This window comes from Odocoileus virginianus, chromosome 1, assembly GCF_023699985.2.
Source record: "Odocoileus virginianus isolate 20LAN1187 ecotype Illinois chromosome 1, Ovbor_1.2, whole genome shotgun sequence".
NCBI lineage: Eukaryota > Metazoa > Chordata > Mammalia > Artiodactyla > Cervidae > Odocoileus > Odocoileus virginianus.
The window spans coordinates 74369805-74513983 of record NC_069674.1 but is presented as its reverse complement, the minus strand read 5'-3'; the positions used below and the strand labels follow the sequence as shown (position 1 = coordinate 74513983).

General features: G+C 36.7%; 1 protein-coding gene across 1 annotated transcript; it reads left to right on the top strand.

Annotated features, from left to right (window-relative positions):
• Positions 1 to 42786: 42786 nt before the first annotated feature.
• GNAT3 (G protein subunit alpha transducin 3) lies at positions 42787 to 99717 on the top strand. Its single transcript, XM_070469873.1, has 8 exons — positions 42787 to 42904; positions 68747 to 68789; positions 72552 to 72693; positions 79815 to 79972; positions 86112 to 86240; positions 95236 to 95365; positions 95557 to 95710; positions 97881 to 99717. The coding sequence occupies exons 1-8, from the start codon at positions 42787 to 42789 to the stop codon at positions 98069 to 98071; spliced, it is 1065 nt and encodes a 354-aa protein (XP_070325974.1). The 3' UTR covers positions 98072 to 99717.
• Positions 99718 to 144179: the final 44462 nt, after the last annotated feature.

Sequence of the window (144179 nt, the reverse complement as noted above, 5' to 3'; positions counted from 1 at the left end):
GATGAGAGGGGAATCTGGGGGAAAATGGATACACGTATATGTATAGCTGAGTCCCTTTGATGTTCACCTGCAACTATCACAGCATTGTTCATTGACTATACCTCAATACAAAATTAAAAGCTTAAAAAAAGTTTAACATATGTTAACTGCAACTATCATTGCTATTATTGTTTTTATCTTATATATACATATAAATACATGTTTCATATGCTATCTTATATTTGCATACATATGACATAAATGTATATATATCTCTATTATCTCCTTACATATAGTTAGAACAACCTTTATTGGGAAATAAACACTGAAACCTTTCTATATTACAACCATTATGTAACATAGATAACAGGCTGAGTGCTACCTCTAAGTCTACCAACTGCCACATTCAAAGGAACATACTCAAGTAATTCAAATAAATAAAGCTATATCTTCAACTGTATCTCCCAAAACATCAAGGTAGATCCAACCCATAATCCCCAGCATTGAGGTGCCGTTCCTTAATAACTCATTGCCCTTCCTGTTTTTGTGCTTTAACTCTTCTTCCTTACACCAAAATTCTCCCTGAATTCCAGATTACATACACCCTTCTTCAATTATTTATTTTATATTATACACATCAGTTATTTAGGGAAATAATTTGAAACAAGCCAAAGTCCTATAAGGACTATATAGATGCTTAACAGTGCATTCTGAAGAGACACAAATGCTCTTAAGGTTCCCAAGTTGTCTTGAAACCAAACACGGTCATTTGATAACCAAAGAAGATGCTCCATACAAAACTCATGACTGATTCTAGAAACTTTTTTTTTTCATTGAAGTTTTTCCAAATATTATCATATTTATCCATTTATTGGTAACAGTATACACTTGATAATAATTATATCAACAATTCTAATATTAGCATCTTTAGCTCAAAATGCTGCCACTAAAATGTGATACACCATCATAAATTTATATGAAGAGTTCACCAGAATTCAACTAAGAATCTGAATTAATATCTGATAATATATGTTATAAACAGAGGAGGACACAGCAACCTACTCCAGGATTCTTGCCTGGAAAATCCCATGGACAGAGGAGCTTGGCAGGCTACAATCTATGGGGTCACACTGAGTCGGACACGACTGAAGCAACTTAGCATGCATGCATGCATGTATTACTAAAATCAAATGTTCACATTACTTCTGTATTACCAGAATACTCTCTAGGCTTCCCTGGTGGCTCAGTAGTAAAGAATCCACCTGCCAATGCAGGAGACGTGAGTTAGTCCCTGCTTTGCGAAGGTCCCCTGGAGAAGGAAATGGTAACCCACTCCAGTATTCTTTCCTGGAAAATCCCATAGACCGAAGAGCCTGGCAGGCTACAGGCCATGGGACTGAAAAAAACTTAGAGATGACTTAGTGACTAAATAACAATAGCTAATATATGGTAAAGGTGAGCTTTACTCCTAAATCATATCTGACTTCTAACTTCATTCCTGCTACACAAAAGGTTTTCACAGAAGGGAATATTAACAATACATAGGAAGAAATAAGAAGTCAACTTATATAATATGGTGAATGGGAATAACATAAGAAGAAAACTATCTAACAGCACACATATGCTAGTAAGATTATGCTCAAAAAGCTAGGCTTCAGCAGTATACGAACTGAGAACTTCCAAATGTACAAGCTGGAATTAGAAAAGGCAGAGGAACCAGAGATTAAATTGCCAGCATTCATTGGATCATAGAAAATATAGAAAACATCTACTCCTGCTTCACTGACTACACTACAGCCTATGATTGTGTGGATCACACAAACTATGGAAAATTCTTAAAGAGATGGGAATACCAGACCACCTTACCTGTAGTGGGTCTGATAAACCTGTAAGTGGGTCAAGAAGCAACAGTTAGAACCAGACGTGGAAAACCTGACTGGTGCAAAACTGAGAAAGGAGTATGACAAGACTGTGTATTGTCACCCTGCTTAGTTTACTTATATGTAGAGTTCCTAATGCAAAACGTCAGGATGGATGAATCACAAGCTGGAATCAAGACTGCTGGGAGAAATATCAACAACTTCAGACATGCAGATGATATCACTCTAATGGCAGAAAGTGAAGAGGAACATGAAGAGGAAATAAAGAGCCTCTTGATGAGGGTCAAAGAGGAGAGTGAAAAAGTTGGGTGAGAATTAAGCATTTAAAAAAAAAAGAAAGAAAGAAAACTAAGATCATGGCATCCAGTCCCATAACTTTATGGCAAATAGTACAGAAAAAAGTGGAAGCACTGATAGGTTTTCTTTTCTTGGGCTCCAAAATCACTGCAGACTGTGACTGAGACCATGAAGATAATGCTTCCTCCCTTGGAAGGAGAGCCATGACAAACCTAGACAGTGTATTAAAAAGCAGAGACTTCACTTTGCTGACAAAGGTCTATATGGTCAAAGCTATGGTTTTTCCAGTAGTCATGTGTAAATGTGAGAGTTGGACCATAAAGAGGGCTGAGTGCTGAAGAATTGATGCTTCTGAACTGTGGTGCTGGAGAAAACTTTTGAAAGTCCCTTTGACTGCAAGGAGATCAAACAAGTCAGTCCTAAAGGAAATCAAGCCTGAATATTCATTGGAAGGACTGATGCTGAAGCTGAAGCTTCAGTACTTTGGTTACTTGATGCAAAGAACTGACTCACTGGAAAAGAAACTGATACTGGGAAAGACTAAAGTCAGAAGGAGAAGGAAAACAGAGGATAAGATGCTTGGATAGTATCACTGACTCAATGGACATGGATTTGAGCAAACTCCAGGAGATAATGAAGGACAGGGGAACCTGGCATGCTGCAATCCATGGGGTCCCAAAGAGTCAGACATGAATTAGCTACTGAGCAAAAACAACAACAGCATACACAAAAATAAACCCAAAGTGGATTAAAGATCTAAAGGTAAGACTGGACACTATATAACTCAGGGAAAACATAGGAAAAACACTCTTTGACATAAACCAAAGCAAGATTTTTTCTGACCCACCTCCTAGAATAATGAAAATAAAAACAAAATAAACAGAAGAAAGACAAAATGACAACCCTCAGAATGGGAGAAAATATTCACAAAAGAAGCAATGGGAAAAGGATGAATCTCCCAAATATATGAACAGTTTATGGAGCTCACAATGCTTAATAACCTGGATAACCATGATGGTGTGGTCACTTACCTAGAGACAGACATCCTGGAGTGTGAATTCAACTGGGTTTTGGGAAGCATTACTATGAGCAAAGCTAGGGGGAGTGACGGAATTCCATCTGAGCTATTTAAAATCCTAAAAGATGATGCCGTTAAAGTGCTGCACTCAGTATGACAGCAAATTTGGAAAACAGCAGCGGTCACAGTACTGGAAAAGATTAGTTTTCATTCCAATCCCAAAGAAGGAAATGCCAAAGAATGTTCAAACTACCATACAGTTGTGCTCATTTCACATGTTAGTAGAGTGTTTGTCACTCAGTGTGAGTCAACTCTTTGTGACCCCATGGACAACAGCCCACCTAGCTTCTCTATCTGTGTAACTCTCCAGGCAAGAATACTGGAGTGGGTATCCATTCCCTTCTCCAGGGGATATTCCCAACCCAGGGATCAAACCCAGTTCTCTGGCACTGAATGCAGATTCTTTACCATCTAAGCCACCAGGGAAGCCACACGCTTATAAGGTTATGCTCAAAATCCTTCAAGTTAGGCTTCAGCAGTATGTGAACCCACAAATTTCAGATGCACAAGCTGGGTTTAGATAAGGCAAAGAAACCAGAGATCATATTCCCAACATCTGTGGCATCATGGAGAAAGGGAATTTCAGAAAAATATATATTTGTGCTTCACTGACTATGCTAAAGCCTTTGAATGTGTGGATCACAACAAACTGTGAAAAATGCTTAACGAGATGGGAGTAACAGGCCACCTTACCTGTCTCCTGAGAAACCTGTATGTGGGTTAAGAAACACCATTTAGAACCAGACATGAAACCATGAACTGGTTCAAAATTGAAAAAGGGATATGAGAAAGCTATATATTGCCACTTTGCTTATTTAACTTATATGCAGAGTACATCTTTGAAATGTTGGGCTTGATGAATTCAAGTTGGAATCAAGACTGCCAGGAGCAATATCAACAACTTCAGATATGCAATGATACCACTGTAATGGCAGAAAGTGAAGAGGAACTAAAGAACCTCTGGATGAGGATCAAAGAGGAGAGTGAAAAAGCTGTCTTGAAACTCAACATTCTAAAACTGAGATCATGGCATCTGGTCCCATCACTTCATGGGAAATAGAAACAGGAAAAGTGGAAGCACTGACAGATTTCATTTTCTTGGGCTCTAAAATCACTGCAGAGGGTGACCACAGCCATGAAATTAAATGACACTTGCTCCTTGGAAGGACAGCTATTAAAATATATATATATATATATATATATATATATATATATATATATATATAGACAGCATATTAAAAAAGCAGAGACATTTTGCTGACAAATGTCTATTTAGTCAAAGCTATGGTTTTACCAGTAGTCATGTACAAATGTGAGAGTTGGACCTGAAAAAGGCTGCACACCAAGGAATTGACGCTTTTGAATTGTGGTGCTGGAGAAGACTCTTTAGAGTCCCTTGGACTGCAAAGAAATCAAATCAGTCAATTCTAAAGGAAATCAACCCTGAACATTCATTGGCAGGACTGATGTTGAAGCTGAAACTCCAATACTTTGGCCACTTGATGTGAAGCACTGACTTATTGAGACCTTGATGCTGGGAAAGATTGAAGACAGAAGGAGAAGGAGGTAGCTGAGGATTTGATAGATAGGTAGTATCACCGACTCAATGGACATGAATTTTAGCAAACTCTAGGAGAGAGTAAGGACAGGGAAACCGGGTGTGTTGGAGTCCATGAGATCCCAAAGAGCTGAACAGGACTTAGCAACTGAACAACAACATCATGGAGCTCAATATTAAAAAAACAAACAACCCAAACCAAAAATTGGTGGAAGACTTAAATGACATTTTGCCAAAGCAGACATGCAGATGCCCAACAGGCACATGAAAAAATGTTCAACATCGCTAATTATTAGAGAAATGCAAGTCAAAACTACAATGAGGTATCACCTTGCACTGGTCAGAATGGCCATCATCAGAAAATCTACAGACAACAAATGCTGGAGATAATGTAGAGATAGGGAACCGCTCTTGCACTGTTGGTAGGAATACAAATTGATACAGCCACTGTGGAGAACAATAGGAAGTTTCCTTACAAAATGAAAAACAACTACCATGACCCACCAATCCCACTACTGTGTGTGTGTATGTTAGTCTCTCAGTTGTGTCCAGCTCTGGAGTGGGTTGCCATGCCCTTCTCCAGGGGATCTTCCTGACCCAGGGACTGAATCCGGGTCTCCTGTATTGCAGGTGAATTCTTTGCCACCTAAGCCACTGGTGAAACAATTATACTTAAAAAAAAAAAAAAGATAGACATTTATACACTGAAGGTACTTATTACTTTAGCACAGTAGGAAAAAAAGAATGAGGCAATGTAAGAGAAATAAAAATCAGTATGCTTGTATTTGGTAGGACAAGATTATGCTTTTCACATGGGAAAAATTCTAGAGTAATCATAATTCAGACAAGTTTATTCCCTCTCTCATTTTGTACTGGCAGGGATCCAGGCTACTTCTATCTCATTATTGTTTGGTTTGTTCCGGTCTCATGATGTGAACCATAAATCCTGCAGAATTCCAGCTGAAGCTTCAGCCATGGCCCCTGCCTTCCATCTCTCAGGGTGAAGGGGTGGAAGAGGAGCACGAGTTTATTCCTTAAAGGCGTTTCTTGGAAACTGAACTTACCATTTCACCTACTTCTTACTAGTCAGAATTTTGTCACATTTCAGTAACCATCTGCAAGAGAAGCTGGAAACTATTGTTTATTCCAGGCAACCAGGTAACCAGATAAAACTGGAAGAAAATTGTAGAAGAGAACAGGCATGACAGCCAGAGTTTCTGCTTCAGCATCCAAACCAAACTCATTATCATTTGCCATGGTGAGTTTTTCGTCTTGTCATTTTTAATAGCAAAATCCCTTTCTGCTTCACTAAAACTCAAATTCTCCTTGTAAATGCATTTTAGGGAGGCACTGTAGAAAAATGAGAGCCTGTAGAATCAAACTACAGGTCTAGACTTCCAAGATAGTCTTCTGCTTACAAGTTCTTTTTATCCATAAAAGTGTTCTAACTTCTTTCTGCCTCAAGTTCTTCTTTTTAAGAATAGGTAAACCAATGGCATTTGACTTTGAAAGTCACATGAAAAATAACTTAAGTAAACTATTTATCATTGTGCTTGACACAGAGTAAGTTTTCATTGAACACTAGCTTATTATTATTATCCCGTTTTTCATTTTCCCTCCTCCTTCCCTTCATGATCCACACAGAGTCAGTTGCCATATCTTTGAAAGTTAACTAAAATTGTATTGACAGATGTGCTCCTTGGCCTTCGCTCAGCTTTATTCCATTAGCACTCATGTAGCTCTCATACCTAGTCCTCTAAACTGACTTCCATGATTTCATTTTATCTTCCCTGAAATCCATTCAACCCAGCATGCTAGGAATTCTTTCTAAATAGCACCTCTGAAGAAAAAAAAAAAAGCACCTGTTATCTATAGAAAAACTTTAGAACATCTTATATGAAATAATACAGATGACAACACACAACACAATGCATTACATACAAAAAAAGTGCCCTTCTAGCCCCATAATCCCTTTACATAGATGTGTTCTTGAGCTTGATGTTCATATGATCCAGACGTGTTATATGACAATCTTGGTTTCTCTTTTGTCTCCTATCCTCTTATGCCTTGTCCTAAGCCATCTCTGAATGCCTTCACTGCAGTGCTTTCCTTTATTGCTTCTTTTAAATGAAATGTCTATCGTGCCTTTCCAACATCAAAATCTAAGTTTTAAAAGCAAATATGGCAAAATGTTAATAATAGTTGAATCTATGGGACTGGGTATATAGGTTTTATTATGCTGTTCTTCCTCAATTCCATACGTTTGAAATTTTGATAATAAATATTGAAAATTTGTTAAAGAAATCTAGCTTGTTCCTCAATGATAAAGCAACTCCTCAAGTTGGAAACATTATTTCTCTTTCTTCCCTTCTTTATATGGCAGATGGGATGTGCCTCTCATACCGTCTCTTAATTTGCAGCTTGTATCACAGCCGCTGGTGTAGGTATCGTGGTTTCTGCTCTAGAGTGTAAGCTCCACATGTGCTAGTGTACACCTGGCTCATCTGTGCATACCATGTAAACAACTCAAAAAAAGAACATTCAGATGATAAACTCTAATATCTTAGTTGATAATTCTATAAAAAGTACCATAAACTGAGTGGTTAAAACAACAGTTATTTCTCACGGTTCTGGAGGCTGGAAGTCAAGATCAGCATGGTTGGGCTTTTGGCGAGGACTCCCTTCCTGTTTACAGAAGCTCCCTTCTTGCAGAGAAACAAGCTCTGGTTCCTCTATCTTCTCCTAAGTGTATTAATCCCATCTTGGGGCTCTGCCCTGATGACCTCTTCTAAACCTAATTACCTCTCCAAGGTCCCATTGCTAAATACCATCACAGTGGGAATTAATGCTTCAACATATTGAATTTGGGGAGGACACATTCCGTCCATAGTACCTAATATCTGGCATGCTTTAATTGACTTAAGAGGAGAGATACCCATCTAGTACATGTATCTGGTGAGTAGAATTGGCTTCCTAAAAATTAATGAAGAAAAATAAATAGACAACAACAAAAGCAAAGATAAAACATTGTATTTTAAGCATGATAAACTAGTGAAAAATTTGGAAAAGAAAATTAAAATTCCCAATAAATTATTGACAATGTTCCTGATGTTTGAAAGAATTCTGATTATTAGGATCATTCCTTACCAGATAATTTTTTATATCTAAGAGGTATCTATTAAGACTTGAACCTGAGTTTCACCTAAGTAAAACCAATACTTATCTATCCTCACACTCCATATCCACACACATCACACATTTAAACTTGTGTATGTCATAAGATGCTGAGTCATAAGAAAAGAATTAAAGGTCATAACATATGGTAAACTGAGAAAAATAGGAAATGTTTATTATAGATGTGGAAATTGGCTAAATAGAAGAAACACTGATTCATCAAAAAATGAGTGAATTACTGTGTATAAGAATATATTTAGTCTCATAAATAAATATTATCATTGAGAGATAAACACTTGAAAGTTGGTAGTAAATTCCAGTTTCTCAGTATGCATGTAAAGCATTCCTAAGTTAGTTCTCAAATATCTTAATTCACACTAAATGTTTGGTCATTGTCAATAGATAATTTGACTCTGTCAGTTATTCCCAAGTTAGATATTCTGCGTAAGCTACTTTCATTTAAGATCTGTGGCCCAGAGATAGTAAAAGCAAGAAAAACAGAATCCTTACTTTACTACGGACGTAGCGTGAATTTCTGGAAGTGTTAAAAATTATAAATATAAGTTCTATATCCTGATAAATTACTTAGCATCATTAAAGCATAAACCCATAAGTAACCATTTTAGAGTACTATCTCGAGAAACGTCGTTATAAGTCGCCTCGATTTCCACAGAAACTCTGCAGGAGATGTTAAAATTGATTTATTCTTGCTGGAAAAACTTATTATTAAGAAGAGTTACCTCTGGGTCATTAGGACGAAGGCTATCACAGAGACAGGAATAGTAGCGGAAGCTCTGCCTATATTCCTGACTGAAAGGCAGGAAGTCAAAGGGTGGCTTTTCCCCTTGATTTTTATCCCAGTAATAACATGTTTGTAAGACACTAATTAAAGAGGTACAACAGTCTTCTGACCTAGATAAGCAGGTATCTGTATAATAGCAAAGGTGAAATGAAATCTCAAAGTAGTTTTTCCCCCAAATTTCTTCCTGATTTATGCACTTTTGCCTAAAACATCTATTTCTTTCCATCTGGTTTTACTTTTGCAAAGCTCATGTGATACATTAAGAAGTGAAATGAAATTCTTTTATGTCAGACACAGTGGGGGAAGGAGAAAGTAGTATGAATGGAGAAAAAAAGCATCAACAAATATACACTATCTTGTGTTAAACAGATGGCTGGTGAGAAGTCACTATATAATACAGGGAGCCAAGCCTGTCACTCTGTGATGACCTAGAGGGGTGGGATGGGAGAGGAGAGGAAGGCTCAGGAGAGAAGGGGTATATGTATAATTATGGCTGATTTGCATTGTTGCACAGCAGAAACCAACAACATTATAAAGCAATTTTCCTCCAATTAAAAAAATAAAAAAAAAAAGAAGTGAAATGAAATTCTTTTCTGCCACTCCCCCCACCCTTTTTATTTACAGGGAGAAAAGATTTCCTTCCTCAACAGCAAACACCTTGCTTGATTCTAGCATCACGTTCACCAAAAAAATGCATTGGTGTTCCACAAATTCACACGGTCACTTAAGAGGGCCTATCTTAACCGTTTAAGAGCCATTTGAGGTACTTCTGCTGCTGCTGCTAAGTCGCTTCAGTCGTGTCCGACTCTGTGCGACCCCATAGATGGCAGCCCACCAGGCTCCACCATCCCTGGGATTCTCCAGACAAGAACACTGGAGTGGGTTGCCATTTCCTTCTCCAATACTTCTAGCCAGTCTTAAAAACTGCAAACTAAGATTAAGAAAGTCTCTTGGGACTTAATTAAATTGACGGATGTTGTGCCACGCCTACTGATTACTGAGAAGCTGCAGGGGAAAAACTTTCTGGGGTGCACTAGGAAAGACTGGATGGCTTTACTTTAAACCAGAGTAAACTTCCCCCTCTGAGCATGGAGATGAAAGATGGAACCATACGCAGAATGGGTAGGAGAGCTAGAAAGCAACAAACCTAAGACAATAATAGGACTCGCAACAAGGAGTAGCATCCAGTAAACACAAAATGGAATGAAAGATCCCATGCATAGAGCATAATTCAGGCAAGTGCTTCTTCTGTCAGCATGATTTCATCTCTATAACTGCACACATGTGCTAAGGCCCGGTCCTCCCTCATTCATATTCTATACTGTGGGAGACTCCGTGTGGGGTGGGGAATACTGCATCACTTCAGGAGAGGCAGCTTACAAACTTGGACTTTGGAGTTCCAGATTTTGACTTCTCTACTTCCTTCATAAAATTGGGCCAGTTACTTATATAAACTCCAAAATGTCCATTTTCTCAACATTTAAGTATTGACCTTATGTGACAATTCCTTTGTTGTTTAGTCACTAAGTCATGTCTGACTCTTTGCAGCTCCGTGGACTGTAGCCCATGCTACAGGCTGCTCTGTCTCTGAGATTTCCCAGGCAAGGACACTGGAGTGAGCTGCCGTTTCCCTCTCTAGGGGATCTTCCCAACCCAGGGATTGAATCCACATCTATCTCATGCACTGACAGGCAGATTTTTTATAACTGAACCACCAGGGAAGCCCCTAACACAAGCTATTTTACTCCAAATTTGAGTTATGATCCTCTGAACAGTTTTGGATTACTCTTTGGCCCTTTGGCTCCATCTTAAAAACAGTTGACCTCCACTTGGTAAAAATACATGCCAAATTGCTCTTTGGAGTCAACTTGATTAAAATTTTCAAGTTAAGGCAGCCATCTGGAAGCTGATTATCATTGGGGAAATGGAGGAGGATATCATTCCCATCATACAATGGAGACAAAAAGTGTTTATTTCCTCTCATGCTAGCTTAATTTTAAAGGGAAAGGTTAAAATGGAGAATATGAAAAACAGAAGTTTGTTTCCATATATTCTCATTGCCTTCTCATGTAAATTTGAAGGCATTGTATGAACTGGCAGCTCCTAAGACCACCAATAGCAGGAACTGAAACAATCTAAATTTAGATGTTAATAGGGAAAGTCTCTGGAGATGTTAAAAAATGTTCTTTTGTTTGTTTTCTTTTGTGTCATTAAGTAAATGTTGTAAATCATAGGTCAAAGTTTCTGGAATGCTTCCAAAAAGCCAACTCCCTTTTGCACTGAGCACAAATACCAAAAGAATTACAGAAAACTAATAGGAATTCACTTTGAAAAACATTAATAATATAAAAATAAACTAGTTAAGCAAAAGGCGCAACTCCTAATTAAAGATAAACATGACTTCTCAAACTATGATAAGGAGTGGACAGTAATAAACAACAGGTGCAAAAGTAATGAAAAAATGTTTATGACATGTGCCATTTTGAGGGAGCTCGATCCAAAGAAAGAGAGAACCAAGATTCCCAATCAGTCTGTGCTTATGGAGAAAATCCCTTCAGTCAAACTCAACCGTGACTTGCCATCAATTTAATGAACCCATTCCTGAAACTACTCCCCACACTCAGGAGAAATAATAAACCCACCCACAGCAGTCCCATTGCATAGAAGGTATAGCTGTATTTCATATTTACATCATTATGCTTATACTATAGGAAAGTGTACAAGTGCCATTCAACTATTAATATTACAAATATGTACTGATCATATTCAATTTACCAGAAAAATTTACCAGAGTCTTAGTAAATGCTGGTGAGTGATCCTGCCACTGGGGATTTTACTGGCTACTGAGGGAGACAGATAACAAACAATGAAGTAAATGTATCAAGAAATGGCTGAGAAACATAATTTGACAGATTCAGCATTTTAGGTAGAGCAAACACAAATACATCTGTGACTGAGTGAAGGGGATAGGATGAACACCACACCAAAGCCACGACCTGATACAAAAAGCCTCAAATGCCAGGCTGAGTTTAGACTTTATTTTTCTTGTCTAGTATTTCAACTGATAGGGAATTCAAAAATATCCATTTTAACAAGATTCCAGGATGATTCTTACTAAATCATCCAGTTTAATCAGATTAAAGTAATCTTTTTGACATTGTCAGAGATCATCAACATAGTTGACATATTATTTTTCCAGCATTACATACCATTATTATTTTTTCATTCTCTTAGAATGATACATTTTAAAATTTATATCAGTGATTTTTCAGTGGAAACATGGAGTTGCTGTTTTTATAAGTGAAAAATGTTCCAATGTCAGTAGTTACATATAATCCAATTCGTTTACCAAAAGTTCATGAGTACTTAAGAAAATAATATCAAATATTTTAGGGCTTCTATATTTGGACCTTATTATTAATTCAGAAACTTAGAAACAAAGAAGCTCCAAAAATTTTCTTAATAAATCAATGTATCCAGTACACATTCATGTATCCCACAAATATTAGTTGAATGCCTAATATGGACCAGCATTGTTTTCTTTTTTTTTTTCGGCATTGTTTTTGACCCTAGGGACACCACAATGAAGAAGGCAAAATTCTTTGTTCTCAGAGTTTATATTATGAATATTTTTAAAGTTTTCGTATATATATATATATTTACATTATTTATTTAAATGAATATAAACTTAATATAAACAATATAAATATAAATATTATTTATTTAAATAAAGAATATATATTGTATATTTATATTATATATATATATATATTTTTAAGTATATATTATGAATAAAATTTTTAAGACTTCAGCCAGAAAAACCTGAGTTTAATTTTGTCCTGGCCCTGAATTGGCTGAATTTCTTTGAGAAAAATATGCATGTCTCTAATTCATGACATAAAAATTTTTTAATACATAATCTCTACACATCACTTGCCATGAAGTTTCAAGTTTCTGTTTTCACCCAGATTTCATAAACTCCCAAGCTTTTCTCAGATTTTTATGTCAACAATTTATTAATATCCTACTTCATAGTACTCTTTATTTTGATTTTTCTGTCTTTATAGTAAGAGCTCCATTTTTTATTACTTTTTTCACTTTTTTATTATTGTATTTCTGACAGGTATATTTTCATTTCTTTAATTTCTTATCAGAGTCATAGAACTGGTATGTGACAAAAAGCAAAATAAAGTGCTTGCCCAATTGTCATTAGGACAATATTCTTGACGTTACTTCTTGAAAGCCTTACAGGAAAGGATAAAGAACCAAAGGAAAGCAGACTATATTACCTCTGAGACATACCTCCTTTACTTAAACAAACTGCTTTCTTTGGGCTTGATGTTTCCAAAATACAAAGAAAATGAGAGAAAACAAGAAAAAGAAAACAATGTTGGTTTCAAATATTTATAAAGGCATACTAGTCTTATGTTTTTCTTTCTTTTTAAATTTGAGGCCTTTAAAATAACAAGTAAGTAGGCTATAAAACAAAACACTGTTAAGAATTATTTTAAAATGTAAACTATAATGAAGAATAAGCTAATTACAGTGACTGTCCTCTTAAAATAACTTGGAAGAATGGGGGGGAGGTACGAAAATATCTGTATTAATAACTATGATTATTTGCTGCTACTTCTTTCATGTATGTAGACATTTAATCAGAAAAGAAGTCAGAAAATCAATAAATAAGTTTCAAGGTCTTTTAAAACTCAGGGACTCTAGGAGAGACAAAAATAAAAAGGATAAATAAAATATATTCCCTGCTCAGAAAGATCTTCCGGTTTGTTCTCCAGGAAATTCAAAAGGAAGCAGTGAATTTCTGGTGTCTGTGGGGAGAAGGAGGATGTGCAGCAGGGAAGTTACTGATGAGGATTAGAGCCTCAGGACAACATAATGCTTCCAGATATTTAAAATCCCCTAATTTGTTTTAAATCCACCAAATCCTCCATATTTTTACAGATGAGATTTTTAACTAAAAAGAAACAAGAATACATTTGTGCATGGAAATACTTTCTCAGGAGTGCAGAAAAAGCTGAATGAGCCTTTTCACTCTGTAAGTTGCGCCTAGAAATTCCTTTTGGCTGGTTGGCTGGTAGAAAGCCTTAAAATCAGGCTATAGGCAAGTTGCAGATGTAATCAAGAAGATAAATTCTTTTAGAGATTCTTATTAGTCTTGTGACATCTAGTCTTCTCCTCTGCACTTAAATTACCTCCAAGAAAGTAAAATGCAAGAAAATTTCTTTCTAGGAGTATTTTAAAGAATATAAATAAACATCTAGAATTTCTTTGCCAAACTTTCTAAACTCCTTATATTACTAGCAAAGGGGCTTCCCAGGTGGTACTAGTGGTTAAGAAATTGCCTACCAATGCAGGAGACTCAGGTTTGATCCCTAGGTTGGGAAGATTCCCCTGGAAGAGGGCCTGGCAACTAACTCCAATATTCTTGCCTGGAGAATCCCATGAGTTGAGAAGCCTGGCGATCTACAGTCCATGGGGTCACAAAGAGTTGGATGCAACTGAAATGATTTGACACGCACACTCAGCATAACATACAAATGACAGCAAAAATGGAAATGTTGTCCCTTTTATTTGTCCATGACAAGTCGTGTAATAACGAGAGAATAACTGACTGAAGGTAAATTTGTGTTAGGCTTTGGATTCTTTTGATGTCCTAGATCTGAATTGTGAACATTTAATTTTCCTTCCTGGGATTCCTTTGTGTTTCTCTCAGATAGGCCTGATACTAGTCTGCACAGTAAGGAATTTTTAGTTTTCATATCAGTTTTCATAAAAATGTTTTTTTATCTTTTAGAAGAAAGGCTAAAAAGTATGTTTATGAATATTCTTTGTTTACAAAGACAATCTCATCCTTGTTTAACACCCCTAAGGTTGATTAGCCCAGTATAATTAATACTACATAAAGTCATACTTAAGAAACAAAATAGAGGCAGACACAAATTAAATAACAGAAAAAAATTCCAGGTGCATTCAATGGAAAGGTCATGAGATTCTCAGGCTACTATGATTCTCTTCAAAATGAAGCACCAAATTAACCTTATAATAATAAACAGTATTCCATACATAGTGCAGTTAATCTCAATGAGATATTGTCTACTCCAATCGTTACCTATGCAGATGACACCACATTTAAGGCAGAAAACAAAGAAGAACTAAAGAAAGTGAAAGACAAGAGTGAGAAAGTTGGCCTAAAGCTCAGCATTCAGAAAACTAAGATCATGGCATCTGGTTGGGAAATAGATGGGGAAACAGTGGAAACAGTGACACTTTATTTTGGGAGGCTCCAAAATCACTGCAGATGGTGACTGCAGCCATGAAATTAAAAGACGCTTGCTCCTTGGAAGAAAAGTTATGACCTACATAGACAGCATATTAAAAAGCAGAGACATTGTCAACAAAGGTCCATCTAGTCAAAGCTATAGTTTTTCCAGTAGTCATGTATGGATGTGAGAGTTGGACCATAAAGAAAGCTGAGCACCAAAGAATTGATGCTTTTGAACTGTGGTGTTGGAGAAAACTCTTGAGAATCCCTTGGAGTGCAAGGAGATCCAACCAGTCCATCCTAAAGGAAATCAGTCCTGAATATTTATTGGAAGGACTGGTGCTGAAGCTGAAACTCCAATACTTTGGCCACCTGATGTGAAGAACTGACTTATCTGAAAGACCCTGATGTTGGGAAAGATTGAAGGTAGGAGGAGAAGGGGATGACAGAGGATGAGATGGTTGGATGGCATTACCAACTCAATAGACATGAGTTTGAGTAACTCCAGGAGTTGGTATTGGACAGGGAGGCCTGGCGTGCTGCAGTCCATGGGGGTCACGAAAAGTTGGACATGACTGAGTGGCTGAACTGAACAGAAGGAATGATACATGGTTTGCTTTTTGAAACTGGACAGGAGATTACATGTCCTTAATGGCTGGTACATTGTGGCTTACTTAATAAAAGCTCCTTCGGAAACATGTTTTTTAAAAGGTGAAGTCCTTTAGAATACTTTTACTTTCCTTCCAAACACACTTGTATCATGCCTGTCTATATTATTTGTCTACCTATAAACAGTATCAAGTAAAGTTTGATGCACAAAAACAAATAAACAAATAAAAGAATATAAAAAAAGTGAACTCATTTGTTAAGCACATTGTGTCTTTCATGGCAGGATACTTGACTATTTATTACTCACACCCATCTTGAGAATTCACCTAAGTAGTTTGAGCGATCTGCTTACTGGAAAATCAATTTTAAATCTACTTTAAAACTACTCTAGAGAAAAGACTTTCTAGACTTTTATTCCAGAAATCTCTTCAATAATTGAATAATGTTTTGAAGTACATCCATCAATCCATTTATTCAGTCATTATTCTAATGAAATTAATTGAAGGTCTAGGTACCTCAGGTACTATAGAAATTAAAAGAAAAATGTACTCACTCTACCCAGGAGGTCCTCAAGCCACTTCAGAGGACATAATTACTTAAGCAAGACTGGAATAAAACAGAATTTGGTGGCTTCCAAATAAGTTGAAATACTTTCAACTTAGAGAAAGTATTGGAAGATTTTGAAATAAGTAAGTGAAATAAAAATTAAGAAATATATATTTATATATAAATTATTTATATATTTTTTATATTTTATATATTATATATATGATATATATAAATCATTTATATATATCATATATATAATATATTTAAATATTCTCCTTCACAGAAGAAAAAGTGTATTCCTAACTCATGGAGACAAATAGTTTTCCTTAACCCTTTCTGATCTCCTCTTAATAATTCTTATGGAACAAGAAAGGAAATCATTGCTTTGAGCTGTACTGATCACATCTGGCCTATGACTGAAGTCTCTTTCTTACCTTCCTGATTACTTACTTTTCTAAAATAACTCACCATTTAAGATTGCTCTTTAAAATTCCAAGAAATAAAATGTGAAAACAGGAAATGACAGAGAGAAGTGTTAACATACCAGTTTGAGTTGCCATTATATACGAGCCAGAATAGCTACCCTTCAAAATCCTGGCCAATGTGGGAATGTGTGACACTGGACCTGATTGGTGGGGGAATTTGAAACTACTCAAGTTAGATCATACATATATCAATCTACCGAGTCAACACTTGGAGAGAGTTGGTCCTTTCTTGAAAATATTGCCTACAGAAGGAAGTGATAAGCTAGAAGAAATTTGGCAACAGTAGGAGGCGGTATATATTATCATTTAACAAAGTATCATAACCTGTTCTCTCAGTAGCAAAAGACATAAAATATAAAATTCTTAAAGTAAGACATTCTCTCCATCTGTGGGAAATAAGCTAGAGTATGCTAGCACCTCAACTAGAAAAAAAACATTCCCCAAACAACTGGAATAATTTCTAAAAACCAAGTATTTCAAAGAAATCATAAACATAATAAAGTTTTGGTAGTTGATTAGAACTAATCTAAATAATAAAATCTGGAAAAATATAGTAACATGCAAACAAGTCACAAACTGTCATTAAGGTCTTTTGTGAGAAAGATTTTGATCCTTGCTAATTCATGTATCTAATGGAAGTACCCTTTCATGTGTATTTATTCTGGAATATTATTGGAAAACTTTAAAGAAAATAATTACTTTTTTAGAGAAAAATAGTGATATTCAAATTAAAAATGCCTCACTTTTATCAGAAAATTTAGTGAATTGGCTAGCTTGGATATTTAAATATTATGACTCAAATATAAACTTTATTTTTCCTCACATAGGTATGCATAAATGCAGTAGAAACTGACACAATAGAAATAATTATTTTCATGTAATAAAGCTTAAATGCAAAAAATTTTCTTCTTTATTTTACTGTTGAATAACTCCACTGGTCTATGCCCCAACCAGTAATGCTGAAGAAGCTGAAGAGTTCTGTGAAGATCCACAAGACCTCCTAGGACTAACACCCAAAAAAAGATGCCCTTTCCATTACAGGGGACTGGAATGCAAAAGTTGGAAGTCAAGAAACACCTGGAGTAATAGGGAAATTTGGCCTTGGGGTACAGAATGAAGCAGGGCAAAAGCTAACAGGGTTCTGTCAAGAGAACGCATTGGTCATAGCAAACACCCTCTTCTAACAATACAAGAAAAGACTCTACACATGGACATTACCAGATGGTCAACACCAAAATCAGACTGATGATATTCTTTGCAGCCAAAGATGGAGAAGATCTATACCGTCAGCAAAAACAAAACCGGGAGCTGACTGTGGCTCAGATCATAAACTTGTTATTGCCAAATTCAGACTGCAATTGAAGAAAGTGGAGAAAGCCACTAGACCATTCAGGTATGACCTAAATCAAATCCCTTATGACTATACAGTGGAGGTGAGAAATAGATTTAAGGGACTAAACTGATAGACAGAGTGCCTGATGAATTATGGATGGAGATTTGTGACATTGTACAGGAGACAGGGATCAAGACCATCCCCATGGAAAAGAAATGCAAAAAAGCAAAATGGCTGTCTGTGGAGGCCTTACAAATAGCTGTGAAAAGAAGGGAAGTGAAAAGCAAAGGAAAAAAGGAAAGATATACCCATTTGAATGCAAAGTTCCCAACAATAGCAAGGAGAGATAAGAAAGCCTTCCTCAGTGAACAATGCAAAGAAATAGAGGAAAATAATTGAATGGGAAAGATTAGAGATCTCAAGAAAATTAGAAATACCAAGGGAACATTTCATGCAAAGATGGGTTAGATAAAGGACAGAAATGGTATGGACCTAACAGAAGCAGAAGATATTAAGAAGAGGTGGCAAGAATACACAAAAGAACTGTACAAAAAAGATCTTCATGACCCAGATAATCATGATGGTGTGGTCACTCACCTAGAGCCAGACAGCCTGGAATGTGAAGTCAAGTGGGCCTTAGGAAGCATCACTACGAACAAGGCTAGTGGAGGTGATGGAATTCCAGTTGAGCTATTTCAAATCCTGAAAGATGATGCTGTGAAAGTGCTGCACTCGAATGCCAGCAAATTTGGAAAACTCAGCAGTGGCCCCAGGACTGGAAAAGGTCAGTTCTCATTCCAGTCCCAAAGAAAGGCAATGCCAAAGAATGCTCAAACTACCGCACAATTGCACTCATCTCACACGCTTAAAATTCTCCAAGCCAGGCTTCAGCAATACATGAACCATGAACTTCTAGACATACAAGCTGGTTTTAGAAAAGGCAGAGGAACCAGAGATCAAATTGCTAACATCCGCTGGATCATCAAAAAAGCAGGAGAGTTCCAGAAAAACATCTATTTATGCTTTATTGACTATGCCAAAGCCTTTGACTCTGTGGATCACAATAAACTGTGGAAAATTCTGAAAGAGATGGGACTATCAGACCACCTGACTTGCCTCTTGAGAAACCTGTATGCAAGTCAGGAAGCAACAGTTAGAACTGGACATGGAACAACAGACTGGTTCCAAATAGTAAAAGGAGTATGTCAAGGCTGTATATTGTTACCCTGCTTATTTAACTTATATGCAGAGTACATCATGAGAAACACCAGGCTGGAGGAAGCACAAGCTGAAATCAAGATTGCTGGGAGAAATATCAATAACGTCAGATATGCAGATGACACCACCCTTATGGCAGAAAGTGAAGAAGAACTGAAGAGTCTCTTGATGAAAGTGAAAAGAGGAGAGTGAAAAAGTTGGCTTAATGCTCAACATTCAGAAAACTAAGATCATGGTATCTTGTCCCATCACCTCATGGCAAATAGATGGGGAAACAGTGGAAAGAGTGGCTGACTTTATTTTTCTGGGCTCCAAAATAACTGCAGATGGTGATTGCAGCCATGAAATTAAAAGACACGTACTCCTTGGAAGGAAAGTTATGACCATCCTAGACAGCATATTAAAGAGCAGAGACATTACTTTGTCAACAGAGGTCCATCTAGTCAAGGCTATGGTTTTTCCAGTAGTCATGTATGGATGTGAGAGTTGGACTATAAAGAAAGCTGAGTGCCGAAGAATTGATGCTTTTGAACTGTGGTGTTGGAGAAAACTCTTGAGTCCCTTGGATTGCCAGGAGATCCAACCAGTCCTAAAGGAGATCAGTCCTGGGTATTCATTGGTAGAACTGATGTTGAAGCTGAAACTCCAATACTTTGGCCACCTGATGCGAAGAGCTGACTCATTTGAAAAGACCCTGATGCTGGGAAAGATTGAGGGCAGGAGGAGAACCCTAAGTGAAGGAAGGTCACAGAGAAAATTGCTATCTCATCCCAAATCATAGAGACATAAAGACAAATATAGAGAATCACAACTTAGCAGAGCAAAAACCTCTGTGGGAACCAGAGGTAGGGTAAAAATCCTGAACTGTAATTGACAAATTGCCAGAGGCTCAGTGTGGACAAGTCTGAGTGTGTGAAATTCAAGGGCACTTGATCAGAGGTGGGCTCCCATATTTTAACAACTTTTATCTCCTGGAGTTCATGCAGGTTCTCACAGTGAAGATCAGCAAAACATTTGCTCATGCTTCTGGCAGAGGGAAGGGAAAAGGGAACCATCTTGAAACATGCCAGAGGACTCTATTCTTCTTAACAGGATCTGCCCTCAGGAGAAATCCTTTTTTTCTGCTGTGCTACACAACTTGTGGGGGTCCCTGACCAGTGATGGAGCCCTTGCCCCTGCAGTGGAAGCCCAGAATCTTAACCAGAGGACCGCCAGGAAAGTCCTTACCAGAAAGCATTTAACCACAGCCTAATCTGCTGGGAATATATCAGAGCCTAACTAAAGTGGGGGAAGAGAAAACACCCAACTCCAGCCCACTAGAGACATCCTGTTCCAACCTGGTGGAGGACAGAGGACTGAGAGGCACCTGTGAAGTTCAGTCCAGAAGCACAGACTCACTAAACTGCGACCTAACTGCAGGAATGTAGAAAGCTTCTGTTCCCCAACCACACCTTATCATCACATTAGTAAAAGCCCATTACAGCAGTTCCTTTTACTTGGTAAAATTACAAGGCATACTTAGAGGCAAAAAGCCCAGTCTGAAGAGATAGAGCAAGCATCAGAAATCAGACTCAAGTATAGCAAGAATGTTATCATACTGGGAACTGAAAGCAGCCATGATTAAGATCCTGAGGAAATAAAGTAGAAAGCATGCAAAAACAGATGGGTAACACATAAAAAGATATAGAAACTCTAAGAAAGAACCAAAAAGAAGTGCCAGAGAAGAAAAATACTGTAACAGAAATGAGGAGTGTCTTTGATGACTTAGTAGACTTCTGTATAGTCTGAGCTTGAAGATATCGAAACAGAAATCTTAAGAAACTGAAAAAGGAGAAAAACAATGAATAAAAGCAGGACAGAACATTCCAGAACTGTGGGACAAGTACAAAAGGCATAATGTGTGTGTGGTGGAGTGCCAGGAGAAGAAAGAAACAGAAGAAGTATTTGAGAAAATAATGACTGAGAGTTTCCCCCAATCAATGTCTGATGCCAAGCCACAGATCCAGAAAGCTTGGAGAGTACCAGGCAGGATAAATACAAATAAAACAAAACAAATTAAACCAAAACCAAACCTAAAAATACTGTATTCAAAGTCCAGAAAAGCAGGGATAAAGGATAGATTCTGAGAAAAAGCCAGAGGCGAATAAAATTCTTTACCTACTAAGAGAAAAAAATCCACCAACCTAGAATTCTGTTCTCAGAGAAATTATCATTCAAAATTCAAGGAAAAATAATAATAAAGAGACATTACAGTATGATAAAGACATCAGCTCTCCCAAAAGACAATAATTCTTAAATGGTATTTACCCAGCAGTGGAATGGCGGGGATAGGGGACTGATAAAACTGCAAGAGCAAATAGATGAATCTACTATCATAGTTGGAGACTTCAACACCTCTCTTTAAAAAATAGATCGAGCAGGCAGAAAATCAACAAGGACATAGTTAAACCAATAATACCACCCACCAACTGGCTATAATAGATATCTATAGGCTACTTCATCCAACAATAGCAGAATGCACAATCTTCTCATGTTGACATGTAATATTTGCCAAAATAGGCCACATTCTGGGCCATAAAACGTAACTTCATGAATATAAAAGAGTAGAAATCACACAATATGTTCTCTCAAATCCCAGTGGAATTAAAATAGAAATCAATAGCAAAATGATAGTGGAAATTAGGCCAAATACTTGTAGATTAAATAGCATACTTGTAAATAACACATGGGTAAAAGAAGAAATCTCAAGAGAAATTTTAAAAATATTTTAACTAAATAAACATGAAGACACAGCTTATCAAAATATGTGGAATGCAGTGAAAGTAGTGCTCAGAAGATAATTTGTAGCATTGAATGCATATGTTAGAAAAAAAGATCTAAAATCAGTCATCTAAACTTCCATCCTGGGAAACCAGAAAAAGAAGAGAAAAATAAATACAAATAAGCAGTAAGAAATAAATTATAAAAATCATAGCAGAAATCAATACTATCGAAAATAAGAAATCAAATAGAGAAAAATCAAAAGAACTATAAGCTGTTTCTTTCTTCAAAAAGATCAGTAAAATCAGTAGGCCTCTAAATAGGCTAACTAAGAAAAAAGTATACACAAATTGCTAATGTTAGAAATAAAAAAAGAACATCATTACAGTTCCCCCATTGATATTAGAAGGAACAGCTCTATGACCACAACTGTAATAACTTAGATAAAACTGAGAATCTAGACCCAATTCAAAATGATACATGCATCCTAATGTTCCTTGGAGCACTATTTATAATACCAAGATGTGGAAGCAACCTAAATGCCCATCAACAGAGGAATGGACAAAGAAGATGCATACATATACAATGGAATATTACTAAGACATAAAAAAGAACAAAATAGTGTCATTTACAGCAAAATGGATGGACCTGGAGATTGCCATAATGAGTGAGGTAAGTCAGATAGAGAAGGACACATACTGTAAGACATTGCTTATAAGTGGAACTTTTTAAAGTGGTACAAATGAACTTATTTACAAAACAGAAATAGAGTTATAGATACAGAACTCAATCCTATGATTACTGGGGCAGGGGGAAGGGATAAACTGGGAGACTGATATTGACATATATACACTGCCATATATAAAACAGGTAACTAATAAGTACCTACTATATAACACAGGGATCTCTACTCAATACTATGTAATGACCTATATGGGAAAAAAATCTAAAGAAGAGTGGATATACTTATATACATGTAACTGATTTACCATACTATACAGAAGAAAATAACATGACATTGTAAATCAACTATATTCCAGTTTATGAAAGGATATACAGATGGCTTCCCTTGTGGCTCAGCTGGTAAAGAATCTGCCCTCAATGCAGGATACCTGGGTTCAATCCCTGGTTTGGGAAGATCCCCTGGAGAAGGGTAAGGCTACCCACTCCAGTATTCTGACCTGGAGAATTTCATGGACGGTATAGTCCATGGGGTCACAAAGAGTAGGACACAACTGAGTAACTTTCACTTTCTTCCCCTACAGATGGCAAACAAGTATATGAAAGGATACTCCACATAATATGTCATCTGGCAAAGGCAAATTAAAACAATGAGATTCCATTAGACACTTATAAGAAGAGTTGCAAAATCTGGACCTGACAAAACCAGATGCTAGCAAGGATATGGAGCAACAGGAACTCTCATCCATTGGTGGTGGGAATGAAAAATGGTACAGCCATTTTGGAAGACATTTTGCCAATTTCTAAAAAACTAAGCATACCATATAAACCAGCAATCATGCTCCTTGGTATTTATTCAAAGGAGTTCACAATATATGTCCACATAAAAACCAGGCATAAATGTTTATTGCAGCTTTGTAATTGACACAATTTGAAAGCAACCAACAAGTCCTTCAGTGAGTGACAGAAAAGGAAACTGTGGTATATCCAGACAATGAAATATTTTTCAGTGTTAAAAAGCATTGCACTATCGGGCCATAAAAGACATGGAAGAAGCTTAAATATATATTGCTAAGTAAAACAAGCCAGTCTGCAAAGGCTACATACTAAATGATTTCAACTATATGGTATTCCGGAAAAAGCAAAACCGTGGAGATAGTAAAAAGCTCAGTGGTTGCCAAGGGTTAGTGGGGAGGAAGGAATGTATACGAGGAACACAGGATTTTCAGGTCAGTGAAACTACTCTAATATCATACAAAGTATGATGGTATACATGTCCTTATACAATTGTCCAACACTGACAATGAACCCTAATGTGAACGATGGACTTTGGTTAACAGTGGTGTGTCAATCTAGGTTCACCAAATTATAACAATGTTCCCTCTGGTGGGGCATGCTGATGATAATAGGTGTGGGAAGGAGGGGATAGGGAAAACATCTGTACCTTCTGTTCGACTTTGCTGTAAACCTGAAACTTCTCTAAAAACAAAGTATATTTTAAAAAATGAAGTGTCTGTGTTTCCTTGGATGCAGGAATAAAGTAAAAGGAGTGATAGCAATGCCTTCCTTGATGAAACTGAAATGGTGCTATTCTGCATGCAAACTGCAGTGTGAATGACAGACCTGCTGGAAGGTGGGGTGGTGGTGGTAGCCTGTTTTGTCCTGGAAAATATTACTTGGTGTGTTTCCCTGGGAGCTAACTCTGAAACAGACTATTGTAAAGGAAGGCCATTAGGGAGTGCTCCCAAGATCAACACTGGTGATGGAAGTGAAAACAGCAGAATTAGGCAGAGAGAGAAGTTGGACTGCAGTGAAGTAATAATAAGGCCTCAAGGAAAGAGGAAGGTCCTTTGGATTTGTGCTGCTTTGAGGCACCAGTCATTGAATTCAGATCAGTTCTCTTGGAGGCATGTGAGCAACCTGTTGTTATTCAGTCATTCAGTTGTGTCCAAATCTTTGTGACCTCATGGACTGAAGCGCACCAGGCTTCCCTGTCCATCACTGTCTCTAGGAGCTTGCTCAAACTCATGTCCATTGAGTTGGTGATGACATCCAACCATTTCGTCCTCTGTTGTCCTCTTCTCCTCCTGCCCATCAGGGTCTTTTCCAATGAGTCAGCTCTTTGTGTCAGGTGGCCAAAATATTGGAGCTTCAGCTTCTTTAGCATCAGTCCTTCCAATGAATATTCAGGACTGATTGCCTTTAGGATTAACTGGTTTGATCTCCTAGCAGTCCAAGAGGCTCTCAAGAGTCTTCTCCAATGCTGCAGTTCAAAAGCATCAATTCTTCAGCACTCAGCCTTCTTTATGGTCCTACTCTCATATCCATACCTGATACTGGAAAAGCCATAGCTTTGGCTATATCAACCTTTGTCAGCAAAGTGATGCCTCTGCTTTTTAATACACTGTCTAGGTTTGTCATAACTTTATATCCAAGGAGCAAGCGTTTTTTAATTTCGTGGCTGCAGTCACCATCTGTAGTGATTTTGGAGCCCAAGAAAATAAAGCTTGTCACTGTTTGCATTGTTTCCCCATCTATTTGTCATGAAGTGATGAGACCAGATGCCATGATCTTAGTTTTCTGAATAGTAAGTTTTAAGCCAGTCTTTTCATTCACTTCTTTCACTTTCATCAAGAGACTCTTTAGTTCCTCTTCACTTTCAGGGTGGTGTCACCTGCATATCTGAGGTTATCAACCTTTCTCCCTGCAATCCTGATTCCAGCTTGTGCTTCATCTAGCTGAGCATTTCTCATGATGTACTCTGCATATAAGTTAAATAAGAAGGGTGACAATATACAGCCTTGATGTACTCTTTTCCCAGTTTGGAACCAGTCCGTTGTTCCATGTCCGGTTCTAACTGCTGCTTCGTGACCTGCACATAGGTTTCGCAGGAGGAAGGTAATGTGGTGTGGTAGTCCCATCTCTTGAAGACTCTTCCACAGTTTGTTGTGAGCCACACAGTCAAAGGCTTTAGTGTAGTCAATATAGCAGATGTTTTTCTGGAATTCTCTTGGTTTTTCTATTATCCAATGGATGTTGGCAATTTGATCTCTGATTCCTCTGCCTTTTCTAAATCCAGTTTGAGCATCTGGAAGTTCTCGGTTCATATACTGTTGAAGCCTAGCTTGGAGAATTTCAAGCATTACTTTGCTAGTGTGTGAAATGAATGCAATTGTGTGGTATCTTGAACATTGTTTGGCATTGCCTTTCTTACTTGAGGTAGGTATTTTCAGCTGAGGGAAATTTTTGGAGAACTGAGAGCACTCAGTTATCAGGCAGCAATGTTCTAGTAAGTGGGGATCAGTCCTGAAGGAGAGTGGAGGTGGTACCCACAGAGAATCCACAGGAGTATCTGTTGACAATCCTAGTAAACATGACCATTAGGCTACCCACAGGATCAAAAATTATGCTAGAGATATTATCATTACTGGTTACTTAGTGAATGCTATCTCAACATCTCTTTTTGGCTCAGGACCAAGAAAAATGTAATTTTTTAACTGTCATATGCAAGGCACTGTTGTAATATTCTGTCATGTGTTGTTAGTTCATTCACTTGTGACAACAGATTTTAATGTCTTCATTTTTAGATAAGAAGATTTAAGCTCATTGAGTTGCTCAACTGTCCGTTGCCCTGCACTGCTTACAAGATAGCTTTGACAACTTGCTCTCCAGAGGGTACAATAGGCCTGAATTATGACATTTTGTTTAGTGGGTGGCTTTAAAGGAAATGTGACATTTGAAAAATGGGAAGTGCTGGGTAGCCTCTGAGCTTTAAAGGAAGAATGTACCAAAAGACAGAAGAAGAGAGAACTCTCAGAGGGGAGGTAGGATCGTGCAAATAATGTTTTCATTCACTTCAAACTAAGGCAACTCTCTTTAAAAGGATTGGCCTCAGATCAAATAAAAATAAGTTAATGATTATTCAGTAATGTCAGCTGCCCATTCTAGGCTAATACTATGGGGAGTTTAAAAAGCCTTTTCTATACTCTGTCAATTATCCATTGTTGCCCTTAATGGGGAATGTTTGGATTTGCATTATTCTTAAAGCTAGGAAAGAGGAAGGACACCCTGATTCTCACTTATTTTTCATCTGACCCAAACTGTTTGAGTCAACACATAGCAATATAAGTCCAATACCCTAACAACTAGATCTACCCGTACCTTAAAGAAATTTTCTAATTTACATAGACCATATTTTCCCTTTTAAAATGAGTACAACTTTGATATCCTAGACATGTATAGGATTCATGATAACATTTCACACAGAGAAATCTTTAGTGCGCAGAGAGATAAAGCAAAGAGTTTGTTGTGAGGAAGACTGAAAAGTCCTGGGAGATTTTATTTTAACAACAAAGCACTTATGGCAATGTGGTTGGTAAGAGCTGAGACTAACTGGTTACAATGGACCCGCACAGCAGAGAGTTAAAACGTCAAGTTTCCCAAATCAGGGGAGATTTTCAAAGTGGGTTTAGGAGAATATATTTAACCATATTGTGGACAATAGGAAAGGCAAGAGCACAGACTAGGGAAACTATTCATGCTCATACTCAATCATTAAGTCATGTCCAAGTCTTTTATGATACCATGGACTTTCAGCCCACCAGGCTCCCCTGTCCACGGGATTTCCCAGGCAAAAATATAAGAGTGAGTAGTCATTTCCTTCCTCAGAGGATCTTCCTGACCCAGGGACTGAACCCATGTCTCCTGCATTGGCAGGCAGATTCTTTACCAGTGAACCACTGGAGAAGCCTATTACCACAGTCTAAATAAGATTTCATCATGATCTGAACTCAGGGATGGAGAACTGTATGTTTAAAAACTTCACAAGATGGTGTCATCCCAGGCCTAGATTTCTTTTCCATACTTCTAAAATACCCTCCATTTTCAAAATAAAATAAATCTCTCTCTTCAGTACTAATCATGAATTTTCAAATGCCTATTATATGTTGTCCAAAGGAAACCTGATTTTGTAGCAAATTAGATGAATAAAATGTTAGTCTTCTTATTTTCTACCGAAAATATGTTGTCTTTTTTGTAAATATGTTGTTCTTATTTTCTATGTCAAATCCTGTTTATACATTCTATCATAATCTCAATTTATAATTTAAAATGCTTTAGTCTCCCATCACACTAAAACTGCACAGCAAAATCACTGGTATCATTATTCTTATTTTACAGATGGACTAACTGAGGCTTCGGGAGATTGGGTATATGATTAAATTCACAAAAAGAGTGAAGGCAGGATTTTGACCCTGACTCCAAAAATAGGGTTCCTTTCACTACATCAAATTTTCATTTTTTGTTCCTCTTTTCATCAAGCACCTATTACTTTTTTCTAGGTCCTAGTTCTTGTGTTTGCACATTATTTTTAAAATGAATTTTCTACATTTAATACCCTAATTCTCATCCTTATTTTTTAATATTTTAAGTACTATAGTAGACTGATTTGATAATTTATTTATATTTCCTCTTCTTCCAAGCCAGCTGACATCATCCTAGTGGGTTTCTATTCTTAAGATGTCACCTCTACTTGGCTACGCCCCTACTCAAAAATATTTATTGGCCCCTTCCTATGTATATAGTAAGCTCTCTACCTTAAAATACAATGCCCTTCACAATCTTGTTTCAATCTATTTTTCTAAATATATCTCCCATTGTTCCTAAATACACACAACCCTTGAGCCAAACTGATCTGTTGGTGTTAACTCACAGCACTGTATCTTAAACTTTCCTCTGTCTATAGTGATTCCTGCTTTTGGCTCTCAGGATATGCAGTTTCCTTCATCTGGAAAAGCCATAAAGCTGGTTTGTATTGAATTTCTGTGATCCTCCAGGAACGATGCTAGGAGTTTTACAGGTAGTATTTCTAAACTAAAAACAAAACAAAAATTGAAAACAAACAAACAAAAGAAACAACCCAAATGAAAAATAGGCCAAAGATGGCCAATAGGCATATGAAAAATGCTCAACATTGCTAATAATTAGAGAAAGGCAAATAAAAATCTCCATGAGGTACCACCTCACACCAGTCAGAATGGCCATCATAAAAGAATTTACAAATAGCAAATGCTAGAGAGGGTGTGGAGAAAGGGGAACCTTCCTACAACTGTTGGTGGGAAGGTAAGATGATACAACCACTGTGGGAGACAGTGTTCCTCATAAAACTGTGGGAAGTTCCTATAAAACTAAAAGACGAATTACCATATGATCCAGCCATCCCACTCCAGGGCATATCTCCAGACAAAACTACAATTCAAAAAGATGAATGCACCTACAACCCCATGTTCACAGCAGCACTATTCACAATAGCCAAAACATGAAAACAACTTAAATGTCCATCAACAGATGAATGGATAAAGAAGTGGTACATATGTACAATGGAATACTAGTGAAAGTTGCTCAGTCATGCCAGACTCTTTGTGATCCCACGGACTGTAACCTGCCAGGCTCCTCTGTCCATGGAATTCTCCAGGCAATAATACTGGAGTGGGTTGTCATGCCCTCCTCCAGGAGATCCTCTCAACCCAGGGACAGAACCCAGGTCTCCCACATTGCAGGCGGATTCTTTACCATCTGAGCCACCAGGGAAGCCCCAAAATACTGGAGTGGACAGCATATCCCTTCTCCAGGGGATCTCCCTGACCCAGGAATTGAACCAGGGTGTCCTACATTGTAGGTGGATTCTTTACCAGCTGAGCTACCAGGGGAGTTCCATGGAGTACTACTAAGCCATAAAAAAGAATGAAATACTGTCAATTACAGCAATGTGAATGCAACTAGAGATTATCATACTGAGTTATGTCAGAAAGAAAAAGACAAATACCATATGATGTCACTTACATGTAGAATCTAAAATATGACACAAATGAACCTACCTATGAAACAGTCTCACGGACACAGAGAACAGACTGGTGGTTTCCAAGGGGGAGAGAGTTGGAAGAGGGATATGAGCTGGGATTAGCAGATTTAATCTTTTATATATGAAATGAATTAATAAGGTCTTACTGTATAGCACAGGGAACTCTATTCAATATCCTATGATAAATCATAATAGAAAGAATATTAAAGAAAAGAATGTATATATATGTATAACTGAATCTTTTACAGAAGAAATTAGTACTACATTGTAAATCAACTAACTTCAATTAAAAATATTAAAACTAAAAAAAAGAAAGTTATAAATCTCTCAGTCCTTAAATATTAAGAAGTTTGTACAAGATGACACAACTACCAAGAGAATGGCATGACTGCCTACAAATAACATGTTCTTTCATTTTTCTATACTGTGTTCTGAATGCCTTTTCTTTTATTTAAAATCTTATCTATAATTAAATGTACAACTAAGATCATAACTTTTTCATATCACATTTCTTATATATAAAAGCATGTAAAAGCCATAGTTCTCTCCTCTGAGCTCCTTAAATCCTGTGTGTGCACGCACAATTCTTTTGACATTAACCATAAACCTTGTGTACCATAGTGCTTTTTTTGTATACTGGTAGTATTTCCCTAACTATATTTTACATTCTTCAAGAGTATCATTTTCCAGTTCAGAACTTTGCTAGAAATTTAAGTAGGGCTGAATAGGGAGAGAAATCATTTAACAACTTGGCGGGGAAAGGATAATTCCGGGAAGATGTGAAATTATTCTTTAGCTAGCACAATGAAAGGCGAGAAGAACGCACAGTCATCGAAATGGATTCACTTCTCTTTCTGTTCCCCTCAAGCAGTCAGTCATGTCCCTCTAACCCATATGCGTGTAGAAACCAGAAATGACAACGAACAAGAGTGACAATAAAGGAACAGGGGTTAATGTTGGGAAAGCAATGACTCTGTGACTGTTTTCAGCTTTCACGTGCTTTGGGTGGTGCAGGGGAAGGAGGAAACAGCCAGATTAAGATTCATGTTGCGTGAGTCACACAAAGGGGGCCAAAGTTGACACACACAGTGAAGTTCTACAGTGGCTCGGTGAGGACTGAATCTTGAAGCAGCATTTCCCCAAGGGTTTGTGTGGGTTGAGATGAACAGATTGTGAAGAAGGAGGTGACCCAGGAAATCTCAGTGTTTATAAGTAGACCAAATGTGTAATATCAAAAAGCCATTTGTGGTAAATTAAATAAAAATGATTAAAATGTAAAGTGTAGTTCCTCGGTTGTGTTAATACTAGCCACATTTCAAGTGCTCACTGGCCATATGCAGCTAGGAGATGCTGAATAGGGCTGTGCAGATATGGAGCATTTCCATTCACTACAGAAGAGTTCTGACTAAAATACCAAAAACATATAGTATTCTTCCAGCTTTGTTTCCAAAGTCTACAAAGAGTCAGTTAATATCTGTAGTAAGTTGGATATGTAATTTAATTTAATTGCAATAAGTTCAATTAGTATTTTAAATGTGGCCCCAGTAAAATTTTCTATGTTTCAGAGAATATTACTTTAAAGTTAGGATGGAGTTGTACTCAATATAGTGACATTTGAATTGGGCATTAACAAATTTTTTAAGTTGAAAAGGACAACAAGTTGAAAAGGCAACAAGAATAGCCCAAAGTTAGAGATGAAAGACATGAAGTCTCACAAAATGTGTGGGAAATAGTAAATCATTTTGATTAGGATTTAGAATAAATATAGGAGAGAAATGTAAAATTTAGAAGAAAAGAGGATTGAGATCAACTAATGTAGGCTTAAAAGTTTGTCTTAAACAACAGATCTTACAAGAGATGTTGCCATTTGCTCCTTGGGAAGATAAATCTTCAGCCCCATGATGCCAGATTGAATAAACATGCAATTAAAGAAAAGAGGAAGTGGGATTCTTTAAGAGATTGCCCTAATAATCAGGAAGAGAGAGGGAAATATGTGCTTGGATAAGGGAGTTGGCAAAGGAAGCCAAAAGGGAGGAAAGGATTTGAAAACACTTTTGCATGCTATCAAATATATAAATATAGGGAGAAAGGAAGAATCAGAAAAGGCTCAGATTTCAAGTGAGGGATAAATACAATTATGCTGTTGCTCAAAGATAGTTGAGGGTTCATGAGGAGCTATCTTGAGTTCAGTTTCAAACACTTTCACTTTGAAGTGCTGGGGGACTTGCCACAGGCTTCCCTGGGGCCTCAGTGGTAAAGAATCCACCTGCCAGTGTAGGAGATGTGGGTCCGATCCCTGGGTAATCCCCTGGAGAAGGAATTGGCAACCCACTCCAGTATTCTTGCCTGGGAAATCCCACTAGAGGAGCCTGGTGGGGCTACAGTCCATGGGGTTGCACAGAGTTTGACACAACTTAGTGACTGAATGACAGGACTCGCCACAAATTGAAGAGGATGGGGTGGTTCAGGTGGATATAAACATTTGGGGCTTCATCTCCTGATCACTGAACCCTAAAAAGAAAACGAGATTGCCTGGAGTAGGAGCAGAGAATTTAAAAGACAGAAACATGAAACAATCTGGCTTAAGAAAAGAGTAACAGAGAAAAAATTTAGTGAAGACAAGGTGTGAAGTCAGAAAAGGATAATAGTCACAGTGTGAAAGCCACAGTGAGAGAGGATTCAGAGGAATGAGTGGTTAGCAATCTCCAAATTTGCAAAGAGTTTAAGGACAACTCCTAAAAGCTTTCTAGTGATCTGGAGCACATGAATGGCTATTGAGACATCTTTAATAGAGGTGGAGGGTGGCATTGCATGACTGATAAAAGGGTTATTTAGATAAGAGCTGTTAAGTAGGTCACTATTTTTTTTTCTCATATCTCCAACACATGTCCCACTCTTGATTGCTATTTCTCTGAGAAATAGAAGCAACCAGAAGACACATATAAAATTTTTCACCATCACACCTAACTTTGATCTGCTTCTGTATTTACTTGCTTTTCCTTCTCGCTTGTTCCTGTGAGTGAACTGTCTGTTTAATAGAAAGCAACCATCCACTTATGCATTACATCCCATTTCTCTCTACCTATTCAAGGACATCATTTCAACAGTACTGTCCCTTCAAATTTTACCACTGTTCTCCACTGTATCTTTCTCATCAGTACACACAAAAGCATCCTCTTTTGATCAACATCCCCTACCAATCACGATGCTAGTCCTCTCCTCTCCTTCATAAAAAGGCACCAAACAGATTATATGACATTAAAGGATTTCCTAAAAACACTGCTTATTTATATTAAATAAAATGTTGAAGGCAACCCTTTCACTCATTGTTAAATATATTAAACAGTATAGTTTAGTATATATTTTTGAGCAGCAGGAGGACACCAGAGCAGAAGCTGAGCTTCTGGTGAAAAGACTTTCAAAAATTCAGTAGAATATTATTTCAAAATCTTGTATTTATAGTTGAACTACACCAATACAAGCTATTAATTGTATGATAATATACCAAATAAATGGAGAAGGATATGGTAACCCACTCCAGTATTCTTGCATGGAAAATCCCATGGTTGGAGGCTGATGGGTTATAGTCCATGGGGTCGCAAAGAGTTGGACACGACTAAGTGACTTCACTTTCACTTTTATACCAAATAAAAGTTGCTTTTAGTGAAAAAAAAAAAAGTAATGTCCAGTGCAGTTTCTAATTTCTCTTCCCAGCCCCACATTTCCCCCCGGACTCTTAACACTGCCTTGAAATCAATATTATCAAGATCAGTATTTCTAAATCTTGTACCACCTCCAGATTCAGCCAACAGGGGACTCTTCCCTGACCCCATGACTTGGAAATTCTTGCCCTAGCCCTTCATACGCTGAGCTTCTCCGCAGTGGAGCAAGGAGTTGAGGAGGCCAAGGGGAAATGTCCACCTGGAGTCTATGCTCTTCATCCAGCCCATACTCCAGGGAACCAGAACTGTGCAACTTCCCTTTAGTATCACTTAAACCCACTTCAGGATCTTCACGGGCCTCTTCTGTGAGTCTGATGACTCAAGAGTAGATCGCACCCCTGAATTTACTTATCCCTAGGTCAGAGATTGCCAAAAGTCAGCTGTTTGCCAGGTGTTAACAGAGCTTGCCCAGGGCTTGCCTGTGCAAGAGTTCTCACACAGCAGAGCACCGAGTGGATAGTGGGAAGGGAAGGGGGCTAGGGTTCTTACACTTCCACATTTCCATTTTGAAAAGAAGGCAAATTGTGCTGAATTTGGACATGTCTTTTTGTATCACTATGAAGTTACTTTTTTTTTTATGTAAGAAGGAAGAATTTTTAAGTTTGCGAGCTTGATTTATAACATAAATATTTAGATGCGTATCATGTATGCTTTGAATGATACTTTGGCCACAGAAATGTTAGATGTTGGTCTGACTGGATTCAGTGATTAATTCTCAGTACACTTGTTTTTACTTGACCAGTCAGTAGCATGTGACAGAGTGGATCATTCCATTCTCTTAAGACCCTTTCTTTTCTTGGCTTCCAGGAAGACAGTGTATTCTCCAGATTCTCCTCCTTCCATGTTAGCAGCAACTTCTCAGATTTCTTTAAATGAGCTCAGACAGTCCCTGAACCTCTTTTCTCTCTTTCCATATCCCCCTCATTATTTCATCTACTTTCATAACTTTAAATGTGATGCTGATGACTCTCAAATTAAATTCTAGCCCTCATGTGATATGTGGAATCTGAAAAAAAAAAAAAAAGATACAAATGAACTTATTTATAAAACAGAAAAACACTCAGATAGAAAACAAACATGGTTAACAAAGGGGATAGCAGTGAAGGGACAGGGAAGGAGATAAATTAGGAGTTTGGGACGAACATACACACACTGCTATATGTAATATAAGAAAACAGCAAGGACCTATTGTATAGCACAGGAAACTTAACTCAGTGTCTTGTAATAACCTATAATGGGAAAGAATCTGAACAAGAGTATCTATGTATGTATAACTGAATCACTTTGCTATACCCTTGAAACTAATACATTATATATTAACTATAAATCAATTTAAAAAAAGAAAGAAACAACATTCTAGCCAGAATTCTGACATTGAAACTCGTAGTGGTAGCCTGCTTGAACACTTGATCTGGCTAATAATTTTTCAAGTATATGATATTCAATTGAGCTCCTGATCTTTCTCCCCTAACTCTCCTTATTCCACAGTATTTCTCATCTCAACGTGTAGAAACTCCATTCCTACAATGACTCAATTTCTTTCCTTCTCTCAAGTACTGCATCTCAGTCCCTGCCATTTCTAACTCTAAGACATATCCAAAAATCTGTCCACGTGTTACCATGCCAATAATCCAGCCTAAATCATGTTGCCTTTCACCTGGATTATTGCAAAATTTTCCTAATTACTTGAAAATGTTGTCCAGAACGCTCGTGTTACCACGGTGGTCCCATCAATGTATTCCACTGCTTAAATCCCTGTATTCTTTTCCATCTGTCACAGGGCTGAGTCCTGAGCTGACTTAGGAGTCCCTCATTCATCTGAAGGAACACCCCCATGCTCACCCGTTCTGCCTTCTTCTACCCCTTTCCCAATACTTACTCTGCTCCTGCTACCCTGATTCCCTGTGATTCTTCAGTCACACTAGGCAAGTGCCTGCCTCAAAGCCTTCACAATTACTATTCCTTTGCTCAGATTTGTCTTTCTCTAGATGTCTGTGTTTTTCTTCCCTCATTTCTTTGATGTCTTTGCCCAAATGTTACTGAAGTGAACATTCTGCTGTACCACTAAGATCTCCTTTCATGCCTGATTCACCCATTCTTTCAGCTCCTGGCAGTGTTGGCAGGTGAGTCCCTCTGCAGGGCAGGGTCCTTGACCAAAAGGACCTTCCTTGTCCAAGCTTGTAACTCCCACCTGAAGGCAGCCCTCATGCAATGACTGGGCTACTTGGGAGTGTAAAGGCTAATCTCTCTTCTCAAGAACAACTTTGAATAATCATTCCAGTTATAGACCTCCAAAGGATCATCTGTGACCCCTATTATAAAAGCATTGTGGCTCATCCTTTCCTATGGCCAAGTTCTGCCTGCCTCCTTCCATCTAGATTTATCTGCCAAAGGTGTTCCTCACTCCTTTCTAAGCAGATCTGCCTCAGATTCTGTTTCCAGGGAAACTTAATCTGAGAGAGTTGATATCAACAGTGGTCCCAAGAAGCAGATTCTGAATGGGATATTGGAAGTAGATGACTGATCCCCAACCTTCAACCTTCAGCCAATTAAGCAATTAGGGCCTGATTAGTGCTGTTAGTTTTATGATCCATTGCATCCAGCTTGCAAAAGCAGGTAAGTTTTTAGAATTTTCACTGGTAGTAATCTGAAATTGGATATCAGTGAAAAATAATATACATGTAAGAAAAATCTCAGTGTTCAGAAGAGTTAAAGCAAGAAAAAATTATAAGTACTGCAGCAATATGGCTGTTGCTGGGAGCTGTCAATTAACTGAAGAAAAGACAATGGAAGGCCAAGGGTGATTAATCACAAATTTAATGCAAAACAAAAAAAGTCAGAGGATAGCCTATATAGATCAAGGTGGGAAAAGTGATGATCAGGCAGAGGACTTAATTATAAGGTAGAAGAGTTCAACAGAAGATTGAATATTCAACCATGGCAAGAGTGTTACACCAAAGTCAAGGTTTTCATGGAAAGAAATGGGACCTAGAGAATTAAAATAGTAATGCCTGGGTTGATGCATCAAAAAATCTTGAATCCTTAGACTCTACTTGGATCCTCTGGGCTGGCAAAAATGTTACATTCTTCCTTTTTAAAATGTAGCACCCCCTCTTGCATGAAGACAATGCAGAGTCCTTTGTCTTGTAAGATAGCTTTCAGTCTAATGTGAATCTATACATACTGCTTCAGGAAACACAGTTAATAAGTATAATCTACTTATGACATAACCTGACAAAGGAAGTTCTGGACCTGTGAGCAGAAGAAAGAGCCTACATAATAAAAGAGCGCCAAAAGCTAATCAACATGTACTTGCAGGAGCTATAAGTGTGTGTGTATACACAAATATATTTAGATTTCAAGGGTGCTCAGTCAAAGGAAAATGGAACATAAAGTTGGATAAAGGAGAGGTATCATACAGAAGCCCTCTCCTATGACATAGGATGCCAATACCCTAGAAGACAGTATCAATATCTTTCATAAGATGGCTCTTGGAAGCCTGGATAAAGTACTGTCCCATGGCAAATGGTACAGGAAGGCAACAAAAGGCTCAGATAATTTGGCAACCTATATGGGAAAAATAATCAGACTTTAGGAAATGATCAAATAGATTTCCATGTATTGAAATAATAAGGAATGCTCTAGTGGAAGGAACAATTTCAGCATTATTGAGGCAGTTCTTTATAGGCAGGGGTTGATGACAGAAAATACAATTATAGACTTGGGCTTCCTCAAAGCAATGGAAATTATAAGACCTCAAAATAAAAGAGACCAGGTGCGAGCATTTAATTATGAAAATCAACACAGCTGTAATATTATAAAGAGAGTAAAGGTCAGAGTAGCAGCTGGGAGCCAGCTATGTATAGACCTATGGAAATAGTTAATAGATCAGAGCATCCTTAAAACCAAAGTAAATGAACAGGGCTTCTGAGTATTGCTGAATTTAAACAACCCAAAGAGTCAAGGATAATCATTAGAAGGATAATGTCATGATCCCTTATCCTATTTCTAGAACTGAGCTATTTCTCAGAGCCTGATTCCAATTACTGAGAGATCCTCATGAAGGAGAAGTCTGCAGCATCATGCCAAGTGTGTAGAATGAAGAGTCACTAAACAGATTCTAGTTGCTTGGGCTTTTCTCTAGTTGTGGAGAGCAGGGGCTACTTTTTAGTTGTAGTGTGCAGGAGTCTCATTGAGGGAGCCTTTCTTATTGCAGAGCATGGGCTCTAGGGAGCACAGGCTCAGGAGCTGTGGCTCCTTGTGGGTTGTGAAGCACAGGCTCACAAGTTGAGGCATACAGGCTCAGTTGCTTTGCAGCATGTGGAATCCTCCTGGACCACGGATCGAATGCAAGTCCTCTGTATTGCTAGGTGGGATCCCTATCCACTATACCACCAGCAAAGTCCTTTTTTTTTTTTTTAACACTTGTCACCATCTATAATTCTGCGTACTCAAAATATTTAGTGTGTTTATTTTCTGTGTGAATCCTTAGACATCCTCAGACACTAGAATTTAAGCTCTGTGAGAAAGGCATCTGATTTGACTTACTGCTGAATCGCCCATGCCTGGTACACACATAACAATTGTTAAATATATCAATTGCTGAATAAATGAATTCCTGCAATTCTAGAGGTAATATTCACATTTGCAATCATTTGGGAAAAGGAGAACCATGCATGTCCAAGATGGAACAAAGACCCTTCAAACCCTGTATATCTACTGATCACTCACTATTCTTTAGTGTTTTCAATAAACAAGTTTGTTTTCTATGTACTCTGTTGAGAGCCTGCAAAAAGAAGAGAAGAACCAGAGGGCATGGTCACTGCAAAATATCCCCAACTAGTTAAAGAGGATGGACAAACTGATTGGCTGCAGATTCCTCTTAGGAATTTCAAAAGTAATGAAGTATCTAACAGGAGGGAGTAGATGTGAATCATAATGGAGAATGTACAGATGAGGTTCACTCTTGAAGGATGAGAATATGAGGAAAAGTCAACTATGGAAGAGCAAGCTATTCCTAGTGAGGAAAAAAAGCCTGAGTGAAAGCTAAGTTGGGATACTAGCATAAAATTTTGTGAAATTTGAACAAAATCTGTACTTTAATAATCCTGAGATACATTTGTTTTTTAAAAACAGACTTTGGGACAGGAAGAGGCCCCTTAGGAAATAATTATCTCCTTTGTCACTTAGGCTTGTAATATCTTTGTTTCCAATAATCATCACATATAATTATATCCTAATCCATAGAAAAATAAAAGATAGAAATTAGAAAAATAAAGATAGAAATTTAACTTCAATGAATAAAAATACATATTTGCATTACCTCTAAAGACATAAGAGCTGCTTAATGCTGGTACTGTAAACTTCTTGCACCATCTGAATGTGCTAACTTGAAACAGCAACTTTTGCCCTACTCCCTCAAGATAGAAAGACTGCTCTCAAGGAGTCCCCAAAGACATGAACTCTCAAAAGGCAAAACCATGCACAGGGCTCCCAGAAGTACATATCTGAGAACCATTAGTAAAAGAACGGGTAGTTTGACTCAAATTTCATGGGAATATACAAAGATAAAGGTCATTGCTAAGGGAGCTAGGACTCAAAACACTCAGGGATCCAAAACCTAAAGTCAACACCTCCTATAAGATATGGAAACAAAATAAAGAATAATGCAGATGGCAGCCTGTTTTGACAATTTCCAGAAGGAGCTGAGCCACTGAAGCCTCTATGGGAGTCAGCCATAGGTCACAGTGTCAGGGGATACGCAGCTTGGTGACTCTATGTGTGCTGCATGCTAAGTTGCTTCAGTCATATCCCATGCATTGTAGCCCACCGGGCTCCTCTGTCCATGGGATTCTCCAGGCAAGAATACTGGAGTGGGTTGCCATTTCCCCTTCCAAGGGATCGTCCCAACCCAGGGGTTGAACACCCATCTTTTATGTCCCCTGCATTTGCAGGAAAGTTTACCCCTAGCACCACCTGTAAAGACCCGACTGTGTAAGACTCAGTAATACTGGCAAAAGAGACCTCTCCAAAAATGTAGGTTGGAATCTCAATATTAAAAGCAAATGGGAAATAATCCCAGGATATCTCAAGCTAGATGTTAAAACATAAATGTAAAACAGCAATTATTCAAATGGTTTAAAGACTAATATGCCAGTCTGAAAACTCAACAGAGAACCTGACCAAAAAGAACAAGAAGAAAAATCACCACATCACTCAAGCTTGTGGTCTGTCAGTGACTTTTAAAGCTGAGGACTCATTATCTGTATTTTACCTCCTCAGTTTTCTTTATTGCAGAGCCTGTTCCCACAGAAGACATTCCTGATCAAGTTGATACTGTGATTTTCTTTTAAAGGCAACAATGTTCTTAGAAGTTATTTTGCAATGATTATTTGAAAAGACCATGATTCTCCAATACAATTCTCTTTCTTTCTCGCTGTGTGTGGGTTGTGCATGCAACGTGTGTATATCTGTGTGTGTGTGTATGTACAGCAATCTATCTTTTTTAGTTAGTCACTATGTAAAACTCTAATATGATAGGATACTTTGGCCACCTGATGCGAAGCGCTGACTCATTTGAAAAGACCCTGATGCTGGCCTGCAGTGGTTCATGGGGTTTCAAAGAGTCAGACATGACTGAGCGACGGAACTGAACTGAATTGGACAGCTTTATGGTTCTTAAAGAAGGAACAAAATTTATGGCCACAAAGTTCCTAAAACAAAAACAACTAATTTAGTTATCTTTTCCTGTAGTCATCTTTTATCAATTTTCCCTCACAACAGAGCAAGGTTTAATAATAGAAAGGGAGTATGCTGGTGTTATTTTTAAGGCTGATACAAAAAAAAAAAAATAAGTAAAGTACTTATTGGGCTAACAGTTGTAATTATAGACATGAACACTATTTCAGAGTAAAATTGGGCTTCACAGGTGGCACTAGTGGTAAAGAACCCGCCTGCCAATGCAGGCAGACGTAAGAGACGTGGGTTCGATCCCTGGGTTGGGAAGATCCCCTGGAGGAGGGCATGGCAACCCACTCCAGTATTCTTGCCTGGAGAATCCCACAGACAGAGGAGCCTGACAGGCTGCAGTCCATAGGGTTTCAGAGAGTCGGACATGGCTGATGCGATATAGTACACACACAGACTAAAATTGGTCTTTTTCTTGATTTTTTGAGTCACTTTAAAATTTCAAGGGTGTTGAGACAGACCCATCATGACACTGAACCTTGGAAATATTCAACCATGCTGTCACCTCAACAGAGCACACACAAGAAAGGTCCCAGGTCTTTATCAATGTACTAACAAAAAATAATTTTTGAATATTTCCAATAGTTAGCACTATGTCAAATACAATGGAGGATACCTAGGTAATAAAATACTGTACTCACTCTAACAGAATTTACTATTTTATTTCCATAATTTTCTTAGGTCCAGAAAAGCATAGTGAGTGATAAGTGAAGCAACATGGATTAATAGCTGTATTAACCACCACAGCTCATTAGTGAAGCTGAGTTCCAAGCACCCAAGGGAGAGGAATGAGAAGACTTTCTCTTCTCTTGGGCTCTCCCCAGGTTCCCTCCCCTAAATATAGATACACCTTGAATTTAATGTCAAGATTATTTTAGTGACTAATGAAAAAAATCACATAACAATCTCATAAAGTTGAAGATAAAACATTCTAAGTCACACAACAAAGTAGAATTTTGTAATTGTATACAGTGCAGAAAATATACAATTATACTCCTTGAAGAGTTGGTCAGTTTTCATCAGTAGCCCACTTAGAAGTCTTAGTAAATTGCATACCCTTTCAAAGCCACGGTATGTCCCCAGCAAAAAAATAGGGAGTAAATGTACTTGAATGCAGTTACAGGAAGTACCTTATCTAATCATAATTGCTATGGAACACATAAGAGTCTTCTATATTCAAGGTACTCTATATTCAATTTTGATGTAAAAACAAAAAGGAAAAGATTTTAATGTTTGTGTTCTTTTGCATTGCTGTTAGGGTGGCTGGACTCGGTGTTCATAAGCGAGTATAAATAAACCAGCCGGTGCAAATCTTGTTCCTTTGGGGCAGGCCCTTTGCATTTTAAAAGCAACATCACATGCTTTGCATACCTACCTTTCCACATCTTGATACTATCATAACATGGCTTGTGCAGATGAAATCCAGAAAGTTTTGACTATGCTTATGTATTAACAGTCTAATATTTTTTTGTGAAAAAGTAAACAAAGCAGGACTATGTATTGAATTTAGCAGTCTATTTCCTTGTTCTATGAATATGCAAAAATACACCTGTTCAGAGTTTGTCCATGATCCCACAAGAACAGCACTAACACGCTGATGGACTGACTGTATTCTAATATTTCCCGGTTAGGCACATCCACAAATCCCAAAATGTGCACTGAGATTTGCCTGCTGCCACAGGTAGCCAACTCTGCTTAAAAGGAAAACTTGACTATCTAAGTGCTTTATGCTTCATATAAACAAACATACAAAAAAATTGTGTAACAGAATCTCTGTTCCCAAACTCGCAGATTGTCGAGAAGGACATGACGTCTGTTGGGGTATCTGAAAGGCATGGAACATATTTAGGTATATTTACTGTTCTTACCTTTCAGGAAAAACCAAATGACCTATTGTTACGAATATTCCTTTCTATCCCCTCAGTACCAAATCAATAAAAGTTCTTCCAGCACAACAGCTGTTCCTAACGCCCCCGAAGAGTTAATGCGCTGCCTGAATCAAACACATTTCAGTGTCTCCACCAAGCAGACCCTCAACTAATGGTGATGCATTGACTTTCTCACAAGCAGTAAAAGCTCAATTTATAGGAATTGATCCTATGAGACAAAAATAAATAATTTAAGAGCACTGTGTGTTGAATTCTATGTTTGGCAACATAGCAATGTGTATAGATCTAAGAACTATGTGTATTTTTTTTTAATGAAAAGGTTTTCTAGTTAGGTGACAAATACTAAGAGTGTCTCAATCATTTTGAGTCATAATCTAAACATAGCAAAACTATAAATCTGGGTGATTCAATATAAATATTCTGATAGTGATATCATAGTGATTATGAAGAATCTGAAGACTCATATACCTAAAGATAAGACACAAGTTCGTTAGTAATTATAACTTTAAATCTTGCAATAAAGATTGTCTATTAGTGATAAACACTATTTGAATTGTCCATTTCAGATCTTTAATGTACAGAGTTTCATAACTTTCTACATTATTGTATACTATTCTTTAAGGAAGATGAGCAGGTTTGAAGGAGTGCCAGAAGTAACCAATTTGAAAGCATAATGAATCTTCTCTTTAGCTGCCATAGGACTGTGTTGTTTTACCCTTTGTCAGGTGACAGCATCTCCTTAGTCAAAGCAGAGTCTTAGAAAATGAGGGAATGGGCTGTTGGGTACTTCAGCAGAGCATTGCATCCTATGTCACAACCAGAGCACCAGCTGCCCTCTACATTCCAAAAAGTTTGAGCAAATAAACTGACAAGCATCTAACACTACAAGATGGGAAGTGGAATTAGTTCAGAGAGCAAGGAGTCAGCCAAAAGATCAAAAGAATTGGAGAAAAAGCTTCAGGAAGATGCTGAGCGAGATGCAAGAACTGTAAAGTTGCTGTTATTAGGTAACATTCTTTTTTCCTTTTGCCTTTAAAACCCCACTATTTTTTCAACAGTGATGTATTTACTTTTCTCAAACTTTAATTTCAAGGGTATTACCATATGGGAGATTTATTACAAAAATGTGTTTCAAAATTGATTTTATGTGTGCTCTGTAAATATTTACTTTTTTGCTTAGCATTTTATTGCATGTCTTTTATTAAGCAGAGAGACAAATATTTATCAGATGACTCAATCTCTCTATGTCAATAATCTTTTATTATTAAAAAACTCATGGACATTTATTATTTTATTGTACTCTAGTCACTTTCTCAATATCAACTTTTTAATATGGAAAAAATCCTTTAATTACATGTTACAAAGATTTATGTTATTTTGTTTGGAAATATTTTGTTTGGTATCAACACTAATATGTTATTTAATTACTTATACTGTTAAAACCAATTAGTCAAGTTATTTAGAGAGTAATGATAAAGTACTTTAAAAGATACTAATAATATTATTCAGGCTTCTGAATATTGTCTGTATAATTGAAAAATACTCCATTTAAATCCTTTAAGGATATTTAAATATTCATTTAGGTCAGGAATTATGTCTATTCTATTTTTTATTCCCTCAAAATTCAGCACAATATTTAACCACAACTATGAATTTAATAAATGCTCAATGAACTGAAAGAATGAATATAATTTATATATCATGCATTTTTCTAAACATGTCACAGTCCCTAAAAGATAAATATGATTTTGGAATAAAATAAAGACCTATGAAAAGAATATAAAACAAGAACTTCAATTTAATCATAGTTATATGTTCCTCCTGCTCTTCATTATACACAAAAGCACTCCATTTTATTTCAGAAATGTGACTCTTGGACACACAAAAAATTCTCATTTGTGTCTGTGTGCTCTTTTACCGTATCTAATTTGCTCTCAGTGGCAAGAGTATCTCAGAAACCAACTATAAGTTTCCCAGCACTTGCTCTTCCAAGGAAGGGAAATGTTTTCTGTCTTTACACCCAATTCCTGAGGCCTCACACCCACAGCACTTACAAGTAACTACCAAGAGAGGTTGGTAAGTTAGAAAGACGTAGAAGTCAGCTCTTATGAAACTACCAAATGCAACTTCCCTAATGCTTCAGAGTATTCTGAAACTTTGATCAAGAGTGAAAGTAATAAGTGGACATAGAGAAAACAAATAAAAGATGAGAGGGAACACCAAACATTCCAGCAAGTACATTCTGTGTCCTTCTTGTACTGAGAACCATGGCTCAAGACTAGTAACACAACACACAGAGAATCCCTGTTTGAATAAAATTTCAAAAGAATAGATATTTTCAATATACAAATTATTTTTAGATTAAAGTGATGGGCTACATAAAGAGGAAAGGGTAATGTTATAGAAGATATGCAAAGAATTTTAGTGGTACTATTACATCTTTTAATATCCTGACAATCACAATTGCATACATTCATCTCCAGTGTTACCATACATTTGGGTTCATTTGGTTCCAACAATATGTCACTGGACTTCTTGGTCACAGCTTATTTACAGAGATGAATCAAATTCTCTGTAGCTTTCCCCATTCAGTGATATTTCAAACCCTTGACTAAGTTTTCCCTCTGGACTTTATGAGTTTTGTGCGGTAGCTTAGTCACTGAGTTGAGTCCGACTCTTGTGACCCCATGGACTATAGTCCACTAGGCTCCTCTGTCTAAAGGATTTTCCAGGCAATAATACTGGAGTGGAATCTTGCTGAAACAGGGACTGAACCCTGGTCTCCTGTGCTGCAGGAAAATTCTTTACCGACTGAGCCACCAAGAAAATCATATGAGTTCTATATCCAATGATGAAGTTGTCAAAGTTCAAAACAATAAAATCTTGTAATAACTCGGCTTTGATTCTCATGTTTTGAATTGAAAGCAAATTATCTAACCTATTATCTTTATATTCAATTTAGCCTCGTTAATATATAAAGGGTCTTCCCTGGTGACTTAGATGGTAAAGCGTCTGCCTGCAATGCGGGAGACCCAGGTTCAATGCCTGGGTCGGGAAGATCCCCTGGAGAAGGAAATGGCACCCCACTCCAGTACTCTTGTCTGGAAAATTCCATGGATGGAGGAGCCTGGTGAGCTATGGGGTCGCAAAGAGTCGGACACGACTGAGCGACTTCACTAATACATAAAAGCATTCAGTAGAACCAAAGTAAACCTTCCAGCCCTCAAATCCCCTCACTAATGAAATCTAATTTCTCCCAACAATGATTCTCATTCATCAGTCTTGTCTGAACAACTGTTTTTAAGCAATGAGTGTATGTCCTGTGGGACCAACCAGGAGAGCCTTGGTAGAAATCAGAACTTGAGTCTAGCTCTACTTTTATAAAAACAAAAATCTTAAAATTTATAGAGATCTGAAAAAAACATTTTCAACAGATTTCATTATTGATGTTGATCCTCTTGTTATCCAGTGAATTTCGAGGTGCTTAAACACAACACAACACAACTTTCCAAGTTAACACGTGCTGTGGAGTAGATGTACTATTTGGTTTCACTGCACACAAGATTTCACTCAATTTGAAGAGCTATCTGTACCAAAGTACACTTTACAACTAAAGGATCACCTTGAAGACAGACTCCCTTTTATTCTACATTTCAGATATTCAGTAAAATTATGCAAGAGATGCCAAATCTGTTTCTATAGAAAAAAGCAGGCTTCTAGGAAACACTGGAGATGACGTACATTCCTGGCTTATTTGATAAAACTGCTATCAAGACAATAATGCCATGGAACATATTTTTTTTTTAATTATCCTGTAAAGGTGCCCTAGAAAGAATGTATTTTAGTAAGAAAAAGCAAATGCTAATGTATAAGCTGTTACTGTATTTTTTAATTTAAAATTAAAAAAATCTTAATTTACAGATGTTTGATCACACTTCAATTCCATTTAAAAGAAATACCTGTCTTTTCATTGTGAGATCATTGTAATTCATGTTTCTGTTTTTCCTATATCTCCTTTTGTTAAATTTATTATTTCAAATTTCAGTTCAAATTTATTTATTTAACACATTACTTATTTTTTTAACTTTTACAAATTTTCATCACATGAGCTGGATAAATTCAGAGCTCCAAAGTACAGGGGAAAAATAGCTTTGTTTTTTCATCATATCTGAAACCTTGCCTCATTCATTCTATAATTTTCAGCTATGATAGTGTAATGAGCTTTCAGCCATTAATTTCCAGCACTGCCATGGACTACTCAATACTGGTGTTGTACTCCTTTAATTCTAAAACCATTTATTCTTTATTTTTCTATGTGCTATCTTGTAAACATCACAGTATCATTTTTAATGTATATGTGTATGTACATTAATTTTATGTAATTATCAAGTAATGCAATGTACATATATATGTACATCCTTTTATGTATATCAAGAGGAAAGAGGACATAAGATTCATGCTATATCAAAGTTCTTACATGTATTCTGTTTAAATAGGTCTTTTTATTTTTAAAATCATTTCTATATATGAGTGGGAAAGGATGCAGAAAATGGGAGGTGTTCCTCAGTCACTGGCTAGAGTATAAATTCATCAAGTGTAGAAGCTCTATTTTATATTTCTATTACACCAGTAGAGTCAATGCTTGTCTGTGGATATGATCACTTACACGGGTCCCCTGGAATAATTATGTTACAATTAAAACTTGCAAAGCATAATTAGAAAAAAAAAGCAACTTCTTTCAGATAACCAGTGATACGAATCTTGAGAACAACATGTAGAAGTTGTTCCAGAGTAATATTTCCAATTTTTAAAAATTAAAATCATTCTTTGTTATATTAATATTTTGTTTAAAATATTTTACAATATTTTATTTTTATAAAGATATCAACCTTTTGGGTGCACAAATATTTTTACTATTTGTACAAATATTGTACAAATGTTTAAAATTGTTTTTCAGTAAAGTGGAATGAAACAATCTACTTGGAGAGCTTCAAACTGTCTCCAAAGTAACTATTTGCTCCATAGTCATCTGAAACCTTCAGAGGAGAAGTCAAATATTTACAGTTGTATTTATTAATAACTAATGGTATTTGGCAGCATCAAATAGCTCTCTACAGTGTCCCTTTTTTCTAATGGGCAAAAAGCACTTAGAAAAACATTTTGCAAATATTTGATTGTTTGTTATAGATTAATTTATATCTAATAATCAGGACACATTAACAGACTCATAAGTCCCTCACATGAAAGCTGCAAACCATTCATTAAGGCATTTCATATTTAGCCAACTTATGGTATTTGTTAATGAGATTAAATACACTGTCTTTCTGAGAATAGCTCTCATTAACTGTAATATAACAGAACATCTCCTGTTATATCACAAAGCATTTTTATATTCATTTGCTAATTCAAACCTTAATTATTGATTTAAGAGCAATACTACACTTTAAAAAATATTCAGATAAGCAACATGAGTTAACACAATTTATTTACCCCTCCATTAATTAAAAAGGAAAGAGGGTAGTGAAATATTTGATGGTATAGTCTCCATGATAAATTTTACACAAAATATACTTCCAGTTAAGATTTAACACTCAAATTCAGAATCCATATCATTTAACTTTCCTACAAATACATCAATGTAGAATTTGCCTCTAAGGAAGTGGGATTCAAGCTGAAACTGAAGGTAAAACTCATCAAGATATAAAAATATTCATTCTGTGTATTAGACTGTGAGGCTAATAAACTAGAGTCAGTTCAGTTGCTTAGTCATGTCTGTTTGTGACCCCATGGAATACAGCACGCCAGTCTTCCCTGTCCATTACTGAATTGTGGCGCTTACTCAAACTCATGTCCATCAAGTCAGAGATGCCATCTAACCATCTCATCCTCTGTTGTCCCCTTCTCCTCCCAGATTCAATCTTTCCCAGCGTCAGGGTCTTTTCCAATAAGTCAGTTCTTCAACTCAGGTGGCCAAATATTGGAGTTTCAGCTTCAGCATCAGTCCTTACAATGAATATTCAGGACTGATTTCCTTTAGAATGGACTGGTTGGATCTCCTTGCAGTCCAAGGGACTCTCAAGAGTCTTCTCCAACACCACAGTTCAAAAAAGCATCAATTTTTCAGCACTCAGTTTTTTTTTATAGTCCAGCTCTCACATCCATGCATGACTACTGAAAAAACCACAGCTTTGACTAGACAGACCTTTGTTTGCAAAGTAATGTCTCTGCTTTTTAGTATGCTTTCTAGGTTGGTCATAGCTTTTCTTCCAAGGAGCAAGCATCCTTTCATTTCATGGCTGCACTCACCATATGCAGTGATTTTGGAGCTGAAGAAAAGAAAGTCTATCACTGTGTCCATTGTTTCCCCATCTATTTGCCATGAAGTGACGGGACCAGATGCCATGATCTTATTTTTTTAAATGTTGAGTTCTAAACCAACTTTTTCACTCTCTTCTTTCACTTTCATTAAGAGGCTCTTTAGTTCTTCTTTGCTTTCTGCCATAAGGGTGGTGTCATCTGCATATCTGATGTTATTGATATTTTTCCCGGAAATCTTGATTCCAGCTTGTGCTTCATCCAGCCTGGCATTCTGCATGATGTACTCTGCACATAAGTTAATTAAACAGGGTGACAATATACAGCCTTGACGCACCCCTTTCCCGACTTGGACCCAGTCTGTTGTTCCATGTCCACTTCTAACTGTTGCTTCTTGTCTTGCATACAGACTTCTCAGGAGGCAGGTCAGGTGGTCTGGTATTCCTCTCTCTTTAAGAATTGTCCACAGTTTGTTGTGATCCACTTAGTCAAAGGCTTTGGCGTAGACAATAGAGTAGAAGTAGGTGTTTTTCTGGAATTCTTTTGCTTTTTCAATGATCCAAATGATGTTGGCAATTTGATCTCTGGTTCCTCTGCCTTTTCTACATCCAGCTTCAACATGTGGAATATTTTACAGTTCACGTGCTGTAGAAGCCTGGCATGGAGAATTTTGAGCCTTACTGCTGAGATGCATGCAATTGTGCTGTAGTTTGAGCCTTCTTTGACATTGCCTTTCCTTGGGATTTGAATGAAAACTGACCTTTTCCAGTCCTGTGGCCACTGCTGAGTTTTCCAAATTTGCTGGCGTAATGAGTGCAGCACTTTAACAGCATCATCTTTTATGATTTGAAATATCTCAACTGAAATTCCATCACCTCCACTAGCTTTGCTCGTAGTGATGCTTCTTAAGGCTCACTTGATTGTACATTCTGGGATGTGAGGCTCTAGGTGAGTGATCACACAATCATGGTTATCTGGGTCATGAAGATCTTTTTTGTATAGTTCTTCTGTGTATTCTTGCCACCTCTTCTTAATATCTTCTGCTTCTGTTAAGTCCATACCATTTCAGTCCTTCACTGTATCCATCTTTCATGAAATGTTCCCTTGCTATAGAGATTTTCTTGAGGAGATCTCTAGTCTTTCCTATTCTCTTGTTTTCCTCTATTTCTTTGCACTGATCACTAAGGAAGGCTTTCTTATCTCTCCTTGCTATTCTTTGGAACTCTGCATTCAAATTGGTATATCTTTCCTTTTCTCCTTTGCCTTTAGCTTCACTTCTTTCCACAGCTATTTGAAAGGCCTCCTCAGACAAGCATTTTGCCTTTTTGCACGTTTTTTTTTCTTGGGGATGGTCCTGATCACTGCCTCCTGTGCAATGTCACAAACCTCTGTCAATAGTTCTTTATGCACTCTGCCTATCAGATCTAATGTGTTGAATCTATTTTTCACTTCCTCAGTATAATCATAAGGGATTTGATTTAGGTCATACCTGAATGGTATAGTGGTTTCCCCTACTTTCTTCAAGTCAAGTCTGAATTTGGCAATAAGGAGTTCATGATTTGAGCCACAGTCAGCTTCTGGTCTTGTGTTTGCTGATTGTATAGAGCTTCTCCACCTTTGGCTGCAAAGAATATAATCTTTGGCCCATGCTGTGTAGCACCACCCAGATGGATGGGTCACGGTGGAGAGTTCTGACAAAACTTATTCCACTGAAGAAGGGAATGGCAAACCGTTTCAGTGTTCTTGCCTTAAAAACCCCATGAACAGTATAAAAAGGCAAAAATATATGACACTGAAAGATAAACTCCCCAGGTTGGTAGGTGCCCAATATGCTACTGGAGATCAGTGGAGAAATAACCCCAGAAAGAATGAAGAGATGGAGCCAAAGCAAAAACAACGTCTAATTGTGGATGTGGCTGGTGATGGAAGCAAGGTCTGATGCTGTAAAGAGCAATATTGCCTAGGAACCTGGAATGTTAGGTCCATGAATCAAGGCAAATTGGAAGTGGTCAAACAAGAGATGGCAAGATTGAACATCGACATTTCAAGAATCAGTGAACTAAAATGAACTGGAATGGGTAAATTTAACTCAGATGACCATTATATCTACTACTGTGGGCAAGAATCCCTTAGAAGAAATGGAGTAGCCCTCATAGTCAACAAAAAGTCCAAAGTTCAGTACTTGTATTCAATCTCAAAAACAGCAGAATGATCTCTGTTCGTTTCCAAGGCGAGCCATTCAACATCAAAGTAATCCAAGTCTATGCCCCAACCAGTAATGCTGAAGAGGCTGAAGTTGAATGGTTTTATGAAGTCCTACAAAACTTTCTAGAACACCTAAAATAGATGTCCTTTTCATTATAGGGGACTAGAATGCAAAAGTAGGAAGTCTAGAGATACCTGGAGTAACAGGCTTATTTGGCCTTGGAGTTCAAAATGAAGCAGGGAAAAGGCTAACAGAGTTTTGCCAAGGGAACACACTGGTCATAGTAAACACACTCTTCCAACAACACAAGAGAAGACTCTACACATGGACATCACCAGATGGTCAATAAACTAGAATTCAAAAGTTTAATTCCTGCTTCAATATTTTATATTCAAATATAATTTGCTTAAAAAAGTTTTCCTTTTAAGATATCTACAAATTTCACTCCCTGACCAGCATATGATTATTTATCACCTCACACTTTTTCACACTTACTGAATTCTATCTTTGATTTCACATTGTTTACTTTCAAAGTTGACCCTATTACCTGTGTCCCTCCTGAAAGTCTAAAATATTCTTTACCCTAATCCTATATCTTAATTGACATTCACAACCTCAAACCTGGATAACTCTCAAAGTTCCTACTTATTATTTTTCTAATAACACGGTTCCCAACTGATTTCTTCCAAAGTAACATTATATAACATCTTTTCAGCCCTCACTGTTGATCCTGGTCCCATGTAAACACCTAATTTCCTTCATTCCCAGGTGCTGTAGATTAAAATGATGTATCACTCTCAGTTTCCCGGTTGACAATTTCCTGTTTTTAACTTTCAGTTCAGTTCAGTCACTCAGTCGTGTCTGACTCTTTGTGACCCCATGGACAGCAGCACACCAGGCCTCCCTGTCCATCACCAACTTCCAGAGTTTACTCAAACTCATGTCTATTGAGTCGGTGATGCCATCCAATGATTTCATCCTCTGTAGTCCCCTTCTCCTCCTGCCCTCAATCTTTCCCAGCATCAGGGTCTTTTCAAATGAATCAGTTTTTGCATCAGGTGGCCTAAGTATTGGAGTTTCAGCTTCAGCGTCAGTCCTTCCAATGAATATTCAGGACTGATTTCCTTTAGGATGGACTGGTTGGATTTCCTTGCAGTCTAAGGGACTCTCAAGAGTCTTCTCCAACACCACAGTTCAAAAGCATCAATTCTTTGGTGTTCAGCTTTCTTTATAGTCCAACTCTCACATCCATACATGACTACTGGAAAAACCATAGCTTTGACTAGATGGGCCTTTGTTGGCAAAGCAATGTCTCTGCTTTTTAATCTGCTGTCTAGGTTGGTCATAACTTTTCTTCCAAGGAGCAAGCATCTTTTAATTTCATGGCTGCACTCACCATCTGCAGTGATTTTGGAGCCCAAGAAAATCAAGTCTATCACTGTTTGCATTGTTTCCCCAACTATTTGCCATGAAGTGATCATGGCATCACCAGATGCTGTGATCTTAGTTTTTTGAATGTTGGACTTTAAGCCAACTTTTTCACTCTCCTCTTTCACTTTCATCAAGAGGCTCTTTAGTTCTTCACTTTCTGCCGTAAGGGCATTGTCATCTGCATATCTGATATTATTGATATTTCTTCCAGCAATCTTGATTCCAGCTTGTGCTTCATCCAGCCTGGAGTTTTGCATGATGTACTGTACATATAAGTTAAATAAGCAGGGTAACAATATACAGCCTCAACGCGCCCCTTTCCTGATTTGGAGCCAGTCTGTTGTTCCATGTCCAGTTCTAACTGTTGCTTCTTGACCTTCCTACAGTCTCAAGAGGCAGGTCAGGTGCTCTGGTATTTCCATCTCTTGAATTATTTTCCACAGTTGTTGTGAGCCACACAGTCAAAGGCTTTGGCATCGTCAATAGAGCAGAAGTAGATGATTTTCTGGAACTCTCTTGCTTTTTCGATGATCCAATGGATGTTGGCAATTTGATCTCTGGTTCCTCTGCCTTTGTAAACCCAGCTTAAACATCTGGAATTTCATGGTTCATGAACTGCTGAAGCCTGACTTGGAGAATTTTGAGCCTTACTTGCTAGCCTGTGAGATGAGTGCAAATGTGTGGTAGTCTGAGCATTCTTTGGCATTGCCTTTCTTTGGGATTGGAATAAAAACTGACCTTCTCAAATCCTGTGACCACTGCTGAGTTTTCCAAATTAGCTTGCATATTGCATGCAGCACTGTAATAGCATCATTTTTTACAATTTGAAAGAGCTCAACTGGAATTCCATCTCCTCCCTTAGCTTTGTTTGTAGTGATGCTTCCTTTTTTTTTTTTAACAGAGCATTTTATTTTATTTTTATTCAATTTTTTATTTTTTTACTTTACAATATTGTATTGGTTTTGCCATACATTGATATGAATCTGCCATGGGTGTACATGTGTTCCCCATCCTGAACACCCCTCCCACCTCCCTCCCCATCCCATCCCTCTGGGTCATCCCAGTGCACCAGCTTCGACCACACTGTATCATGCATTGAACCTGGACTGGCGATTCATTTCACATATGATATTTTACATGTTTCAATGTCATTCTCCTGTCTCATCCCACCCTCGCCCTCTCCCACCGAGTCCAAAAGACTGTTCAATATATCTGTGTCTCTTTTGTTGTCTTGCATATAGGGCTATTGTTACCATCTTTCTAAATTCCACATATATGCATTTGTATACTGTATTGGTATTTTTCTTTCTGGCTTACTTCACTCTGTATAATAGGCTCCAGTTTCATGCATCTCATTAGAACTGATTCAAATGTATTCTTTTTAATAGCTAAGTGATATTCCATTGTGTATATGTACCAAAGCTTTCTTATCCATTTGTCTGCTGATGGGCATCTAGGTTGCTTCCATGTCCTGGCTATTATAAATAGTGCTGTGATGAACATTGTGGTACACATGTCTCTTTCAATTCTGGTTTCCTCAGTGTGTATGCCCAGCAGTGGGATTGCTGGGTCATATGGCAGTTCTATTTCTAATTTTTTAAGGAATCTCCACACTGTTCTCCATAGTGGCTTTACTAGTTTGCATGCCCACCAACAGTGTAAGACGATTCCCTTTTCTCCACACCCTCTCCAGCATTGATTGCTTGTAGAATTTTGGATAGCAGTCATTCTGATTGGCATGAAATGACTGGTGGTTTTGATTTACATTTCTCTGATAATGAGTGATGTTGAGCATCTTTTCATGTGTTTTTTAGCCATCTGTATGTCTTCTTTGTAGAAATGTCTGTTTAGTTCTTTGGCCCACTTTTTGATTGAGTCATTTATTTTTATGGAATTGAGTTGCAGGAGTTGCTTATATATTTTTGAGATTAATTCTTTGTCTGTTGCTTTGTTTGCTATTATTTTCTCCCATTCTGAAGGCTGTCTCTTCACCTTGCTTATAGTTTCCTTTTTTGTGCAGAAGCTTTTAATTTTAATTAGGTCCCATTTGTTTATTTTTGCTTTTATTTCCAATATTCTGAGAGGTGGGTCATAGACAATCCTTCTGTGGTTTATGTCAGAGAGTGCTTTGCCTATGTTCTCCTCTAGGAATTTTATAGTTTCTGGTCTTACATTTAGATCTTTAATCCATTTTGAGTTTATTTTTGTGTATTGTGTTAGAAAGTGCTCTAGTTTCATTCTTTTACAAGTGGATGACCAGTTTTCCCAGCACCACTTGTTAAAGAGATTGTTTTTTCTCCACTGTATATTCTTGCCTCCTTTGTCAAAGATAAGGTGTCCATAAGTGTGTGGATTTCTCTCTGGGCTTTCTATGTTGTTCCATTGATCTTTATTTCTGTCTTTGTGCCAGTACCACACTGTCTTGATGACTGTGGCTTTGTAGTAAAGACTGAAGTCAGGCAGGTTGATTCCTCCAGTTCCATTCTTCAAGATTGCTTTGGCTATTTGAGGTTTTTTTGTATTTCCATACAAATTGTGAAATTATTTGTTCTAGTTCTGTGAAAAATACCGTTGGTAGCTTGATAGCAATTGCATTGAATCTATAGATTACTTTGGGTAGTATACTCATTTTCACTATATTGATTCTTCTGATCCATGAACACAGTATATTTCTCCATCTGTTTGTGTCCTCTTTGATTTCTTTCATCAGCATTTTATAGTTTTCTATATATAGGTCTTTGGTTTCTTTAGGTAGATATATTCCTAAGTATTTTATTCTTTTCGTTGCAATTGTGAATGGAATTGTTTCCTTAATTCCTCTTTCTGTTTTCTCATTGTTAGTGTATAGGAATGCAAGGGATTTCTGTGTGTTCATTTTATATTCTGCAACTTTACTACATTCATTGATTAGCTCTAGTAATTTTCTGGTGGAGTCTTTAGGGTTTTCTATGTAGAGGATCATGTCATCTGCAAACAGTGAGGGTTTTACTTCTTTTCCAGTCTGTATTCCTTTTATTTCCTTTTCTTCTCTGACTGCTGTGGCCAAAACTTCCAAAACTATGTTGAATAGTAGTGGTGAGGGTGGGCACCCGTGTCTTGTTCCTGACTTTAGGGGAAATGCTTTCAATTTTTCACCATTGTGGATGATGTTTGTTGTGGGTTTGTCATATATAGCTTTTATTATGTTGAGGTATGTTCCTTCTATTCCTGCTTTCTGGAGTTTTTCTTTCTTTTTTTTAATCATCAATGGATGCCGAATTTTGTCAAAGGCTTTCTCTTCATTTATTGAGATAATCATATTGTTTTTATTTCTCAATTTGTTAATGTGGTGTGTTGCATTGATTGATTTGCAGATATTGAAGAATCCTTGCATACCTGGGATAAAGCCCATTTGGTCATGATGTATGATCTTTTTAATATGTTGTTGGATTCTGTTTGCTAGAATTTTGTTAAGGATTTTTGCATCTATGTTCATCAGTGATATTGCCTGTAGTTTTCTTTATTTGTGGCATCTTTGTCAGGTTTTGGTATTAGGGTGATAGTGGCCTCATAGAATGAGTTTGGAAGTCTACCTTCCTCTGCAATTTTCTGGAAGAGTTTGAGTAGGATAGGTGTTAGCTCTTCTCTAAATTTTTGGTAGAATTCAGCTGTGAAGCCATCTGGTCCTGGGCTTTTGATTGTTGGAAGATTTCTGATTACAGTTTCAATGTCCATGCTTGTGATGGGTCTGTTAAGATTTTCTATTTCTTCCTGGTTCAGTTTTGGAAAGTTGTACTTTTTAAAGAATTTGTTCATTTCTTCCAAGTTGTCCATTTTATTGGCATATAGTTGCTGATAATAGTCTCTTATGATCCTTTGTATTTCTGTGTTGTCTGTTGTGATCTCTCCATTTTCATTTCTAATTTTGTTGATTTTTCTCCCTTTGTTTCTTGGTGAATCTGGCTAATGGTGTTTCAATTTTATTCATCTTCTCAAAGAATCAGCTTTTGGCTTTGTTGATTTTTGCTATGGTCTCTTTTGTTTCTTTTGCATTTATTTCCACCCTAATTTTTAAGATTTCTTTCTTTCTACTAACCCTGGGATTCTTCATTTCTTCCTGTTCTACTTGCTTTAGGTGTACAGTTAGGTTATTTATTTGACTTTTTTCTTGTTTCTTGAGGTAAGCCTGTATTGCTATGAACCTTCCCCTTAGCACTGCTTTTATAGTGTTCCATAGATTTTGTGTTGTTGTTTTTTCATTTTCATTCATTTCTATGTATATTTTGATTTCTTTTTTGATTTGTTCTGTGATTTGTTGGTTATTCAGCAGCATATTGTTCAGCCTCCATATGTTGGAATTTTTAATAGTTTTTCTCCTGTAATTGACACCTAATCTTACTGCATTGTGGTCAGAAAAGATGCTTGGAATGATTTCAATTTTTTTTGCATTTACCAATGCTAGATTTATGGCCCAGGATGTTATCTATCCTGGAGAAAGTTCTGTGTGCGCTTGAGAAAAAGGTGAAATTCATTGTTTTGTGGTGAAATGTCCTATAGATATCAATTAGGTCTAACTGGTCTATTGTATCATTTAAAGTTCGTGTTTCCTAGTTAATTTTCTGTTTAGTTGATCTAGCCATAGGTGTGAGTGATGCTTCCTAAGGCCCACTTGACCTCACATTCCAGGATGTCTGGCTCTAGGTGAGTGATCACACCACGCTGTGCTCCTGCCACCTCTTCTTAATATCTTCTGCTTCTGTTTGGTCCATATCATTTCTGTCTTTTATCGTGCCCATCTTTGCATGAAATTTTCCCTTGGTGTGTCTAATTTTCTTCAAGAGATCTCTAGTGTTTTCCATTCTATTGCTTTTCTCTATCTCTTTGCATTAATCACTGAGGAAGGCTGTCTTATCTCTCCTTGCTATTCTTTAGAACTCTGCATTCAAATGGGAGTTTTTAACTTTAGCCAGGCTAATAATTATTTTACTTATTTGTAGTTTTCTACTAAAATATTCCAAAAGGCAGCTATTTCTACATTTCCAACATCACTGTCATCTACAATCTCCTCTCCTTCCACCTCCCCCAGATGACCACTGCTCATAAGACAGTCATCAAACATCATCTCCAAACTCACTAAGCTTTCCCTCATTCTCTTCCACTTTAACTAGCTTTAAGGAATTGTGGTATTCCATTCTCATTTAAGGCTAACTTCAGCCTTTGTGCTATAAATTGTATCCCCTTCTATATTTTAAGAATTTTGCTTTATGAATTATCCCCTTTGTCACTTTCAAACTTCTTCTCTGCTAGCTCCTTCCTCTTGGCATATAACGACATTTCTTCCTAGTCTCCTAGAGATTTTTCTTTGATTCCATAAAGCTCATTTGATTTCACCTTATATAGTTATCTTTTAAAATGTTTTTATACTGAAATACTTCTCAAACTAGTCTATGGTCACTGCTTCTATTGTTATACTGTTTCCATTCTCTTCAGTTAATTGAGATCTAACTTGTATATTCATTCTCTTTACCAAAAAATGATCTCTCACAGATCCCTGATAATCTGCAATTCACAAAACTGAGGCCTCAATAACTGAATCTTTCTTAACTCCTGTTACATTGCAATACTTTCTAGTGTTTTTTATATCCCTCTACTCCTCACTTCATTCAAGCTTGCTTCTTTTTTCTCCACTTATAAGTGGGTTCACTCACCAAAATTTGTCCTTGAGCCTTTGTGTTTTTCAGTCTATACTGTATCAGGGACCTCATATCAGGATGTAGCTGTCACTTCTAGAAGAATGACTTTAACATCCTTTCTTTTTCCCAATTTCTGGATCCATATCTGTCTCAACTACAAATTAGCAGTTGCCATGATTACTTGCCATCTACCACTGCAAGGATTAGATCATGTGCTGCTATATCTGCTGATCTTCAACATCCCCTTAAAGAAGTTCAGGATAGAAAACAGAAATGAGGCACTCTGTCCTTTAGGAAAAACTGTCAAAACAGGTCTTCAGATAGATGTTTTCAGGAGCCAATTTTATAAGCTCAATTCTTGTATTTCCTTGTATCTAGAAAAGCACTAAAAGCACTTCTACTCCTCATGACTAGGTGTAACCTTCATGACACTAGAAGAAACTTTTTACAGAAAAATGTGTGCTTGATTGCATGTACTCCCCCTTCTCCAAAATTACATACATAATGACTCTCCCCCTACCTCTTTGGAGCAGTTTCTCAAAGCTATTCAAAATGTTACCTTCTGGGCTATAGACTTCATTTTTCCCCCAAATAAAACTTAACACAAACTCTCACATTGCACTTTCTTTTTTTAGTCAACAACTGTTTTTTATCAATAATCTGATTACACTTTCCGGCACCTAACAGTCATTCTCCAAGTTTATCTTGCTGTCCATTCATCCTCAACCTTCATCTTTTTAATGAGGCCCTTTGTTATATTCTTTTCCTTTATATTCACTCTAGTATTTCAATCTTCTTTAATCCCTTTCTTTGTAATCATTCTCTATTCACTGTCCAAAGGTCAATCTTGGTTACAAAGCTTAGTTTTAACCTTATCTCTGATAGAATGGGTCTCAGGTTTCTCTTTTATTACACTACTTCTGTTATGATTTTCAATCTACAAGGAAATGCTATGAAATAGTATTTTCATTATATAGTGAAGAAAATGAGAATTTACTGAGGTAATTCAATTTCTAAGATCACACATTAGTTTACAGGAGAGCAAAGGCTTTAATTTTTATCTCTGTCATTTTTAAATTAGTATCTGCATACTAAGTTCTAAGAAAACAGTGAATATGTCTGCTTTTGTCCTTCACTGGGATCCTAGCACAGAAAAGCATGCATGCATAATGCATGGAAGAATGACAGAGTTGGGAACCTAAAACATTTCTGTAGGTTGGTCATGGTGACTAAAGCATAGATATACATTTGGCATTTGCAAAGAACTGGAAAAAAAAACATGTATGTCATATGATAAGGTATTTGTCTTTTGAGTCAATGAAGATTTTGATAGATTTTTAGCAATGTAAATAATAATAAAACTTGGATTTTTTTTTTTTTGTCCAAGACTATCCAAACTATGCTATAAGACAGTCTTTATGCGGGTGCTTGAGGTAGGTAGGCCAATTAGGAAATTGTCACTACTCTGCAAACACTTGATGAGATTGTAAATTAAGGCAGAAATTACAAGCTTGAAAGTGAGATTTGAGGGACCTTATGAGACAAAATAATAGAACTTGGTGACTTGACTGCCTGTGGCTATTAATTCAGAGGAATGATTAAGGGCAGAATAAGTAATAGTGATTATTTTATTTATCAGTATGTGAAATAAAGGACAAAGTTTAGGTTGGGACAAAACAAAAAGAGTAGTCATTTGAGACATTCAAATTTGTGTTGTTTGGAGACCAAGTGGAGATATCTACTAAACAGATGAATATGTGGGTCCAGAAATCAGGAGGGGTAACTCAAGTGAGAGCTATTAATTTGATGTATTCAATTCCTGTTCTCCTTTTCCCAGATATATAGTATTAAAGGCCAACTGTATAGTTAACCAAGGTCTTAGTTTGAAGCATTAATTCATACAAAATGTGTAACTGTTCCCCAACTAAGGAACACTTAGATAAATTCTATCAATCCATCCTTCTATCATGTACATTTCTATCTAAAGCAAGCTTGTGTGGGAAATGTCACATAATTATATAGTTCATTGTTTCACCCGCCCCCCTTTTTTAGCCTAAGAAGTACAATAAAAAGATAAGAAAAGAAAGAAAGTGAAGTTGCTCAGTTGTGTCCAACTCTTTGCAACCCCATGGACTGTAGCCTACCAGGTTCCTCCATCCATGGGATTTTCCAGGCAAGAGTACTGGAGTGGGTTGCCATTTCCTTCTCCAGGGGATCTTCCCGACCCAGGGATTGAATCCGGGTCTGCCTCAATATAGGCAGACACTTTACCATCTGAGCCACCAGAAGGATTTTGAAGTTAAAATACTTCAAAATCCTACAAGGCATATATATATATAAATATTTAAAAATATATATGTATATTTATACATATTTATTTATATATAAATATTTAATATTTAAAACATTATATATAATATTTTAAATATTATCAACTATTTTAAAACAAGTATAAAACTGGAAGTATTTAAATAAATTTTCATTAGGAAGTAAAGAGTACATAGCCAAAACATTCTCACAAATGAAATATTCTTGTTTGGCTGATGACTTTTTACAGTTTCAGAATGCTCATCATTACTACATCATAGAAATAGGTGCTTGACGTAACGCTAGTAATTGAAATATATCTGACACCATATGACTACTAATGTGATTCACTACTAAAACCCCCACAAAATTACTTTTATTTATGCTAAGATATTTACACCACACTGGACCTAATCATCAGACAAATACAGAATATTGGACATTATATAATAAACTATCCTAGACTTTAGAAAAATGCCAGTCATGAAAACAAAATAACATCAGCAGTATAACATGGGAAACATTCTAAATTAAGAGTTGAAATAGCATAATATACAAAGGAAATGTGTAAGACTTGATTGGATCCTGGATCCAAGATATATAAAACGTCTGAAAAACATTTTGGAACAACCAAATAAATATGAATATGGAGTATATTTTATATAACATTTTGGATTTGTATAGATATTCTTAAGCATCGCTTCTCGGCCTTTTGGCTAAGATCAAGTGTAGATATTCTTAAGCATGAAAATAGTGTGATTTTCTGGGACAATGACCTATTCTTAGAAGATACATTCTGAAATATTTACGGATGAAGTGTGTGATTGCTTTCAAGAGGTTCAGCAAAACAAAGAATAAATATAAAGACAGATATACATGTATACATGTACATATGTGTGTGTGTGAATTTATATATATGAAAAATACAAAGGACAAAGTGCTAATAATTGGTAAGGTGAAAGGTAAAATATAGGTATCTAATGTACTATTTTCTCAAAATTCCATATTTTATAGGATTATTAAAATTAAAAGTTTGGGGAAAATAAGTGTACATTGGGATATTATTTTTCTGATAAAATAGGCAAATATATCTGCAAAATCATCCATATTATTTTGCAAATGAATTCTTTCAAATACTTCATGAGCAGATCACTTTAAAATTATAAAAGCTTTTTAAGGAAATCCTTCTCAATAGATTACTTGACAAACTTATCAACAAAATTTGACAAAAACAGGCCAAATCCTTCATGAATGCAGATCCAAACACCAAACCAAAATATCTCCAAATTGATTCCAACAATGTAAAAATGTATATTAAAGGAAAAAAGCCAGAGGTAAGAGAGAACTCAAGAATGACTTGTTGAAATACTGTTGGAACATTAATATTATTCACATTATCAAAGGAGAAAGAACATCATGATTATGACAGGAGATGCACACACATGTGCATGAACACACACATACACACTAAACCAACTTCTTTTATATATTCTTGATAAAAACTTTTATCACACTAGAAACAGAAGGCAATTCCCTTAACAAAATAAAGAGTATGTACAAAAACCTGCAGTAATGGTCACACTTAATAGGGAATATTTAGCATCATTAACTACAGGTAGTGAACAAAGACTTATGATGATGAATGGACTGAAAGTTTCCTGTCTTTGACCTTCTCCTCTTCAATGCTCTCATCAGGGATTTAGGTGAAAGTGGATAAGGCAAAATTTCCCACTTGAGTAAGATTCAGAATTTGGAAGGATAGAGTTTCAGGTAAAGTCAGTATTCCAAGTGATCTAAACGAGCAGAAATGTTTGGCCCAAATGAACAGAATTTAGCAGATATCTTTAACTGAGGTTCAAAATCAGCTATACACATGTAGTATACCCATATAGTATGTGGGAAAATCAGCTTGCTAAGTGATGATGTAAAAAAAAGTAGAAACAAATTAATTGCTAAAAGCTCAATATAGGTTAAAAACGTACAGCTACAAAAAAAAAAAAATAGAAGAAGAAAAGAGGTAAAGTAATCATAGTGTCTATTAAGAAAAGTGTTCTATTTAGAAATAAGTACTAGGATTGAGGCAGATCTATTTTGCACCCCTATCTTACTAAACAAGAACATCAGGACCCTTAATAAAAGCACCTATATCTATGGCAAAATTTTAAGTCAGACAGTGTTTCAGAAGGACATTGGCTCTCACATGGAGTGTGATTCAGAAGGTAAGGAATCTAAAAATCATGTTCCACAAGAAAGGATGAAAGGAGTCGAACATATTATAATTGAAACATCTCTTGAAAAAGAAGTGGAGAATGCTTTAAATAATAGAGAATGTTGAGAACTCATTGTAAGTTAGACTTTGTACCAACTATTTCAAACTACCCAAACCCTACGAGATAAACATCAGTAAGTCAATTTTATAAAGGAGGAAACTCTCAAGAGATTAACTTCCATCAAGACAGACAGATTCAGCAATGAGTACAACCTCACATTTATTCCAAAACATGAGTTTGCTTATTACATTTCACTACCCACTATCTAGGCTATATGATGGGTTGTAACATGGAAGAGACAGAGAAGTTTGTTTTTGCTCAATGAGAAAGAGGAATAGTGAGTGAAATAGAATTGCTTCTAAACAAGAAATGAAGCTAAAAATCTTTTATGCCAATAGTCTACCAATAGATTACAATCATAAACTGCACACCCACATGTCTATGAAAGTTCACATCTTCCATATTAATCTAAAATAAGTGATTTTAAATTTATGTCTTGACATCATATTGATATTGACATTACCAGTTAATAATTTAAAAGAAGGTATCATTTTAAGATTAGTATTAGGCTGTATATTGTCACCCTGCTTATTTAACTTATATGCAGGGTACATCTTGTGAAATGCCAGGCTGGATGAAGCACAAGCTGGAATCAAGATTGCCAGGAGAAATATCAATAACCTCAGATATGCAGATGACACCACCCTTATGGCAGAAAGTGAAGAACTGAAGAGCCTCTTGATGAAAGTGAAAGAGGAGAGTGAAAAAGCTGGCTTAAAGTTCAACATTCGAAAAACTAAGATCACAGCATCTGGTTCCATCACTTCATGGGAAATAGATGGGGAAACAATGCAAACAGTGACAGACGTGATTTTCTTGGCCTCCAAAATCACTGCAGATGGTGAGTGCAGCCATGAAATTAAAGGATGCTTGCTCCTTGGAAGAAAAGTTATGACCAACCTAGACAGCAGATTAAAAAGCAGAGACATTGCTTTGCCAACAAAGGCCCATCTAGTCAAAGCTATGGTTTTTCCAGTAGTCATGTATGGATGTGAGAGTTGGACCATAAAGAAAGCTGAACACCAAAGAATTGATGCTTTTGAACTGTGGTGTTGGAGAAGACTCTTGAGAGTCCCTTAGACTGCAAGGAAATCCAACCAGTCCATCCTAAAGGAAATCAGTCCTGAATATTCATTGGAAGGACTGACGCTGAAGCTGAAACTCCAATACTTTGGCCACCTGATGTGAAGAGCTGACTTACTGGAAATGACCCTTATGCTGAGAAAGATTGAAGGCAGGAGGAGAAGGGGACAACAGAGGATGGCATGGTTAGATGGCATCACCAACTCAATGGACATGAGTTTGAGCAAGCTCTGGGAGTGTTGATGGACAGGGAGGCCTGGCGTGCTGCAGTCCATGGGGTTGCAAAGAGTTAGACACGACTGAGCGGCTAAACTAAACTGAACTGATAATAGTACGGGAGTCAGGAGCTTAATTTCTTTAAGTTAGGTCTAGGACTTTAGATGAATATCATAATTTCTACCAGATTCAGTATTCTCATGTATAGAAAGAAGATGCATGCACAGCTGGTGGGCTTCTAAGGTTTCAGTCCACTGCACAGTTACGTGATTTTAAGAGTACCTACAAAAAAGCTTCTGCAGTACTATAAATCAGGGTTTATTTTCATTTTGCCTGTTTTAACCAGTTATGAAATGAGTGAGCAGGATTTGATTGTGTTTAGGTGAAATTTAGTTACAAGTATAGATCTATAATGGCTTCTCTGGTGGCCCAGACAGTAAAGAACTCACCTGCAAAGCAGGAGACCTGGGTTCGATCCCTGGGTGGGGAAGATACCCTGGAGAAGAAAATATCTACCCACTCCAGTATTCTTGCCTGGAGAATTCCATGGAGAGGAGCCTGGTGAGTTATGGGGTCCTGGTGAATCATGGGGTCTCAAAGAGTAGGATACATCTGTGTCACTAACACTTTCACTTCACACTTCATAGAAATCATGTAGCCTTAAAAATGTTTGAATATATTTGCAAATAAAAATATGGAATAAAATCTCTAATTTATACTTATTAAGAATAAAATAATTTGAGTATTAAAGTATGAATTAAGTATAAACTTAAATATTTAATTATTTGAAACATTTTCTACTTTGAAGAAATAAATAAATAGCTTGTTAAAATTCCCTCATTACACTTTGACCCAGATAATAGTATTAGTCATGATCACAATTAGGAAGGAACAGATTATTTCAGGATGCCCTTGGCCTGTGTAAACATGTTATTTTGATGTCTATATTTGGCTGTGTAGCATGATCTCATCTTACAAGAATGGAATGATTATTGTGAACTAAGACCTAGTAACATTGTGAGAATGGGACTCAGTAATTTATTCCTAAAAAAACCTTGCAGTGGGGCAAATAATTAATTAGATTTTGGACAGATGGGCTTTTCTTCAGGAATTTTCATCTTATTGCTATAGTTGAATATACTGGGCCTGCATATAGAAGCCTAAAGCCACTACATAGAGCAGGATATTATCCAGGTAACTATTTTAAAGCCTTTCTAAGGAAAATACTGTTTTCATACAGAATTTCATTAAAGAGTACATGCTGTTTTTTCAAAAGTGATTATTCTGCCCATCTGACACACATCTGAATGATCAATTATCAACAATCTTTATATAATAACATACCCATTAGCATCAGAAATAGTTCTGGAAACTTGCCAGATCTGAGTGAAATATAGTCGTGATTATTTAAAAAATCTTTATGTGTTCAACAGTGGTTCAAATGTGTATCTGTCCATGATACATATGCTGGTAAAATTCTGGAAAATTCTTTACACAGGTTATCATTCTCAAGGTAGATAACTGAAATTAAATGACAATTATCTAAATTATTTTCACTTTATTGTAGAAATTATAGATATTATACCCTTACGTAACTGATAGTTAAAAATGAGACATTCTCAATCTCTCAGATTTTCTCGAAAGTTTTTTCATTCAGTACTTCCACTCTAGTTGCAGAAAATGCAACATTAAATATATCTGAATGGATAAGTCCTGGGGTTCCTATTGGGCCAGTTGGTTTTCCTCCCATATTCCCAGAACTGCAATTTTCAATCTAGCAAAACTGCAAACATAGAGAAGTAAGATATACTACAAGTCTTTTAGTTGTATAGAATGATGCTGCAATTTCTAATGTCTATTTCTACTGTTGGAGTTTTTATCAAAACTACCAAGAACAGTTTTATAATCTTATTGAATAACTTTTCTTTCAAAGTGATGCAGTATGGAGCAAAATAACAAATTACATAAAGCCAATAAACCAAGATACTGTGCAAAGCTCATTGATTTATTCTTTTTTTTTTTTCACAAACATAACACTTAGCCATGGAAAATAATATAGATAGTTGTCTTCTGTAAACAAGTGAGGTGATACTTTAATGTGATTTTCACTTTAATCTCAAATTTCTCATTCTTAGACATGGCAGCCAGCCGATACTAAATGGTTGTGCTCCATCAGTGAGTTTTGTTTGATTAGATTTAAAGTCTATGAAGAAAGATTAGCAAATTTGCTGAGGTTGATTTTGCATTTATCAACTCTGTTGTGCAATTTCACACTGAGTAGTGTGGAAGAGACTAGCATTAAAACATAAAGCAAAGTATTCTGGAGGTTTACCCAAGAGGAAGCATCTATAAATCATCACCAGCGATAAAATTATTTACCATAGCTTCACTACTTTGATTCCTCAGGATCCTGTAAGGTGGGCAGTTCTTTCAGATAGCTGCAGATACATAATTTTCTTAGAAAAACAAGAAAATTTTCCTCTGAGAAAGAAAAAAACAAATTTTCTGTGAAGTAGAATTAAACTGAGGTGCAGTTGTATTTGCTCATCAGAGTTTAAGAAAACATTGAGTCAAGGAGAAATCATTCAATGTGAAGAAACTGATATAAAACACAAGGACAAAATGTTACTTTTGAAGTACTGTATGAGTTTGAAGAATGCATTCGTTTCATTGAGATTCTACTGTTAGGCACTGTTCTACGTGCTTCCGGAATGTGAGTGAACAAAACAGGCTAATTCCCTTGCCCTTGTGGAATTTACTTTGCAGTGCTGGAAGACAGGAACATTTAAAAAATATATGTGAATAATGTGTTACTTTGTAGAATGAGGTAAGTGCCAGGGAAAAAAGTGAGGAAAGGAAAGGGCAATAGTGGGTGACAGCGGGTTTAGAAATGTAGACAGTGTAGTCAAGATCCTCTGATTCAATATGGATTTTCATATAATTTGAATAAAACTCTTATTAGATTCAGGGTTTCCAGAAGTCATAAGACTTTTGTTCCATAAAATTATACTAGTTTTGGTAAAATAAGACAGTTGATCACCATGCTGGTAAGGGATATGTTTACATCTATAAATCAGGTTTCCTGAATGTGGGTTTTTCCTGGAAATTTAAATAGTCTTAGTAGTGCTGCTTTGAAATTTGTCCAGAGTTAACAAGCACACAGACTTTAAAGATGTCCTATGACTCAATTTCACAATAATACATCAAAGTGTTTGCTTCTCTTAAGGATACAGATATTAGTGTAAGGTTAAATATTCATTCATTGATCTTTTTTTATAGGCCCTTGGTCAATATCATACTTCAATATCACATTTTTATTGATAAATGTTAATTATAACCTGAGGAACATTGAGTTTTCCTTAATTTATAAAAGTTTAGTGATTATATATAAAAATTTTATGAACAGATTTGTATTATTCAGGTTTTATCAACTCTTGATGACCCCCTGCTTTTCTCCCATTTATAAACCCAGAATTCCCAAATTTCAAGAAGTTGCCTGATATCACTAAAATGTCTGCAAGTTACAAATGCTGGAGGGGATGTATGGAGAAGAGGGAACCCTCCTACACTGTAGGTGGTGACATAAGTTGGTGCAAGCACTATGGAAAATAGTACAGAAGTCCCTCAGAAAGCTAAAAATAGAATTGCCATATGATCTAGCAATCCCACTCCTGGGCATATATCCAGACAAAACTATAATTTGAAAAGATACATGCACCCTAATATTCATAGCAGCACTACTCACAATAGCCAAGACATATAAACAACCTAAGTGTCCATAAACAGATTAAAGGATAAAGAAGAAGTGGTACGTATACGCAATGGAATACTACTCAGCCATTAAAAAAATGAAATAATGCCATTTGCAGAAAAAGAAAAGCAACTAGAGATTATCACAAGTGAAGTTAGTCAGAAAGAGAAAGACAAACATCATATGATATCACTTATATGTGGAATCCAAAACATGACACAAATGAACCTATCTATGAAATAGAAACAGACCAGGGACATAGAAAATAGATTGGTGGTTGCCAGGGTAGGGAGGTGTAGGAGAAGGGTGAATTGGGAGTTTTGGATAAGCAGATATAAACTGGTATATATAGAAGGGTAAACAACAAAGTTCTTCTATATAGCCAGGAAATTAAATGTTTTTCATTAAAAATTTATGTTTTAAAATTTTTTAATCATGTGAATTTCTACATGTTGCCATCAATATTAAAATACAGTTGTATATTGTATATCATCAACTAAATAGATGCCCCCAGATAAATGCAATTAGTTCTCTATGGTATTACTGCCACTCCCTTCCCCTCTCTCAGGAATGTGTAATCCATTGTGAGACATTCATTCCTTTGTTATTGTTATCCCAGAGGCCCTTTAGGTTTGCTTAGTATTTTAGGCAGCTTTCTATTTTAAACATAAATTTCCTATGTAACAAGACAAACATGATGATGAAAACAAAAAGCTCATCCTTCAATCAGAATAGGCTTTGAATAGTTCTGGAAATAAATTATTGTCTTTTTTTTTCCTTGCTATTAAATCACATAGGATATAGGAAGACACATTCTCGTGTGATGTAGAGACTAGTAGCTCAGACAGTAAAGCATCTGCCTGCAATGCTGGAGACCCAAGTTCGATCCCTGGGTTGGGAATATCCCCTGGAGAAGGAAATGGCAACCCACTCCAGTATCCTTGCCTGGAAAATCCCATGGACAGAAGAGCCTGGTGGGCTGTACAGTCCATGGGGTCACAAAGAGCTGGACATGGTTGAGTGACTAACACACACACAGAGACTATAAAGTTGGGACCATTTGAGGGGAGAGTTGAAAAATCAGGAGAGAAAAGCTTTTGTAAAGTTATGTTCAAATGCAATCATATATAGATATGTCATCACCGACTCAACGGACATGAGTTTGAGTCAACTCCGGGAGCTGGTGGTGGACCAGGAGGCCTGGTGTGCTGCAGTCCATGGGGTCACAAAGAGTCAGATGTGACTGAGTGACTGAGCTGAACTGATGTTTTCCTGATGGTATACACTTCTTGGTTTACAAAACACTTTCTACCTTGGAGCCAGAACTATATCTGTCTCTAGTATCAAAATAGAGGGGGTGCTACTATCTTAGAAAGCAGACAGCCAATAATACTTTTTAAGTCCTGATTGATCACTCTCCTTCTTTACATAAGAGGGTGGTCTGTAAAAGATTAACCCACAAGAAAGAGAGTCACAGGTTTTAATGTCTATATGAACTTGGTGCATCAGTTGATAACACTCCCATATTTCTATTGCAGGAGCAGGAGAATCTGGAAAAAGTACCATTGTGAAACAAATGAAGTAGGTGCCCACTATTTTAAACATTTACTGTTTGATGTCTGTCCACGGGGGCTTCCTTTGTGGCTCAGCTGCTAAAGAATCCGCCTGCAATGCAGGAGACCATGTATTTGATGATGACTTAAATAAGTACTTCTGGAAAAACTAATTGATAGTCTCTAAACCAGTTAGTGGCAGAGCTGTCACATTTCCTGTGCAAATATTCCTCCAATCCTTTATCTGTAAGCATAACAGATGAGTAATATTATAATTTCCATTTTTCTTTCAAATTTTGCCTCTCAATAAGATGACAACTAAAAGCAGTTATGTTTTAAATGTATTAATATAGGTATGATTCAGGGTCTTAATATTGTGAGCATAAGCCATAAACATTTCAAAATATGTCAGTGATCCATTTGAATTTAGGAGGAAACAATATTTTTAACATTTCACATGCCTGGGAATGAAATGCATATTTAAAGTTATTATCATTATGGATTTCAATTTATTTTTGTATTTTTTCTCTAATTTCTCTTTACAATGAAATAAACAGATGTGAATTCTGAATAAGGATATTATGAACACAAAGATGCTATAATTTAAGAATATAATATCTAAATGAGTAAATGAAATACTAAGGGGAGAGGAATATGTGAAATCTCATGACCATGTCACTGCTGGAGAATTTTAAAGGAGCATCATTGCTATAGGAGAAGAAGATAATCATTTTTTTTTAAATTTATTTTTCACTATGCTTGAGGATCTTTTTCTTTGGAATGTATCCTGGTGACGGAATGATCCCAACTAATGATGAAATTGTCTATTTGTAATCTGATATTGTTTGGTCACTATATCCAACTTTACAGTCCCATGGACTGTAGCCTACTGGGCTCCTCTGTCCATGGGATTTTCCAGGCAAGAACACTGGAGTGGGTTGCCATGCCCTTCTCCAGGGGATCTTCCCAACCCAGGGATCAAACCTGGGTTTCCCGCATTAGCAGGTAGATTCTTTACCCCTGAGCCACCAGGGAAGCCCACACTTTGAGCTAAGGAAGCATATAATATATGCCTCTATATTCTATGAATAGGTCTAAATCAGAATAAACAACATTAAACGTATATTCCCATGTGTCCTTTAGTCCCCTGCAATGAGTTATAACAACAGCAGCCTCTACAGAAATAAATCTATGTGTAGTTACAGTGCCCCCTCACTCTCTCAACCAAGTTATGCACCATCTACATAAGTTATGTTTCCAAACATGTCACTTAACCCTACTGTCACTGCCTCAGTTCAGAACCTCAGCATTGCTAACCTGGATCAAAGTGCTATCATGCTATATCGTTTCTACTTCTCTTCTTTCCACTGTGTTAGCCACACTGCCACCAGCTATCTCTGCAGAAACTATTTGATCTCTTTCATGATTTGAACTCTTCACTATATTAACAAGATCAAACTCCTGGAACTCTTAAACACTTCAGAATCCAACTCTTGCCTATCTCTCCATCTTAATATCCCATAATCCCCTCCCCCCCCCACTTTCTGCCTCAGAAATACTGAACTTACTCGGTGCTATGGACTAGCATACCATGGGTGGCAATATAACTTAGCGGCTAAGATCACAGGATCTGAAATCAGGCTGTGTGTGTTGACCAGCTGTACCATCCATTAATGGAATAAGTCTGGGACAGTATCTTTATGTATTTATGCCTTTGTTTCTACCTTTAAATGTAGATGATAACTTATCAATACCTACTTTAAGTCAGGACTTATTACAAGAAACAAGATGACGCATAAAGTACTTAAAACAATGTTTGGCACATACTGAAAGCTTGTTAATTGTAAGCATCTATTTGGTCACACCAATCCTTCTGCTCAAAGTGTTCTTTTTCCTTTTGACTCTCTGGAAATAACCATTTGTCCCTGAAAAATTAACTGATCATCACTGCTGCCAGACAGTCTCCCTGATCCCTTACCACCACTCCCAGCTGGGTTGATCGCTTTTTCTAGTTTGTTCCACCTGCCAGTATTTTTGCTATACATTATCATACTGTACAAAAATAGGATTTCATGCCCTACCTTCCTGTAATCTAGTACTCTCCAATAGTGCATTCTGTGATGACAGGAATATTATTACATCTGTGCTCTCCATATGTGGCTAATGTGATTGAGGAGCTAAATTTTAAATTTTATTTAATTTTAATTAACATGTGGTATGACTACTGTATGGGACAATGGAGCACTGGTCTATGTTTTTAGGGAGGAAGGACTTTTATAATTCATTCATTCTCTTCAGTGTTTGAAATACATTGCCAAAAATGCCCAGTAAATGCTTATTAATTTGAGCAGATCTAGGAATGAACTTGCAGATGGAGAGTTCCATCTCACAGTAATTGCAGCCCCTAGAAAGCAGTGTTGCGTAAGTCCCACTACAGCTGGATTTTGCTAACTTTGCTGTTAGTTTGCTTGGTGACAGGGATTTCTTATTCCATGAAAAAAGGACAGAGATAAGAACTTGTTCCAGGAAAAAAACCTAAATGCCCCCAGGTTTACCTAAATGCCATTTAAATTTAATAATTAAATTAATATTCTAATTTTAATTTTTGACAGAGAACTGGGATTTCTTTAATGAAATTATTCTCAACATATCCATAAAAATATTTTACTGTTTTTTCTCTATAGTCTTTAAATGACTATCTTATTCACCTAAGTTAATTGTTTAATACAGTAGGACAAACATAGCCATGTTTGAAGTATTGAATAGAAATACAGCCAGTATTGGCAATCAAATAGTAAAAACAATAAATAATAGATATAGGTACTGCCTTTACTCTTTTCACTAAGAGTATTTGTATTTTAAGGTTTTAATGTCTTTGTGTTCTTTTTACTCCCTATACTAAAACCTCTGTGTGTATGGATGCAACACAAATCCCTAGTAATCTCTCATCTAAATGATGCCTAATGAACACGCAGTTCATTTTATTTATTTTATTTTTTTTAACGCAGTTCATTTTAAAAGCCATTAAAAAAGAAAAAACAGAAAACAAGAAGAATATATTATGCAATAGGAATTCAATGAAGTGATTAGCATACACAAAGACCCTTTTAATAGGTGTGTATTCCAAAACTAGTAATAAAATTGAGTTCTGATTCAATAAGTGGAAGGGAAAGAAGAGTTCAGCCAAGTTAAATGTCTAGGCATTTCAACTTTGAGAACTCAGTGGCACGCACGTACACACAGGGAACAGTGACAAGGGATTTAACAGACGGTAATTACCACCATTTAAAAGGATACCTTTGTTACTGTTATAAATAGAAAGCAGGCACTATTTTCCAGTCTGTCTTAAGTGATAGGAAAAGATGTGGATGCTATAGTAAATTGCTTCATTTCCTCTAGACATCATGTTATCAACACTAAAAAAAGTTTCAGAACCCTGTGTATATCTTTGTAAGGGGAAGCTGGACAGTCTTTCTCTCAGAAAGAAACAATCTTGCTCAGTAAAAAGCTCACGATTTACCCATTTTAAACTGTAGTTTATCTGGAGCAAATCGTTAAGTCCTCTTTGTATTTAGCTTAGGAGCTCAGAAAGTAAATACTACATTAAATCCCAATGAAAATAAAAACTCAAAGCCATAAAATTGGTCCCATTTATCATATATGTGGATAACATTCTTCTGTTTTTAACAAAAATATATACTATAATTTTATGCAAATTATTATTGATGTGTTTAATATTAGAAAAAATCAACTATTCAACTGACAAAAGCTTTTCATGTTTAAATTATAGGATCATCCATAAGAATGGTTACAGTGAGCAAGAATGCATGGAGTTCAAAGCAGTAATTTACAGTAATACATTGCAATCCATCCTCGCTATTGTGAAAGCCATGGCAACCCTGGAGATTGATTATGTAAATCCTAGAAGTGCAGTAAGTATGCAAATAACGACAGCTGTAGTGGAGTTTGAACCATAAAACAGTGGAATCTAATAGATCTGTAGCATTAATCTACACCAAAATTAAGAATATAAAACATGAATTTGAAAGTTTTAATTCTGTTTAGTATAAGATTTCCTGTTTTCCTTTAAATGGAACTTTCCTTTTGACTGTGTGGCCTCATCTTACTCAACAATAACTGTTTTCCCAGGACTCAATCAGCCACCAGGGAAGCTCAGTTTCAAATAATACACTATACCAAACATAAATATTTATATTTGCTAAATAAGAGTCTAGTCCCTAAAATCAAACTGTAATATCTCTATATTAATTTTAATTATGAGCCATTTCATAGAGATTTTATTTTTAATAACAATACTATAACTTTCAATAATGTTCAATGATAATTACAAAAACTACATGGCACAAGGAAATGATTGTTTTATAAAGTAATATTTTTTAAAAAATGCAAAATTGTATGAGAAAATGTTTGCATAATAAATATACTCAGTCATTATTTGTTTACGAGGTAGCAGATAGTTTCATTTGTCTTCTTTTTATATTTTATAATATATAAGATTTTATGTTAAAATGCATAAAAATTTTACCTACTTGAAAACAATTTATGTGCCAACATAGAAAACTATTTTAGTCAGCAAATGAAACCTAAGTATTAATCAAAGAACAGTAGTTAATCATATCCTGAAACAGATGTGTATAATCTATAGGAAGAACTCACCTATTTCCCTTCATTCCCTCTGGGAGCAGCTGATTGCCTCTGGATGATGTCAACTAAACTGTTCCCAGTGTAATTTTTAGGTACCTTGTTATACTAACAAGTGGCTCAGCTAGTAAAGAATCCACCTGCAATATGGGAGACCTGGGTTCGATCCCTGGGTTGGGAAAATCCCCTGGAGAAGGTAAAGGCTACTCACCCCAGTATTCTGGCCTGGAAAGTTCCATGGACTGTATAGTCCATGGGGTTGCAAAGAGTCTGATACAACTGAACGATATTCACTTTCACTTTCTTATACTAACAATGAATATAGAGAGGAATGATATAGTAGGTATAGAGAAGACAGTGATACTTGGGTTCTCCCCTCGTCTCGAGAAGTTTAAGGTTAAATCAGGTAAATTACCCTTGGCAGTCATTAGGATGAAAAGAAAAATATCTCTTTCATGTCCCTAAATTCCCTTTGGTTCTGCCACTTTCCAGCAGAGAGCACAGAAATGCTCCACACGTCCTTGGGGCAGATTGTAAAGCAGAGTCAGGAGTTCGGCTGGGTGTTCCTTCCATTTTTAGCTTCCCCACAACTTGGCTCCACTAAGTTAAAGATAGTATTTCTCTGGGTTACAGTTTCCCTCACATGTAAAGGGTGAACTTGAAGGAGCTGAATGCTAATATCCTTTTGGTCTTATTCTGTGATTTAGTGTTCATATATAGTTCAGTTATTGCTCAGACCCTGGCTTTTCTAAGATAGGTTCTTAAGATAGGATTTTAAACTGACCCTTAAGAGACAACTTGGAATAATCCCTTATTTACAAAAAATAATAATAAGGGCCAAAGAGGATTAGCAATTTGGCCTGCATTAAATAACTAGAGTTTAGGGCAAAACTCAATTCTCCTGGTTTCTGTTATAGTGCTTTTCCCTATGCAAGGAGTTTTGTAAAAATATTTTTAAGAATTAGGACTATTTCTTTTATTTTCTTTCTTTTAAACAATAACAGTTCTTGGAACAGGAGTTCCTTCTACATTCCTCTGAGAATGATTTAGCAAGTTTGAATTTGCATGTGTAATATTCCATATATTTGTGTCACAACCTTGCCTACTGATACTTATTTAAATATAATTTTTGCTTCATGAAGCCCAGTGTTTGCAAATCTGATAGCAGTCATCACTAAAGACCTGGAATGTGTTGTTTAAAACTCTTAGTGATCTGGCTTGAAGGTGGAGTGAAAACAGACTCTGTACATTGCTGCCATTATGCTAACTACAAAATAGAAAGAAATGTCATTTATTCAAACCCCACATTAAATGGTATAAACAGAGTAACTTAAGCAGCATTAAACAACTGGCATAACTTCTTAGGAATTCCTATGTCCTCAAGTATCAAACACCATAGTGTCAGGTATTACATAGCTCATACTTTTATTTCAATTAATGTCGATTATAGCAATTTCAATCACATTCTTCTTCAGTATTTGATTTTTAGATTAATATACTCTCCACCTGACTCAGACTGTTTATCTGACAGATTAATTGCTAAGCACTTAAGTGTGGCTTTCACAGTTCTGGCGTCCTATGACTCTCAATTTAGCTGCCAACTTATATATACAGTGCATATATGTTTACATAACCATTTATACCTCACCACACAGATTGCCATTCAAAAAGAGAAAGATTTCCAACAGAAAATATACATGAGCTTTACTGGTCACTGGTTCTGTAAGTTTGGACAAGATACTTAAGTTTCAGGTTTTTCATCCACAGTGTTAGCTTTCATCATTAAATTACAATGATTATTACAAGAGGAAGCAAGAATAGTAAATCCATACAAACACTAATTATGAAAGAATACAAGCTCCCAGTATTAGATATTATTACTTTCTAATAATCACAGTGAATAAAGGCTCATTAACATTTATGTATTGAAGTATACATCCAATATCATTTGAAAAGTTGTTTTTCACTAAACTATTATTTATATGGCAGACAACTAACTGGACACTAGGAATATACTGAAGAATCAGCCATAAATGAGATGGAAACAGTATTTGCCCTCTAGAGAAGAAAAAATGGTGTCGACCAAGTAGCTATATTTCAGCTATTACAAAAGCTTTTAAAGATGGTAAAGTTGAAGAAACAAACCAGGGAAATAAAGGCATTTACTTATTCTCTCTCAATATTACTATATTCTATTTCAGAAATCTAAAACAGTCACTAGACTGACTAAAAGAATGCTGAAAATCGCAACACACATTGTGGGTGTTGTAACCATCTTCGACAAAACACCCGATGAAATGAATCCTATAATTTGAAGTAAAGAACACTGATTACTCAAGATGGTTTACGATAAAAGTTCTATAATCAAATAAGTTTGGGATAAATACGTACTGTAACAATTTTTAGGAAATTAACAAACAATATTTGTAAGCAAAGCTTCTGAAAATCCTGTAATTAAAACTTGGCATTTTAAACCCAACATTTCTGCAAATTATTAGGCTATGCTATCTTTTCCTTCCTTGATGTATTTTTTTCATTATCTTTCAAAATATGATTCTAGGGTTCAGAATGAGTTATACAACATTCTAGGTTCATCTGAGGTTCCTAATATTGATGAAGAAAGTCTGGAAAACTTATTGAGGAAACATATTTCACTTTCTATGCAACATAGTTCTAGAGCTATCCAACGTAAAGAGAATGAGTTATTCTAGAACCACCATAATTCCCAAACTTTTCCAAATACATGATAGGGAAATAAAATTTCTTTAGGATACCACTCAAACCTGCAGTGAATTATTAATATTTGGAAAATGATTAAACATCCCTTAAATGTCTCTAGATCATGAGATATGAGCTAATTAATATATTCATTTTATTGATTCATTCATTCAACAACATTTCAGGGCATGTACTATGTGTTAGGTTCTGTTCTTGGTTTTAAGGATGTAGAAACAAACAAAAAAATAAAATTTCTGCCTATATATACTTATAATCTAACATAAAATATGTAAAGAATTGTGCACTATACAGATGGTAATAAGTATACTATAAAAAAAATTCAAGACAGTTAAGGGGGAGAAAGTGTAAGAATGAAAGAAGAGATGTTAAGGAAGCCATCCTTGAGGTGGTGGTATATTCGAAGAGATCTGAATGAAGTAGGTAGTGAGTCACAGGAAAGGCATGAAGAGATCAGCCATTCTCAAAAACTTTGAAAGCTTGGTGAGTTCAAGGAATAGGAAGGAGTCCTGTGTGTCTTGAGGAAAGAAGGACAAAAGCACAGGCTTGTAGTGGGGTGAGGGGAAAAGAGGAAATAAAATTAGAAAGGAGGAGATGGCTAAAAACATGGAACCACAGTAAGGAATTTGGAATTTTGTATTGAGTTTGATGGGAAATTCTGGAGGTTTTTTTTTTTTTTTTTAATTAGGATTAAGATAATCGGTGGGAGTTAAATGTTCAATCCATTTGACTCTGATATAAAGATAATTTCTCACATAGCTGTTAATTTTGGTGTGATGTATTTCAAAAATTCAAATTTCACTGGTGGGCCCAATCCCCTAAACGTATAAATTTGGTCTCTTTAATTATCATATGTATTAAGTTACTTCAGTCCTGTCCGACTCTTTGCAACCCTGTGGACTATAGCCCCCGAGGCTCCACTGTCCATGGGATTCTCCAGGCAAGAATATTGGAGTGGATTGCCATATCCTCCTCCAGGGGATCTTCACAACTCAGGGAATGAACCTCATCTCTTGTGTCTGCTGCACAGGCAGGTGGGTTCTTTACCACTAGCGCCACCTAGGGATCTCCTTAATTATCATAACTGTAGAAAAACTTCAGGATTGAATTTCAGTATGTCTAGTAAGATATTATTTATGGCTTAAAAAAATATGTTGCAAGGAATTCTCAGCTCAGGCTGCACATTTGAATGACCTGGGAGATTTTTAAACCTACCTTTGCAGGCTCTGACACCCAGAAATTGATTCATTTTATTTGAGTTGGGGTCCCAGTATCTTTTTTTTTTTTTTTAAGTTCCCCACATGGTAACAGCGTGTAGTCTTGGTTTGAAAATCACTACCATCAACTTTACCTCTGCATGCGTCTTCAGTCATGTCCAACTCTTTGCAACCCTGTAGACTGTAGCCTGCCAGGCTTCTCTGTCCATGGGATTCTTCAGGAAAGAATACTGGAGTGGGCTGTCATACCCTTCTCCAGGGGATCTTCACGACTCACGGATCCAACCCTCCTCTCTTGTTATTTAAACTCACATATTGGCAGGCAGACTCTTTATCAGTAGCTCCACCTGGGAAGCCCCACACTAAAATATAAAAGGTCTCCAAAGACAAAAGCCAAACTGATTGGGTATTTTGCCCGTAGCTCATAGTAAATGGTGACCAAGAGGACTTTCTGATATTTAATTGTTCAAGTTCAAACTATATTCATGACATCTCTACAAATAAAGAATATTTAAATTAACAAATGGTATATATTTAAAAGAATGAAAGCAAGAGTATATAACAGCTTGGTTTGTAAAGCTTACAAGGCATGAGATTTTTTTTTCCCTCTAGGGACAATATTGTTTAAGCAACTATTTCATTGCATCATTTGTCCTAAAAGGCACTTCAATGTGGAAGAAGGCAAATAGAATGATGCCAGCAAAAGTGATAGGTCATATTTCACTAATTTGCAGTTTCCTGTCATATCCAGCTAATCTGGAGGAAGGATTTTAAAGTTCATCTTGTGTTGACACAATAAAATGACAGGTCAAAGCCTTTGATTTGGGCCAGTTAAAATCTGTGGCCTAATGGTCATCTGATCAGTTTGGTTTAGCAGTAAAACTGGATTGTGAAGACAGATAAAATGAAGTTTTTAGTCTTAACAGAGCCGTTCTTTAACAGTGTTACAGATACCCTTCATTTTTTATACAAAGAGCAGATTTTTAGTAAAATAGTGACACAAGCCTATCATCAATTTCAAGTAATAAATTGAGTTGTATCAGAAAGGCGTCGGGATCTTGTTGGACAGACTTCACTAGTAGCCACCTAATTTTGTAGAAAATACGTTTAGGCTTGACTCTTTTTCTGATACTTTATTGATTTGGCAAATTTACCTCCAAGTTTTAGTTTCCTCATTTGTAAGAGAGAGAAAATATAGTGTCTATGTTACTCTTGTTGTAAGGATTGTGTGAGATGTCACATGTACCAAATGTCATGTTAGTTGTTATGAAAATATGCGTGAAAAAAAGTTAGCAAAAAGAACATGGGCTTTGGAATCTGACAACCAAGATTTGAGCCTAGATTTTTCCATTTGCCTGGTCTAGCATCATGGCCAATAATTGAATTATTCTGAAACCCACATTCTTAACAAAATTTTTTTAATCATAAACCAGTTTGGATCATTAGTTTAAGTAAACTGTGGACTATGTTATTTATTCAAACTTCCTTTTGCCCTTGTCACCTCCAAATATCCCATCAGGAATAACACAATACTTGGTTTTCTTTTCTCCTTTTCCTCTTTTTTTCTTTACTTCCTTCCCTTCTTTTCTCTCCCTAATGAAATCTCACCTCTGCCCTATTAATTTGCCCTAAAATCATGCTCATGACAACACCCACAGTGATATTCAAAAACTTTGTCTGGATCAAATGTTTACCATTGGTAATTTTTATGACTGCAAATAGGTAAGTGATGGTAAATAATGACAATATATTTCTAAACTATAATTTTAGAGTATTGAGTTTTAATTTCCATTTGTACTCTAATTCTTACTTGGTATTTTTCTTTCCTGGAAAATATATGGCCATGATCAAAGGAATACAATGTGCTCAATTAGATTAAATTTGTTGCTCCTTGATACTAGCATTCTGGTCCTCTAGAAGCTCAGTGGACTTACACCAAAATGCTGTTATCCCTTTTTCCATCATATTTAGAAATCAGTGATAAATACCAAATATCTTAATTTCTTCATGTAATATTTCACAGTTTTTGCAATGAAGGACTTTTGTGGACGTAAGCCAGAAGTTTCATTATAAGATACTTGTGTTACATTAACCTAAAGATATAGTGGGCTTCCCTGTGGCTCAGCTGGTAAAAATCTGCCTGCAATGCAGAAGACCTGGGTTTGATCCCTGGATTGGGAAGATCCCCTGGAGAAGGGAAAGGCTGTCCACTCCCGTATTCTGTCCTGGAGAATTCCATGGATTGTACTAGTCCATGGGGTCGCAAAGAGTCCAACATGACTGAGCGACTTTCACTTCATTTCATAGTGAATAGATTTTCAGTGAAATTGCTACTGAAGTAAAAACCATCAAACTGAAATGATCTTTTGGAAAACAAAAGAATATGTGAGTTTAAACAACAACACATTTTTATCCTTCTGATAAAAACAATGCTGCAGGAAGACCAACGACAACTTTGTGTGATGGCAAATACCCTGGAAGATGGCAGCATGACACCTGAATTGGCTGAGGTAATAAAACGACTGTGGAGAGATCCAGGGATTCAGGCCTGCTTTGAAAGGGCATCTGAATATCAGCTCAACGACTCAGCAGCATAGTAAGTAAATGCATTTTAAAAGGAACTGTAGTTGAAACATTTACACTTAAAAATTGTAACTTTGTATACTCTGCATTTGAAATCACAAATGACAAAAGTAAATAGCTTTACATTTTTATCATACTAAAATAACAAGTAAATGAAAGGAAAGCAAGATGATATAAATAAGATGTAAAAAACAAAACCATAGAAGCATTTTAAATAACTAATTTTGAAACTATTAATATATGTCTGAAAAGATATATGTTGCAAATATTTTCTCCCAATTACAAAGATTGAATCATTATGTGGGCTTCTCAGATGGCTCAGTGGTAAAGAATCTGCCTGCCAAGCAGGAAACACGGGTTTGATATCTGGGTCAGAAATGTCCCCTGGAGAAGGAAATGGCAACCCCCTCCAGGATTCTTGCCTGGAAAATCCCATGGACAGGAGCCTGGCTAAAGTCCATGAGGTTGCAAAGAGTCAGACATGACTTAGAAACTGAGTGCACCTGTGTACCTGTGCGTGCACGCGTGCGCGCGCGCACGCACACACACACACACACACAATTGTTATGCACCAAGCTCAGTTCAGTTCAATTCAGTCCAGTCACTCAGTTGTGTCCGACTCTTTGTGACTCCATGAACAGCAGCACACCAGGCCTCCCTTGTCCATCAACAACTCCCGGAGTTTACTCAAACTCATGTCCATTGAGTCGGTGATGCCATCCAACCATCTCATCCTAGGTCATCCCCTTCTCCTCTCACCTTCAATCTTTCCCAGCATCAGGGTTTTTGAAATGAGTCAGCTCTTCACATCAGGTGGCCAAAAGAATGGAGTTTCAGCTTCAGCATCAGTCCTTCCAATAAATATTCAGGACTGATTTCCTTTAAGATGGACTGGTTGAATCTCCTTGCAGTCCAAGGGACTCTCAAGAGTCTTCTCCAACACCACAGTTCAAAAGCATCAATTCTTTGGCGCTCAGCTTTCTTTACAGTTCAATGTTCACATACATACATCACTACTGGAAAAAACCATAGCTTTGACTAGATGGGCCTTTGTTGGCAAAGTAATCTCTCTGCTTTTTAATTTGCTGTCTAGGTTGGTCATAGCTTTTCTTCCAAGGAGCAAGTCTTTTAATTTCATGGCTGCAGTCACCATCTGCAGTAATTTTGGAGCCCCCCAAAATAAAGTCTACCACTGTTTCCCATCTATTTGACAAGAAGTGATGGGACTGGATGCCATGATCTTAGTTTTTTGAATGTTGAGCTTTAAGCCAACTTTTTCACTCTCCTCTTTCACTTTCATCAAGAGGCTCTTTAGTTCCTCTTCACTTTCTGCCATAAGGGTGGTGTCATCTGCATATCTGAGGTTATTGATATTTCTCCCGGCAATCTTGATTCCAGCTTGTGCTTCTTCCAGCCCAGTGTTTCTCATTATGTACTCTGCATATAAGTTAAATAAGCAGGGTGACAATGTACAGCCTTGATGTACTCCTTTTCCTATTTGGAACCAGTCTGTTGTTCCATGTCCAGTTCTAACTGTTGCTTCCTGACCTGCATACAGGTTTCTCAAGAGGCAGGTCAGGTGGTCTGGTATTCCCAAAAGGCTTTGGCATAGTCAATAAAGCAGAAAGAGATGTTTTTCTGCGACTCTCGCTTTTTCGATGATCCAACAGATGTTGGCAATTTGATCTCTGCTTCCTCTGCCTTTTCTAAAACCAGCTTAAATATCTGGAAGTTCATGGTTCACACACTGTTGAAGTCTGGCTTGGAGAATTTTAAGCATTACTTTACTAGTGTGTGAGATGAGTGCATTTGTGTGGTAGTTTGAGCATTGTTTGCATTGCCCTTCTTTGGGATTGGAGTGAAAACTGAGCTTTTCCAGTCCCGTGCCCACTGCTGAGTTTCCAAGTTTGCTGGCATATTGAATGCAGCACTGTAACAGCATCATCTTTTAAGATTTGAAATAGCTCAACTAGATTTCCATCACCTCTACTAGCTTTGTTTGCAGTGATGTCTCCTAAGGCCCACTTGACTTCACATTCCAGGATGTCTGGCTCTAGATGAGTGATCACACCATTGTGATTATCTGGTTCATGAAGATCTTTTTTGTACAGTTCTATGTATTCTTGCCCACAAGCTCAAGATGAACACAAACTGGTGACATGCATGTTGAGGTGTGGACTATTCACTTCATTTCTAACCAAGTTACCAAAATTATCTTCTAAAATAACCTTATTAATGACATGTGCTTTGGCTCCCTTGGTTTGATAGGCATGATATAGAATTTCAGAAGAAAGTAATGTATTGATTTGAGGAATATTTGTATATAGTGGGATTCTTTTGGAATCGCAAGCAAGATTATCTAATTTTCACAATAATATCAATCAGTTAGAAATTTTTAGCCATAAGCAATAGGAGGTTGTAACAGTATTTATAACTTCATTATTAAAATGATTTTAAATATCCATTTTAGTAAGTGGTTCTTGACCTGTCCCACAGTTACATGCCTGTAAGCATGTGTGCACATGCATAGAAATACAATGTAAGTACTTATTCTATATTTCCGTCCCTGCAACTGAATGTGTGAATGGATATATATGCAGTTCTTCTGATGAACTCCCAACAGAGCATACTAGATGTACTTTAAAAATAAAACAGTAAAGTAAAAGTTAAACAAATGAGAGATTATTTGAGGACAGAATAAAAAAAAAAAAACCTGCAAGATACCTCAGATTTTAAGCATAATAAGAAGGATTATGGAGAGAAAACAAACCATATAAATCCCAGGAAAACATAACAAACAAAAGTCTTTTGTGATTGCTCATTCATGTTCATTTAAAATTCCAAAATCCAATGGACATATTGCCCTTGGAGGAAAGTCCTGTTCTTATCTCTCTGATGATGTAGAGAATGGGTATCACCCTTTCATTATATAAACAATGGTTTAATATTACTCTATGGTATAGAAAACATTGCTTTTGATATGAGTCATTGAAAAAGGCAGTCACAATTAATCAGAAACTGAATTGTGGAATATTCCCATAAAATATTGCTTAGCAAAGTTCTGGAGAAGGAGGAAAAGAAAAATAGGTCAATACTTGTAATTTTAATATATTTCATTTTAGATACACATTATTGGACATTTTCCCTTAAAATAATGTAAGAAATATGTTTGCAATTATATTACATTATGTTTACCAAATTCTTTGCTCTTTGATATCAAAAAAGTTTATGTACTGCATACCCCAAATGGGCAAATAAAATGACATTTTATTGTTTTTTTTTACTTTCTTAATATTAGCTTTTTATCTTTGTTTTGACAAAATATATTTTACAGTGAGACTATCACATTTCAGATTCATATTAAAAATATTTGTCTGTTCTTCAAGTTAAACAAGTCTATAAATCTCTGTTTGCACCAATTTTGTGAATGTTGCCAGCAATGCAGTGATTTTTAACTACCCAGATCAATTTGCAAAGAGCAGTAGAAAATAAAAAGAAAGTTGATGTCCTCTCTCTATGTCTAAGAAAGTTTTCTTATAACATTTTTTAAAAACAATGTAAATGTTAACTTTTTTGCCTTTATGGATTCTTAAAGTGAAAATTAGATGAAAGCTTACTAAATTAGATGAACCTCCATTGCTTTCTTTCAAAAATTAACAGGTTTTTAAAAAATACTTAATTGCATTCACATTTTAAACTATAATTAATGTCAGATTGATACCACATCCAGTTTACTTCATATACATTCTATAGTGCAGGGGTATTTCTTTTCCTTCCTCCCTCTTCCTCTTTCTCCCCCCTTCCTCTTCCTTTCCTTCCTTCATCCCATCTATCCATTCATGTACCTTCTATTAATCTCTCCATCCAGTTTTTCTGGAAATGAGATATTTGATTTTCTCTCAAACCTAAAGACTCTTTAAGTTGAGGTCAATAAAAAGATGAGTCCTAACCAGAGAATGTTGGTGACATAACACCTCACCCTCCACAATCGGTACTAGCAAGCAGAGAAAAGTGTCACGAGAGCAGGAAAGATTTTTATTAATACTTCACAGTTCGCTGATTGGGGCTGTCTAGTGTGCAACAAACTCCACATGCTTTAGGATTCAACATGGACTTCACTGAAAAAGATACTATTTTTACATGATTAGGAAAAGAGTGATATTTTTTAAGTGATTTGAGCTATAGGTATTTCAGGCCTCTGTCTTGTTTTAAGCTTTAGACCACAGGCTTGAGCACCCAAATTCTATATTTGTTTATTAAAATGAGCATTTTAGATGCAAATTTGTCACTCTGCCAATGCTTCTGCTTTGTTTGACATCATTTATGTATGCAAACAAAGGTACATTAAAGCGTGTCTTTACCAAAGTATTCATTTACCCATAACTAAAATGGATTTAATCGCTATCACAGCAGGTGTGTTTCTGTTTGAATTGCTGTTTTTGCCCCTGCATGAGCCAACTGACCAATGGTATGCTATGCACATATGCAGCCTGAGTTAACAAGAAATTCACCAAAGACCTTGCTTCAGAAATAGAAAATAGATAAAACAAAATATCTTCTAACACTTTCTTCTGATGTATTTATATCTTGATTTGTATTTTTATAATAAAATTAAACTATTAGAGAAAACATGGTGATCAATTTTCACGTTATAAATATGTGTTTCTGAAGTCTGACTGTCTATTTGTCCTTGGTCAAAATCCCTTTGGGACACTTGACAATTCTTAGTTTATTTCAGCTTAAAATCAGAAATATCCTTCAAGAATAATTATCTACATTGCTACTGAATTTATTTTAAAAAACAAATAGCATTAACGTCTAAGGCATTGTGCTAGGATTTAAGGTATAACAGCTCTTCAACTTAGTCTCTGAAAAATTGAACTGTTGAACAATAACTAATACTCAGTTATATTCTACCTCTCAAATTCTGTCTAGATGAATGCATGTCCATTATGATCTTTTTATTTAGGTTATAAGTATAAACTTGGTTTGATCACAAAAATTTTTGATCATAAAAACTTTACTAGGCTATTGGTATCTCTATTAATATTTTTATAGAAATAGCCATATGGCTAAGCTCCTAAAACCTTAGAATCAAAAGTATAGAGCAGGTGATTTTTAACTGCTTTTAAAGCAATAAAGCACTTTGTTTTACTCCAGCGACATGATCCGGCTTGAAGGATGAAGCTAAGAAAAGTTTATTTCCTCTAATCTAATAGACTCTTCTAGAGCACATAGCTTAATCATTCTCATTCCAGCCTCTTACCACCCCTATATCCTGTGGGCAGAAAGAGGACAGTATTTTGGCTGATGATAGTAGGGCTTTTAAATATGGCTCTGGAGACGAGCAGAGGACGCACTGAGCACTGGTGGAAGAGAAGAGGAGGTAAGGATACAGTTTATAAATTCAGCTTTCTGTCCTCAGGAGCATGGACTCAGGAGTGGGTCAGCAATGTATCACAGTAGTTTCTGTATGAATCAGGAAGAAAGTTAAAAGTTTCTTCTATTACTGACCTAACTGGATAAAATTATGGAACATAATAAAAACAATTCCAATTCCTAAACTAGATGGTCCAGGAGAAACAACACAAAACCAACAGACCACAATACTAAAACAAGTCACTCTCTTAAAATTGCAGCTGCCTAAATACAAACTACAGCATTTTGAGTCTAGCCTAGTGACCATCATTACAAGAAAGCATTTTTGACAGGGGGACGACCTAAGTCCTGTAAGGAGAGCTCTCTTCTCAAACGCCTGTTCAGGCGCCAGTGAATCCATGTCTCAGCCTTGTAAAGTAAAGCCAGTGAATCCATGTCTCAGCCTTGTAAAGTAAAGCCAGTGAATCCATGTCTCAGCCTTGTAAAGTAAAGCCAGTGAATCCATCGTCTCAGCCTTGTAAAGTAAAGCCAGTGAATCCATGTCTCAGCCTTGTAAAGTAAAGCCGAGGCAGCAGCCACCCAGCCGGTCAGCACACCCAGCGCTCTGCACCATCCCCGCCACTGAGCTCCTGTATTCTGAGAAGCGGAGTTTGAAAAGCATCAGTCTGGAGTTTAATCAGTTTAATGGACTCGAAATGAAAGATCCATTTGTACTGAATCCTGGTATCTTCTAATACAAAGTTAAAACTATATATGCTATTTTTTTTTATTAGCTACCTTAATGATTTGGACAGAATAGCAGCACCTGGCTATGTCCCGAATGAACAAGATGTTCTACATTCTCGAGTGAAAACAACTGGGATCATTGAAACTCAGTTCTCCTTTAAAGACTTGCATTTCAGGTATGAGCAAATGTCTTTTTAAACTCTCAACAGAAATACGCATCAGGCACATATTCTTTATGGAGAAGAGCTCTAACCCATGATGAGTGCCGTGAGTCCCTGGGCATGTTCATGAGGCCTCATTTACTTCAATTCCATGGTCGTTCACTGCCCCCCTGTAGCTCTCCATGCCAATCCTGATCCTGAGCCTCATCCTCCTCTTCAAGACAAAAGTACCTTCTCTTGAGAGGTGGGAGCTAAATTTTAGTTTCCTCAAACTTGAAACTGATATCCTACTTTGAAAAAAATACAAAAGGAAATACATTTAAATAACATTGAAGCAACAGGTGCCAAGGATCTTATTTCTGTACCTTCCTACTCTCCCATTTGCTTGAAATGTTATTTTGTTTCCTTAATTTAAAAATGCAAATAATTGAGAGGAGAATTATTTGAATGTGATGCTATCTACTGGAATAACAAGACCTATTTCATAAGCATAATTTGGGTATGAGTCCATTATTTTCATTGCTGTCACATTATCAAGACCCTCCTAGCAAGTCTGTTGTAAAATTGCCCATTTACTATATCAAGAAATAGAAATCCATACTACAGTGTTAGAAAATGTCCCTTGACACTTAAGTACCTCTCCGTATGATTGTGGATGAGATAGAATATTAGACATTAGGACCATGTTCCAGATGTACCCTTAGTAATGAATATGTCGATAAAAACAAGTCATTCATGCATTCAATAATGGGAATATCTTTTAAAAGTAGAAAAAAATGGGAAAAGGTGACATGAATTATTTGTGTCCATTGAGGAAAAATTGTTTCAGTGGGATCAAAGTTTAATTGCTTTAAAACTATTGTAATTACTGACATATAGTATTTAATTAGAATATTAGTACACAGATGGCAAGGATACTTTCAAGTTAATATGGAAGAAAGCCCTGAAAACTACCCATTAATGTCAAGCCCACAAACAATTACTTTTCTGAAAGATGAACCAAAAATCAAACAGGATAAAGGAACTGCAAAGATTGGGATCGACATCTCTTGGCACACATAAGCAGTTTGTCTTCAGGCCTGTCATCACTGTGGTACAGTTTCTCCCTGGCAACTACTTTCTCCAGACTCCTGACCGTTGATCCAGTTTTCAGCATTTTACTTTGAGAACCCAAATCCAGTTGCTCCTCTGTTCTACCCCTCCTAAGCCTCTCAAAGCAATTTTGGCACACTCACATTTCTTTGACTCTTTCTCCCCTTCAGATTTTCCCCTGAAACAGGCTAGAAGCTGACTGCAGGCCTTGGGGCTATTCCTACCAAGATTCCAATAACAGAGTTTCCATTAATTTGCAGCAGCTGCTGAGGAATAAAATCATCTTTCCTTTGCTTGTCTAACGTGGCTGTTGTAAAAATTAATTGAAGTCCCAGCAGAGAGTTATAACTTGGTGTCAGCTTATCTTATGTAAAGCTAATGGAATTTTCTGGATCCTAGATTGTCGTATTATTAAAACTGGCTGATAAGCGAGTTTTAAGAATTAATGTCACATCTTGAACATCTAGAAACTCCCAACCCTGGTCTCTCTTTACCACATATGAAACAATCTAGTATCTTGTCAGGAATGCTGACTAGCATAAATTATCTTTTTTTATATCTCTGTTTCTTGAACATCCTAAGTCTTAGAGTCCTTGCACTTACTGTTCTTCTTACCTAAAATGCTCTGACACTAGATCTCTGTAAGAACTGGCCCCTTCTTATCAAGTTTCCAAATCAAACACTGTCCCCCCATGGAGTCTTGACCACCTCATCTATTAACCATCCCTAAATGTCCCTGTGATAACTATACCCTGCAGAGTGTGGGTAAACATGTGCCCCCAGGGGAGAGAGAGGACAGACTGATTTTTGGCCCTTGAGGATTTCTTGGGTGTAAACACCCTGACAGTAGCCATTTTCAACTTACAAACATGATGACACTAAATGTAGAACTGGGAAGATACACAAACAGTTCTTTCCAGCCACACCAACATGAGCCAGTATCGTTACACAATTGATGTTACACCATTTTTCTCTCTTTGAACTTACCACCATAGGAAACGGCCTTGTTTCTTTATCAGTTCACTCTTTTTGTTTCATGTGCTCTGAGGTCCAGAAGGCCAGGGGCCATGTTTACCTACAGCTTTATCTCCTGTGATTACCACAGTGACTAACTCAGAGTAGGCACTCAGTCAGTCTTAATCCTGCCTGGAGGAATAAATGTACTATGCCAAGCAACTATGAACACGGTCTTTACACCGTTACTGTAACATGATGAATGGTATTGTTATCCTTACGTAAGACAGAGAGTCAAAAATGGAGGCTGAAAACAGGTAGAAAGTTTCTCCAAGATCACACACAGAAATGCTAGAAATGTGTTAGAATGGCCATCTTTCTAACTTCAAAAACCACACTTCTTACGCTGCCTGACGGGCTATAAGGCAAATTGGGCTGGAAGTCACTCTCGGCCTGTAGAGTAAGTGCTTCTTCCAATGTTGTTGGTCACCCATCATTCCCTTCAGAGGGAAGAGGGAAGGGGGATAAAAAGACAGCCTCTTGCGGAGATAAAGTCCTGTTGTCAGTGCTCTCTGGCACTTCACAAGTCTGTGCTCCTAAAAGGAGGGTATGTGTGAAACTGCCAACGAACACACAAAAACTCAGGAAATCATGATCATTTCCTGAAACATCAAGTTCACTCAGTACCAAGTAATATCATTATCCATACATTGTAAAAAACCAAGTAGAATACAGCATTTGCATTAGGACACTAGACTTTCATTGGTGCATCATCATTTTCCTTTCCTTTCCCATTCTGTGGTTAATTCTGTAAACACTTTAAGTTGTATAAGTAATCTTTCATATGTATATATATAAAAATATACTTTCTTATATTGTTGGCCCATATGAAGGGATGAGAAAGGTCTTGCTAATTCTTTATACAGTAGCAGTGCTAAAATGTAAGATATTTGTGAATTGGACTGAAGCTCAGTAAAGACTCATTTGACATAACATTTTCTATAGTATGCAACCACTAACTCTATCCCACCCACTAAAACAGGTTTTGAGCTCTTTTGTTTTCTTACTAGCTTCTGCTTTCTCTCTGGCTCAAGAGGGTGTATAATTAAGGACATCATTTATGAGGAAGAGAATGCAGGGAATTTCTCTAGAAACAATATTTAAACAATGAAATTTTGAAAATACTCAAATTTTACTATAAAGTGTAAAAAACGCAGCTATGCATACTTTTAAGGAACTATTTAAAATCATTTAAAAAATTTCACATCATTTAAATAGTCACAGCAATTGAGATAACTAATCCCTTAACAAATTCTCACAGCTAAATCACTTTTTTTTTGAAGTACTAAATAGGATTATCCAAAAGTACACAGGCATTTGCAGTGTAAAATTTCATAGTATTTTAAAACAGGGAGTATAAAAATAAGGTACCTTCCAACTTCATTTCAGTAAGTGCCTAGGTACTTACATTAGCACTGATTTCTATTCACATAGCATAAATCATCCTAAAACTTTTAAAGCTAAAGTTAATTTACATATTAAATTCAAGACTGTAGAATTTTAAACAGGAACATCAAAATGAGAAAATTCTATCAATGCACTGTATCATCTTCATATATCACCTAATTTAATGCAAATTACCTTGGAGTTTTTTTTTACCAAATCAGAACCTTCAACTGTCAAACTGGTAAAATTAATTCTCTTTACAGAAGTTACTATGTAAATAGAAAATGCAACACAAATGTGAACCCTTTTATTATTATAAAATAATTCCTCAGGGCAAAGAACTTACAGATCATAAGAGTTATCAGTTATAGAGAAGTCCTTTCTTCCTATTACTCTATGATTAAAATAATTGAAAGGAGATAAAACTATATGGAAGCTAGGGAAAAGAGGTCAGCAACTATTGCAATGTAGAGCTTTAGATTTTGTAATTGTAGTGTAACTATTTTCAACAATGTTTACCCAATCTATGATACAAAATAAATTATAACTGTTTTGAATTTGAAGTTAAATCATGCCCACTGTGTTCATTTCTGTGGGAACATGAGACATCTTAGCTTAGCAGTGAGTCTGGTTGTCTACCAAGCAATTGTAGACCAACTTAGGTTTGTTATTCTCTATTAGATCTCACAGAGCAATTAATCATGTATAACTATTCCTTTGTTACAGGTATGTTCATGGTTAATGTTATAAAAATTATGAGTTATAAAGTATGATGTCTAACTATTCTCATAATTTACTTTAATGACTTTAAGCATTATATTATTCAATAATCAGAGAGCTCTTCTGTAGGCATTTTAAGTTACACACAAATTTAGTAAGAAAATATATAATGATATTAACAATTATAGGAGTTTAGAGACCCCAGGCTACCTTATGGTGGTTAATCCTTTTGATTCTGTTTTTTTTAATAGCAAGCAGTTGAGGGATTTAGAATGATCGTGGTGCATATTCTTTCTATCTGCAAGCATTGGCCCTAATTTATTTTCAGAACTGGGCACCAGGGAAAGACTCAGTGAAGCTCTTTTGCTCAGACTGTGCAGTGGTGACACAAATGCACCTGTTGGCCCTGACACAGGTAGCCACCCTAGGACCTTACACCTAGGTTTCTTGTGGGGATCAATTTATACGCTATATAAATGTCAAATCACTAGGTTTTAACATGAAATAATATAATTTTGTATGTCAACTATACTTCAATAAAAAGATAAAATTTAAAAAGTTATACCAATTCTGATATAGTCAAATATGTTGAATACATCCCATTCGACACAAGAGCTTAAAATAAATTTCTACTCAGATTAGATCTTATTTTTCTGTGGTTAAATACATAAAGGATGTCAGAAATCGTTATTTTTCCAAGAGAGTCACATGCTTATAGGATGAGCAAAGACATCTTACAAAAAATTAGCTGCAATAGCATTATTTTTAGCTGTCCTAGACTATGCAATGACTTTGACAGTATACAAAGGGCCTATTATTTCATAATAACCTATTCTAATATGAAGTATGAATAACCTTATGTGGTTAAATATTTGTGTGTTCAAGTCCCTTCAGTCATGTCCAACTCTTTGCAATCCTATGAACTGTAGCCCACCTCTATCCATGGGATTCTCCATGCAAGAACACTGGAGTGGGTTGCCATACCCTCCTCCATATTTAGCCAATTGTTTAACATAAATTAGTAAAATTCAATAGCTTTTCCAACTGTTTAAAATGGACTCTAAAACTCAACTGTTTAGTCAACTGTTTAATATAAAGCCATAAAACTCTGATGGCTTGCCCTATATTAATACCATGGGCAGTTTAACAAATAATTGATGTTCAATTGTTGCTTAAAAGCCTGACCTATGAATTTTTAGTTACATCATACATACCAGGCATTTAGATACATTTTAATATTTAAGAATCCTTACTTAAATATCAGACTTAAGGAAACATGTATTAAGTCAATCAAGCAATCAAAAAAAAAAAGAAAAAAAACTTTTCAAAATGAAAACTGAAAGTTCCATTTAAAGTCATTAAAGCTCTAGTTATCAACTATTCAGGCAATTAAGGATATTCAAGCCACATCACATATCCATTCACCTCATTTATTGTCCCAGTATATTTAACCAATCCAGATATTCAGTTAGCAAATATACAGGTTGTCCTCTGATTTCTATTATTGTTTTTCTCAAAATAGTGATGGCAAAATGTGTATTTATATTTCTTACATGCTCCACTTTGGGAATCTCCACATTTTTTTCAATGATTATAATGCTTTAGTGTTATCTGCTCAGTCATGTCTGACTCTTTGCGACCCCATGTAGTATAGCCCACCAGGCTCCTCTGTCCATGAAATTCTCCAGGCAAGAACACTGGAATGGGTAGCCATTCCCTTCTCTAAAGTAAGACCCAATTAAAATTTAGAGGAGGAGATAAACATGAAAAGACATGTAAAAAATAAATTACTACAACAGCAGCAAAATAAAATGTAATATTCAAGAGAATGAATATAAAAGCAAAACTCCAGCCACTGATCTGCTTCGCCAATGAGCATTTCAGTTCAGTAATAGCAGATGGCATTAGAGAAAAGGTCAATGCTCCCTGGACCTGTGTCTCTACCATCATTCTGCATAGGAAAAAACACAAAACACAACTGTCTATCAAGTGAGTCATAAAATGACAAGATTATTAGCCTGCAATCTAAGATTTTTCAGAAGGCATTTTATCAACATGAATAAAACCTTAAGACTGAGTAATCTTTGTCCTCCCTTCCTTGGGAGGCTGTAAGATATACTGAGAGAACAGTGGGCTAAGGATTATTTACATAACTTATACCTCTTATCAACTAAATATTTGACTGAAAAGGAGAATAGCTACTTTTCACACGTAAGTGTTAATATCAATAGCAGAGTTCAGAGAAGATAAACGATCAAAGTCAGGGGATAACCAGATGGTCCATTAAAAGAATGCAACACAACCCTTGGGAACGGGAAAGTTTTAAAGTTTTGCACAGTTATCTGTTTGACAACACAAAAAGCTATTTTCTGACCTGGGGAAAGAAGGCTCCACAACAAATATGCTTCTACTCTGCTTGGTGAGGATTTGACAGTTAACAGTAATTATAACCTGTAGTCTAAGGAAGCAGACCTAATGAACTTCACAACAAAGCTTAACATTCACAACCTAACTGTCATACACAGGAGAACCTAACACGGCACCTGCTACACAGCAGCCTCAAATATCAACTGGATTCATGAGCCTTGGGCAAGTTGCTTAGAGAGAGAATTGTATCTTATAACTTTATGGTGAAGTTTAAATAATTGTTGACTAAAAGTTTAAAAGTCTGAATGCATATTTATCATCCTTGCTTCCATAAGAATGTTTACTAAATTTTAAAAGTTAAATTTGTTGGATAATTTTTACATATAATAACCTTTAAGTCAAAACTGTCCTCTTCCTCCATTTATATTGCAAGTCTGAAACCGTAGAGGGTTTGATAATTAGCAGCACTTAAAATAGTCTTTGAAAGTGAAACTGAAAGTCCCTCAGTTGCGCCCAACTCTTTGTGATCCCACGGACTATACAGTTCATGGAATTCTCCGGGCCAGAACACTAGAGTGGGTAGCCTATCCCTTCTCCAGTGAATCTTCCCAACCCAGGAATCGAATTGGGGTCTCCTGCATTGCAGGTGGATTCTTTACCAGCTGAGCTACCAGGAAACCCCATAATACCTTTATTGACACCGAATTTAAATTTCTAAACCACACAACTATCGAACTCCTAAATATCATCTTCAATAATATGAGCAACTTCTCTTTCAATATACTACTAAATGGAGTGATTTTGCATTGGTTCACGCATATTTGAGGAATTTTAGTTCTATATGTCTGTTCTTTACTGGTTTAATATGTGAAATTTATTCACATTGTAAGCAGGAAAATGGTATAATAAGATTTACAGTAGAAGAAAATTCTGAGTGCTGTGAGAATTTGTTTTTAGAGCTTTTAGAAACAGGGAGACCAGTTAGAGCATTTCTCTAGTGTCCCTGGTGAGAAACTGGTGGCTTGTACAAGAGAGGAGTTTCAAAGGAGGTGATGGATTAGAAACTGCATTTCACATGTGCACTATATGGGAGACAAGGGAAAGAGGGGGATTACAAAGGATTCCTAGCTTCTCTATTGAGTTTCTCTGTCCACACTGGTGCTTTTTACCAAAATACAAAACCAGAGGGAGGGCCAAATTTTCAAATATCTCCTTTAAGTTTCATGATCACTCAGGGTGACTTAAATCTTCCTCTGGGCTCATATTTTACCTTCTATGTTAGAATTTACCTTTGATGTTACCTTCTATGGACATGAATCTGAGCAAACTCTGAGAGACAGTGAAGGACAGTGGAGCCTGCCATGCTGCAGTCGGAGTCACAAAGAGTCAGACACGACTTAGTGACTGAAAAATAACAACAAATTAGAATATTTATTACAAAATATTATAATAATTTATTTTTCTCTTTACAAGACATCAAGCTTATTGAAGACAGTGACTGTATCTTTTTTTTTTTAATGTTTAAAGAGAACTTTATTATGACAGTGAGTTTTGACTTGAAAATCTATTCCATGAAGTGGAAGTGAAAGTGGTCTGATTCTTTAAGACTCCTTGGACTGTAGCCTTCCAGGCTCCTCTGCCCATGGGATTCTCCAGGCAAGAATAATGGAGTGGGTTGCCATTTCCTTCTCCAGTGACTGTATCTTTTTATCTTTGTGTCAGTAGGCTTAGCACAGTGTCAAGTACAGAGTAGGCATATGATAATTGTTCAAATGAATGAATGAATGAATGAATGTAGGAGGAGCTCAGCAAACAAACAAGACTTGTAGCATCAGAACCATGACAACTTTCAATCTCCTCTGGGCTCTAGTAATTTAAGAATACAGATAGTCTTTGATCAAAATCTCTAAGGCCAATAGGTATCTTACTAAAACTTCAAGCTGCTGTAAATTTCCCAGTTGCTCAGAGTCAGTATGTGAATTGTTTTACTCTACCCTGTGTAAATACATGCTAAGTCGCCTCAGTCTGACTCTCTGCGACCCCATGGACTGTAGCCCTCCAGGCTCCTCTGTCCGAGGGGATTCTCCAGGCAAGAATGCTGAAATGGGTTGCCATGCCCTCCTCCAGGGGATCTTTCCAACCCCGGGGTCAAACCCATGCCTCTTACATCTCCAGCATTGTCAGGCAGGTTCTTTACCACTAGCACCACCTGGGATACTGGCATGAAAACCAAAAAATAAATAAAAGTTCTCTTCTGTCGTCCTTGAGCTGCAAGTTGCCCAAATAAGTCTTACTTCATAATCAATAAACATTAAAAGACCACCTTTAAGCATGTGAGAGCATTCATTTATAATGCCACACGTTCATCTTTATGTAAATTTTGGAGGATATTTGTAAGATTCATTTTTCTGTTATCCTTACTTTTTAAAAGAATGTTTGATGTAGGTGGACAGAGATCTGAAAGAAAGAAATGGATTCACTGCTTTGAAGGAGTTACGTGCATTATATTTTGTGCTGCGCTCAGTGCCTATGACATGGTTCTGGTGGAAGATGAAGAAGTGGTAAGTCTAAAAGAAAGACAAGAGAGAGGTAAAAAATAAGCATTTGTGATTTCCAATATGGCTACCCCATTTCCCAACTCAGTTAAGAACTTCCAAAGGCAGATGTTATTTCTAGATCCTTGTTCGTAATCCCCACCATTAATATCTTGCAAACAACAATCCTACACATTTTCATCTTTTATATCTAACAGAACAGAATGCATGAAAGCCTTCACCTGTTCAACAGTATCTGTAATCACAAGTACTTTGCCACCACTTCCATTGTCCTGTTTCTCAATAAAAAAGATCTCTTTCAAGAAAAAGTTACCAAAGTGCATCTTAGTATCTGCTTTCCAGAGTATACTGGTAAGATTCTTTTCCTTTAATTCCAAAGTAGTAAATTCTTGTATAGAGATACACTTTTCTATCTGGAACTTTATGTATAATATTTAGAAGGATTGAGGCTTTTGATACTTTTTGAGTCATGTGTATGATCCACATTGGAAAGAATTTTACAAATAAAAGCGGAAACCCTTTATACACTGCCTGCATTAAAGCAAAGCTCTAATGAGTTAAGGGGAGTTAGACCAAACAGGGCTGAGACTCCATATAATGTATCAAATGACATCGCAAACTATATTATCTTAAACATTACCATAAGAGTATAAATTTTACTTCGAATTGGCATTTTTTAGATATTTCCCAATGAAACCTTGTAATGCTGTACTAGATCTCAGTGACTCTTCAAAGTCAGAATTGTTTCCAGAGGAAGATCTTGAATCAATTTGAGAATAGTGACAGCTTTTTTTCATTTTCCTACCTCCAAGAGTTTTAGTATTGACCCTGTTTGCCATTGACTATAAATATCAGGTTATCTAGAAGGGTTGTATTTCTTTTGGAGACTATTTTTTTTTTTTTTTTTTTGGTAAATAGTTATATGCTCTGTTGTTAATGAAACTGTGTTAGATGGAGATATGTATGGTTTAAACATAAATATGGACTTCCCTTGTGGTTTAGTTGGTAAAGAATCTGCCTGCAATGCAAGAGACCTCAGTTCAATCCCTGGGTTGGGAAGACCCCATGGAGGAGGACATGGAAACCCAATCCAGTATTCTTGCCTGGAGAATCCCCAAGGACAGAGGAACCTGACGGGTTACAGTCCATGGGGTCATAAAGAACTGGACACAACTGAGCTACTTAGCTCAAGTGTAAATATAAACCTAGTTTACCACCTAGATATGTGGGTACAGATATGCTAGGGTTGTGGCACTCTGTCAAAATAGCTGCTTAGGCTAATCTATAATGACTGCTTATACCTTTTTTCTTATTTATAAATATTAATTATATGCTTATACATTTGTCATGTAATTAAGTATAATCACATGTATGTTGTATTGAATGTGACAAAGTAAATATAGAATCATAATTAAGCACTTTATGTGTTCCAGTAAGTTATAATCTTTATTTCTTAGAGCAATTTTTAGTTGATAGAAAAAGTAAACAGAAAATAGAGAGTTTTCATATATTTCCTCTCTGGTCAGCGCCCATCCTTTGCTCTATTATTAACACCTTGACTTGGTGTCATACATTTGTTTTGTTACAACTGATGAGCAGATATTGATACATTATTAACCAAAGTTCATGATGATATTTTACATCAGAGTAAACTGTGTTACGAAGTCTGATGGGTAATACCAAATGCATGTCAGCTACCTAGCATCCTAGGTACTACTCTAAAACTCCCTGTGATCTACATATTCAGGTACTTTTCTTTACCTCCAACCCGTACAACCATTGTTTTTACTATTACTATACTTTTGCCCTCCCAAGAATGTGATATAGCTGGAATCTTACAGTACATGCCTATCACTTTGTTGCTCTCATTCACACAATTTTCTTTTCTCTCCTACCTACCCTCAAAGTTCAGCTCAAATACTACCTCATTATGTATTCCATTCATCTTCAATTTCCATTCTTTTCTTTAGTTCATATTAACACACATGCACACAAGCATAGTCTTTGACATACATCTAGGCTTTCTTACTCACTTTGTTATACAAATACGTTAGTTGCTGCTGTTGTTTGGTCACTATGTTATGTCTGACACTTTTGCGACCTGCCGAGCTCCTCTGTCCTTGGGAATTCCCAGGCAAGAATTCTGGAGTGGGTTGCCATTTTCTTCTCTAGAGGATCTTGTCGACTCAGGGATCGAACCCATGTTATTCTGTATTGGTGGGTGGGTTCTTTATCACTGAGCCACCAGGGGAGCCCCAAATATGTTAGTAGTTCTACTGTATTTTAATGTTTTCATGCAGAGGTTACATTTTAACCACTTGAAATCCCCAGTGGGGTAAGCATAGTTTCCAACACAAAGTAGATGTTATATAAATCCCTGATAATTAACCATTGCCATTTTGATTTTTCAATCCTGAGCACATCAAACAGCACGCAAAGTAAAATTCTAAAAGATTATTTATAATTGTATGCTTTTTAAATGCAATTATGGTTTACCTCTTTAACTTTTCTTTTTAACAAGGTCCAAATACATTTGAAGATGCAGGGAATTACATCAAGAACCAGTTTCTAGACCTGAATTTAAAAAAAGAAGATAAGGAAATTTATTCCCACATGACCTGTGCCACAGATACTCAAAATGTCAAGTTTGTGTTTGATGCAGTTACAGATATAATAATCAAAGAGAATCTGAAAGACTGTGGGCTTTTCTAATTAATGCTTTTTCTCTTCCACTCTTGCTCATGTACACTTTTCAAGATATAAAAGGTGCTGTGTGATGTATTTAGTTTTAATAGATACTAACTTGTATAACTAGTGTTGTAAGGCAAAATTTCTCACACAAACATTTTAATGTGCTGTCACCTTTCTTTGGTAAGCTTTGATTTATTTGAGGTAGCAAGGATTTGGGGTGTCTGATGCCTTCAGTTCTGCAAACTGATACATTTTGGTAGCACTCTTACTGTACATATCAGTGACACTGAATTTTCTTGGAAGTAAATTCTGCATTGTGGCCTATTTTAAAATCATAGAACAATGGGGGGAAAAAAACAGTGCATTCTATATCATTTCCACTGGCCAGAATTTGAGAGGCATTCATTTTTGCTGATAATATATCTGTGCCTATTACCATAGAAACATTCAAAGATGATACATGTGGCATTTTATTGGTCAATTACTCCTTTTCAACGAGTGCAAATGAAATGTTCACTATACACGTACCTGTTGATGGAAATTAAAATGCATACAATTTTATCTGCTACTTTTCCATAGGAAGGAAAAGTATTAATGCTGAATTTACCTTTAGAATTGAGGATTTCAATAACGTATTTTTGTACCAATCCAACTGAAAACTGGGGACCATGTCTGATCAAGACAGTGTAAGACTGCTCAGGCTAAAGAGTCATCCTCAGTGGAGTACGCCTTTCCCCCATTTTATTTCGGAGCAGCGTGGAACATTATTACAATGAATGGTTTGAGGACAATACATTGTGATCGCAAGAGAAAAAAAAATAATTCAATATCTTAGCACTAGTGCATTTTAGCTTTGTGAATAAGAAGTAGGAAGTAAGAGTAAATAATTAGGAGATATTTTAGAAGAGAAACACTGAGCTTCTTGCTTGTGGCATATGCTCCTTTCTAATGTTATATGGTATGCTAGTTGTCAAAGCCTACTCTTTAAAAGATTATTTGGTGCATTACCAACAAAATCATTGCTTATGAACAGAAAAGATAACTTTTCTTTTTCTTTTTTAAAGTGTGTACCACTTACAACATATACTTTTAAAACATGTCTGATATCATTTAACTTATCCACTTGTAGAAGGTGATATATAGGTCGAATAAGAGATCAGTGCATAAGATCTATAACTACTCTGAAAAGAGAGCTAATTAGATAATTAGATGAGATGAAAGGAATATAAATTAAGCAATTGCCAATCGGTAGTTCTGGTGGATTTAGGTAGCCCTGTCTCAGTGTCACTGCCTCACTGTTCTATAATACATTTCCAACCTAAGCACGTAAGAATGACCCCCATTCAGTGGGTAACCTTGACAAGAACATTCCTGGCTTTATTTTCAAAAACACAAGGAGTTATCAATAAATACGATCGAATAAAAATGTTATATTAAGAACAATTAATTTGAAATTTCTTTGCAAAATGCAAGTTATTAAGGAGCCTAAGATAACAAGGACAAACAATGCATAAGAAGTCATTTAGTTCAGGCACTCAATAAATTTTTCTGGCTGAAAACCATTATCTATTAAACAAGTCCACATTTTACTAGGAGCTATACAATGCTTTGAGATTTTAAATTAAGATTACAAATACTATCATTTTATCCACTACTTTGTCTTTTTGTTCTCCTGTTCTACTTTAATCTGTTTTTCTCTATCAGTGTGAAGAGACTGTTTCAGAAAGTAATTTTTTGAAATAGTATTACTATTATAATTTAGATTTTGACTTTGACTTATGCTTAGAGTTCCTGTTTTAGATAACATAGCTAGAAAGGGTAAAGTCAGAAATGGTCTTTTAAAAATATATAACTCATTTTGATCTTAACAAAAAATTAATAGACAACATTTATTTATGAAATCTTGTTCTGAGAACTTTAAAAATATATGTTAAACTACCAAACTAAAATTAGAGGTTAGTTGCGATTACCATTTTAAAAACTGTTCAATTCCTTCCAATTCTATAATTAAATTAAAAAAACTTTTCTTCACAATCAAAAACAATTACTATGCTAAATAATTTTAATTAAGAGAAATTTTTAGTAGGGAAATATAAATGTTTATTATTTCTTCAATGATTGTACACCTTAAAACTGAGTCTATTTATGATTTTACTTTTTAAATTTTTCAATAAAAAAAAGGTCGGAGTGGATAAAAAGACTTCGAGGTTAAACAAACTAACAGAATGGGAAACATGGGAAGTTATACTTCAGCTAGAAGAAACTCACCTTGAGACTAGAAATGTTTAATTGATTAGACTCAAAACTTCTATTTCAACTGAAAATTCAATCTTTTAACTGGATAGTTAGTGTTTTTGCTTTCATAACATCTCAAGGAAGTAGTATTTGTCATTCAAAAATTCAAATGTGATTATAATGATATTTTCCTTTTCTGTTATTTGAGACTTTTCTTCCTGGCTCAGAATGTTTTATAATCCTGCTTGTCTTAGACTTTTAATATCCCCAACTCATAATTGTCTAACGTATGTCCAATTGTAGACACACTGCGCTGCCTCAGAAATCTAGGTGTGGGCTTACATCTAATAGGGTCACTAATAACTAATTCTTGCAGAGTTCTTCCAAAAGCATGAACTGATCAACAAATAAGTTTTTACATCTTGGAACTAGTGACTGGAGAGTTAAATGAAGAGTATTAATTGGGTAATATCTTTGTGTCAAAATACTAGAGCTGGCAAGTCTATGAAGAAGGTCTATGGAAAGGGGGTTTCAAATTCTGTGGAATCTACAACATACCTTATAGATATCCAATATCCTGCTGATTAACAACATTTATAAACAATTAACAGTTTTCAAAAATAGGCTTACTACTTTTATAGGCCATGAGCCTGTCCTAATACACATTTTCTTTCTTAATCCAATCTCCTATTTTTAAACACAAAAGGTATTTTAAAATACTTGACAGAGAATTACTCAGGCTTAACATAATCAAACACTATGTATATGAGGGAAAAAAATAATCCTTTCTGTTGACTTAATGTGTTTTCACAGTGCCACACCACATGTAGAAGGGTTGATTAATGTGTATCTACTAAAAACAAAATATTTGTAAAATCTATAGGAGATTTACTGGAGAATATAACCAGCTAAAGCCCTCATTCAAAACATTTAGGTATTTTTCTACATTTTTACAAACTAGCCTATAGCCACTTGGGGGCACACTTATATCATGTGTTTTTCTACCCAAATGTTGCAAACATAATGAATTTGGATTATTGGTAATGTTAATGACACAGATAATAAAATCCTATTAGGAATCACAGTTCATTTTGTGTTTCCAGCTCAGTAGTACATGATAATTTTCTGATAATCATAATATGCACGATCTTAATTTTTTGAGTAACGGCTAGTAAAACGGCTTGAAATTTGTTTGATATTATACAGATATTTAGTTTCTTTGCATGTTTTTATTTTCTGCCATTTTCAAACTACTATTAAATCTAAGTAACCATGAATTTTGCAAAGTGTATTTTTCCATTAATTTGAATTGTTTCTAAAATCTTGATTAGCTTATAGTAAAAGAATAATTTGAAGCCTAACAATTGTTTTGTGAACAGTTATTAATTAGATATTTATTAGTGTGTTATCTTTTCAATAAATCAAAGCAAAATTCCACTCTTCTATAATATTAGCAATTCCATTATTCCTTTTATTACAACTTTTTCTGGAACCACCACTGCACTAAATCAAGAGGAAAATGAGTGCTCTGTGACATTTTTCTATTACCAGCGCTGCCACCACCAGCACATTTTTCACTAGTAATAGTACAATTGTTATTTTAAGCCACATTTGTCACACTAGTTAAGAAATAAATAGAGTCACAAGAAAGAAAAAAGAAATTAAAAGACCCTAATTTACTTCATAAGGACAGTAATAATCCTCTAATTATTATACCTTTCAGATAAAAAATAATATATGTGACACACAAATATAGTGATTACTTGAAAGATATTCACATTTTCTAAATTGGTCAGATTAAAACAAACAGCACACATATGGAATGGAAAATCTTTTTTTCAATATATATTGCTGTAAGTTTTCTGAAAAACAAAAGTGGTCAAATATGAAATGCCAGTGTAATATCAAAACCAATGAAAACTGCCTTTTAACATATTAAGTCTTACATTGGAGAAAATACTAGATAACTGTACATACAGTTAGCATATGAAAGTTCAACATGAAAAGCACCCCATGTAAAACACCGAAGAAAAAGATGATCTATGCTGTGATGATCTTACTCAGTTAAAATCTGAATATTTAATGACATTTTTGAAGTACATTTGGGGCTTCCCTGGTAGCTCAGCTGGTAAAGAATCTGCCTGCAATGTGGGAGACCCGGTTCGATCTCTGGGTTGGGAACATTTCCCTGGAGAAGGGAAAGGTACCCACTCCAGTATTCTGGCCTGGAGAATTCCATAAACTATATAGTCCATGAAGTCACAAAGAGTCTGATACAACTGAGTGATTTTCACTATCTTTCAAGTGTACATTTACATATAGCTCAAATTAGGGAAGACAATTCATGAGCAAATGAAGTGATTTTATTTCCCTTGGAGTTAAAGCCAAGTTATTCATCACAGTGAGTCCACTAGTGTTTATTTTCTAGCATATCTGAGAAAGAACTTCACATTGTTACTCACACATATGATGTGCTCCCCAATAATACCTTCATAATCATCTGTACCTTTTGAACCAAAAGGTAGAAAATTTTATAAAAAACATACAAACCACATGGATTACATCTAAAACAGAAAAAAGTGCATATTCATTTTGATCATTCTGTTTTTTGGTAAATATAGAAAGAAGCATTGCTTCATAATCTAAAGCAGTAGCCACACTGTTTTGCTCTAAAGCAGGAGAGGAAGTAACTGGGCAGTGGTATTCTAGACCACCACACATGAAGGCTTCATTAAACTCAGATTTCAAGAGCAAATTACTCATCAGGCATTTTAGCCTGAATCTGAGGCAAAAAGTCCTCTTAAACTACATTTTTCCCTCAAGGACAGATGATATGGTCACTGCAGGACACCCTTGGCTGTGCTTGAGAATTGGCATTTAAATCTCAGTTTTGTCACCAATCATGCCCCTGTGAGACACTGAACACAATTTTTTCCCACGTGGCTGCTTTTCTTATCTACAGATGAACAGAGTATATTAAACAATCACCACAAACCAATACACCCTGAGCTTCTGAATCAGCACATCGAACACTGGTAAAAGCGTAAGATTGTCTTAATTGCATATTCAAAGAAAACAACAACAGGAAGAGGAATGATATGTAAAGAGTCTTTAATTAGCACTCAAACTGTGACAATAAAATATGTGGCTTTCTTCTCTTTTCACTGCTCAACTGAGCACTAGACGTGTAATTTCTTCCTGGAAAGAATAGTCTAGCACCTGGCATTGCCTCTGGTTAAGACTTCACCAGGAGGACAACTCATAGTTCATCCAGGTATAATAGAGCATCCATTATCACCCAAAGAAGTAAAACTGCATTGATTCATGTTTAAAAGAAAAAATGTTAAAGACCAATGTAACAACTTATAAAGTTACCAAACACTCAATTACATGCTTAAAATGAATAAATATATAGATGATCCCTCAAAACAATAATAATGATAACTTCTAGAAAGAATAATATGGCACCCGTTCTCCCCCATAGTATCTCACATATGTAATGGCATTAATAAGTTTTTAACAAATTAATAAGCAATAAGGTCATATCTTCCATAATGACCTCTGACTGAAACAGATGAGTGCTAAGCTCCAATATCTCTGTCGACCCTAGGATATAGGTCTTCCCTCCCTACATGGTAGGTTGCCCAAGAGTAATAAGTCATTTCTACTTTATTAAAATTCCTGAAAGCTTAGGTCACTCTCATGCTAAAGTATAGTTTCAGGTTAAACCAAGAGTCAGGGCGCAGGCCCTGGTCCTTCACACAGTAGGTTCTTAGCTCTTGCTGTTTTATTGTCAGGACTGCCCGCTCCCGCCCCAGGCCTTATGGGCTCTTGCTTATTCTTCATATTTTAAGTCAGTGTTGACATCTTGAGACAGGGGTTCCCAGGCCTCACAGATACAAGTTCACCTGCTTCATACTTTTGTAGCTTTTTATAATAAATTTACTATTTATACTTTGCTAACATTTACAATGAAATATTTATGTGTAGGCTTGATATTTGTACACAAGTTTGTACACAAATATTGATGTGTATTTGTTTCTCCACTTTACTCTTAGTTTCCTGAGGGTGGAGCCAATATGTGGGTTTTATGTAGTTATCTTTGATGCAAGTAGTAGTTGTTCAGTCGTGTCCAATTCTGTGCGACCCCATGGATTGTAACCTTCCAGTCTCCTCTGTCCATGAAATTTTCCAGGCATGAAAGCTGGAGTGGGTTGCCATTTCCTTCTCCAGAGGGTCTTCCCAACCTAGAGATCAAACCTGGGTATCCTGCATTGCAGGCAGATTCTTTACCATCTGACCACTATCTTAAAGAGTATTTGTGAATTACTCAACCAAAAACCAATGATTGTTCATCAGTTCTCCTTGAAAGCTGCTTTTCACCTAGCTTCCAGAATGCCACACTTCCCTGAATTTTCTCCTGTCTCTCTGCTTCTTTCTCAAACTCCTGCCTATCCTGTAAATGTTACTATTACTGAAAATACTCATCTAGACTGGGTTTTCCACAGTTGTGTTTGAGGCAAGTAGTAGTTGTTCAGTTGTGACCAATTCACCGCGACCCCATGGATTGTAGCCTGCCAGTCTCCTCTGTCCATGAAATTCTTATCTAGAAATTAGAAGTATTTTTACACCTTTATTTTTCTTTAACCAAGATCAGTTTCCTGATCCCTGGATGTATATTTTAACTGCCTTTGGGAACATGATCAGACAAGTAAAACTCAACATTTAAAAAATTAAACTCAGGATTTAGTAAATTTAATTAATCTCAAAAATCTATCCCCCCTCTTGTGATCTCACAGTTATTTATTCCAGACCTCAGGTTCTACCCTACTTTCTCTCATCTGTTACCCATCTTAACTTATTCAACAAGTTTTATTATTGCTCTACACCTTAAATGTTTCTTTATTTGCTTTTTTTCTATCATCACCATCCCTATCTAGTTCAAGTCTCTCTCTTGCAGAGATTCCTGGCATAGCTCCTTAAACTCTCTGCCCAACATCCATTCTTGCCACTCCCTGTCTATTCTCCACCCAATTGACAGGATGGGCTTTCTGAAATGCAGAAAAATTACATTACACGGCTTCAAATGCTTCCACGGCTCTCCAGTGTCTGAAATCCAACTGCCATAACATCTACATGGGCTCCTGATCTGGTACGTTTTTTCCTTTCTAGCCCATCTTTTGCCATTCTTCAGTCTCCATCCACTTGCAAATGTGTTCCCTCCTAAAACACCATCCTTCTCATTCATTGATTAATTAACTCAACCTTTAGGTTTTGACTTTTTTCAGTTCTCTCCTCACCTGCCAGGTCTTGGCTACCTATTGCTCTATGTGCTTGTTGACTGCCCTATATCTCCTTCTCTGTAAGCCTTATCATGATAAGGAAGTCAAGTAAATTCATGCTCTATTACTCTGTGCATGTATTTTACAGTGCCTAACTCTATCTTAATGTTCCTGGTGGGGCAGGAAGAAATAAAAATGTCTAAAGAAAATGAGGTATCATAGTAAAAGGACATCATTTGTTTCTCCTCAATTCAGACTTGCAAAAAGTCTTGAATGCATTTGGAAAGATTTCCAATTGGTAAATCAATATACCAATTTAATATTCTAAACAAGTCTACATAAATATGTCAGCAATCTGTTTCCCAAAGCCATTTACCACATCCTATTGGTACCAGTAGGAATACACAAGTTTCTAGAGAAGTCAAACACATTACTATTGAGAGAACTTATAGCTAACCCTATCCTAAAGACATCTGAAAGAAAACACCACCAGTCTGGCCTTTCCTGCCAGCCTGACACCTCTACAAACAGAGACACATCTAAATGTCCCAGAGATTTGAAATGAGATTTTTGATCCAGAGAAGCCATATAAGACACAAAGATTTTTTTTTTCTTTTTGAAGTTTTGGATAATGAATAACTGAACATTATAAAATCCTATAATAATTAGTCCATTTGTATAAAAAAATAAGTTTTAAAGTGTGAGCATTGCCTTAATTATTCACAAAGGGAGAATTACATCACACAAAGCACTATCTTAGGACAGAAAAGTCTGTTAGTTGTTCAGTCATGTCCGACTCTTTGCAACCCCTTGGACTGTAGCCCACCAGGCTCCTCTGTCCATGGAATTCTCCAGGCAAGAATACTGGAGTGGGTTGCCATTCCCTTCTCCAGGGGATCTTCCTGACCTGGTCTTGAACCTGGGTCTCCTGCATTGCAGGCAGATTCTTTACTGACTGAGTCACCAGGAAAGTCCATAAGAACATCAAAACCCAACAATTAAAGAATTAATGTTCAGAATCTTTAAACATTTGTTTCATAACTTTTTATGATATTTTTTAAAATAATTAGAAGATTTAAATTTACTGCTAATGTTTTCCTATTCTTTTTGTTGTTGTTGTTAAGTCTCCTCAAGTCTTACAAAAACAACTTTTATCTCCTTAGCAGGACAGACTCTGAACTTGCTCTGTACACAACCATCTTACAAACAAATCATATTTTTATCAAAGTATCAGTCCCTTTTAAAGTTAGTTCTCTCTATACTATAAATAACCTTATCTGGAACATTCCAGAAGATTACCAAACATACTTGATCAAAGTTCTATTACAGCCTTTCAGAAAATGCTTACACTTCAAAACTTGCAATGTAACTTGGAGAATTTATAAACAGATCAATGACCCTTTAATATCTATAAATGTAAGTAGATAATCTGTGTTAGTTATTCAGTTGTGTCCAACTCTTTGCAACACGTTGGACTGTAGCCAAGCAGGCTCCTCTGTCCATGGAATTCTCCAGGCAAGAATACTGGAGTGGATTGTCATTCCCTTCTCCAGGGGATCTTCCTGACCCAGGGATTGAACCCGGGTCTCCTGCTTTGATTCTTTACCAACTGAGCCACCAGGGAAACCCATAAGTAGATAATAGTGGAACTCTTATCAGTATGTTTTCCATAATTTGAATCTATTATTTTTCTTAAAATTTCTCACATTTAAAAATATTACGTAAAAAATACTTCCTTCACTGAAATGCATAAGAATATTGGTGATAGATTTCAGGGGGAAGTCAATAAAGACTTAATCTTGATGAGGTTGGTAACTGTGATCTTTGATACAGATTTAGGTGTTTGGTGGGCTTTCCTGGTGACTCAGATGGTAAAGCATCTGTCTGCAATGCTGGAGACCCGGGTTCAATCCCTGGGTTGGGAAGATCCCCTGGAGAAGGAAATGGCAACCCACTCCAGTATTCTTGCCAGAAAATCCCATGGACAGAGGAGCCTGGTAGGCTACAGTTCATGGGGTCTAGTCGGACACAACTAAGCAACTTTACTTTACTAAGGTGTTTGGTAATTTCCATTAATCATATGAGTGTGTGTGTGTATATGTTGTTGATCATAACATTTTTAGATTTCTTCTAATGTCCTTTCTTAAATTTTTAAATCTATCAAATCTAGTAAATCTCAATTTTTTTTTCTGTAAATTAATAGAGCCAAGTTGCTAAATACAATTGCCTTCATCACCTCATGCTTCATGAAGATCTGACATACCTTTGCTAAATATTGTTTTTAAAAAGTTTTTTAAACTATTGAAACCTACCCTTCCTTCTTGAACTCACAAATTTAAGCCAACCAGTTGGGGATTTTAAATTTTTTCGATGTAATTCATGAGACTTTTTAAATGATTACATAGAAAAAAGCTTAAAGATTCGATAAATTTCTACTGTCTATGGACTATCTGTGCTATCTCTCAATTGTGTTAGGGGAAGCACACTGATTGAAACCGCCCACCCTGGCCAGGCACCATAGTAACCATTTGCATGAGTCATGTTATGACAGGAGATCCTGATACAGAATAGGAACTAATAAGCCACCACCAGCCGGACAAGTTCGGGAAAGGTCAAAAAGAGACACCGCATGTCCGTCCACTTCCCAGAATCCCTCTCGCTAGCATCCGTCTTGGCTGAGCGATGCGTGCGCCGCCAGGAAAGACTCTGAATTAGGATGATTGGCCAAAGACCACGTGGAAACTAATCCCATCACCACAAAACCCAAGACTGAGACCCACTCGGCAGAGCAGTTCTCCTGGGTTCCCTTACCCTCCTGCTCTCCACCCCGGTGCCCTTTCCCAATAAAATCTCTTGCTTTGTCAGCGCATGTGTCTCCTCGGACAAATCATTTCTGAGTGTTAGACAAGAGCCCAGTTTTGGGCCCTGGAAGGGGTCTCCCTTCCTGCAACAATTGTATTTCAATTCTAAAAATGTAAGCTTTGAACTTTAAAGAGATTTGAAAAAGCAAATTCTCCTTCGTGCATGATCAGACAAATGACCAACAGCTTGCCATCTATTAAGCTCACACAATGTGGATGGTGAGTGCAGGCAATTTGACTTTCTGATGATCAGGTAACAGTGTAAAAAAAATGTTGTGATATTTACCTTCTGAAAGTAATATTTTCCCTTTGAAAGTCTTTCCCCCCCTAACTTAAATCAAGTATTACTCCATGAGAGGCCTGTCTTCAAACCCCATCTCAGCAGAGGCCCATCAGATTATTTATATTACATTTGTGAGCTCTGGCCACAAAAAGCCCAGCTGAGCCCACAGCATTTTACAAGTGTTCTAAACCCAGGAGGCAGGCATATCAACCATCCACATACTAATTGTGACATTAATCTCTAGCCTTCAGCTGACTAAGGATATTAGAGCTGTAATAAAAACATGCTGCAGTTTTAAACCACTTCACCGAGTAACCCATGTGGTGCCATATCTTATTTCCATACCAACAAGGAGTGGCAAGCAGCAGAAATAGTATAGCTGAGCACAAATTTTGAAAGAGAATCTTACGTTTAGATGTGTAAGTTGTGTAAGCAGGGCATGGAAAGCTGCCAATTTAGAGCTCAAATAGCATTTATTTTTGATCACCTGTCTGTACAGGAGACTTCTTACTAAACATTGTATTTTCATACCAGTAGAGGATTTTCTCCTTCCAAATTCTGGTATCTTAAACCATAACGAATAATTCAACTATATTATAAATTATTCTGTCTTCTGAGATTGAATATATTCAACATATTTTACCCTTTCCTTAAAGTCCCATAATTAATATGATACATAATTACTACATTGTACTGCAATAATACTCAGAGTTACAATTTTGGCAGGTGGGTCTCTTTTTATTCATTGTCACAGGGACTCATATGTGTGAGAAGATGCTATGAGTCACCAAGAGAAAAGGCGCTTGCTTTTAAAGGCAAACACTCAAGTGAAACCTGCTCTCTCGTGTGGACAGAATATAAATAGAGAACAATGATGCCTGAAGGTTCTTTGTCATCTGGGCTGATAACTTAGTTCTGTCCCAGATGAGTTGCATAGTCTGGAATAAGATTCTTAACTACTCACTATCCACATTCACACAATGGGGGAAATAATAACAGCTATAGGTCAGAGCCCAAGAATAAATGAGATAATACATGTGAAGTGCTTAGAAGAGATGATTGTTTATTAGTAGAGCGGGTAAAAAGCTTAACATGGAGTTGCGAAGTTGCATAGAGATGCATAAAGAAGGTTCATGGTATAACAGAGCCCTAGGCTGGGAGGGAGGAAGGGATTTGAGGGAGGTGGAAGTTTCGAAAATATTTAGAAGTATATCCTGAGAAATGAAAATATCTCCTGCCATATCGATAAGCAAGAAATGTCATGGTCATCAGCAGTTTCTGCCCACCAAATGTGAACAAGGGCTCCCTAAACTGGGGTACAGCAGATGCTTTCACCCCCACAAGGTGACGCTGAAGAGCTGGGGGAATGCAAGAAGCAACCATCTGCCACTCCTTAAGGTCAGCAAGGAAACAGGATTTGGCCCCAGATAGCTGAGTGAAGGGAAAGTCACTTAGTTGTGTCTGACTCTTTGCAACCCCATGGACTATACAGTCCATGGAATTCTCCAGGCCAGAATCTGGAATGGGTAACCTTTCCCTTCTCCTGGGGATCTTCCTAACCCAGGAATTGAACTCAAGTATCCAACACTGCAGGCTGATTCTTTACCAGCTGAGCCACAAGTGAAGCCCAAGAATAATGGAGTGGGGTAGCCTATTCCTTCTCCAGGGGATCTTCCTGACCCAGTAATCACACCAGGGCCTCCTGCATTGCAGCTGCATTCTTTACCAACTGAGCTATGAGGGAGATAGCTCAGATAGCTGAGATGCATATGAAAGGAATGAATTCAGTGAGGTTTGCATTTTCCTACGTATTCAATGCTAAATTCCTTAATTTGATACCTTATCTTTGATGTTCAAACTTCCTGCTGGCTTTGCTGCAAACTTGTATATAGCCTGACTACCCCTCCTGCCTCCAGAAGCAGTTTTCTCAGAGCTACAGAGATGCTGTCCCCTGGGCTCTGAGTCCTAAATATTCTCACTGTCAACTACAAACTGGCACTTGCCAAGAGCGCTGCCAAAGGCTGAACAAAAAGGACATTTGCCATCTGCCTCCGAGGAGATTGAACCCTGTGCGGTTGCAGCTGCTGACATTCAACGCCCCTTGAGGGAGTTCAGTGTGGAGCAAGGCACTCTGTGCTCCAGGCAGTCTGGTGAGGCAGCTCTTTAGATGGTTAGATGTTTTTAGGAACTGATTTTACGATCTCAACCCCCTGTATCTCCTCATCTCTAGAAAAGCACTAAACCCCCTCATGGTGACATCAGATCCTCAGGCCTGGCAGAAAACCTTTTGTACAATGAGAGCTTAATGGCATTGAACCTCCTCCTTTCACCAAAATCTTAGATATTGACCTTCCCCTTCTTCCTCTTCGGAGCAGTCTCTCAGAGCTATCTGGGGTGCCGCCTACTGGGCTGCAGTCCTCATTTTGCCCCAAATAAAACTTAACTCACAATTGTCAAGTTGTATATCTTTTTAGTTGACACCACCAAACAAAATAACTCTCTATTTTCAGGTTGTGACTCTATTTTTTAGTCGACAGGATTAAAAGGATGATGTTAAAGGATTTTTCTTTCTCTTTTGCAAATATTTTCTTTATCTTTTGCAAATATAGTAACTTCCCTGGTGGCTCAGAGGTAAAGCATCTGCCTGCAATGCGGGAGACCCGGGTTTGAATGCTGGGTCGGGAAGATCCCCTGGAGAAGGAAATGGCACCCCACTCCAATATTCTTGCTTGGAAAATTCCATGGATGGAGGAGCCTGGTAGGCTGCAGTCCATGGGGTCACAAGGGTCAGACACGACTGAGTGACTTCACCCTCACTCTCTCTTTGAAAATATTGGTTGACTGGTATCACCTGACATGTCATCTTAAATTTAACTATTTATAATAACTGTATCCTAAATTGTATCCTGTGTTAGATCTAAGGATTATTGTTACTTCTTTGCTTGTTCATTCTTCCATCTATACATCCATCCCTACACTAAACTATGCATTCAGTTTTTCAACAAGGAATCATCATGAAAAGGTACTTTGAAAGTTACTGTGAAATCCTTCAAGTTCAATTTTAGGTCTCTGTCATCAAGATACTTGCAAATTAATAGAACAGAATTTCCTACATTATACAGCTTCAGAAATAAGTGTTGAGGGATTAGCTTTGTCAAACACACTTTTGTCTGAACAAAAAGAACAGAGGGCCCCTCACCATCAACAGAGGGTCACTTAACACAAGGGTTAAGTTGCAACCACTGCAGCTGCCCACCCTGAGAAAAACTAAGGATGAAGAAAACTGAGATCCTCCAGTTATCTTTTTTATGTATAGTTGTGTGTATATGTTAATCCCAATCTCCCAACTCATAACCTACTCTTTAGCACAGGAAACTCTACTCAATGGTCTGTGGTAAAAGTGAGGGGTTTTATATATATGTATAAGTGATTCACTTTGTTGTATAGCAGAAACTAGCTCAGCTGGTAAAGAATCCACCTGCAATGCAGGAGACCCCAGTTTGATTCCTGGGTTGGCAAGCTCCCCTGGAGAAGAGATAGGCTGCCCACTCCAGTATCCTTGGGCTTCCCCAATGGGTCAGATGATAAAGAATCCGCCTGCAATGTGGGAGACCTGGGTTCGATCCCTGGGTTGGGAAGATCCCCTGGAAGAGGGTATCACAACCCACTCTAGTATTCTTGGCTGGAGAATCCCCTTGGACAGAGGAGCCTGGTAGGCTACAGTCCATGCGGTCACAAAGTGTCCAATACAACTGAGTGACTAAGCACAGCCTAAATTAACAACATTGTAAAGCAACTAAACTCCAATTTTAAAAAAGAAAACCAGGATAAAAGGGCCCTCTAGATAGCTAAGATCCATGTCTCCAAAAGTATTTCAATGAACCCAGATTCATGCATCTTCCCATACATCACAGAAAAACACTAAAATCATTAAGTTGATATCTCTGGTTTTTGTGCTTGGCAGTAATATATTTAACCAAGATGTATGCTTGACTACATGTATTTCCTAGCCAAAAATTTAACTAGGTATTGGTTCCTCTCTTATCTCTTCAGAGCAGTTCCTCAGAGCTGTCTGAGAGGCTGTTTCCCCAGCTATGGTCCTTAGTAAGATCCCTGAATAAAACTGAAACTCAAAACACAGCTCTGACATTGTGTATTTTCCTTTCAGTTGACAAGTTAAATAAAGATAAAAGTTTCTTTAACACTGTGTATTTTTGAGAAGGAGACACAGTATAAGAACTCTTTTTTGGAACCATTATTTTTGCAGCTAATGTTTTGGGAAATACTGTGTGTGTGTTAATTACTCGGTCGTGTCCAACTCTTTACAACCCCATGGATTACAGTCCACCAGGCTCCTCTGTTCATGGAATTCTCCAGGCAAGAATACTAGAGTGGGTTGCCATCTCCTTCTCCAGGGAACCTTCTGGACCCAGGGATCAAACCTGGGCTTCCTGCATTGCAGGTGGATGATTTACCATCTGAGCTACTAGAGAAACCCCTTGGGAAATATTAGGTAATAAATATAGCAATAGTATTATTGCAAAGACTTTGTGATAGATCCTTGAGACAAAAGTCTTTTCTACTTACTTTCCGGTTTTCAATTCTGTTCAGTGTATCATGTGTTCACACATGAAATAAGGGTGCTGTTTTTATTCCTTTAGATCATGGACACAGGGAACAGACTCCAGCACCATAAAGCACAGTTTTAATAACTGATGGTGTGAAGATTGCAGGAGAGACAGCAATGAACCGAGCCTGGTGAGGCCATATTGTGGATGATGGTTTTATGCTAGGAGCCAGCCCTGCTGCTTTTTTTCTGAATGATACTATTTGGTACAGCAGTTTTCTTTTTAAAAAAAAAGGTGGGGGGGCACCTGAATAAAGAGAAGGGGAGTTCTCCAGATATTTGGCTTTCATCCTGAGTATCTGAAGTGAATTGAACACCATTTTTAAGTTATGAAATTGTAATGCTGAAATACAAATTCTACCCTGACAGAAATCTTAATTGTTCCAAAACCGGAACCATCATAATGTCATTTATCTGATTTATCATCATTGTAAAATGCTGAACCAAAGACCAGATTCCCTGTTTCTCTAGGAAATCACTTGTTCCTTTGCATAAAATCAATATGAGGTCACTCATCTGCATACAAGTCTTCCTTTACACTAATTTTTCATGAAAACACTGTTAAAATAATCTCAATGTGGCTTTCTCAGCCTAGCTATTTTCCAGATGATTTAACCTACAGAGTTGAACCTAGAAAAATGTTATTGCTTAGGTTGAGACTTCCCCAAAAATAGGCAATAAAATGTATGAGACATCGTTAGGATATAGTACACATCATTAGGTACAAACACATATTCAGCATCTAATTTCAACTAGTGAATCACTGACCTCAAGTCACAAGTAACAATTTCTTTATCACAGGACAAAGGTGTTTCTGCCCGTAGCAAAAATTGGTCAGATGAAATCTAAAATGTACTTATGAATCAGGGGATGAGAAAGGCAAGATTTGTAAGTCTATTGTAAATAAACTTGACTCTGATTTTGGGCTGTATCAATATTAACATATGGATGAAGAAAGAAGGAAAGTAGGAAGACTGTAAGAAAGATGTATTTTTTCCTTACACATGTGGGCATGATGTCATTGGTTTTTCCTTATCACTATGTCTATTGTAAATATAGACATATTAACTGCATTAAACTGAAGTTTCATAAACTTTTCTTGCTAACACCAACCTATATTTGCTTAAAAATATAGCTTAAAGGATTCCTATTCCAATTCTGTTGGTTTGAAGAACACCCAAGAATTTCTGATACCTATGAGTAGACAGTAGGAGAGACATGGCTTAAAACACCAAAAATAAAACACTGATTTGAATTAATTGTATTTTTTCAGTTTCAATGTTAATGAAGCTTACTTACTATACATTAGTTATTATATTCCAACTTAGACTGTTGAGGGAATTGTGAGTGGGTGCTGTGAAAGTGCTGCACTCAATATGCCAGCAAATTTGGAAAACTCAGCAGTGGCCACAGGACTGGAAAAGGTCAGTTTTCATTCCAATCCCTAAGAAAGGCAATCACAAAGAATGCTCAAACTGCCGCACAATTGCATTCATCTCACACACTAATAAAGTAATGCTCAAAATTCTCCAAGCCAGGCTTCAGCGATATGTGAACCATGAAGTTCCAGATGTTCAAGCTGGTTTTAGAAAAGGCAGAGGAACCAGAGATCAAATTGCCAACATCCACTGGATCATCGGAAAAGCAAGAGAGTTCCAGAAAAACATCTATTTCTGGTTTATTGACTACACCAAAGCCTTCGACTGTGTGGAACACAATAAACTGTGGAAAATTTTGAAAGAGATGGGCATACCAGACCATCTGACCTGCCTCTTGAAAAACCTGTAAGCAGGTCAGGAAACAACAGTTCGAACTGGACATGGAACAACAGACTGGTTCCAAACAGGAAAAGGAGTATGTCAAGGCTGTATCTTGTCACCCTGCTTATTTAACTTATATGAGAATAAGTCATGAGAAATGCTGGGCTGGAGGAAGCACAAGCTGAAATCAAGATTGCTGGGAGAAATATCAATAACCTCAGAGAGGCAGATGATACCACCCTTATGGCAGAAAGTGAAGAGGAACTAAAAAGCCTCTTGATGAAAGTGAAAGAGGAGAGTAAAAATGTAGGCTTAAAGCTCAACATTCAGAAAACTAAGATCATAGCATCTGGTCCCATCCCTTCATGGGAAATAGATGGGGAAACAGTGGAAACAGTGTCAGACTTTATTTTGGGGGGCTCCAAAATCACTGCAGATGGTGACTGCAGCCATGAAATTAAAAGATACTTACTCCTTGGAAGGAAAGTTATCACCAACCTAGATAGCATATTAAAAAGCAGAGACACTACTTTGCCAACAAAGGTCCATCTGGTCAAGGCTATGGTTTTTCCAGTGGTCATGTATGGATGTGAGAGTTGGACTGTGAAGAAAGCTGAGTGCCGAAAAATCGATGCTTTTAAACTATGGTGTTGGAGAAGACTCTTGAGAGTCCCTTGGACTGCAAGGAGATCCAACCAGTCCATCCTAAAGGAGATCAGTCCTGGGTGTTCATTGGACGGACTGATGCTAAAGCTGAAACTCCAATGCTTTGGCCACCTCATGCGAAGGGTTGACTCATTGGAAAAGACCCTGATTCTGGGAGGGATTGGGGGCAGGAGGAGAAGGGGAAGACAGAGGATGAGATGGCTGGATGGCATCACCGACTTGATGGGCATGAGTTTGAGTAAACTCTGGGAGTTGGTGATGGACAGGGAGGCCTGGCGTGCTGCGATTCATGGGGTCACAAAGAGTCGGACACAAATGAGCAACTGAAATGAACTGAAGATTAGTGTCCACTTTCAAAACAGACTATTCTAGTAAGGCAGATACACTATGTATATCCAGAAGAATTATATAACATAGGTAGGATTGCCCATCTTAAATTGATTAAACCATTCACTTATTAATTTACTTAGTAAATGTATGTATATTATCCACCTATTAAAGAATGGTTTTCTATCAAATTAGAGAGCTCCAATGATGAGCCAAAACAAGCACAAGTCCTGCCTTCCTGGAAGGTCTAGTTTAGGAGGGAGAAATATGCTACACAAATTAATAACATTGTAAGTATAAAATGCAGCATATGTTATAAAAACAGTGAATAAGACACAATTAAATGTAAATGTAACACATGTAAATCCATGGCTAATTCATTTCAATGTATGACAAAAACCACTGCAATGATGTAATTAGCCTCCAACTAATAAAAATAAATGGAAAAAAAAAAAGACACAATTAGCCAATAGCATGCAAATAGTGATCTAGTCACTAGTCACTCCAGAGGGGCTAAGAAGTTTTTTCTTAGTAAATAAACTTGAACTGAGGGTGAAGAATCCATACCAAGATGAAGGGCGGAAAGGAATGCTTCCAGGCCACAGTAAGTGCAGGAACAAAGGCCCTGAAAAGAAATTCTGTGTATGTAAAAGGCTCTGCTGGCTAGAGCTCTAAGAGGAAGAGGGGGAAAGGCTAAAAAGATCAGATCGAATAAGGTCTTTTAAGATGCATCAATGATTTCTGTCTATATTTTAAAAACAAGTGTTCAAAAATAGAATGGTATGATAAGATTTGCAATTTGAAAAGATCACCTTGGGTGTGGTATGGGAAAATGACTAGAGGAAGGAAGGCTAGATTAGTACAATAGGTGGGCAGCTACTCAAAATGTTCCAAAAGGAGATAACAAGAACCTAAACTAGGACACCAGAGATGGAGAATAAAATGGCAGGCAGACTTGTAATGTATTCTGGAGGCCAAACCAAAGAACTTGGTGATTAATTCACTGCTGTCAGATATGGTAGGGCCTAGTGGGCAGCAGGGGGAGGAAATTTCAGGGGTGGTGGTGACATACTTAAGTAGGAGGTGGTAGAAGAACAGATCTGAGGAAGGAAGAGGGAATAGATGGAAATGATTTTAAAACAAAATGAATTTGAGATGTTTTGGATATATCCCTTTAGAACTGAGTAGGTAATTAGAAATTCTTACCCAGAGGTTAGAAAGTATCAACCGGAGACAGACATTTGTGAAGCATCAGGAAAAATAGAAAATGCGGGTTCAAGCAAGATTAAGGACATACAGTAGAAAGAAAAAAGAGCTTGGGATACAGCCTATAAGAACTGCAGAAGTGTTTTTTTTTTTGGCCAAGAAGAGAAGATTGCAAAGTACACTGAAAAGGAAAGGAAAGTAAAAGAAGTAGGATTCAGACCAGGGAGTGTGCAAGAACAAGGCAACATGGGAGAAGTTTTCAAAAATAGAAAAAAAATATCAATAATTTTACATGTTGTTGTTTAGTCACTAGGTCACATCCAACTCTTTTGTGACCTCATGGAGGAGCCTAGGCACCTGTGTTCATGGGATTTTCCAGGCAAGAATACTGGACCAGGTTGCCATGCCCTCCTCTGGGGGATCTTCCCAACCCAGGGATCAAACCTGTATTTCCCTCATTGGCAGGTGGGTTCTTTACCACTGAGTCACTAGGGAAGTCTCAGTTTTACGTATACAAGAAAAAGTAATCTGGGAAGGAATGTCTGAAATATGAAAAGAAAAATGAATAAATAAATGATAAACATGGGTAAATCTAAATGATTTTTAAAATTAGTTTTATGTATATATCCATTGGATTTAGGGGCACTCGTGTCACTAACATTTTGGCAAAGTGACATTTGACAAAGTCAGATAGTCATGACTCAAGGAATGAAAGGATAATGGTGACAGTAAGGAATGAATTGGTTTTTTTTTTTTTAGAAGTCTGACCATAAAGAGGACACGTAAGGTAGCACTGATTTCGGTTTTTCCTAATAAAAACATCATCTTTACTTTATTGCTCACCCTCTTCATATCCTGCCACACTTCTATGAAATATGCCATGTGCCTCTCAATCACTGAAGCTTGTGAGTCTGTCCTAACACACACCATCTAACAAGCCTTCAGTGGTCCTGTCTTACTCTTCTGGAAGTTTAAATGATCTCTAGTACCCTGAACTCTTTCCCCTCTACTCGAATGAACAAGTAGCTTAATTTCATGAGCAGATCCACCCTAGTTCTATTATTTAGCTAACCTAAGCTTCAGTAAATGATACAACATTTTTAGAATTTAGTTTGCCTGACTAAAAGGGAAGAGTCATCTGTATGTCATGGTGTCCATGAAAGCAGAGTGAGATAGTGAGTCCGAATTGCTTATTACATTTTCTGGTCCCTGTAGATCTCAGTGATTACCAGTTGAATTTTAATTTGATTCATCTGTGCATAATGTCTTTAATTCAGTATTAAAAAAAAAGAGAACAGGCTCAAAATGGAGTCACTAATGTTAAAGTCACATTTCACCAAACTGAGACTTAACTTAGTTACAGTTTTGGCTTTGTCAGAAATGGAAACTGAAACCAGTCAAACAGTAATCACCTGGTAAGCACTAGTGAGGTCATTTACCTGATAGACCCTCAGCATCCTCTGAAGGAAAGAAACCTTGCTATAGGCAACGTGCTTTTTTGCCTTGTATAACTTACTTATTCCTGCTCCTTTCTTCCTGTAAAGTCCTTCATTTTGCAAAGCTCCTCAGAGTCCCTTTCTCTCTGCTAGAATGAATACTGCCTGATTAATGAACCATTGAATAAAGCCAATAAGTTCTTTAAAATTTACTCAGTTGAATTTTGTTTGTAACACAATTTTCACTTGTGTTTCACATGAGTTTTCACACACGTTTCCAGTAACTACATGTAAAAATGAACCAGAATCATATAAAATGTTGTTGAGAAAATTAACATTGAAATAGCAATTCAGATTAGATTGAATCATGAAGACACACTCCTCTAAACTTTATAATTATTATTACCATATTACTTTAAAATAGTTACTTAATGTGCTATGCTACTTGGATCCAAGTATTTAAAAAAAACTACAGAGTGAAGGTAGGTTAGTTCAAGTCATGAGCAACAACGTTCATATCATCCCCTCCTCACTCTCTCAGGATGCAGCCTTTCAAGGGAATGATGCCATGTGACTGTAGTCTAATGCTTAGGACTGTAAGAGCTCAAGTGCAAATGTAAGATTCAGACTCTGAATCTTTGCTTTGCTATGTGACTTCAACTAGAATCTTCAGATTCTCTGTCTTTAATGTCTATTCAGGTTGCTATAAGAGAATACCACAGATCAAGTGGCTTATAAGGAACAGAATTTTATTTCTCATGGTTGTGGAGGCTAGGACATCCAGGATCAAGGTGCCAGCAAAACCGATGTCTCATGAGAACAAATTCCTAGTTCATAGAAGCTTGTCTCCTCACAAGTTCTCACATAGCAGAAGGAAGAAAGGGCACTAATCTGATTCTTCAGTAATCACCCACCAAACACTTCACCACCTAATATCCTGACATTGAGGCTTAAGATTTCAACATGTGGATTTACGGGGACATAAGCATTCAATTTGTAAGAGTGGTGATGATAATAGTTTCCTAATTCAATGAGTTAGTGTAAGAAGTAAGTAATGTATATAAAGCACACAGCATAGTGCATGGGGAATATTAAACAAATAAAGGCTAGCTGTTACTATTGTGATTGTAGCCTTCTAAGAAATACAGAAGTGACGAGATATAAATCTCACTTTGTTAAAAGACAATATCTAAGTTTTATCAGAGGCTACCAAGACCTGTATCTACTTCAGCTAATTCACAAAGAAAATATAAAATTTTATCACATATCAATACACAAGCACAATGGATGTGGCCTAGAGGATTTATACATAAAAACTGCATTGCTCAGTCTCTGAAATAGCACAAGGAAGCCAGAAGGGACTCAATATACATGTAGCATAGTGAGAAATGACAGGAATTGATATGGGTAATAAGCTGGAGTCAATCGGATGCTACTAGAGAAAAAGCAAAAGAATGTGCCAGTCGGGGTGTAACAAAGGACAGTGGTGGGGGAGTCTTGGGGATAGTAGGTGAGAACGTGAACATCATGAGCAAGTCATCTGGGCAAGAGTCAGGGAAGTCAGGCAGGCAAGGTGGAGAGGCCTGGGGTTAATGTTATGAGAAATTCTTTTTCCACATTTTGCTAAAGATTTTACAAGGTTGCTATTGCTCTTATAGTTTAAGTTGTATTTTAAAGTAATTATCTGGATTAGCATGTCTATAATCAATATGATTTTCAGTGAATGAAAATGGGTGGTTCTCTGGCAACTTATTCAACATCTTAAGACATTTCAAATTCATGTGAAAAATAAGGCAATTATCCTTAACATTCATGTAACAGGTTGAAAAGCTTATGTGCTTATTTTTAAATTGCTTGTCCTCTACTTCATTTTAAACATTAATCTACTGACTCAAGTATTGTACCTGTAGAATACATTATTTTATATCTCAAAGTTAGCTCAGTGTAGTAGGTGGAAATATAAGATGACCCCAAGATTCTTCTCTCTGGTGTACACATCTTATAAAATGCGGGCATTTGAGTGTGGGCAGGGCTATGAATATGATGGGATATCACTCCTGTGATTAGACAGAGTTAATCAAAAAAGTCAGATACTGTGTGGGCCTGTCCTCGTCAGGTGAGCCCTTTAAAAGATGACTGTCAGAGAGATGCTCTCCTGTGTTGTGAGAGGACCTATGAGTGGGTCAGGGACCGATGGTCTCTAGGAGCTGACTACTCCTGCTGCTGCTAAGTCGGTTCAGTCGTGTCCGACTCTGTGCAACCCATAGACAGCAGCCCACCAGGCTCCCCCCTCTGGGATTCACAGCCAGCAAGAAATCAGGGGTCTCAGTCACACGACCATTAGCCTTACTGGAAATTGGACTCCTGATCCAGAGAAATTATAAGACAATAAATTTGTATTGTTTCAAGTCACTAAGTTTGCTGTTATTCATAGGAATAAAGAACTTATACAATGAGAAAAGTAAAATAAAAAATTCTGTAATATTCAAAGATGTGAAATGTAAATACACAAAGTATAATATGTCAAGATGGATGAATAGATAAAAAAGATGTGGCGCAATTTATGCAATGGAATCTTAGCTATAAAAAAGAATAAAATAATGCCATTTTCAGTGACATGAATGGACACAGAGATTGTCATACTGAGCAAAGTCAGACATAGACAAATATCATTAATATCACTTATATGTGTATTCTAAAAAAAAATGGTACAAATGAACTTATTTACAAAACATTAGTCGTCACAGGGTTAGAAAACAAACTTTTTGTTACCAAGGGGACCAGGGGAGGGAAGGGATAAATAGGGAGATCAGGATGGGCATACACACATCACTATATGTACAAGAGAGAATAAGGATCTACTGCATAGCACAGGGAACACCGCTCAGTGCTGTAATGACCTATGTGGGGGAAGAACCTAAAAATGAGTGAATATATGTGTACATATAACTGATTCACTTTGCTATACAGTAGAAACTACACAACATAGTAAATCAACTCTACTTCAATAAAAATTAATTTAAAAAAGCAAAAATATGTTAAGAATTCTTATCAACTGTTAATTCAACAATTAAAAATAACTTCTCATGCTAATATGAGCATAGTAAAATGTGCTAGTATAAAGGTTGGAAGGCTGTATTCAACCATTTAGGAGATCTGGTAAGGTGCTTCAATTTCTGCACCAGGTAAAATCTCACTAATGTCATTACAATATTAGTTATTTAATAAATAAAATGTTAAGGAATCAGTATTTTTTGAACCATCTGATATTTGATTCACATTTTGGGAAAAAGCAGGAAAATGGCAGATTGAATCTGGTGGCCTTGTGTTGGTTGAGATTTGACTAATTGAATGTATAAAGTTCCTACAAACTAGCTTATATCATAATCACTTACCAGCAATTCTACCTTCTAGCATTTACATTTTAGGTGAACAGCTGTTAAATCCCACTATCTGCTAACACTGCTAATACTGACAGTTACATCAGTGGCTGTGTATCACCTCTCCTCACATCTCCTGGCCTCCTCTCTTATTTCAGCCAGTGTTTCAACATCACCACACAAGAAAATTTCTGCAGTGCCTTGTCTGGTTGATGCAGCATCCGTTCCCTGACCAGAGGCTCCTCCAATCCTATGGTGTAGGGATACCCTCAGAAACCCACTGGGCATTCAGACAAGTGCAACCAGTAAGTTAGGGATAGTTAACATACCCACAGGGCCAAGTATCAAAGGAGATCAGAAGCTTGTTGATAATACTTTCTGCTTTTGTCCTCTCTGGATAGATGAAACAGATTTAAAGTGTTTAATTTGTAGTACATCTGATTTGATCACAGATATTTAAAAACTTAACTATGTTTTGAATTCTAAGTCACAATTTTGTGGGAGTGTATGTTTGAATGAAAGTAAATAAGTATAAATCAGATGAAAAATGTTTATAATATTAAAAAGAATGCAGGATATAATTAAATTCCTATCAACTGGAAAGTTTATGGTGCTATTTTCCTTCTACTTTTAGTAAAAATTTCACAGGTACTAACATATTCAGTTTGTGACAGGTAAAAGCTGATCGAGTCTTTATGAACCATCTGTCAATTCTCTAAGTCTGGATGAAGATTCTGATCCTCTTATCCAGGAGTCTTTCCCCTACCACATGTTGGTATAGCTGATCCTAGTAGAAGATGCCTTTCAATTAATATGATGGGGTCTTCCTTTGCAAGAGAAGAGAGTGAGAGCAATTACAAAACTGGAGAAAGAAAAATGTAGATACTGGCATGTAGGATGCATGCAAATGTGACAAATCAGTATGAAGGAAAGTGATCCTGCCAGGGTCATGTACAGAGATATGGGATTCATTGAATATGCACCACTTTATCAGCTTGAGAGAGAAGCATATGCTTTACCTATTGGAACAAAGCAAGAAGAAATTAAACAGAAAAAAAGGAAAAGGGTAAAGAAAAAACTAACTAAAAACCTGAGAGAAGAGCAAAGGATTGATCTTAAGAACAAATAAATGTCCTTTGCACATGAGCCAATTGGAAGCCTCTGGACAAACAGACCATACTAAAATCTACATGAAGAATAAGAATTCTTTTTAATAACAACATGGAAAGCAGCCACTTGATTCAGTATGATTAACATAAAGAGAATTTATGGCTGAACACTGTATGAGGTTATCAAATGAGAAGAGCTTTATGAAGGGACAACAAACTATAAAGTAAATTAGGCTATGGGTAAGTAAGAGTCTTAAAAGGAATAAAGTGGTTTTGCTAATCTTGTATGGCCTCATGGACTGTAGCCCACCAGGCTCCTCTGTCCATGGAATTTTCCAGGCAAGAATATTGGAGTGGGTTGCCATTTCATCCTCTGGGAGTCATCCAACCCAGGGATTGAACCGGGTCTCTTGTGTCTCCTGCATTGGTCAGCAGATTCTTTACCACTAGCTCCACTTGGGATGCCCTTGATGAGGAAGTAAAATATTAAAAGGAACAGAGTTGTTTAGCTAATCTCTTATATAGCTCATATTTTGCTTTAACCCATGATGTGCTTCTTCAAAGTGGAATAAATCTGAAGTAATACTACTTCTGTAAAATGCACCCTTGCTCTCAGAATTTTGCTGGGTCTTTACCTGAGCCTTGAAAATTCAAGTAGATCTAAATGCTACAGAGCCTTTCCTTATATGTCTCTAATTTCTCATAAACCTATGTCTTTTTTTGGGTGGGGGAGGACTTTAAAATATTTTCATAGTGTTAATATCTGGAGGTAACTCTGCCTGGGAAAATCTGAGGCTATGTAGTCTGACCAAAAATATGTCATGTTGCATGTATGTTAAGTCTCTCCAGTTATATCTGACTATTTGGGACCCTATGGATTGTAGCCTGCCAGGCTCCTCTATCCATGGAGTTCTCCATGCAAGAATACTGGAGTGGGTTGCCATGCCCTCCTCCAGGGGATCTTCCCAACCCATGGATCAAACCCACCTCTCTTATGTCTCCTGCATTGGCAAGAGAGTTCTTTACCAATATACCACAAGCAAGTTCAATGCTATCATGTTTGAAATTCCCCGAAAGAAGGGACACAGGGAAAGGGGTTGCAAGCAATTTAAATTATCTTCTCCTAATGACCTTGCACTCCATACCTTGCCTAATATACTCCAGGGGAGCTATCTCAGGTAGATATTTTAGGGGTGGGCAAAGTCTTCAAATGATTACATTAAAGCCAGATCTCCCTTCTCTCTTTTTCTCTCTTTTACTGAGAATCCCTCAAAGGTAGACATGTGACCCCATGTAAACGCCATGTTGTTGCATATATCAATAGTTCATTCTTTTTGGCTGAGTGATATTCCATATTTTGTTTATCTACTCACATAGTGAGAGCTATTGGAGTGGTTTTTCAAGTTTGAGGTTGAAAACTGATCTGAGCATCTGTGTACAAATCCTGGTATCAGTTCTCCTGGGTAAATACATAGAGGTAGAATGGCTGGATCATATAGTTCAAATTCTAAGAAATTGCCAAGCTGCTTTTCCAATGTGGTTATACCATCTTACATCCCTGTGGCAGAGTAAACAGAGTTTCTTACTTAAATAGGTTAGCCTTTTTCATGAGCTAAATAAATATGTATCAATATATCTCAGTCAAGTTTCAATTTACTTTTATTATACTTTTACTGATCATTCATATAGTATCTACAACAGCATGATTCCATTAATATAAATTCAAGATTTCTTAAACAAATGTCTATTGACCAAAAGTAGATTAACGGTTGCTGGGGGACAGGAATGGAGTAACAGATGGATTACAAGAGAATAAAAATCAACTCCTGTTTTCTGTCCACCACTATTAATATTCTCAATACTTCACTTCTGACAGCAGATATGTTTTTGCCACACCAAGCAGTTCTCTTGTTCGCTGGATACCAACCGAGTGTCATATAACTTAATTCAATTCTGGCAATACTTATCCAGAGAAAGCATCAGAGAGATGCCACAGGTTAGGGGCTCAGTCTCTTAAGACTGCCCTTGCTTCAGATGCCAACTGAAACTCAGGCTGTGACCTGGGCTTCTGACCACCCCAGCATAAATCAGAGATCCTGATCCTCTTTCTCCAATTCCATCAATTGCTAGATTGCCTCACGTAGTTCAGGAAAGCATTATATTATCAGTGTATTATAAAAGGATACAACTCAATAAGAGCCATATGGAAGAGATGCCTAGGGTGAGAGGTGTGGGAAGAGGTGCGGTTTCCATACCCTCTCCAGACACACTGCGCCCCCCACACCTCTCCCCATACATGTTCACAACCCCAGAATCTCTCTCACTCTCATCCTTTTGGCTTTTTATAAAGTTTATTACATAGGAATAATTGACTGAATCATTGGTCATTGGCGAACCTCCAGGCCCTCTCCTCCTGAAAGTTTCAACCCTCTAATTACATGGCTGGTTCCCTTGATAACCAGCTTCCATCCTGTAGTTATCTAGAGGCTTTTTTAAAAACAATTGTATCTGTGTATTTTTGTGTGTGCTGAGTCTGCAGCTGTGCGGGCTTTTCTCTAGTGGCGGAGAACAGGGGCCACTCTCTAGGTGTGGTGCACAGGCATCCCTTTTGGTGGCCTCCCTCATTGTGGAGCACGGGCTCTAGGACGTGTGGGCTTCAGCAGTTGTGGCTGCCAGGCTCGAGAGCCCAGGCTTCATAGCTGTGGAGCGTGGGCTTAGCTGTTCCTTGGCATGTGGAACTTTCCCAGATCACATATCGAACCCTTGGCTCCTGCATTGGCAGGCAGATTCTTTACCACTGAGCTATCAGAGAAGCCCCATCTAGAGGCTTTTGAGAAAAATCACGCAGTGACAAACTCAAGTTATCACTCTTATTACTTAGTAAATTCCAAGGATTTTAGAAAGGGAAAGATATACCCAACTGAATGCAGTTTCAGAGAATAGCAAGGAGAGATAAGAAGGCCTTCTTCAATGAACAATGTAAAGAAATAGAGGAAACAATAGAATGGGAAAGGCTAGAGATCTCTTCAAGAAAATTGGAGATATCAGGGAATATTTCATGAAAGGATGGGCACAATAAAGGACAGAAATTGCAGAAGAGATTAAGGAGAGGGGGCAAGAATACACAGAATAACTATACTATAAAGGTCTTAACGACTTGGATAATCACAGTGGTGTGGTTACATTCTGGAGTGTGAAGCCAGACATTCTGGAGTGTGAAGTCAAGTGGGCCTCAGGAAGCATTACTACGGACAAAGCTAGTGGAGGTGACAGAACTTCAGCTGAGCTATTTAAAATCCTAAAAGATGATGCTATTAAAGTGTGCACTCAGTATGTCAGCAAATTTGGAAAACTCAGTGGCCGCAGGACTGTAAAAGGTCAGTTTTCATACTAATTGCAAAGAAAGGAATGCCAAAGAATATTCAAACTACAGACTGTTGGTCATTTATTGGACCAGAACCTGGTGATCCGGAGTCGACGATGAGAAAGTGAAAGAAGGAATGAGGCTAATATAACCTGGGTTATGCAGCTGGCTTTCATGCTCCAGGGAATCAGCCAGAAATAGAGAGAGAGAGGAGAAAGAAAGACAGACAGACACGGGGACCCAAGCTCTGATGAAGCAAAGGTGCTTTATTGAATTCTTATACCAGTAACTTCTTTAGATAAAGATCAAGAGGCCAGACTTTACAAGTTTACCAAGGAAGCAAGGAGCGATAGAGGCCATAAGGCCAAGAGGCGAGCCCTAACAAACGAGGGTCGCGAATAACCCATTTCACCAAATGGAAAAGCTAACGAAGGGAATCCTGTGCAAGCATCCCATCTCTTTGATCTCCTTCCTGGGAGAGGCTTGCCTGATCCTCTCACCCTGACAGGGACTTATAAGGAACAGAGGGCTCGAGAGATAGGAAACAGCACACAGGAATCTCACTGTTAAATGCTCCCTGACAACAGACAAATGTGCCCATTTTCCATGCTAGTAAGGTTATGCTCAAGATCCTTCAAGCTAGGCTTCATTAGCACATGAACCAAGAACTTCCAGATGTACAAACTGGGTTTAGAAAAGGCAGAGGAACCAAAGATCAAATTGCCAACATTCATCAGATAATAGCCAAAGCAAGGGAATTCCAGAAAACACCTACTTCTGCTTCACTGACTATGAGAAAGTCTTTGAGTGTGTGGCTCACAACAAACTGGAAAATGCTTAAAGAGACAGGAATACCAGACCATGTTACCTGCCTCCAGAGAAACCTGTATGCGGGTCAAGAAATAACAGAAACTGTTGGCTGGTTCAAAATTGAACCAAAATTGAAACAAATGACTAGTTCAAAATTGGGACAGGAGTACAAGACTGTACATTATCACCCTGCTTATTTTACTTAAATGCAGAGTACAGTCATGTGAAATGCCAGGCTGGATGAAGCACAAGCTGGAATCAAGATTGCTGGGAGAAATATCAACAACCTCTGATATGCAGATGATGCCACTCTAATGGCAGAAAGTGAAGAGGAACTAAAGAGCTTCTTGATGAAGGTGAAAAAGGTGAGTGAAAAAGCTGGCTTAAAACTCAACATTCAAAAAACTAAGATCATAGCATCCAGTCCCTTCATTTCATGGCAAATAGATAGTGAAAGTGTGGTAACAGTGACAGATTTTATTTTCTTGGGCTCCAAAATCACTGCTGATGGTGACTGAAGCCATGAAATTAGAAGACACTTGGCTCCTTGGAAGGGAAGCTATGACAAACCTAGGCAGTGTATTTAAAAAGCAGAGATATCAATTTGCTGAGAAAGGTCAGTACAGTCAAAGCTATGGTTTTACCAATAGTCATGTACAGATGTGAGAGTTGGACCATAGGGAAAACTGAGTGCCAAAGAATTGATGCTTTTGAACTGTGGTGTTGGAGAAGACTCTTGAGAGTCCCTTGGGCTGCAAGGAGATCAAACCAGTCAATCCTAAAGGAAATCAACCTGGAATATTGATTGGAAGGACTGATATTGAAATTGAAGCTCCAATATTTTGGCCATCTGATGAGAAGGACCAACTCATTGGAAAAGACCCTGATGCTTGGAAAGATTGAAGGCAAAAGGAGAAGAGGGCGGCACAGGATGAGATGTTTAGATAGCACCACGAGTCACTGGACAGGAACTTGAGCAAGCTGTCAGAGAGAGTGGAGGACAGCGAAGTCTGGCGTGCTGCAGTCCTTGGGGTGGCAAACAGTTGGACACAATTTAGCAACTGAACAACAAGGATTTTAGGAGCTCTGTAACAGAAATAGGACAAAAGCCAACTATTTATTATTTACTATAAATCACAATATCATGAAGTGGCATAAGGAAACATTTTGGATTTATGGAAGTATTTGTTATGCCCACTAAAGTGATGGTGTTAGAGGTATATATAAATGTCAAAACTAACCAAACTGTATATGTTAAATGTGCACAGCTGACTGTATGCAATTAAGCCTCAATTAAGTTGTTAAAAAGAAATGCAAAAACTCTATTACAAAGTATAGCTGTTATTACATATAGTTCACAGATTGGTTCTCAGCCTGCACTGCAGAACCTTGTATTTTGATGGTATGTAGGTAGTCTAAAAGGTTAGGAATGGACTATGGGAAAGAGAAGGAAGCCAAGCCCAGCACATCACAGGGCGTGTGATCCAGAAGAAGAGAATGGAAGGAAACTGCCCACAGCAGCAGGAAGAGGAGGGACACGGGAATTAAGAGAGGAGGTTGTTCCTTCAGGACAGGGCCCCTGTAACACCTTTCTGAATGACAGATGCTGTCTGTATGTGGAGCTCCTCCTGCTCCAGCCTTGTGTGTAGATTTGGGGAACGTCTTCTAAAGCAAGGGCTTCCCACGTGGCTCAGTGGTAAAGAATCTGCGCAGCAGATGTGGATTTGATCCCTGGGGTGGGAAGATCCCCTGGAGGAGGGCATAGCAACCCATTCCAGTATTCTTGCTGAAATCACAAAGATTTACTCCATGGGGTCACAAAGAGTAGACATGATTTAGCATCCACGCCACTCACACTTCTGAAGTAGACTCATACAAGAGTAGAAAAGGAAGCTGGAAAGGCGATCTACGTTGTTACCACTTGTTCGGAGCCATCTTGGTATCAATTCTTTTTATGATTTGTACCTCATGAGAAATCATTCTATATGGTAGATTCAAATACTTTTATTTGTGAAATCAGGGGAATGGGGCATTGTGGTTTGGGGAAAGATGATGAGATCTAGAGTTAGGCCTGTGTTTGAAGTCTAGCTTTACCAGTTATGTGGCACTTGATAAAGTGCATAATCTATTAAAGACTCTTTCCTTCAACTGTAATATCATATTAATTAAATGATATAATACAAAGTTCCTGCTAGATTTAGACAAATTTAGCTTATTTCCTATAAGTAGCTCTGAACACTCAAAAGCTAGAATTAATGTGTTCTAAATTTTTATGTTTGTGTTTATGTTTATGTATGTGTTATGTTTATGTTACGTGTTTGTGTTTATATTTAAATATAAAAAATTGCCTTGAAACATAATATTTCTTTTTCTTTAACCAAAAAGTTTAGTTACTAGGTGGTTTGCATTAAGCTTCTATTTCTAAAGTTCCTGTTTGTGTCCTTAACAAACAATAATTTTTCTTCTGTACATTTAATAATTATACTAAACTCATAAAAATACTTTTTAAAACAAAGCATCTCATTAAATAGCAGTGATTTGAACCCAATTAATAGTAAACAAAGGATATGTCATAGACAGAAACCCAACTATTTAAGTGGTCTTTTAAATAGAGAAATTAATTTCATCTTGTAGTAGCATCATGCTCTCTATTATATAGGCAATAATTGGTATTATTTTCTTACTCATACCCCAAAATTTTAGGTGCTGGAAAACCTAAAATTCTTCAAATTCCAAGCATTGATTTTGTAAAAATTCCTCTGATTCTGAGTTTTAAGGATTCATTTATGTTTGATATTAAACTTTATTTGCTCTAGAGATTAATTTATAATCTGTTCAGTTTCTAAGAAACTTCCTCATGACTCTCAGACAGAATTGACAACACAGCTCTTTTAACTAAGGAATATATAATAAGAAGCAAAACTGTAATCTATATACTTCACAAACTGCCTTCTGAAGGTAGGACCCTATTGGAATAGGTCCAGCTTTTCACTAACTTTATGCAATGGACACTTCAGAATTCTCTCTTCGTCTTCGTTGTACTGTTTTCAGGGACAGTGAGTGGCAGTATGCGCTGGTGTGTGCTGCTCCCTGCTGGATAAGCGTAAAGCTATGTATTCAAGCTTTACCTTTGAATGATGCGAGAGCTGGGCCATAAGGAAGGCAGAGCATCGAAGAACTGATGCTTTCAAACTGTGGTACTGAAGAAGACTCTTGAGAGTCCCTTGGACTGCAAGGAGAACAAACCAGTCAATCCTAAAGGAAATCAACCCTGAATATTCACTGGAAGGACTGATTCTGAAGCTGAAACTCCAATACTTTGGCCCCCTGATGTGAGGAGCCCACTGACTGGAAAATAACCTGATGCTGGGAAAGATTGAGGGCAAGAGAGGGGGGGGGTGACAGAGGATGAGATGGTTGGATAGCTTCACTAACTGAACAGACATCAATTTGAGCAAACTCTGTGAGATAGTGAAGGACAGGGAAGCCTGGCGTGCTGCAGTCCATGTGGTCGCAAAGAGGTGGATACAACTTAGCAATTGAACAACAATAAATGTATTCAAGAGTGGGGCACTGCCTCAAGAAGCCTACGTATCATTTTTTTCTCCTGAGCTCTGATAAAGATAGTGAAAGCAGATTTTTTGCCCCTTTGCTGTTTGGTCATTTCTATTCCCCTCTAAGCATAAAAAACCTAATTGTAGGAATGAGATCACTAAGTAATTGAAACTAACTCTTGACTTAGAAAGCACATACCTTGCCTGTTGTGTTGCTTCTTTTCCTGGGTGAAAAGAAGAATGAACAATTATCAATCAAAAGGTGTGCCACTCTCTACTACCAACAGCCCCGTTAGCAACCCTGCAGGCAGATCACATAGTCAATTTAACATCTAAAGACAGAGTCTGAACTCACTAGAGAATGATGCAGACCCAATTCCTGCCTTGATGATTCACTTGCATCTCTGCACTCTTTTTTCTCTTTAAAAACTGTTGTAGTTGAGAAGAATCTTTGGAGTTGGTCCTTGGACATGAGTCTACTTAATCCCAGGTTACTGATTTTCCTGATCATAGCACTTTTTTTTTTTTCTACTGACACTTGCCTCTCCAATTATTGGCTTGTGAGCAATAAACACTCAATCCTGGGTTCAGTAAAAATAGATATTTAGGAATCAAATGCTTAGCTTAAGCTTTCATATTTTATGTCCACTCTAGATTTACATTCCTAGTCAATAAAACAGGTCACACACCTAGTCAAACATAGATCACACTCCAAACATCAACAATTGGCAGCCCCTTCTAATTTATGGAAATGATTATGGTTAACATAATAGAAAAACCAATACTTGTTAAAAGCAAAGTTGTACAAGCCTGAGTCTAAATTATACCTTCATTGTTCTGCCTGATCCTACATGTTAAGCCTCAGTTTTATCATCTGTAAATTGTGACTAATAATGCTACCCCAACAATTCCTTGAAATTTTGCCCTCGTATCTGAATATCTATTAGCTACTCAGCACAGGGGACCCTAAGTTTCTGATCTACAGGTCTAATTATCATTATAATAATTATGAATTTAAATACTTAATGTCTAATTGTTATAGACATTCATTGGAGTGAAATATTCCTTTAAGAACATTGTAATATATCAAATATACTGTAGTGTAAGGACTTTAAAAAATAATTATAATGTTACCCCATAAAATCACTGTGAGAATTAAATTCCATACACAAAGCACCTAACAGAATTTCTGAAAAAAAAATACATGCTTAATAAATGTTAAAAATGATAACCATTTAATGAGCTATGCATATTTTTGCAACTAAAATAAATATTTATCCCAAAGCAGCTTCCTTCCCTACCTCAAATTCTATTAGAAAATTGTTTCCTTCTCAGAGAGGTTCCAACCTATGCTAGTATCCTGTGTGTTATGCTCTATCACCTCACTTGCTACTTTCTCCATTAATGATTCCCTCACACTTAGGGTTTCTTTTCTTTGTACTGACTTTTTCTCCAATTATAAACACGCTTTCCTACTTTGACCTACAGCCTTACCACAGTCTTCCCTTTCAAAATCAAAATCACTAAATATTATTTTACATTGGCCACCTCCCTGTCTCTTACTCCTTAAACGTTTTTACCCAGTGCCACTTATCTCAATCTACCAAAACTCTTTTCTGCAAGGTCACCAATGTTTGATCTGCTTTTCTCCACAGTTAGTATCCAAGTATCCACGTCCCTATTCTTGCTCTGCATGAACTATTTATAGCATTGACATGGTTTCTTCTTCAGTTCCAGAACACAGCTCTCTTTTACTCCCTTCTTCAATTTCACCTTCCCATCAACTGCTTAAATGTGGATGTGCCCTTGAATTCACGTTTTGTCTCTTTCTTTCATCGCACATACCATGTAATTCTGCGATTCCACCCCTATTTGTATACCCAAGAGAAAACATGCTTCCGTGAAAAAATTGGAACATAAATGGTTACAGCAGCATTATTCATAATAGCCAAAAAGTACAAGCAACCCAAATATCCAACAACTGATGAATGGATACATAAAATATGGTACATTCATACAATGGAGTATTACTTCACAATAGAAAGAACTGAAGTTATTGACACATGCAACAACATAGACAAGCATTGAAAACATTATGCTAAGTGCAAGAAGCCAGTCACAAAAACCACATTATATGATTCCTTATATAAAACAGACTTAGACTTAGAAAATCTATGGAGACAGAATGCAGATTAACTGTTGATCAGAGCTGGAGAATTAGAGAGTTGATTAACTGCTAATGAGTCCATACTTTCTTTTAGGAGAGAAGAAAATAGGCTAAAATTAGATTGTGGTAATGACTGCGTAATCATATGAATATACTAAAATATTGTACTGTACTCTTTACATGGGTGATGTGTTTCATATGGGAATTATGCCTCAATAATGCTACTGAATTTAAATACACATACAAATAAATCACTATTAAGCATCCAAGTGATCTATTAGAAAACTATTTATCCTTAAAATAAGGCATTTTCATGTTGAACATGTTTCTGAATTAACTCCATTTTCACATCTTCCTGTTTTATACAAGTATTTCTTATATAGTCAGGCAGTCTTTGAACCTAGAGAGAAGCATATCCTTTATCTACTTTTTTCTAAAAAAACACAACTAAGGAAACTAATATAATGCTAGATTCATTCTACTTAATCTGGAAACCGCACATACTTTTTTCCAATTTGCAGTGACAACTAAAAGCCTATAACCTTGAGTTTTCTTCATTGCTAATTTTTAACCCTTCTAATTTGCAAATGGAAAATATGAAGTTTTGGATGTCTATGATTATATACTTATGACAGAGTATCCATACGTCTTCCAGAAAGGTGTTGTATCTAGTAGTTGAGGAAATGATGATATCAAGGGCTGATTTATTTTTAGCTGTGGATGCCAATTATTCTGCAGAAAACTTGTCCTCTAGGGAAGCAATGTCAGGTTCGGGTGGGTTTTTTTTTTTTTTTTTTTTTAATTTTATGCCATATATGACCTTTGTTTCACCAACCTTTTAACTCCTGCAATAAAATGAAGGTAAGTGACAGGAAAACGGGACCCCTTTTTTTCAGAGTGAATTATCTGTCAAACACACAGTGAAGCTGCTTAACATCAAACTTAACTCGTTCTTAATATCTTACTACAACCACTGCTAAAATTAATTCAGCATCATTCAAGATATAGAGAACAGGCTTGGGGATTTTTGGCTTTTTTAATGCGCATATTATTTTTCATTGGAAAAGCCAGAGTATTGTTTTCTGTCAATAGGTCCTGCTGAACCTGATGAAGAGCCACTGATCTTGACTAATCTCATCTGATCAGATCTAACAATGTTAGCTCTATTTTCTGAAATATACACTGGAAAACTCAAAAGCAGAGGAATTCGAAAGGAGAAAGATCAGCTTAGCAGACAGAGAATAACTGAATACTGCCATAAACAAAGATAAGAACCATATCACTGGACACACGTGACATCTCAGAATAGTAAAGTGCTCTTTGCTCCCAAATATGGTTGTTGATGGGAACGGTTTCAATTTTCACTCCTTTTCAAATGACTGAATAACTTAAAAAAAAAAAAAAAGTCTTTGTATATTACTAATTCTCAAAGTTCCATGTCTAGTTATTTTTCTCTTTTTTATCCAGAAATATGTTTTCTTAACGTCTTTAATGACAAAGTTAGCTATGATATACTGTATATACGAAAAGGGTCTTTATGGTTTCTGAAAGATTTCCTATGTTTTATCTGTTTACACCGTACAAAATTTCCGTAGGCAAATATTGCTATACATAATTTACAAATGAAAGGATTGGGGTTTAGAAAGTTTGAGTAAGCAGAATGCTTGCCTAGGGTATGTGCTTAAAAACTAACATAATCAGGAAAAGTATCAATCCTTTTGATCCTAAACAACAGCATTCCTCCTAAAATTTTAATTCCGATTTACTTTTTAAATAAGAGTATCTTTTTCTTTTTTCACATCAGAATGATAATACAAAAACATTAGAAAACAGTTATATAATATGCATATTTATATAGTGAAAAGTGGGAAGCCCTGAATTTTAAATTTCAGTTCCAGCTACTGTTAAGTATTTGCTGCCTCTTTTTCCATTTTCTTCCCTGATACACATACTAGGATTTTCAAAAAAGTAAGTTTATATAACTATTTTAGCTCAGGGTGCCACAACAAAATACCATCGACTAGGTGGCTTAAACAATAGAAATTTATTTCTCACATGTTTGGTGGATGGAGAGTCTAAGATTAAGATGCCTGCAAGTCAGGTTTGTTCTGAGGTCTCCTGTCTTGATTTATAGGCAGCCACCATCTCCCTATGAACTCCTCATTACCTCTTCTTCCAACACCCATGGGGAGGGGGAGCAAGCTCTCTCGTGTCTCCTCTTATCAGGGCACTAATTCCACCATAAGAACCCACCTTCATAAACTTCTCTAACCCTGATTTCCTCCCAGAGGCCCCATCTTCAAGTACTACCACATTGGGGGCTAGGTCTTCAACATATGAATTTTGGGGAGACGCAAACATTCAGTCCATAAAACAACATATACTTTTATGCAAACTATTTTCACAAACTATATTTGTAAAATGCTCCTTGTTAGTACAAGCACACTATTACATTAACAGAATAGCTCTATATTAATCTATGAAATAGATTCAGTAAGTCATTGAGTCAATGGCTTATTGAATTACTACTAAATTTATTACTAAAATGAATATTCTTATATATATCATTTGTGCTTGAGTTGGCAGTTGCTATTGCTATAGAAAACCATATTGTTAAGTATGAACATTTATCAATTTAAGTACTATTGCTATTAATATTTGTCTCATGAAAGAAACTCTATTAAGAAATGACAACATTGGCCTTAAAAAAGTTAATAGCATAAGGAAACTTTATATCTAGTGTGCTACTTGATTTTTTCAAAGACCTTGTAAAATCAACAGAGTAGAAATATTTAATTCTATTTTTATATACTTGGAAATCAAGGCACAGAGAGTTAGAAATTACTCATCCAAATTCACACTTGACTAAGGACCTGAGTTAGAATCCAGGCCCAGGTCTGTAGGAGTTAGTGGTTAATCTTCAGTAATTTCTTAGATGGATTCACAAAAACAACAAGGGACCGTGTGGGAAATATGTATTATTTACCTTGGGCCTAGAGCTCTCTGCTGCTGGGATTCTCCTCAGACTACTTCCATCATCTTTGCCCAGTCTTCACACTTTTCTTCTACAGGATTCTTTTTCCTAGATGCATTTCAAACTCAGAAAATTGCAACTTTCCAATTTTTTGTCACTTTTCTTGCACTTGTTCCTCTAGATTGTGCCTTTAGAGACACAAGAGAAACTTGGAGAACAAGAAATATCAGTGAAAAATTTACAAAGCTCCATATCACAATTCTGCTACCTACACACATTTTATTCATAACTTAATGGGAGATGTTCAAGAGTACAGAAAAGTTGATGGATAAATACGTGTATTAGATACCTGTATGTCATAACCTTTAGTTTAGGAAAGATATATAAGCAAACCTCTTTCTGACTATGCTGACAGTTCTGTTGATTTTTTGTCATTGCTTTATCTACAGAGGTCACTTTGCCTCTGTTTATAGCTATCTTTTCAACAAAACAGAACATGTTCTACCAAAAATAAAAATTCCCTATTCTAATGAACAGAAATTCAATTATCATGGCCTGGAAAGAAACTGGAGCATGACAAGGATTATGCTTATAAATGTGTGCTGCCAACAAATACCAAAAATTTCATTAAGGAAATAACCAAGACAAATCTTGTGCCTAAAACACTATATGAATTAATATATGCAGAAGTGAAAACAATCACAGAAAACATGATCAGGCACTAATTAGCAAATACCACTGTTTCAGAATGGCCATGTATTTTATGCCTAAATTCCAAATTATATCATGAGGCTTATAGAAGTCATTAAATATGCTCCTCCTGCCCCAAAGCTTCTCACAGTTCCATTTCCTTCCTTTTTCACTTTCTCATAGTGACTGAATTATCATCAACTGAATATTTATTAAGGTTAAAGTGTCTTATTTTAAAATATAAATTCTTCTCCAAGGATTTAGAAGTGGGTGTGGGGTTATCAGCTATTCATACTTTGGGTAACAATTAGTATAATCTAATTGCTTTCTTTTCAGATTCAGCTGCCATCAAATTCAATATAAGACTGCCAATCTGAATGGAGCTAAGAGGTTTAGTACAGAGTGCTTTAAGGGGAGCTGAGAAGGTGGTTATGCATGGGTTCCTGGTGCGTCAGGAGATGTTGGATAGTACAAGGATGCTGAGCCAAGAGCAGGGAGAGACTATGCCCCCAGCTAGCCTGAGACAAGGGAGAACAGACAGGGAGGACCCCAAAGCCAAACTCTGTCCTGTGGATGTCTCTCTAAAGGGCTTGTCTTTGAGGGGACACATAAGGTGTAAAATATGTATCTTGATCTACAACCTTTTTACTTCTATAAGACAATATTAAAGTCTCCCAATGATAGTACCCAGATCTATGTATCTCATCTTTCAGTCATCTTCTCATCCATTGCCTTTCTTAAGAGCCCAGAGCTGCTTCCCATGTGCCTCAACCTTCCTATCTCTCCTCTGGTTTCAACTCTATTTTGTATGGACAATCTCATGTAGGCATCACTAGGACTCACAGCCTCCTTATACGACCGCCTCAGGGCGGTTTGCCACATCATCCATCACTAGTGAACTACAAACAAAAGAAAGGCTAAATACGGGATTCAAAAATTACCAAGCAAGTCTATTTATTCTCATGCAGAAGAGTATCACATCAGGACCAACACCAAACAGACTTTAAAAGGCCATCTCTTAAAATCACTCATCTGTCTGACTCAGAGTTCATTATTTTGTTTCTTAAATATTACCCTTGGATTATAAAGCAGATTCATAAAGAAACATGCCCAACCCAACAGCCTATCTTGACATGAATAATCATACATATGTACTTCAGTTTATAATAAAATGGAAATGTTTTCCTTCCACCTAGCAGAAAAGTTCATAAAGTGTCTTCTGCATAGTCCGAAATGCTAATCTCTAAAATATAGACTTGTAAGTGCTTTGTGATAGGTATAGGCTAGTTTCTTTTAACATAGGCTTATTAATTTCTGCTATGAATAACTTTTTGATGCCATATTAAACTCATGCCATTGTGTTTGTTGATCCATATCAGAACATTGGCAAAGCTTCATGCTTTGCTGGAATTTAGGTTAATATCTTGATATCCTTTTAGTCATTGTCTTGATTTATGATGCTTTTGTTCAACTTTAAAATTTTATTATCTCATTGTCTAATCATCGTTAGTGCTTTCCTCATAGCTCAGTTAATAAAGAATCCGCCTGCAATGCAGGAGACCTGGGTTTGATTCCTGGGTTGGGAAAATCCCCTGGAGAAGGGATAGGCTACCTACTCTAGTATTCTTGGGCTTCCCTTGTGGCTCAGCTGGTAAAGAATCTGCCTGTAATGCAGGAGACCTGGATTCAATCCCTGGGTTGGGAAGATCCCCTGGAGAAGGGAAAGGCTACCCACTCCAGTATTCTGGCCTGGAGAATTCCATGGACTGCATAGTCCATGTTTTTCTTGACTGTGTTCATTGTCCTAATTTCTGTACTGTAAACTACACTCAATATTTTTAGGTCTTTTTATTCTTATTCTACAATTCAAACTATTTGTATTTTTATAACATTTTATGAGATGTTTCATGTATGTTTTTATACATGATAAATGTTTAACTTCCAACACTATTTGTACTGCATTAATGTATCTATATCTTTACAAATTAATTTTTCTGATTTAATTTCTTCTATTTTTAAAGTACATATTACTTCTTTGTGCGTTAGTTGCTCAGTCATGTCTGACTCTTTGCGACCCTGTAGCCCGTCCATGGACTGTATTCCATGGACTCCTCTGTCCACGGAATTCTCCAGACAAGAATACTGGAGTGAATTGCTATTCCCTTCTTCAGGAGATCTTTCCAACCCAGGGATCAAACCCAGATCTCCCACACTGCAGGCAGATTCTTTTCTATCTCAACCATCAGGGAAGCCCTATTGCTTCTTTAAGTAACTTTTATTATTTATACATGTTTCTGTTTTAGTCACTTTGTACTATCTGCTTTCCATTTGTTAATTTAGTTTGATTTTCCATATTTATTTTTTCTTCAGGTTTTTTTTAATAAATTGTTTTATGATAGTGACAACGATTATGGCCACGGGTTAGGTATATGGATAAAGTATACACTGCAAGTAAGGAAATCGGGAGCCTCCTCTGACTCAGCTGTCCACACAGCTACTGCTCTAAATCTCTAAATGAATTTCCTATCCTCTCAAGGAATGCTTTCCACAAGCCCTTATAATAACCAGCCCTTATGAATCACAGGTTATTTCTCACAGGAAAAATCATTCCTTTGATGTGGATGTTTTATTATCAGATGTCATACATCTATTTTGTTGCATGACAAGCTTTTGTTTGTTTAATGCCTGTTCTGTGACATGCATAAATATTAGACTTTGAGAAATGTGGTAACAGCCTGTTTTGCCGAAGAAACTGACACCTGGCTACAAAAGGACCAGGTGGTACTGGTGCTCCCAGTAGACATCCGGCATTTATGGCAAGAAGCCCAGGAAAGGGCTGCCACTGCAACCTTTGCTTCTTGCTAATATATGATCAACAAGTTGACCCTCCTTCCTTTTTCTCAGGTCCATGGGGAATTTTCTAAGCACATGAGTCATTTCCATCCCTTCATTTTGATGGTCTAGGGAAAGCTGGATAGATAGGAAGTTATCTCAATAAACATTTGTATACATCATTGGTGTACCTTTTGGTGGCTTCCATCTGTTTTCAGAAACTTTCTTTGGGCCTGGATCAATGGAGAAAGATAGAAGCTAAGGTTAAAAAATATTTGATTCATGCTGTATATTTCTTAAAGTAGGGAGAGGCAGATGGATCTCTCCCTGGTTTTTGTTGTTTTTGCGATGGGGGGGGGGTGCTGTTGTAGTTTTTTTTTTTTTTTTCCCCTTTATATGTAGGGATAAGAATAAGGTACTTTCAAAATTGAAATTATGGTTACTCTCAGGAATACATTAGATGGATTCAACATGTAAAAAATGTTTAGCATTTTCCAAGAGATGACATAAGAGCTCAATCAAACTAATTCTAAGTAAACTCAAGGATACAAGAGTGAAAAGTGATTATAAATGGAAAAGCTCTTATCTTGGTAAACTCTTTTTTCTCTGAAGAAGTGTGTTGATGAAATAAAAGTCTTCTAAAAAACATCTACAAAATGAGAAAGAAAAGTGACATGACACAGCCAGCATTTTTCAGGGGTGCTTTGTCCCATAGACACATATTCTATATGGAGTGTGTGTGCATGTGTGTGTGTGTGTGTGTGTGTAGTGAAAGTGCAGCATCGGGTACCATGGTTTAATGAAGCATTAACACCATCCAATGAAACCCCTGTGTTCTCATTATTTACATGCCTGTGGTCAATTTCATCATCTGTGAAATGGGAAAAGTAACAGTATCTACCCTATACTGTGAAGTTTAAATGATGCAATATAACTCCATCTCTTATAACATAATAAATGCTCAATAAATAGAAGATCTTTTTAGTACTATTATATATAGTTAAACTTAAGGATTTGTAACCACTGTTACAAGTACTACAAGATTCCTATAGACAAACATATAGTAAGTGTAATATTTTACAGCCTTTATTAAATATAACCATGACATTATAGAAGATTTCTTGGTTCTATAATTCCAAGAAAAAGTTTTTATTTTTGTCAGAGACTATTGTCCAATTAAGTATAATCCATAAGTAATCAGTCTCTTTTAAAATGTGTGGTGCAGTTTGTTCAATGTGCCAGCAGACCTTCTATCAGTGCATTATTATAAACTGTTGTATTAGTCACCTTAGGCTAACTAAACAAAATACAGACTGTGTAGCTAAAATAGACACTTATTTTCTCACAGAGAGGCTGGAAAGCCCAAGATCAAGGTGTTTAGCTTCTGATGAGAGAGGTCTTTCTGGTTTGCAGGGAGCCATCTTCTAAGGCCACAGTCCTATTGGATAAGGGCCCCACTCTTATGACCTCAGGAGGGTGCTCAGTTGCTTCAGCCATGTCTGACTCTTTGCAACCTTATGGACTGTAGCCTGCCAGGCTCCTCTGTCAGTGGGATTATCCAGGCAAGAATACTGACGTGGGTTACCATGCCCTCCTCCAGGGGGTCTTCCCCACCCAGGGATCAAACCTCAGTCTCCAGCACTGCAGGTGGATGCTTTACGGCTGAGTCACTGGGGAAGTCCCTCTTATGAGATTATTTAACCTTAATTATGTCCTAAAGACCAAGTCTTTAATATAGTCATATTCAGTGTTAGGGCTTTAACATAAGAATTTTTCAGGGACAGTTCATAGCAACTGTCCAGTCCAATTAAAAAGATTTATCATCATATTTTGAAGAATATACATCACACTTTCAGAGTGCTCAAGTGAGCAGAAGTCTAGGAATAACACATATGGAAACTTGTTTTATTTATGAAAACAGTTATATCCTTAAATTAACATGAGAAAACATCCAATTTCATAGACCAAGATCCTTGTTTTCAAACTATGAAAGGAACAGATTGGAGGAGGAGGGTTATCTGTTATGTTGGGATTTTTACTATTAGGGATCTACTTAAAAGATTTATAAGGAAAGTTTCTTCATTTTTTTTTTAATAATTGTAGTAAGTCCAATCTGCTTACAAATAGTGGGTTGGCCAAAACATTCATTCAGGTTTTTCCATAAGATGTCACAGAAAAACCTGAATGAACTATTTGGCAAACCCAACACTATACCCAAGGACATGAAACCAGAAAGGTAGGTTAAATATATTTCATCATAGAAGGATGATGCTAAAGTAACCTTATCTCCATTTTACCTTTATGTATGATCTTTATGTCTGAGATGAGATGTGTTAATTGAAGTTAAGTTCTCATTTGGTCACTGAATATGTGAAAACCTATGTTAAATTCCTTGTTCCTTTGCTGATCAATGTTGATCACCACAGGTAATTACTTATACAGTATTCTTCACCTATCAACACAGAAGCCAATATAAACAGTTGCTTCACTTATGTAGTCATTTCACACTCATGGAGTAATCTATCCAGCCATAAAATCTAATACATAGTCAATAAGAGATACTGTATTGTATAGATAACATATAAAACATGTATGAACTCTGTGGACAAAAAGTAAGCAGAAATCCTTATAGGAAATCCAGGCCTTTCTAGTAGTATTGTCTGTGTAAGAAAAAATTTTGTATTACTACACATTAGGAAGTATTTAATAATAATACAAAATTTAGATAGAATTAGCGAGCTATCCTGATCACATTACCTGTAAATTCTGTTTCTAAGAAAAAGGTTAATGTTCCAAATAGTGAGGATAAGTATTTTACTAGATGAGAGATGTGCTGTTACTGAAAGTAAGGAATGACATTCCAGATAAGTGTAATGTATTATCGAAATGAAGCGCTAATCACATCACAAATACCTTTTCCTTCAGGTCTGAGAAACATTGCTGGGTTTTGACCTTTTATCTGAGTGTCTCTAGGGTGTTAATCAACATTAACTTAAAGGTCAATTGATTTTATTAGTGTCACATATAACAGACATTTAGAAATAAAGCTTATAAAACAACAATCATTTTTTTCTGGGACTGTTGCTCATTGTTATGTTGCATGACTTATGTTTTTCCTTTACCTATTCTAATTCAATCATGCTGTCTATACTTTGCCCTTATTTTTTGAAGCATTTGGAAAATAATTCATAAAAGAATTGCTCTTAAACAACTTATTTAAATAATGACCAAAGTTATAATCATTTGTGGAATTTTATAGATTGGTCTGCGTCATATCTCCATTCTATGTAAAGGATGACTGACCATGAAGGTAAAATAGTAACTTTGCACTGGGTGTTATTTTTGTTTACAATGAAACAGTCATTTAAAACATCTAAACAACTCAACTCTTCTAGAACACAATGCTAAACATTTTTTATAAGTGAAAAATAAGCAAAACTGACACCAAAACTTGGATCTCTTGATTTAGAAGCAATTCCAGTGACTTGAAAAATAATTTGCCTAGTTACAGATGTCTAGCACAATTGAATCTTTATATATTAAACAGTGAATAAAGCTATACATCCCACAAGTTTTTCTGGAAGTGAGTAGAACATCCCAGAATCAGTCATCAGGCACAGTTTGAACTAATAATGGACACTTAGGATTATCTGACTAAGCAGCTCATTTGGGACTAAGACAAGCAGTTCCTATTTCTATTCTCCTGGGCCGTCATTCAAATACATTATTATTCAAATAGCTAATGAGACAGGAAGAGCTGGAACCATAATTGACTTGCATCCTCTTGGGAAGTCAGCTCTGAGAGTAGATTTAAATAAATTCCCCAAGTGTGTTATAGACAGAAAATATTGTAATTAATTTACTAGTCAGGCTCAAAGCATTGTGACTGAAAGGATTAACCAGTTCTTCCTTTACCAACTCCTAGATTCCAACCTCTCTAAAAAACAAAAATTAAAAAAATAAAACCTACTTCCACATATTCTGAAATACAGTGTGATTTGAAACATGAAACGTGATATATAATGTACATATGTCTCTACTTTTCCAAAGAATATGGCGCAAAAAGTAAAAGCACTCATATATAGTACAGGACACTTCTGGATGTCACAGAAGTTCCATTATATCAAGTATAGCATACTTATATTGCTATAAACAATCATTATTACTGTTACATAGTATATGCCCTGTGTTCTAAAAATAATTTATTTTTTTTAATTTTGTAGTTTTGAACATAACCCCTTTATGGGTCGCAGCCTTGTCATGGCAAAGGGACTTGTGTAACTCAATGAAGCTATGAGCCGTGATGTGCAGGGCCGCCCCAGACGGATGGGTCACAGGGAAGAGTTCTGGCTAAACGTGGGCCACTGGAGGAGGGAGTGGAAAATCACTTCAGTACCCTTGCTGCAAGAACCGCACGAACAGTGTAAAAAGGCACAAAGATACGACACTGGAAGATGAGCCCTTTAGGTCTGAAAGTGTCCGAAAGAGAGGAGGGCAATTACTAATAGCTCCAGAAAGAATGAAGCACCGGGACCAAAGCAGAAAAGACACTTACTTGTGGATGTG

Bases quoted from the DNA above. Each gene is read 5' to 3' on its own strand.
- GNAT3 (XM_070469873.1), top strand. From the start codon at position 42,787: ATGGGAAGTGGAATTAGTTCAGAGAGCAAGGAGTCAGCCAAAAGATCA. The intron at 42,905-68,746 runs GTAACATTCTTT...TTTCTATTGCAG, and splicing joins TGTAAAGTTGCTGTTATTAG to GAGCAGGAGAATCTGGAAAA. The intron at 68,790-72,551 runs GTAGGTGCCCAC...TTTAAATTATAG, and splicing joins ACCATTGTGAAACAAATGAA to GATCATCCATAAGAATGGTT.